The 144,179-nt window shown below is 39.4% G+C and overlaps 2 protein-coding genes across 4 annotated transcripts; one reads left to right on the top strand and one right to left on the bottom strand.

The window, feature by feature from the left end:
- Positions 1 to 46,530: 46,530 nt before the first annotated feature.
- On the top strand, positions 46,531 to 95,121 carry nos1ap (nitric oxide synthase 1 adaptor protein). Of its 2 annotated transcripts, NM_001079247.1 has the most exon segments (12): positions 46,735 to 46,918; positions 58,915 to 58,986; positions 72,908 to 73,003; positions 73,735 to 73,793; positions 74,130 to 74,238; positions 75,301 to 75,439; positions 77,145 to 77,302; positions 77,751 to 77,900; positions 78,110 to 78,275; positions 78,854 to 78,994; positions 91,295 to 91,604; positions 91,697 to 95,121. In NM_001079247.1, coding segments are annotated over 12 exon segments (2,022 nt in total). In that variant the 5' UTR covers positions 46,735 to 46,813; the 3' UTR covers positions 92,214 to 95,121.
- A 3,483-nt stretch (positions 95,122 to 98,604) lies between these two features.
- On the bottom strand, positions 98,605 to 113,222 carry uap1 (UDP-N-acetylglucosamine pyrophosphorylase 1). Of its 2 annotated transcripts, NM_001011142.1 has the most exons (10): positions 112,246 to 112,556; positions 108,068 to 108,272; positions 107,704 to 107,879; positions 107,425 to 107,597; positions 105,893 to 106,086; positions 104,431 to 104,571; positions 104,157 to 104,345; positions 102,902 to 102,949; positions 100,332 to 100,398; positions 98,608 to 99,100 (listed from the first exon to the last, which is right to left on the bottom strand). In NM_001011142.1, exons 1-10 carry the CDS (start codon positions 112,523 to 112,525, stop codon positions 99,002 to 99,004), a joined length of 1,572 nt encoding a protein of 523 aa, NP_001011142.1. In that variant the 5' UTR covers positions 112,526 to 112,556; the 3' UTR covers positions 98,608 to 99,001. The 2 variants fall into 2 exon arrangements, with proteins under 2 accessions (XP_012816442.1, NP_001011142.1); XM_012960988.2 differs by lacking the exon at positions 102,902 to 102,949 and having other exon boundaries at positions 98,605 to 99,100; positions 112,246 to 113,222.
- Positions 113,223 to 144,179: the final 30,957 nt, after the last annotated feature.

Genomic DNA, 144,179 nt, shown 5'->3' with positions numbered 1-144,179 from the left:
ACCTGTAATTAAAAACTCTTTTCCAGGCAGAATTCCTGATCCTCCTGCTCCGGTGTCCGTTGGAGGGGTCGATGAATTTGAAGTAGAAGCCATTTTGGACTCAAGAATTAACAGAGGTCGTCTGCAGTATCTTGTCCAATGGAAGGGATATCCTCCCGAAGAAAATTCCTGGGAACCTATGGCCAATATTCATGCCTCACGTCTCACAAGATTGTTTCATCGTAACCATCCAGAGAAACCAGCACTGTCACGCGTCCGGAGGTCGCGTATCGGGGGAGGGCAATGTCAGCCCCGTGTGCACTTACCCGGTCTCCGCACGGGTGCGCGGCGGTTCCGGCGTAGGTGTGCGGCGGTGCGGTCGCGCAGCCGGAAGGAGGCCGCACATGGGTATGCGACGGTACGCGCGCTACGCGCAGGCGCGCGACTTGACGCATGTTGTGCACGGGCGCGCGATTTTACGCACGCCACGTACAGACGCACGCGGCGACTGACACTGCGCGCATGCTCCCTGTGGATTTAAGGACGCCCAGGCCTGGATACCTTTGCGAAGTGATCTTTTGCCTGCAACTGACACTATGCGTTCCTGTGGTTTCCTGCTTGATACTTGACTTCTGATTTTTGGCTCGTCTTCTGGTTATTCTTCTGGTTATCCCTCGGCTTTGATTTGGACTCTGATACTTTGTTTTGACCTCGGCCTGTTCTTCGACCATCCCTGCTTCCAGGTGCCTTATTGCCTACTTCAGTATTCAGACTGTTAATTACTGGCTATCCTTCAACGGCACTTCTGCTATCCTTCAGCTGGGTCTGTTACCGTTCCCACTCCCGGTGTTCAGGCCCAGTGGGAAGCGCAGGAGAGGCTAATTATCACCAGACTACCGTGATACATGATAAGTGGATTGGATGGGTGGGACTAGTGGGGTTTTGGTTCTTGCAAGATAGAAAATTAAATCTCCCTGTTTGCCCTGAAACGGGGTATACTGTCTCATTAATACTGGCAGAGTGACTCTTCTACAGGCATACCCCCAGTACCATTGAAAACACCCACACCATACCCCTCCTCAATGCGTACCTCTCCCCCACATTGTGTACATCCTCTTCATTGCCCGCTTGTGGACAGGCTGCGGGGCCCACAGTGGTTTTGTCCAACACAGTATCAATAAAATTGATTTAGACTTCCTCAAAAGTCTCTTATACTAATTATTGGTCAAACTAACAACTGGTGGGTGATACACACTTACACAGACACAGATCACGTGCAATTGCCCATACCTTTGTTTCCTCTTTGATTTGATGCCGTTCATAGCTTGCAGTTTCCTCACTAAATAAGGAGAAGCATTCCTCTCCTGCAATGTCTGTATCAACTGCTACATTTTTATTCACATATTTTTAATTACGTCTTTCGTCTTCCGAGTCCCTTGTTTAATATCAAACCAAAGCTATTTCACAAATATATTTCTCTGTTTTGCATCATGCAATACTTATCTTGCTGCTATTTTAATTTCTTTTCTCCCTCACTTGCAATTGCCTCTGCACTGTGCAGTGACAGAATAGATGATGCCTAAGTGCCTTAGGGGTAGCCCTGCCCTGCCATTATGAATATTGAATGTATGTATACCCATGTAAATTAGAATTTGGCTGCCAAATCCTACAATAGTAAAGCTTCTTTTATATCTAGTTGTGTATTGCGGTCCTTGCACATTTACAGTATGTATCTGTAGTGGAATAGGAGAGTAGCGTGGAGATTAAAATATATCCAGATATTAAACAGGATTGTTTTGCCTCCAATACAGATTAATATCTTAGTTGGGTCCAAGTACAAGTTACTGTTTTATTAAAGATGAAAATCTTTTTTTTTTTCAAACTTTATTTGATTATTAATCAAATTATTTGATTAAAATTGAGTCTATAGGATATGGCCTTCCCAAAATTTGGTGCTTTTTGGAGAACAGGTTTCAGGATAACAGATTTTATACTTGTAATTGGTTGATCTCTTATGCAAAACATTAATGAAAACTGAATTTTTGCAACTCCTGCTGTCTCTTATATTTTCTAGCGATAGGGCAGATACTGAAGTCCATTCTTTTTATCATATATCCTCCTGTAAATAACATAGGGATATGGCTTTAAAGAGCAGAGAAAGGCTAGCTAGCTAACAAGATAGAGAGATCTTCTGCTATTGCAGAATTGCAATACGCAATTTTTTTGCCCCACTTCAAAAGCACAGGGGTCTGCAAATACCCCCTTGAGTAGAGAGCTGTCTTTTGGAGATGGGCAGGTGGAGGCATGTAGGCACCCCCCACCCCTAACTTTACATGTGCAAATTAGTGAGTGTCAGAAGACGCCTGGCGCAAGGAGGGCCTGTTCTTTTCACTTTCCCTATGGCCCCCTGACACTGTGCTGTGTACTTTGCACCAGACTTTTTATCCAGCCCGAGGTGCACATCACTGCCTGAATAAGGGACGTGCCCTTAGGGAAATAGTAAATGACCACTATGACTTCTGTATTTAATTAACTGTAATTAAATGTAATTTATGTGTATATTTTGACTCAATATGTTACTGCTTTGTGAATAATGCGGTTTTTCTCTACTATCCATAAAATTGTCTCTAGAATTGACTTTTCTACAGAAATCACTTTGATTTTTCTTCACAGCACTAAAGCCATGAAGAAAGTAAAGATGAAATGAGTCTCTATTTCATGTCCCAGCGATCAATAAATGAATCAATGTAACATTGACAAACTGCTTTAAACATAATAGAGAACATGTCTTCTCCAATGTTATAGGCTGATCGCAACAACCTAGATTGCAGAGATATTTACTCTTGCAGCCTCCGAGCATATGGAAAATATCAACAAGAATATCTATTTAGAAGTAGGATATTAAAAGTAAGAGAATCTTAACTGATTAAATGGATACCAGCAATAAAAAAATAAAGACTGTATTCAAAACAATATAGAATGTGCAATAAGTTTTAGGAAAAATAGCACTTTACAACATGTAAATGTTTCTATGTGTTAGCAATAAACCTCAAAAAGAGTACCACACACAGGATTTTTGAAAAAATATTTCTTGACAGATGGACGTTTCGGTCTACAGTGAAACCTTTTTATATTTTACAATACCCCCTATTGTAAAATATAAGGATATTATAAGTTACCAGGAAGTTCCATGGCCATATAGCAGCATATAAAACCTTTTTTGAGTGGTGAGTGTTGTCACTCAAGAGCCATGCATATCCTGTAAATGATATCCTTATAACAGGTGCTTAGTTATGTCATCAGTTATAATTGCTGCTTAGTGATGTCATTACTGTCACATAACTCACTGAAACTTGTGCATTATAATAAAATAATGTATATTAGGTCACCTTGGGGTTCCACGATCTGTATAAAAGCACTCAGCCTTTGGACTTGTGCTTTTATATGGTCATGGAACTCCTCTTTGACGTATAATATCCTTATATTTTACAATAGGGGGGGGAATTTTTTACTATATATGTATTATTAGGCAAAGGAAAGTTTCTATTCCCATTTTCTATGTTATGTTTAGCTCAACCTACTGGGCTGGGTGTGCAGAGGTATTGGTGCCATGGGTAGTTGACCATTCAGGTAAGGCTTGTCCTGTAGGATATGGAAATTCATTGCTGGGGTGTAGGAGCAGATAGCCAGGCTTAGATCTATCTGGACTCCCCTCAGTGGATGAGGGTGAATGGTGACAGAAGTCTGAGGCTAGTGACTCTCAGCTGGAGGAGAAAGATCTTGAGAAAAAGCTCACACTCTAGAAATGAGGGTAGCTAGTATAGCTGCCATAAACTTCAACAAGGTGAGCAGAAGAGTTAGCACCCTAGGCATTATGATCCAGCATGGAGATGTATAAGGATAGGGACAGGCACAGAGAGATCCCAAAGAAACACCACTGTTGGAAGCTGGACACCTGTTGACTATCACCTTTAACAGAAAATGTCTTTAACATAAGGGAAGATATTAACTCTGTACTGTTGGAGAGAAGGGTTGCCACCCAGCCAGTAGTTTTCCCTCTGAGATACTCACTTATTCACGCTCAGAACTGCTCTTCATAAGCAGCACCTCTCCTCCCGCCCTGATCTGCCTATTCCCTGGCCCAATCCACCTATAAACGCCTCTGTTACATCACCACTGGCCTCTCTGGACCACAGACTGGTAAGACTTGGGGAAAAAGGTGCATAAGGCTATAGGAAAAGCACTAAAGAGAATGTATATAGTGCTTCTCCAACAATGAGAGAGAGAGGCCCTCCTGATACAGGGTTTTATTTAACATGCACTCTACTCTGCATAGCAGAAGCATGGCCAAAATACTTTTACTTTTATATCATGCATTTTTACTGGCATATACAAGGTTATTGTGGGCTCCAGGCCCAATATTGTACCAGAGATCCTTTAAATAGAGGTTTAGTTCTGGAAGTTATAATTAAACATGTGCTCAGCTGGCAACAAAATGCGATTAAATAATGGCAACTGGAAAATAACTTCTGACTCCAAACTCTTAATATTTAAACAAGAACCTGCTCTGTCTTTTGTGTGGTAGAGTCCAGAGCCATACACTGTCTTGCAGACAATAAGCCACTTTATGTTCCTGACTGTGCAATATTCAAAATAGAGCCTGCAAATCAGGTGACAGAAAACAGATATAAAATAGAAGATAAAGGCTAACCTATTATGTAAGAACTTAGCTGAACCCTACTTGATAATGTCATCTATATATAGCTACCTCAGGACTATATAGTTTACACTTCATCTATATATAGCTACCTCAGAACTATACAGTTTACAGTTCATCTATATATAGCTACTGTAGAACTATACAGTTTACAGTTCATGACATGCTCCATTTATATGAACCATTTATCATGAACCATGTCACCTGATCATGTGGCAGGACCCAGAGACATCCAGGGACCCCTTGGGATTTAACACTGTATTACAGACTGTGAGCCTGCTCATGTTGCTGTCTATGCACTGCTAAAAATAGACATTTCAGGAGAATCTGAATCACCTGGCATTTCTCATACAATAGAGGTAATTATTGTGGGGGTTTTCAGATCCATGATATTTTCCAGAAATAAACGTCAAAGCACAGAAGGCCGAAATGAATTGTTCATCTGACATACACATTACCAAACTTAGAAATCAAACTATATAAACATTGAGGGACAAGGTTAAGCTGCCCTAAAACTGATAGAAATAAGAATAGCTCCTGAATAGATGTGTGTATGTAATGAAACATGACTCTTTTGTGGCAAAAAAATGCTTTATAAGTCTTTATTATTCCGCTGGAAGCACATAAACTTTTCATAGTAAATTGTAAATTATTATTCATGCAGGTTTTGCTGTTAGTGACTTGTATTGCGCTCCCTCAAAAGTGTCCTAGGCTAATGGTATAATGTTGTTCACATCCTACAAAAATATACCTATGAATATAAAAAATAACCAGTATTTCAAACTCCAATTACCTATAATCAGGGCCATATTTATATATATTATTTGTTTTTACACCTTTTAATAAAGTAAATATGCCCTGCGCCTCCATTGCAGATTTCCATAGGAAATCTGGCAACCATGCTGGGGGAATGAGGGGTAGAGGGTCAGGTAGCGCTGCATGTGACATCAATCCTGCGTCGTAGATGCATGTAACATTATGCATATGCTGCGAGGAGGCGTGTTCACGTCCAGTGGGGCCGGGCTTAAATACAGCACTGCATAATACAACTTTTCTCCCCAGTAATTCCAGCATAATTGCAGCCATGCTCTAAGATGCCTCTGCTACAATTGCACCCAAATCAACATAACAAACAATTATGTTTACATTTTGAGGCAAACTGGGAGCAATTTGCGTCTAGCATTTTCAGATGGTGATATTATCACTTCCCGGGGTAGCTTCTAACAGGATTGCAAGCCACTGTGGGAATTCTGGAGCTACTTCCCCAGCAATAATAGACTCAGCTACACACCATTCAGAAAAGGTAGGGCAGACACGACAATGTGGACTGTGGAGACTTATTCCCTCCCTATCAAACTTGTCCCCTCAATGTAACGTTGGGCCAATAAAGACACAATGACACCATAATTTCTTTTTTGGTGGCTGGAGTTCGGCCACAGCTTTATTAAAGAAATCCCAACATCAGAAAAATTAGTCCTTGCCATGTATTTAAAACTTTACCAAACATTGCAACAACATTTTTTTATAACTGTTATATATAACGAATGCCGGCCACTGCAAACGCAGTGGGCATGTAAAAACCATCAAACACCACCAGAGATTAAATGGCCAAGGACTATCCCCCGCCATTTGCTGTGACGAACCAAATCTGTAAAGTCTTTTGGAATTTTTTTTTTTTTTTTTTTGCATAAAGAGAACCTGCAAAGGAAACAAACATGCAAATTAGGCGAACTTACTGTCTATGGTAAATTTCTAATTGCTCTTAAACAGGGAGGGGGGGAGGGAGATGCTGCTGCCGTGCCTGCTAGTGAGACGCTGCTGAGAGAGCTGACAGGCAAGGGGAGGGGGTGAGTACAGTTACTTTTCTTCCCGCCCAGAGGCTAAGATAACTTAACTCCTTGTGTGCCGGAGGGAATTGGGCACCTATTGGCTCCCCAGTCCCTCGGCGCTTTCTTTAGGTATTTCAGCGCCCGTTACAAGTGCAGGAGAATGCTTGGAGGCAAGTACCTTAATCAGTTGTGTCAATATGTGCCCAATATCTGCTCTTCGTTGTGTCTGTTTTGTGAATGACACATTATAGTATTCTTTGAAGAGTGGCATCTATGTCTGTGATTCCCAAGGGACAGTCAGGTTCTAAAGCAGTGATTGCCAACCTCTGGTTCGCCAGCAACACGTTTCTCACCACCCCCTTTGATGTTACTTCCAATGGCATTAAAATACAGGTTTATTTAAAAAAGAGCCTCCTGCAGGCTAAACGTCCTCAATGGGCTACCAAATAGCCAATTGCAGCCTTTATTTGGCAATGTCCAGGAACTTTTTAACTGTGTTTTCCAACACATTTTACATTATAGTGTAACAGGTATAAAATGTTGGAGACCCCAGTTCTAAAGCAATGATTAAGACTAGAGCCATTATATGCTCAGTGTTTAATGTGACCTCACCTAATACATATTTCCAGCATTACTTGCACAGACACTGGCAAACTAATGTTCTTTTTTTGCAGACATATTTATAATATGTACCTTTTCTTATCCACAATTAGGTCAGGGAGTGTGAGCACATAGCAAATCGTCTCTTGCTATTGATAATTATATTCATTTACAATGTTTATATTAGTGAGAACACTACAAATATGAAATATTTTGTCAATGAAAAGCCAAAACACAGTTATAACTTCTGGTATTTTCACACATGTGCCTAAGGTCAAAGGCAAGAAGAGGCTCCTGATTCTTAAAAAAAGAAATTAATTTATTCTTAAAAAAAAAGGATTAAATATATACCCAGTGTACAGGAAATAATAGAAAGAATGCCAGGAGAAATAAATATATCAAGCCAGCTCACAGACTTATCGCAACTGACCTAGATTATAAGGATTGAGAACAATGAAAAATGGATTTCTGTGTAACTCTTACAGAGAGTCGCAATTGAACACTGATTGCCAAATAACTACTTTCAAACTGCCGAGCAGACATGTGGAGAGACAAATACAGAAAGCGAATTTGGCACTGTTCAAGCAGGACATGCTGAAGTTGTTAAGTCAAATGAAGAGAGAGAGAATGTAAGATTACTGGAAAAGATATAAAAAGAGGTAGCTGCCATTCAGGCACCATGAGTATAGCTGGCACAGAAAATAAAAATAAGCTAAAATGAGCTCCAGGGTGAAATATTTGCAGAAGAGAAACAATCAGCAAATCTCAGCTCTCCAGCATTGGCAGCATAAACCAGATTAAGATGCAGATAAAAATTACGTTTTTAAACAGAGGGCAGCATTATAGCCCAACTAAAAATGAGTCTCTGTTTGTTAGGAACACGCCACTCCCAGACGCAAGTGACACCGGGACGGGAAAACACTCAGTCACCTTTCACACAGGTCAGACTAACATTATCATTTGTTATTATTAACATTTATTTATAAAGCGCCAACATATTCCGCAGCGCTCAGACACCCCCAAACACACCACCGCCCCAAATAACTATTCACTGCCACCATCTATCATTAATAGGCGATAGAAACCTAATACACAAATGTATCACACACTGTAGTTAGGGTTAGCTTCCACTAATTCAACAAGCACTCTAGCAACCAAAGGGTTAAATTACAGTCAAACACACTCTCCTGCTAGCAGTCAACTAGTTAATTAGCATTTACACAGACAACTTGCCCTCCACTCAATACAGACAAGCAGTTAATACATCCTATGCCCAAGTGTCATGCAAGCACGTGAGTCTTGGAGCCAAAGAACATAACTTATTACATTTTATATTTAATATTACAACAGTGCATATACAAAGATTTTACAAAAAGAGGCATACACATACAAACAGTAAATTACAACAAACAGTAAATAAAATAAAAGGTATTAAAACACAGAGAAACCTTATGTACATTATATACATTATATACCTTATAAACCTTATATACCAAGTTAGGAATTTCCTGTGTCCTCCTGAGGTAAAAGGTTGAAAACATGAGCACACCCCAACAGAATTGGAATCTCACGTATGAGCTATCAGTACCTGGGTCTGTTGCCCTTTTATCCCCTGCTGGGACCCTTCCTCATTACCGTATGCATGAGGGGGTTGTGTCCCGGAATTTGTCCCTTGGGGCCCCCTGTAGAGAGCTTGCAATTCTCAGGCCAGTTGCTGTCATATAATATTGGCACTTGCCAGTACCCAATATTATTATGAAAATATGGGCTCGCTTTAACCCATATGTGGGCGATCAGAATGATACCAAACATGAGGGGTGTCTCATGTTCCAGTCCCCCAAAACTGTCCCTCCTAACTGGTGGGTATAGGCAGTCCCTGTTTGGTTTCATTGGGAAGCATGGGGCCTCCTCATAACCAATATGTGATTTATGAGGATGTGAACCTTAAAGCAAAGGATATATGGATCCCTTTTTATAATCCATATTTTCTCATAGCTGTTCCCTCCTGCTGTTTTTAGGTCCATAATTGCCTTTCTTTGATCAACAGATCAAAGAAACCAATGGCCTCAGCTTTCCTGCCCCAAATGGTCTGGGTTCGAATTGTCTGCTTAACCCAGATAAGTTTGTCGCCTTCCATAGTCCCTTTTAATTAGGGGTCTCTGTGTGAGCCTGCAACCAGATGTTGGTAGTGTTTAACCCTTTACAATGCCAGGGCAATATTCCCCGGGCATGACACTGTACCTTTAGGAAAAGAGGATTCTTGGATAAAGGTTGTCACAGTGGTCACAAGCTAACAAAACACAGTCAGAGTGTACAAGCAGTCATGTCAGTGAGTAAATAATGAATTTCCTGATCAATGCTGAGGAAGGGACTCACACCACTGCTGTTTTTTGCCTAACAAAGTTCTACTATCCCTGCTATGACCCCAAAGAGCACTGCTTTAGGTTATGCCTATCTGTACTGTCCAAAATGTGACATAAGCTCTATCCATTCTTCTCCAAGACCTGTTCATAATGTACTTGTGAGCACCTCCATGCCAGGGACTAGTTACTTAGCAATGAAATAATACTCATTCATAGTTTTAACAGTTTGTAAACAATTAAAGAACAGGCAAGCAAAGATTTTGGCCCATACAGAACCTAACCGGTGATAGTGGTGACACATGCTTAGGTCGGCACTATTGGTTCCCTTCATGTTCATTGGAATTAACATTATTTATTGGCTTTTTGAACAGTTTTAAAAGTGCAAGAGTGTGCCCTGTAGTACTTATTCAGCAAGCCTTTCTTCCCCTGGTCTGTAGGAGTGAATTGAAGACTGCAGCGTCAGGGAGCGCGGACCAGCACTGTCCTTAATGGCTTCTATAGGCACTGTGTAGAAAAGGCTGACACACATCCATCAATTTTCAATCACTGAGAGAAAAGGAAAACACCATTGGGCTATCCATTCACTGCCACAATTTATTAAAGGACAATGGAAGCCAAATGCACTGGCCCTCACCCAGGTGAGTGAATAAGGTCAGTGGGGGCTGCATACCATAATTAATTGCGAAACCCAGTGGGGGTCATTTCTAAAGTTTGTGCAGCGCATATTTTTTCCCCTTAATGCTTACATTTTGCCCTGCTGTACCCATCTTTCCTTTTCTGCATATCGCAGTTAAATGTGAATTGTGCACAAAAAGTTGCAAATGAGGTTGCCATTCGCATGAGCATGCCCTCTGTGCGTATTTATTATGTGTGAATATAGTGCCGATTTTCTTTCTGTAAATGTAAGTTCGCAATTTGCGAAATCAGTTTAACAAATATTTTTTCCGCCACTAATTTCTGGCATAAGTCGGACGCAGAGTGCGCGCATAAATATTCGCATTATGCGAATATGCCATATTTAAAAAGCTTTAAATAAATAATACATAAAAATGTATTATAATTTATTATTTTATTAATTATGTTTGCACATTAAATGCACCAGTCTTGTCCGGATTTATAAATATAAAGAAAGGCAGGGCAAATATGTTCACTGTGTGAATAATTCTGCTCTGCACAAATTTTTTAAATGACCCTCTATGCCAGATTGGGGCTCTATGTCTCTAAAAGATTTCATAGACATCAGCAGACATCACTCATAAACAGTATTTTCCGGCACTGACTTGCAGCTAACAATAAATAGTAAAATTTTTGATTGTCCTTTGTAAACCTACAACAACCAATCAAAAGTTTGGTTTTGTTATCCTAAAAGTAGTAAAAGCTCTCTGCTGCGCATAACTTGCCCTATTTCATGCATAATACCAGTTACATTTCAAAAATTTACATTAGAAAGAAAAAATAGAATCATCAAAAGATATCAATTTTATATTATTTTTAAACGATCTGTATCTGACTAAAGTGGAGAGTTAATGATGTAGGCAACTAATCTGCAGTATGATCACGCGCATTTTGCTAAGGGGGGAGGCTAGTGGTCTTCAGGTTACTATATCATAAGATGATTGGAGGTCATAACAATATAATGCATTGCTGAACTGATTGCAAATTGATTTTGCTTAAGTGTAATTGATTACTAATAAGTCATGCTGGGCACTTAAGTATGCGCGCTTGACTTTTCAGTGATGTATTAACATTGCCATGGACCCGGCATTTAGGGAAACGAGGCTTTGGAGAGTATGTGTAATATGGAGTTCGCTGCAACCTCAGTGTCCTCTTCATCGACTGCAGAGAAACCAGTAACAACTTGCAGTGTTAGAGTTTAGGTCTGTTTATGTATAATGTACATTTTTTTTAATGTTTAATACCAACCAAAACATTAAAATTCCAAGTTTACACATTATATCGATATATAGCAGCCAATAACAAGTAGCATATACCATAACATGCAATCAAAGTAACATATGGCATGAGAGTTATATAGAGATTAGGGATAACAGGTAGAGCTTTGCCTGTAAAAGAAAGTGCTGTTTGATTCCCGTCTGGGAACTTGGAATAGGTTCATCAATCACCTCCAATATACAGAGCTGTGGTGGTATTTTGAAGGGGCTAATTTTTCAGGCAGTAGAGTGGTCACCTGTAGCCAAAATTGTGCCACTGGTGGGCACTGCCAGGCTACATGTAAGAAACCCACTTTCACCACTCCATACCTGTGGCACTTGGCTTCAGAGTTGCATCCCATTGCCATCTGGCAAATGTGTTAAATGTAGATTTGGTGCAACCAATTGAAATGTATAAGGTTATCTTTAAGGGAGATTAAATAAGAGGAGTCTCATTCCGTGGCCTGATTCCTTATATACTTTATCCACCCTTGTGTTTTATTTTCATGCTGAAAGGCCATAAATATCTAGCCACTAGAACTGAACTTTATTGTGAAATTCTGTTTAATAATGTTTAGAAATTCTGCATATAAATATCTACCAACATAACAGATAATGTCTCCCTTCCCCATTAAAGTGTTTCAGCAAGAGTTTGTCATTCTGGGCAAATGCTCTCATGCCCCATTAAAGAAAATTGTCTTAAGTGCTCAGCTCCAAAGAGCAAGTGCCTGGGACTGCCATGCTATATACAGAAGTACATTATTCCAATGCTCATCATACGCTTCATACCATCCATAGTGTGTAGATAGGAGCACTGTGATTAGGGTCATTATCTATCACCAAAGAAAAATCTTCACTATTAATTATAGGTAATATATGAGCATTCAGAGTTTTCCTTTTATTTTTCTATTTTTAACCTGCTTTTTCACCCAATTAAGTGTTAATGCTAGGTGCAGCATGGGTGGGATAGTTATTGTAGCTCATTAAAGTGGTCAGGCAATGTGGATGTTTTTTTTTTATTGGTAGAGGGGTTTAAGTTGTTTTGCTTTAGTTTATACAAAAGAGAGAGACCTAGCTGTGAATTTTCTCTTGGATGCTTGTGGAGGAGCTTTGAATAGCAGTAGGCCTCAGTTAAGATGCGTGGCCGGGACAGGAGACCTTACCGAAAGCCTAAGAGAATAAGACTAATGACGAGTGAATCTGTTCCATTTCACGTTGCAGAAAAATTAACAAAATGATAATAAAATTTGCGAAGCAGCAAAAAAATCCATGAAACGCATTTGTCACAGTACTGTTTTGTCATGTGCGTCTTTTTTGTCTCACAGATCTTTTTTTTCTTGCAACCACAACTATTTTGACGTGACCACGCCCATTTTGCCATGGCCACGCCTATTTTTTATGCCACCACTTTTTTTTGACACGTGGTGAATTTTTCCGCTGCAAATTTTCACTGAAGTTTCGTGAAACAATTTACCAATGCCGAAATGCGGAAATTCATTACGAATCCATGCCTGGCAAAAAAATTCTCTCATCACTAAATAAGACAAATCTGGGTTGGATCCTATGTCTAGCTGCTCTAGAAGGGTGAAATAACAAAATCTATTTAGTAATGTAGTAAATTTCGAATCATTCATGAGTGTTTTACCATAAAAGTAGACCAATGGGAGGTTGGTGCTGTGGTTGTGTAGCAAATTGAGTTCTCCATATTTCTGTTCATAAATGTTTTCCAGGTTAGGAAATAATTTTGCACAGAGCATACTGGAAGTGCACTACTGCCTTTCTATTTTACCTTTTCATCAGCTTGACAATTTAGAGAGATGTACATCATTTTTCTGTTTTGTGCCTGGTTTGAATTGGAAAGTTTTATTTGTATACAGGGTAAGGGAATATGGTGGGTTACAGATATACAAAAAGGGTAGGCAGTGTTGTACTTTCCCTTCCTTATGTATAGTTAGCAACTCCATTTCTGGCCCTAGAACTGTGGTGCTGTAACTGGCCCATTCTTTTAACTGTAATTGAATATCATTTTCTAAATATATAACATCCAGACCCCTTATAGCCCAGAACCATTTCCCTAAGGAATTTAATTTTGCTGACCTCTTACAAAGCAACAGAACATTGAGATCCATGTTCCTAGAAATAACATCTTATGGGAACTTTATTCATGTCTATTGCTTTTTTAGTTTCCATAGTTTCCTTCAAATTGCTTATGAGCAAATGGCACAGACTCCATTCTCCTGAGCCCTTTAAGACAGGCAGACAAGAAGGGCCAGAAACCCGTAAAAATAAAATTAAAAAAAAATCCATACATAGATAAATAGATAAGGGGGTCACACCAGGGCACTCAGGACTCATGCTACCAAATGCCTTTACCTAGAAGTGCCTCTATTTTATGGAATAATATTCCAGCAAGGGGTACATCTGAAATTATATACCAATACATGTTGTGTGTCATGGATGCTACTACATACATAATATAAATGACCGCTCCAGATCTTATTAACTTTCTTTGGGGTATCCCTGACTATCATTGTAAGTATAATTAAGGGAAGGGCAAAGTTTACCTATTGGAGCCATTTAGTTAGCCTTGAGGGACAGGATTCCATCTATGTTTTTGATATATGACCTTTTTGACAGAGAATAGCAGGTTCCCTATTTCTGACATGGTTCATTGGAATAGGTTCATCAATCACCTCTAATATACAGAGCTTTAGTGTCAAAATATTAGAAGGGAATAATTTTTCAAGCAGTAGAGTGGTCACCTCTAACCACAATTGTGCCACTGGTGGGGACTGCCAGGCTACATGTAAGAAACCCACTTTCACCACTCCACAACTGGGCGCATGGCTTCAGATTTGAAAGCTATTGCCATCTGGCAAATGTGTTAAATGTAGATTTAGTGCAACCAATTGAAATGTATAAGGTTATCTTTTAGGTAGATTAAATAAGAGTAGTCTGATTCCGTGGTTACAAATATCTAGCCACCAGTACTGAACTTAATTCACAAATGCTGCATATAAATATCTACCAAAATAACAGAAAATGTCTCCCTTCCCCATTAAAGTGTTTCAGCAAGAGTTTGTCATGCTGGGCAAATGCTCTCATGCCCCATTAAAGAAAATTGCTGCAAGTGCTCAGCTCCAAAGAGCAAGTGCCTGGGACTGCCATGCTATATACAGAAGTACATTATTCCAATGCTCATCATACGATTCATACCATCCATAGTGTGTAGATAGGAGCACTGTGATTAGGGTCATTTTCTATCAGCAAAGACAAATCTTCACTATTGATTGTAGGTAATATATAAGCATTCAGAGTTTTCCTTTTATTTTTCTGTTCTTCATCTATTTTTGCACCCAATTAAGTGTTAATGCTAGGTGCAGCATGGGTGGGATAGTTATTGTAGTTCATTAAAGTGGTCAGGCCCTGTGGATGGGTTCTTTTCATTGGGGTTTAAGTTGTTTTGCTTTAGTTTATACAAAAGAGAGGGACCTAGCTGTGAATTTTCTCTTGGATGCTCTTGGAGGAGCTTTGGATAGCAGTAGGGCCCAGTTAAGATGTGTGGCCGGGGCAGGAGACCTCACTGAAAACCCAAGAGAATAAGACAAATGTGGGTTGAATCCTATGTCGAGCTGCTCTAGAAGGGTGAAATAACAAAAGTTATTTAGTAATATAGTCAATTTTGAATCTTTTGTGAGTGTTTAGGGTAAGTGTAGACCAATGGGAGGTTGGTGCTGTGGTTGTGTAGCAACTTGAGTTATTCATAGTTCTGTTAATAAATGTTTTCCAGGTTAGGAAATAATTCTGCACACAGCATACTGGAAGTGCACTACTGTTTTTCTATTTCGCCTATTCATAAGTAAAACAACTTGACAGTTTAGAGAGATGTACATCATTTATGCCTGGTTTGAATTGGGAAGTTTTATTTGTATACAGGGTAAGGGAATATGGTGGGTTAAAGATGTAAAAAAAAGAGTAGGTAGTGTTGTACTTTCCCTCCCTGATTGCTCATGTGTAGTTAGTAACTTCTTTACTGGCCCTAGAGCTCATATGCTGCGGTGTCTGAAAGTTGTTTATGTTAATATATTTGATAAATTAGGTATAATTTGGGAACTAAGCAAAAGCACCAGGAACTGCTGGCAGCAATGATGGTGCTCACTGGCCCATTCTTTAAACTGTAATTGAATATCATTTTCTAAATATGTAACACCCAGACCCCTTATAGCCCATGTATAACCATTCCCGTAAAGAAATTAATTTTGCTGACCTCAACAGAACATTGAGATCCATGTTCTTAGAAATAACATCTTATGGGAACTTCATTCATGTCTATTGCTTTTTTAGTTTCCATAGTTCCCTCCAATTGCCTATGAGCAAATGGAACAGACTCCATTCTCCTGAGCCCTTTAAGACAAGAAGGGCCAGAAACCTGTAAAAATAAAAAAATGTAAAAAATCCATACATAAATAAATAAGGAGGTAGCATCAGGGCACTCAGGGTTCATGCTACCAAGTGCCTTTACCTAGAAGTGCCTCTATGGAATAATTTTCCAGAAATGTGAAATTATATACAGTACCATGGATGTTATGGATGCTACTACATACGTAATATAAATGACCATACGATTCCTATAAAAAACCTGTGCATGTAAGTAGGAGAAAATGGTTTTCCATGACTCCATGTTTAGAAATGGCTTTACATTTTCCTGAACATGCAGAATATCAGAACTCTACCTATGAACAGTTTAAATATAGACTGAAATCATCATGCTGCACACAAAACATTAATCTCGAAATCATTCTCCAAAGAGGCTTAGACAGTTAGAGGAAGAAAAATGCTATGGTAGCTATTCTCAGAACTGGTACATAAGAAATGTTTATTTTGAATGATTTAAGGTTATATCTTCAATAAATATAGGTGTAAAGGATTAACAACAGATTAATCTAATACAACAGCAAAAGGATTACGGTTTTAAGTGTAGCAAGTAACATAGTTAGACACCAGCTGAATAGTAGGCAGACTGGAATCAAGGTCATTGGGAAATTCTAAATCAGTAAGGCTTCCACTAAAATTAAGACCTATATAAAGTGGTATTTTCAATCCCAGAAACTTGTACATCTGCCATTATGAGGGGGAGATTCACAGAGAGACTCGGCAGGGCGTTTGTTTATATTTTTACTCTGTTACCTTGTAGTTTTCTGGAGCCAAAGCAATGTCACTAAGAATTAAAACATTTTTTGAATATCAGTCTTATTCTAAAAATTGGATTTGTTTCTTTCCTAGCCCAGGGCTGCCACTAAATTGTTCTCATTTGTCATACTAACATGTTACAGTTTTTACAGAAACTTTTCAGTATCACTTCAAAAGGCTTCTTTGGCAATAACTTAGTGTCTTCTCTCTTCTTTAACTTGTGATTCTGCGTTTTGGCAAAATAATTTAGTTAGAATTTTATACACTTGTTGCCAGCTTTCTGAAGGGATTTGCTGGATCCCCATAAATATTTATTTCTTTGTTTGTTGTAAGCGTACCACAGAGAAAGTAGAATGTTCCTGTAACAAGGAGCAGGGCCGCCATCAGGGGGGCACAGGGGGTACAATCATCCCGGGCCCGGACGATTTTAACTTTAAAAGGGGGCCCGGCCATGCTAAAGTTTTCTTAGTAGCTCGGGCCCCCTTTAATCAGTTCCGCGCCCTGTAATTGGTGGTCAGCGGGGGATCCTATTGGTTGCGCCCCGTGCGTACATGCACGTCTGTGCAACCTTATAAAAGGGCCTGTCTTAGTTCGGCACTCAGAAGTGCAGAGGTTTCATCGAGGAAGGACCTCGCCGGGGGAGGCCGAATCTACCGCCGCAGAAGACGCTGCCGCTGAAGAAGGAGATGCCGCCGCTGAAGAAAGAAGACAACGCCGCCGCTGAAGAAGAAGACGCCGGAGGAGCCGTGCTGTGCTGGCTACCAATGTACTGGGGGGGGGCACTGCTGGCTACTAGAGGGGGCACTGCTGGCTACTAGAGGGGGCACTGCTGGCTACTAATGGGGGCCCTGTTGGCTACCAATGCATTAGGGGGGCCCTGTTGGCTACCAATGCATTAGGGGGGCCCTGCTGGCTACCAATGAATTAGGGGGGCCCTGCTGGCTACCAATGAATTAGGGGGGCCCTGCTGGCTACCAATGCATTAGGGGGGCCCTGCTGGCTACCAATGAACAAGGGGGGCACTGCTGGCTACCAATGTACTAGGGGGGGCACTGCTGGCTACCAATGCATTAGGGGGGCCCTGCTAGCTACCAATGCATTAGGGGGCCCTAGCTGGCTACCAACGAACTAGGGGGGGGCACTGCTGGCTACCAATGCATTAGGGGGGCCTAGCTGGCTACCAATGAACTAGGGGGGGCACAGCTGACTACCAATGCATTAGGGGGGCACTGCTGGCTACCAATAAACTAGGGGGGGCACAGCTGGCTACCAATGAACTAGGGGGGGCACAGCTAGCTACCAATGTACTAGGGGGGCACTGCTGGCTACCAATGAACTAGGGGGGGCCTGCTGGCTACCATGTATTAGGGGGGCCCTGGTGGCTACCAATGTCTCAAGTCTGTGAGTCCTTTGTACTGGTGTGAGGGGGGCCCAGAAAATTTTGTTGTGAGGGGCCCCGTGATTTCTGATGGCGGCCCTGACAAGGAGAAGTGTCTCTCAAGAGCTGTATAACAAGAGCATAACAACAGTTACAGGTCATCAGTCTCATTCATCTTGTAGTTCACTTTCATCTTGTCCTAACAAATAAATGTACTGCTTAAATGTCCTTTTTGAGTGGAACCAGTGACCTCCACATAATACTACACCATTGTATTACTTTAGCTTCTCCATTAGCACGCTCATTTGATATCATCTCTGTAGATCGTACAATGTTGTACCACCAAAACAAAAAGCAGCTGGCTGTTTGGCAAATTTCAGGTCTGAGGTTCCCAGTTGTAAGGATTAGCCCCCCACAAGATCTTGGGAGCCCCAGTCTATAGGCCAACATTCAGGAATGGTTTGGAATTTGCATCTTGTACTCTCAAAAAAAAAAATCGCAGGCTGGTAGTTTGGGACCATTTGTCTCATGTACCTGTATGTACAAATTTTTTTAAACTTGCCTCACAATATTTTTGATAAAATAAAGGAGATTTTATTTCAAGAAGCCTGTACTAGAGGCTTACAATGTTAACTTGACTTAGTTAATTAGCAACATGGAATTCCAAGTTCCATTTTGTTACCATCATTCTATTCAATGCCTAGAGCTTTTCATTAGGCATTAGTTCATGGCAAAATGTACCCAGAGCTTGGTATGGACTCTTCAACCCTAACAATCTTTGGTCATGTATTCACAGCTGTGAATTGTTTCTGACTAACAGGGCACAAATGCCTCCCACCAATATATCTAGATCTTAGGATTCTAAAGATGATTTTTTTCCCTTCCACGTGCATTCCCAAGCTAAAATGGATTTCTCTTTCACTCTCATACATTTATAATAAGCCAAAGCAACACTATATACCTTTTCTATTACCACCCAGCAGGGGAGAACCTACAACAAATGGCAGAAGACATTTACAGAATAGACTGGCTCAAACTGGTGTAATTCTTCAAAAATTCTTTCAAACTCAAAGCAAAATATTACATTTCTTTCACTGTGACTATTATGACTTGGTTTATTAATAGCAATATCATAAGATAATATTTAACAGATTATTTTCTGTCTGAACATTAATCAGACCCTTATGTGGAATTGCCCTGTGTGCCTGTCCAGACTAGAGAAAAGTTGAAAATGTTGAATACATTGAAAAAGTGAAGCAATCAGCTACAGTTGGAGCTAAGTGATAATATTAATGATCCTTTGTGTATTATATGCAACTCTAAAATATACAGTATTAGAATTCAACCCAAGAGTCCATTGTGTGTAAGAAAGCACTCAACTTGAGATCTCATGACTTCATATGGTCATAAAAAAATAAGAAGGAAAAATGGTTATGAACCAGCTACTCCTTAGGCTTTACCTTGTCCACTTTCCTCTATCAGGGCACTATCTGCAATGCATTTTCACATTTCTTTGAGTGCATGAATGGATTTTCTCCAGGTGCTACCAGTTCTCACCACCAAACAATATAGGACAATTAATTATCCCCTAATAAAACTGACCATAATGTGTCTATGGCATTGGGTCTTTGAATTGTAAGATCCTCTGGGACAGGAACTAATATAAGTGATGTATAATCTCTTTAAGCTCTGTGGAATATGTTGGCACAAATAAAGGATGATTAATGATAATAAAAGTAAAATGTGCAGCAAGATATATAAAATCTTGAACAGCATTATTATACAGTGGGCAGCTTAGAGCATAAAGACTTTCTGTCCTATGATAGGATAAAACATATATACACCCCTCTGCATGGTACAAAAACAAAGTGCTACCAGGTAATGCTGGCAGCTCCTGCCCTGGGTACTACAATAAAATAAACAGCCCCTTTATAGACCCTAAATTATCCCCCAGTCTTAACCCCCTACATGCATTTATGCGCTAGGAAGAGCTCCCTGCACAGTTGCATTTCTATTGTTGTTTGCTACAGATCCATTGCAGTCCAGCTAGCAGCAGGCTCCTACAGCTTACAATAAGCTAGGCTCTTCTACCACTGGCTATTGCTAAGATCTACCTAAAGGTCAGGCAAAATGAGAGTCAATTGGATATAGTCTACAGGGACCTATGCTATAATTGGTATTACTGAGACCTAGTGGGATGAAATACAACAAGCTGTATGTTTTGATAGCTTTACCTTTTTAGGAGGGACAGATGTAAAACTCATGAAGGGGTTTGTCTTTATCAAAACCAAAAACAAAGTCATTAATGCTAATAAAATGCTTTCTTGTCTATGTTGTATAAGGAGGCCTTGATTTGGGGGATTAAAAGAACATTTTGCATCTTTATAGATCACTGGTAAAGGCCTCACTTTCAGTAGAGCAGTTTTTGACACCAGTCCTTAAAAAGGAAAATAATGAGCTTGAAAGCCTCTTAGTTACAGTACATACTACATAGCAGATAAAATTTAAAAAAGACACATCAAGGATCTTCTAAGTGAAAACTGTCTGAGTTAAGTGGCAGAGTTAAGTGGGGTTCCGTTTGTCCCTTTTCTCACAAGGAATGATGTAGTGTATCCTGCGGATATTAAATATTTCCCATTATAACTTTTTCTCCTCTGTGCAAACAAATGAACACTGCTAATTCCTTTCCGCGAGTTTCTTGCTACTGTTTGCTTAGTGTGTAAGTAAGCTCCCATATCTACTATGTATTGTCAGCTGTTCCCTAATTTTTATTAGAACGGAATGGGAATTTAGATTTTCTGACCTAAGATTCTTTTCCTCTAATATCATCTAGTATTGTCTTGGGGCTTCCCAAAGCCAAATTTAGGATATGGTGGAGATCCTGAGAATTCCATTGCGGACAGGAAGTTTCAAGGGATAATGGAAAATACAAGAGCCTAAACTATACATCACTGCATAATATCTTAGTCTGGTACACGCTGTTCAGAACAGAAATCTTCTTAGAGATAGCACGTATAAATTCTAGCTTCCTTTCTGGACAGTTTGTTCTTTCGTTTTTTCATCACCAAAGTACTTGTACAGCAAATACCTGAGGAAATGACATTGCCATCGCAACTGGCACTACCCTATCCTTTCTGCAAACATCTAATAAACACTCAGTGCCATTAGCAGAGATGCTGAAGGTTCCTGGCACCCTGCAGTCTTGTGCTTGATAATTTAACTCTCCCCACAGCTCAGCTACGAGAAGACTGCTTGGTAGATGCTGAAGTCAGAGCTCTTCAGATTATTTGCCGGAATTGGCGTAGAATATTTAGTGACACATGGAAAGCAGAAAGTAGAAAAAAAGGCAAAAAACAAGATAACCTACACAGTTCTGGGAAGATATACCTTTGAATAACATTAGAATGTTTTAACACAACATTTCAAGGACAGATACAATGATTCAGGTTGCTGTGTACATGGACTTTCTTTCAGTTCCCCAAATTTCCCTACCAGGTCTCCAGGCTTCATTTGTAAATTATTTGGGATGCTTGGGACCTGGGGATTTTTGGATAAGGAGTCTTTTTATGAAACTGGATCTCAGTTCCATAAAGGGATTCTGTCATGATTGTCATGGTATACTTTTTATTTCTAAATTACCATGTTTACATATTAAATAATTCCCTCAACCATTTAAAATCTTATTCTTGAACCAACAAATGTATTTTTTAGCTGTAATATTGGTGTGTAGGCAGCCATCTCAGTGCATTGTGCCTGAGTCTGACCTTTCAGAATGAGCCAGCGCTACACATTAGAACTGCTTTCAGGTAACCTATTGTTTCTCCTACTCCCAAGTAACTGAAGGGGTCCCAAGCCAGACTTTATTACTATTGAGTGCTATTCTGATATCTACTGGGAGCTGCTATCTTGTGTTGGTAATTTTGACTAACCAGAACCTTCTTACATAACAAGACAAGGTTCTCAGTATATCAAATTATTTATTTATTAATCAAAACACAGAGTCTTGTGGAAGCTATCAGCAACTGAAATGTGTCACTAACAGCTTTAAGTGAGACCCTGAAAGTTTCAGTCTTTTGTAGAAGATGTCATACCATAGGGCTGATTCACTAAAGTGCGTAAATTTTTATTGCACACTTTTTTGTGTTAAAATAGACGCCAAAATTAATGCGCAATTCACTACAGTATTACCGCGTGCGTTAAGTCACACATCACATGCGTTAATTTACGTGCAACCGCATGCGTTAATTTTAACGCATGCATTAATTTGCGCGGCGAAATAACAATAACGCATGATTCACAAACACATATCTGTGCTAAATATCGCATTAGTCTATGCGAAAATTAACACCTACTTGGGGCAGGCGGTCATTATAGAAAAGAACAGTTAATGAGCTTTTGGCAACACAATATGGACTTTGCAGTCGTATTTTTTCAAGTATATGTTGGCCCTAGAGTGATGCAGCCTCCAGTTTTCAGGGAAATGGGCATTTTCAGTACAGTTATTTTACGCAAGTATTGGCATGTATGGCTAACATGGTGTGCGTTTATTCACATGACTATTTATATGCGGCTACTATTTATATGTGGCTACTATTTATATGCGGCGATTATTTATACGCAGCGACTATTTATACGCAGGACGTTGATTAGAGCATGTACCGTCAAATACCACACAAAAATAGTCTTCGTGACTAAAATAACGGATGCAGTATCGCGCGTAAATTTACACAAGTATGCTTTTAGTGAATCGTGCGTTAGAAGCGATAAAAATTTTACCGCGTGCTATAAATAGCGCATGTTTTAACGCACTTTAGTGAATCGGCCCTCTTGTCTCAACGTATATGACACCCCTTTTACAACTTTCTGTGTGCTCTGTGGTTACAGCTGTGCAAATACTTAGAAATACTTCTAAGATGTCTATGAAGATTTTCATTCATCCAGGTCATGGTATATCTAGTATAAATAAATTTAAAGCAACTGGACTTGTTTAGTAATCATTGAAGACGTTTCACTACTCATCCGAGCAGCTTCTTCAGTTCAACTGACTGGTATGGGAAGTCCTCAGCAAATGTACTAGGCTTTTATATTCTATTTTATATTTATATTTTGTATATATAGCATATTTATATACCTTTATCTCCTACCTCACCTGCATTGGGTTGTCTTTATAGGGGACACTGGGGGATTTTATGTGTCCCTTTATGCAGAACTTACCCGTCATAAGTGAGTGTCTCAACATTTGCTTCCTTACCATTGTTCTGCTGATTGGCTGCTGGGGGAAAAGGGATGGGGGCAGATATCACTCCAACTTGCAGCTTAGCAGTAAAGTGTCACTGAAGTTTATCAGATCACAGGTCACATGGCGGCTGTGGCAGCCCGGGAAATGAATGAATATGTCTAGCCCCATGTGAAAATTCAAAATTAAATATAAAAAAATATGTTTTAAAAAATGGATTTCAGTTGTGCTGGAGAAGCTCTATTAACTGATGTGTTTTTTAAAAAAGCATGTTTTCCCATGACAGTATTCCTTTAAGACTACTAAATTATTTCAGCATTACAGAAAAACCCAAGAGGATTGTTTTGCCAACAAACTAGATGTCTGTAGCTTAGTTACATCAAGAATTTGATGTGCTGCTTTATTATAAAAGAAAAAAAAGAATATCATTATATATAATTATATATCATATAAATATTTTCTTAAATAGAGCATTGCCATATGTTGGAGCTGTCCAAATAATGGGTTTCTGTCCATAAGGCAGCCAGTAAGGACAGGGCTGCTAATGCACTCCTTAGCATGCCTAACACAGCCCGCACTTGATTCTAAGCGCAGTCTGCGGGTCTCTGAGCTATGTTTCGGAGAACATAAGCCTACGACTATCTGCGCAATACCCTGCGCAGTGCAAAAAACATGGGCAATTGTGCCTTTTTTTTGCACTTTGCACACTGTGTGGGGCATTATGGATGAGCCCTCATATCTTCTCTTCTGCCGAGAATGTCTTTTCTCTCTTTCAAAATAAACATCAAAGATAAAACAATATCAATTATCTTAATTGCTCAGCAGCTTTCCAAGAAACTGGATTGAATAAGACATTAATCACGTACCCAGAAGGCTAAGGACATTTTATGCTGCAGAAAAACATTGATGTTTTTGTTGATGTTGATATCCAAGATGTGATGGTGATGGTACCAAAATGGTATAGAGAGTAGTTAAAGTTTCCAGATCACTTAACAAGAACAGAATGCAGGGGTAAGGATTAAAACTTCCTTTCCTTGAAATGCAGGTTCCGGAGCAACTAAGGAGACATGGAGACGAGAAGCATTTATCTCCTCAAAATGGTTTGTTCTTTGTACAGTGACTAATAATCCTTCATACTTATAACATTATTTTAATTATCCTTCTAAATGAAATTAAAGAATTATTACGAACAAGAAAAAGACATCAATTGTTAACTGAAAAAACTTGTGTTTGATGTAGAAATTATGAAACTTTTCTAAGATCAACACTAACCTCTGATCTTTGCTCACTCGTGCCTTGCCCTGACCATGCAATACTCATACTCATAGCTGTGCTTGTAGCTTGCAACCTGACTAAACATACACATTTCATAATTCAACTTCTCCACTACTAAATTCCCACTGCATATCGCTCCTTAATGTCAGCCCAAACAGATCAAATCCAATCTATATTCCTTGTACATCATACCCTCAGACTCCCATACCTACTTATGGTCTCTAGCTGCTGCCATTTGTGGAGAATGCAGATTCTATGCAGAAACTTCTTTCAGTTATAATTTGGTTAATTAATTTGGTTCCTTTAATTGTCAGAAATATCTCAACTAACCCAATGTCAGCAAGGAATAAAGCATTATTGTACTTCAGTTCACATGTTCAGATCTACCCTAGCATCTGGGATCAAGTACAAGGTACTGTTTAAAAAGTAAATCATTTGTAACAATAAGAATTATTTGATTTTTATAATGGAGTCTATGGAAGATGGCCTTCCTGTAATTTGGAGCTTTCTGGATGACGGGTTTCCTAACAGATCCCATACTTGTGCATATTTTCCCTTGGAAGACATTATACACTCAATTCCTGTATAAGCTGTATTTGGGTGATGCCCAATCTCCTTATCCATTGGTACAATAACTCCAGCCACCTATCCTTCATTTCCAGGGCCCAGCTGCCTGTCTTAAACTGAGGTCTGGCCAGGTGGTAATGAAGCAGAGACAGACACAGGCCTTTCAGGGTTTTAAATTAAGATTCTTTGGCCAGGATACTCAGGTCAGGCCAAATTTTATGGTCTCAGCCACAATGCTCAAGCCTAGAAAGGAGAAAGAGGAAGGTTTTATACAGAGAGGAACAAGCCATGATTGGCTGATCCTAAAAATCCTAGATGAGCCTTGCACAGGGAAATAAACTCAGGTATCCTAGTTCAATGCTAGCTGAGCTATTATATTGCTGTAGGTTGCCTCAATGTTTGGTCAAGTTGTTTCCTATAATATTGAATTCTTGTCTGCACCTGCAGGCTTTTTTTTGGCCATTCAGGGATGGACTGTCTATATACAGTATACTTTAACCTGCTCTCTGCATTTGTTTGTTGCTGCCAGTACCAATCTTAGTCTGTTCCTGACTACCCTGATTTTTCCAGTTTGGATCATTCTAGCACTAGGTGAGGCATGTGAACATCTTGGCAATAACAATAAGCATGTCAGAGCTATGTAGGAGCTGTTTTTATCACTAGTTTGTTTGGTGTTCTGTGGGGGTGCTCAAGAAGTAGCCCCCAGCAGCATTAGGATTTACATCCGTGGATCCTTTAAGTCAGTGCTGTCCAACTTCTATTGTACCGAGGGCCGGAATTTTTCCAACATACGTGGTGGAGGGCCGATAATGGAAGCCAGTTTTGACCACTCCCCTTTTTGAAACCGCACCCACTTGAAACCACACCCATGTTATCACATGACCATGCCCATATTATTGGTTGTAGTACAGCAAAAACCTGCCATACTCTGCCTGCCTGTGTGCCATATTCTGCCTGCCCTACCCTGCCTTTGTGTGTGCCATACTCTGCCTTCCCTACCCTGCCTGTGTGTGCCATACTCTGCCTGCCCTACCTTGCCTGCGTGCCATACTTTCACTGTGTGTGCCATTCTTGGCTGGTTTGTGCCATACTTGGCCTGTGTGTGCCATACTCTGCCTGCCCTACCCCGCCTGTGTGTGCCATACTCTGCTTGCCGTATGCTGCCTGTGTGTATGGCACACACAGGCAGCCTACAGTGACACAATGCTGGCACTGCTCCAACAGTCTGCACAATAACTATATATTTAAAAACTTTTTAATTGCAGTACCACCTCAGTATATGTTCTTTTTGTAGTATGCAGGGATTATTTGTGGGTTTCTACTGCTCCTGAGGTGTGAACAGGGGAACAATGGGGGTGATCACAGCCTGAGCCTGAGGTGTGAACACTGCAGGGGGTGAACAATGCAGAGATTAAAAGGTGTGAACAGTACAGGGGATTACATATTTAAACAATACAGCCTGATTACAGCCTAAATCTGAGGTGAGAACCATGCAGGGGGGCAGTTAATCACAGTACTGATACCATTTAAAGCTTACACAAGAGTAAGCCATCAAAGCAGCCAGACAGGTGGGGGGCCACACAGAGGGGGGTCGCGGGTCGCGGGCCGCCAGTTGGACAGCACTGCTTTAAGTCATGAGTAGTACACAAATGGAATGGATAAAAACTAAACACACACATCAAGTCTAAAAAGAAATATTATATTGCACAATAACTCATTTATTCTTTCCTTGCTACCAAGGCAGAATATGAACATATGGTGTGTGCCCAAAAACCGTCCTTTTCAGTAGGAAATAAATAATGGTGACTAAGTGCTAAGCACTCTCTATTAGCCAAATTGTAGTTAGAGCACTTTATATAACACTTACTTCCACCGCAGCTAAACACTATGCATAATGTTTTCAAAGATGTTTACTTATGCTATTATAGGGTTCATTTGCTCACCCAAGCAAATCTCTGTGATTTTTACCCAATAATCCCAGCCTCATTGCAGCCACACGGGGAAGTTGTGCTTGGAGCAACTGTGCCCTATTCATGTCAAAGCACAGGTAAAACCGCAAGCATTTTGATGCACTGGATGCAACTGCACCAAGCTTAAATCCCCTTCGTGGCCACAATTAAGATGGAATTATGGAAAAAAAATCTCTCCATTCTGGTTAAAAACAATAGTGTTTTGCTTCCTAAAATTTTTATAAGTGATCATTTACCACAGTTTCAGTCATGCTAAACAGAAAGGTACACTGCTGGTGTTTGGATAAATTGTGTGCAAGTGCACCAATTAATGTGAGAAGGTGGTCGCTCTAGGACTTGGCATCACAACTGGCAAATTTGCATGCAATTCTTCCAGACAGACTAGCACTTGCCACTAATATACACAAGTGCAAGGAGCCTTTAATGAATGCAAGCAGTTTGTGCAATGACAGTGACTAATTTAGCACAACCACCACTGCGGATGCTATAATCAATTGGCCTTTATGAGGTCACCCTGGGTTGATTATTTGGTTTTAATAAAAAATATTCCTTGTTCCTCCACTGATGTTTGGCCCAATGTGGATCAGACTGTCATTCTAGTATCCCAATGAATAGCTAACTGGGCAGGCAACTGGGTTAAAAGGCTACTAGAAGATCAAGCAATATCATTGTACTATGGAGATGGGATACTAATATTCATACAATCACTGGTCAAGTATATATAAGTCTTGGATTGAGGATTTAAGACTATTTAAAAATGTGAATATATAATTAAATGTTCACTAAAGTCCTTCCCAAGAACAAATATATATATGGGTTACCCTTTAAGCAACATCACAGCAGACTGGGAGAATAACATGCTCTTAAGAGCTTTGTATATGGGATCATAGCCATGCTAAGAATACATGCAGGTTATGAAGTGTGTACACAGTGGAACCCTCACTTAGCAAAATTTATTGAGGCAAAGTGGTTTGTAAAACTAATTGTGAAGCAGAGTTATTCAAGACAAATAAAATACAATGTGACATCAATCTTTGTGTAGATATCACTGAAAAGGAGGTCCTACACTGAGCATGGCTGATGTTTGTGTAGGGAACCATAGGGTTAAGCTCCCTATGGCTTTACTTCCCTATCTTTTCCTTATCTGTGCTGCTATAGGGCAGAGCCCTTTACACTCAGGTTACAGTTATTAAGCTGCTCCTAATAGGTTTAGCTCAGGTTGACCACTCCCTCTGCAGACTATATAGTGTCTTGCAAGGAGGAATGTCTTCCTCTCTGGCTGCTGTTGTCTCAGGCTTCACGTCATTGTGCCTGGAGGCATAAGGCCCCAGTAAAGAGAACCATCTATTCCTTAAGTCGGGGACAGGGCCCCGTGAACGAGGTAAAGCCAGCACAGTCAGTTTATGTAATAGCACCCTCTAGAAGTGGTGAGTACAGTTAGTCTGTTTAGAAAGGGCAGTTAATAGCCCCATCCAGGAGTTGTAAAATGGTTTAGCCTACCCCGGCTCTGTTGTCGTTCTTTAGGGACCAGTTTATTAGACGCCAGGTACCAGGTTAAGAGCTCTCCCCTGGACCACAGTCGGCCGGAACACTCCCTACTGAAAGGTCTTCATCTCAGGTATCCAGCTAATCCCCTGTGCATCCTCCAAGTGGGTTATTCTGTTCCTTCAGTGTCACATCTGCTATATTCCATTGTGACCAATTCCTATACTGCTGTGTCTGTGAGTATAATCCCTGCTGCACTATTTAAATTGTGCCTTGTCCAATAAACTTTTACTATAGTTCATCAGCAAGAACCTTTCTGGCGTCCATTATTCTATCTGCACCACACAAGCTCTATCTAGTTGTAGTTCAACAACACCCTCAGCTACATTAATACCTCCCATATAGCGGAAGCCCACTCCTGTGCATTAAGGTCGCATGTAACACATGCTCTATACCTATTACTAGCCTGGGTTTTGCCATATTATAGCCAAACAAGTGTTACATTTGGCGCCCAACGTGGGGCGCCAAATGTAACACCTATTTGGCTATAATATGGCCAACCCAGGCTAGTAGCGTGCTGTAGAGCATGTGTTACATGCGACCTTAATACAAAGGAGTGGGCCTCCGCTAAGTGGGAGGTATATAATGGAGCTGAGGGTGTTGTTGAACTACAACTATATAGAGCTTGTGTGGTTCAGACAGAATTATATAGAAAGAGCAGCCATTTGCTCCATCAAGGATAATAGCAAAGGAGTAGTCTTCCTAACAAGCATTACTGGCCTTAGGTTAGGGACACAGAAGTGCTAGGGAAATAGGTTAGCAAATATGCCTTGCCCTAACCTCCAAAAGAGCATGGGACTATGCCGGTGAGCTTTCCTACCTATCGCACTGTTGTTGTTCTACCTGCCCAACCTCTTGATGAGAAGGGATATCCAGGGGAGCATCATACTTCTGCTATTGATCCATTTTACATCAATTGTATAACTGCTTACTGTTCTGCATCTATTGAGTGAGTATTGAAACACCCTGAATACCATTGTCTTGGACAATAAAGCATTATCTAGTTCATCCATAAGAATCCTGTGGTGTCCATTTCTATCTATTGCACCACACTACCTCAGCTAGTTGTAGTTCAACTATACCCTCAGCTCCATTATATACCTCCCACTTAGCGGAGGCCCACTCCTTTGTATTAAGGTCGCATGTAGCACATGCTCTACAGCACGCTACTAGCCTGGGTTGGCCATATTATAGCCAAATAGGTGTTACATTTGTCTTTTACATTTTCCCACCTTCCTCTAATATGATTGGTTCTTCTGACAGTTATGTCCCCGTGAGAGCGTACAAGATTATAAAATGTGTCCAACAGCTCACCACAAGAAAAAGAGGGTTAGGTGCACCGCTCTGAGCCTTTAGCTAAGGGAGGGGATATAACTGTTTTTTGAAGAGCAGGGAGCAAACTTCAGACAGAATTCTTAATTAAAAGTAACTTTATTGGCGTACCGCCTTACGCATTTCGTGTTCACAAACACTTAATCATAGGCCTATTTGTTTGTGAACATGAAACGTGTAAGGTGCTGTTCCAATAAAATTAATTTTAATTAAGAATTCTGCCTGAAGATTTGCTCAGTGAGTGCCTGGGAGAGAGTGTCCTTGTATGTGCACCCCTAGAAAAGTACTGGGGTGGAAGTTCTTACCTGGCAATATGGTTTTCCCTGTGTTAGAAAAGTTAGGGAATAGTCCCTCAATAGTGATGTAAGATTCTGTGGGAGTGGGTTAGAGTCCCATTTAGTACATACAAGGATTTGGTGTATACATTTGTAGGGCATGCACTTGTGAGTACTTTCAGGAGATGCCAATGTACCTCACCAGCCTCTTCTGACAAACAGTGTGCAACTGCATTCATTTATGCTAAGGAACCCTAAAATTACTAGCAGCCTAGATGTGGTAGCAGCTTCAGGGTTCCACTAGTGCAGGGGCGCTGCTGCAATAAGGAGTTGAGAACATTGCCTTAGGTGGCAGTACCACAGTAGTAACCAGGGGCGGCAAAAAGCCACTCCTTGTAACTTTAAAAGGCTAATTTCTGAGAAACTCAGTTCTTCTAGTGCAGAAAGTGCAACTGTTCTCTCTCTGCTCCAGCGATGTACCCCTAGAACCCCTCCGGTGCAACAAAGGTTCCCTGCACTAGAGAGTTCGGTCAAAAGCCTTTACTCACAAAGGCCAAGTGAATTGTACTGTAAGGGCTGTGACAGATGGGAGATTAGTTGCGAGCGACTAATCTCCCTGAAATGCCATCCCACTGGCAAGAAGGTAAATCACCGGAGGGATGGCATACGCGGCGGCGTGATTTGCTGAAGTTGCCTTGAGAGGAAACTTCCGCGACTTCGGCAATCTCCCCGTCTGTCACAGCCCTAAGACTATTACTAATGAACAAGCAATATTTTTCAAATTAGATAGTAAATTAGGACAATCAGACCCTTCATTTGCATTCTCGCATTTTACAATGTGTTCTACCTCAAAATATATTTTTTATACTTACTACTGTATTAACTCATAACTTTTTTTTATAACATTTTAAAACATTTTCCCTTTTATTATATACATTTAGGTCTCTGGGTTTTATTTTTAGCTAATTCATTAGGTTGTCATTATTGGTGTCAAGATGATTGTCAGTAGGTAAGGGTTACCGGGTGGGGTGGGGGGGTGTATATCTGACACAGAGGGCTGAGAAATCCAGCTCTTTATATCCCAGCTACATCTGGTCATGAAGTGACCTCTGCTGGAGCATAGAGGAAAGTGCCTAAAAATCCTACACAAACACATTGAACCAGCTATGACGCTATGTTATAATATACAGTATATAGTACAAGCCAGAACAAAGTCACCAGGTTTACTTGTTTCTCTGGGGATATCAGATAAGACTAATACTAACAATGCAACAAACCATGAATTTTGTTGTGGTTTTTTTTTCTGTTAAAGTGGATTATTTTGATAAATCTGCCCTTTGTTGTCCATGACTTGCAAATTCATATGGAACATATTTACTGGTGCCTGACTCTTTCCTTAATGCATATTTTGTATCTCCTGACATAAGATTCAGATAAATGTAACCTTGCTACAGCAACATTAAATATTGCAATGCTGATTTGCAGTAAAAATAGATTCTGAATGATTAAACACAGCCCAGGTTCTCTCAGGGTCTTGGCTGCCAACATCAAATTCAAACATCTTTTTTATTTGTCTGTTAAAATATAGACTTATTAGTTGCTATAGGTAAATGTCTTTTATTTCATATGGGGGGGGTTTGTGGCAGATTTATCAAAATGTGAAACTTGAGCTCACCAGTAAAATTCTACCTCTCTATATATATTTCTATGGGGTTTTTAGAGGTGTATTTAAGTTACAGTTCAACATTTGATAAATACACTTTTAAAAATCCTATAGCAATGAATAGGGAATAGTGGCATTTTATTTTAATTACACACTTTGATAAATCTGCCCCTAACAGCAATAGTTCATAAATTGCCACCTAGATTTTTATACAGAAGCAGAAGACCCAGTAGCTGATGTACAATTTCAGTGTAATACTACACTGAATAATGATGAGTTACCTTCAGGCCCAGATTTGTGGCGAGGTCACAAATGCCCTGGCCTAGGGCGGTTGAAATTTAGGGGCGGCACCAGAATATTCTGCCCGCATACGGAGCAATGGGGAGAGTATGTGCAGAAACTTCAGCGTGTTGCACTAATATGGGCACAGAATTGCACCAATTAAAGTGGCAAACTTGAACTGTACTTCCACCTACTTGTACTCATTTATACTAATGCAGTACATCAGTTTGTCAGTCGTGCCTTCTGTTTCATGAGACACAAAGTGCAAGAGTTTCAGGTGCAAGGTGCAAGGTTGTCCTATATGTAACTACTGCCTTGATCAAGCAATAAGTACAGTACAGCATAGATTTGTCAAAGTAAATGTTTGAGAATAAAAAGCAATCGCCTGCTTGATGAAGCAACAGCAGCTACAGCCATGAATATGGAACAAAGAGGCCACTTGGACCTCACTTACCTCCCAAGTGAGACAGGTGTCATAGTTATAGAAACACTGTTATAACCTTATATTTAACCTGGATCTTGTAATACTGCTGGTGTTACTAGGCAGCAGCACTTCACAGGATATTACAAGTAAACACGGATGGTTCTTTTCTGCTCTCAACATATGGTTCCGATTTCCAGAAATGGCAATCTTATTAATAATAATATATAACTGGGGTAGGTGTTCCTCACAGTAGCCTTTCAGCACAAAATCATCAGACGCTTTAAACACATTATTTGTTGTTTGTACGTCAATGAGGTAATCAAATGTTAGCTATTTCTGAAATGTTCTGTAACTATTTGGTAAACACACATATAAAGGAATGCTGACCCACAGTTGCACTATTTACTGGTTATTGCTAGGAAAAATATAAAGGGCTTTTTTTGGTCTCCTTCAACAGATGTTTTTGATTATTAAGGATGTTAGAAATGTTCCAAAGCAATGAAAAACTGGTATTATCTGCCTTGGGAACATAAGAGCAGGGTGAAGCATTTGTTTAAGAAGGTTGATAATTTGCTTCCCGACTGAAATCTAACTTCTAAAATAAATAAAAACATATATATATATATATATATATATATATATATATATATCCAAAAAAGACCAGCAACACCGAGTTATATTCCAAAAACAATCAATTGTGTATTAAAAATGCATGAACATATATATATATATATATATATATATATATATAGGCCAGTGTGCACAGCTAATGTATTGCCTAGTTTTAACATATGCTGGATCCAATGGTTATGCTATTCTAGCCCAATATGTTGGGAGTGACTCCCCTTCATGGTGACCTATGCACATAAAGATGAGGGAATGTGCCTACCATGTAAGGGCTCATTGTTACAGCTTAGGTAGTAACCCCCAGGGACACAAGGCACTCTGGAGCCACGTACTTGCCTGTGTACCCTTTGGCCAGTAAGCAATGTACCCTCTGACTTGCACTGGATTTTCTGATTGGAACAAGGACTGCACAAGGGCTAGGCACAAATGGGGATATTGGACCTTTCTAAAATTCAAATTACAAAGCTGGCTGTCCTACATTCTCCAGTACTAGTAAATATCCCAGACAGAGCTCTCCAATACCCTCTATTCAGAGGAAGTACTAGTTCTGCACAGGAGGTGCACATATTGCTATTTAAATAAAAGGAATCGTTAATGTTATAAGGAAATATAAATGATGAACTCTGATATATGGATAATATAATATTTCATATTTTGTCATATTTTTAAAAAATAATAAAATGGTAAGTGAAATAATACCAAATTAATTCAAACTTCAGATATAAAGCCATTCTTTTAAGACTATTTCTATTGCATCCCACACTGTACACATCCTTATAATATATCTGTACCCCTAAATACTGCATATTTGCCCATATATTTCCCCGACCCATTCTGGCCCCACAGATAGCTCTCATGTGACTGATGGACCTTGCAAGAAAATGAAACCTGCAATCAGTGCCTCCACCTTGGGCCTGTATAGTATATAGGCACATGCTTATACACAATCATTACAAATTGGAACACAATTTCTGTTCCTAAACAAGCTACTAATAATATAGAACATGGTGCTTCCACATTCACTCCATTTCTAAAAGGTATTAAAGTATTAATATTCTGTTTTGCTTCTAATTCCATCTTTGCCATTATATGGAATGTAGCATGACTCTGTGTGTGCATAATGCTGATTGCAGTTGATCTCTCCAGCCCACAGATCACCACAATTTGGTCACCCAATGCATGTGGTAAAATTACAAATGATCTGATTGATGGATCCTCAGCTGCCAACAGCTATTCAGGGGAGACCTACCTACATTTTGATCCTAAACATTAAGACTTATGTTTAGTGATCATTTGAGAGAATAACATTGTCGTTTATGACTATAAACAGTATAGGAGGCTAGAAATAAATAATCAAAGTTCAAGAACTGTATGGGGCAGATTCATCAAAGTACGAGTTCGAATCCTGAAATGAGTAAAATTCGGATTAGATACGGTAATGGCACTCTGCAGCTCCAACCTGGGCCAAGGGAAGTCACAATGCTGAAGTTTGCATGAATCCGAAACTTTCGTACTTGTTGCGACCAATATGATTTTTTCGTGTAAATTTTGTTGCAGAGTATGAAAAAGTTGCACAAATTAACGAAAAAATCGCAGAAAATACGCACAGTACGAAAATGTAGAACAAATCGATTTTTTTTTTTATTCGGAAGCAATGTGATTTTACTTTTTTACTATTTATGACTATAAAACTGGTACATTTGGATTCAGCGCATTGCAATTCTGTTGTACAGGCACTAGATGGAGCTGTTTCTATGTTTTTGTGGGGTTTTTTTTAACAGTGGAAACTGCAATAGACCTTTTTAGAAAATAGATTTCCGCACAAACATACATTGTGCATTTCATATAAGTATTCCACTGTATTTAAGGGCCTTAAAATTTAAACCTATACAGGAGATCATATAAAGCAGGCTGAAACAGATATACGAAGATGTCAATAAGGGCCTAAAAGTTTAAAAAATGTAAAGCAACTAGTAGCTATTTCTAGTAAAGGTCTCTTAAGGGTTTTCTCTCTGTAGATGCAGGCTGAATTGTCACCTTTTTACTACAAAAACAGGCCCCTTGGTGAATCTCCCTACTGCTCCAACTGGCAAACTATGAATTTAATCCATGCCCCCATCCACCCTGCCCCAAAGCAACATCCCCAAATGACATCAAACCCTGCCTATTTTTTGGTAACAGCCTTTTTACAGGTCCTGAGCTCCATCCTGCTTCATACTGTCTGCATGAACAAGTACATGAATGAAGCCTTATGGGTTGTGATAACAAAGGGTTTTCCATTTCTACTGAACCATTACATCAAGAAGCAGGTATTTGATTGGTTACTTGATCTGGAAAACACTTTGTGCCTGTTTTATTACCTGACTGCATATAGGGCCCATGTGTCATAAAAATAACTAAGTTTGCCCAAGTGCAGTAACCCATAGTAACCAACAAGAAATTTGCTTTTAAACTGGGGAACGGTAAATACTAACTTGTGATTGGTTGCTGTTATAAGAACCGTAGCAAACTTGGCTCCTTATATTACTTAACCCCCATGGTTTGCTACAAAAGGGAAATCCATTTTCAAGCAGGACTATCCTGCATAACAAACTTAATAGTGGCATTATTATAATTTATTTATGTTACATTGTGCATCAACCTCCAAGTCCACCAAGTACGTACTACATAAGCCTGTTGAAGAGTCTTTTAACCTGAACAGAAGTGCCTGATGTCATAGTGTTGCATGAAACAAAGCCAATTACTGAGACAATACAAAGTACAAGCGGAACAGGGCTGGCTCCCTGCCATACCATGCATCACTTCCTTAGAAATTAGTCCAGGCAGGATATATAAAAGAGAACTAAACTGGCCTATGGACACTTAAAGTTGAAAACTCATGAAAGCTAATTCTGTTCAAAATAGGTATATGTTTTATTTAATATATGAAATTCCTATCATATCATTCAGTATACTGCAGGGGTTTATATGGGAGGGAGTTTTTTTACTATTTCAAAATATATACTAACATGGCTGTCTAACTATGCACCCATGGGCTGAAACCATCCTTTAGAGTAGGTGCCCATTTTTAAGTCTTTGGTTTGGAGACAAGTTTTGGAAGCACAGAGACACAGTTTTATGCCAAGCAGAACCTCCTGCAGGCCAGCAGACCATATGGGCTACCAAATAGCCAATCACAGCTTTTATTTTGCATCCTAAAGGAACCTTTTGCATGCTTGTGTGACTCACCAACACTTTTACATCCGAGTGTAGCTCACAAGGATATTATTTTCCTTATACAGTCTGGGTACATGTCATGTATCATTAAAAAAGCTGTACAACAGAAAGCTGAGATAAGAAGAGCAACTGATGTACAAAAACACTTACAGGGGAATATAGCTTTTTCAAACATGGGGACAGAGGAAGAAAGATTAGGTGTTTTAAAGTTGTACCAGTGCACAGTAAACGTAATAAAACTTCTTAATGAAAAAGTTATGTTTGCTCCAAAAAAGTACACCACCTTCATGCACATCTTAAAAGTCATCTTAAAAGTTTGCTATGCACAATTAACATTCGCAATTCCATAATACCATAATATTTCATTGCAAGATGCACATTATTATTTGTGCAAACTGTTTTTCCGTTTACAACTTTTATTACATTTCCCCCTTTATGTCTGGGCTGGCAAGCTAGGTTTAATGTTCCAGATGTACACTAGAGGATTTATAACATGTTCTTTAAATTTGAGAGAAACATATTCAGTGCGGCCACAGCTGAATACAAAAAATTGGGCAGGTGGGCAAAGCCGCTATTACACAGGAACAGTAATTCGTATACATCTACCCTGAAATGAGGCGGAATGTGTATAAAAAATATTGAAATTTTTAATTTAATTTTAATGAAATTTAATTAAATCTGGAATGTGCACTTTAATCACGGCTGAATAGTTTGATTTAAGATTTTACACTGAAGAGCAGAGGGGTAAACCAAAGAAAAATGTGTCTTTGTCCCAAACATTATAGAGGGCACTGTAGGTGGCAAATTGTGCTAATTCTGTTACCCATAGCAACCAATGAGCAATTGTTAAGTTTACTAATTGGTAAGGATCTGTTCATTTGGGGACCTCACCTAATGAGCGAATCATCCCATGTATGGCCAGCTTTAGAGGCAAACTAATGACATAATGAAGCAACAGCATTGAAGTTGAGGGTAGAATATATAACCCATTGGTCAATCTAGGATATTATTAATCTATGTCATATAATAAATAAAGAATATTAAACTTATGTAATGGTGTGCAAATACAATCAATAACATTTGCAGCATTACACAGGCATTGCAAGTTTAAGTGATAATGACAATAACTGTAAACTTTTAAATTAATATACATTTGCTCAGAGCTCTCTTCCAAGCAATTTTGCAATGAACATAAATTTGTTTCTCATTTTCAAGATATTATACATTATTAAATAAAAACCACAGGCAGAAACCACTGGGATATAGTAATACTTTTTGTATAGTGTCCAAACCTGCTCTGGCTATTATATTATTATTATTTACTTATAGCAACAATTAACCAAACTTTGCAAATTTCCTGTCAATACTGTTCTCACCATTGTCAGATATGCTAAACCCATGGTGATGTGTGAGGATAGATTTGCAAATATAGCTGGCTGGAAATGGCTATATATTTTGGGTAGACTCTTTTTTTTAGGGTGATTCTGGCAAGTAGGACTTCTTTGAAGAAAACGATAGCTTTTGCTACAGAAACCACTATCAGTGATTTTGTCAGCTGGTGTTTTGTGGTTGTGATTTTATATGAGACAAGTCTCGGCAACAATACAGGAATTGACTCCAAGCAAAGTCAGCTGCACTAGAAGGCAATTCTCAGACTTGCTTCATGTAGAATTTTTGTAAGAAGGCAATTCTCATACTTTTCCCTAAAACTATCTGTCAGTTAAACCCCTAGGCTTTACTAAGAAGCTAGTCACAAGAAAATTCTCATTGCAGAAACTTACAGTACAGGTAAAAATACATGAAGTACATTGGGTACAGTCCTATGCAATACTGATCAATGCTGACTTTAATCTAACATTTAGGCCCCAGTCACATGGAGTGTTTCCTCCGCTTCTTTCCGCCTGACTGAAAACCACAGACTGGGAGAAGTGGATTTGCTCTAATACACATATCCCTGTAGCGACAATCGCAGCTTTGGTGTGTGTGCGGCTACATGGATCAGAGCAGAAGCAGAGATTGACCAAAAACATAAAAGCAGGCTTTTCTGACCCGATCTTTGCCTCCACTCCGATCTGCGTAGCTGCATGTGAATCGCCGGTGGAAAGGCATACGCATTGCTTTGGTTTTCCAAAGTTGCACAAACTTTCCTCCTGCTGCAGTGTAGCTGTGCTAATGTGTTTTATAGGGAAGATATTATCGGGAGTTAATCCTGCTGATTGCTAGACAAACATACAAAGGTGGCAGGCTCTGATTCTTGGTTGTTATTTGATCGGAACTTTAACAGCTTATTAGTGCTGTTATATTCCAGTAGGTATACAGTATATATATATATATATATATATATATATATATATAAACTAGAAAGAGTGCCGCACACACAGGGGCTTGATGCAAAAGAAAAAATGTTTTCTTTCTCTTCAGCAGCCTACAGCCCAGTATATTTCTCTAAAATACTGACATTTTGCTTCATTTACTTGGACATAACAAAATGTCATCTACAGACACAAAAGAAACTGTGTCCCTGGAGGTGAAATTAAATGAAAAAATCTTTGCTTGATCTTACCACTATTGAGCTACGCACACCTCACAGTTGCGGTTCCAGCTGCTTTACACAGCAAGAATAGTCATATACAATTTTTAGTTCATATTTTAATAAAACCTAATATTTCTCCCATTGTGGAAGAAAACTACACTCACATATAATAAAACCTTTATCTTCTGCTTTTCAAACAAGTCTGTCGACTTTTTCATAAAGAGCTCCTCATACAAGCAAATATCCAGTTTTTCAACTTTTTTGCAACTTGATAGTGTGTTAGAAAAACTGTCCTTCTCCGAAATGCCAGTATTACTGATTTTTTACACTTTTTTTTTTTAGAAAAAAATACATATCTGCTATTATGCCTTTATTCCCAAAATGAGCAACCAATCCCTTAAATAACAAAATCTGCAAGCAAGTAAATATAACTATATTTTACAAATAAAATAATTTTTAACTGTTGCAATGACATTTCATTCACTGGTTTAAAATAGGACCTGAAATAAATGGATATATTCTAGTTCTGACCTGTAGCCAGGTCTGTCTTTCCAAGGGGCCCTGATCAAAACCTGATCTAGAGTGCACAAAGCCTGCACATTCGTGGGACATGGGTACTAGGGGGAAATTAAGAAAGCAAAAGGCAGAACCTTTTAAGGGAAGCATAAAAGCCAGTGACAGCAAAAAAAAAAAAATCCCCTAAAAGCATTTACATATATCGTTGACATAGCAATACATGGTGCAACCCTGCTAGCTACCCAACCACTGGGATCACAGGAATAGCAGGAGGTGAAGAGGAGCTGCAGTAGGTTAGATTCACCTTTGAGTTAAGTTTTAGTATGATGTAGAGCATAATCATCTAAGATGATTTGCAACTAGTCTTTTTTTATTATTTGTGTTTTTTTTTTAGTTGTTATTTCACTTTTTGTTCACCAACTCTTAGCAGTTATCTGGTTGCAAGGGTTCAAATTACTTTAGCAACCAGGGAGTGGCTTGATTGAGAGACTGGTATATAAAAAGGAGAGGACATGAAAAAAAAGATATAAAAAGTAACAAAACAATAAAATTACAGCAATAGCTTTTGGCTGCTGGGATCAGTGCCCCATTTGAAAGTTCAAAAGAGTTAGAAGGAAAATAAGTAAAAACTATAAAAAAAAACAAAAAACTTTAACATACTAAGGGGCAGATTTAGCAAGATGTGAGATTAGAGCTCACCACAGAAAAATTCACCCACTTTAATTCATTCTTATGGAATTTTAGAAGCGTATTTATCAAACAGTGAAATCCCACCAATATCCATAGCCTTGCAGGAAATGCTTTAATAAATGTATCATGTTATTAAACATTATAAAACTTTATTAATTCTGCCCTATAATTTGCCTAATTTTACTCTCACTAAACCATGCACATTGTTTTCATGCAACAAGGTACATTGATTTCAGGGGAAACAACTTTTGTATAATGTTAGTATTGCTTTAAAGAGAACTTGCATTTTATATAAAGGAAAATTCGTCTGTAAAAACACCCTCCATATGAGAAGCCTGAAACATGAGTGGTGCATTTTAACAATGGCAATGGAGTAGCTGTTGCTGGATAATACAGTGAATCATCTGTATAAAATATTCTTTGTACGTTTACATTTTAAATGCATTCACATATAATGGTCATTGTGATTCCCCACCTTATCAAGGCAATTGCACATTTTGATTCCAAATGTTGTTTTTCCAGCTTTATAACTGCAAGTGCAGTAGTGTTAAAAACTGACAAAACAAATCAACAACAATCCCTACACTAAAGACCTAGGGGCAGATTTACTAAAGCTCTAACATTTGTCATATTTTTGTTTTGTATGTATGTATGTATAACCCTTGTACCCCGCCACAAGGGTACGCAGCGCTGTACAATCTTACAGAATACAAAATTACACACAGGGAGGACAAGTGATATAATAAATAAATACAGTACATATATATATATATATATATATATATATATATATATATATATATAAGTGCCATGTGGTATGAGACACAGTGGGAAGGAGGTCCCTAACTTCCATGAAATCTGAACTAAAAAAGTCAACGGCATTAAAAGTTGCAGAAACTGCAACTTTTTGAATTGTTGCCATGAAACCGCAAATCGTTTGCATTTTTGGAATAAAAACCAGCATCAAAAATTTGAAACCACTAAAGTTTTGAGGCAAAAAAAGGATATTTTAGTAAAGGGAAGGGAAATCTGCCATTGACTTCTAAATGATCTTGCCAAGTTTTAGCTGGAAAATTGTCAGATTTGGATTTTTAGCCATTTGGACGCAGAGTAAATCTTGAAAAAGTTATGATTTTTTTCTGTGACTTTTATTGCTAAAAATCTGAAATGGAAAAAAAAAATTCAAACATTAGTTAATGGCCCCCCTAGTGTCTGTGATATATAATAACCTGTCAGATATCATAAATAGTGATGGGCGAAATGTTTCGCCAGGCATGGATTCATGGCGAATTTCTGCGTTTTGCCATGGGCGGATTGTTTCGCGAAACGGATAAGAAAAAATTTGCCACGGAAAAATTTGCCGAACGTCCAAAAATTGTCGCGGGCGTCAAAAGAATAGGCGCACGATTAAATAATAGCCGCGGGCAACAAAAGAATAGCCGTGCGATGACATAATAGCTGTGGGTGACAAAATAATAGCCGCGCGACAAAATAATAACCGCAGGCGACAAAATAATAACCGCAGGTGACAAAATAATAACCGCGGACGACAAAATAATAACCGCGGGCGACAAAATAATAGCCGCGGGCGACAAAACAATAGCTGCGGGCGACAATTTTTTTTACCGCACAACATTTTCGTCGTTTCGCGGATCTTTTGAAAGATTCACAAATTTTTCGGCAAAGCGAAACAGAACAGATTCACTCATCACTAATCCTAAATACTAGTTACTAGTGTAGGAGTTTTTTTTTTTTTTTTTTAATTTTAAAAATTAAAAAAATATTCTAATATTTTGAAAGAAATGAATTATTATTAACAAGTATTTGTAAAATGCCAACATATTCCGCAGCGCTGTACAATACATAGGTTTACATATTGGACACTATTACAACAAAGCAACCAATAACCAATACAAGAGGTGAAGAGGGCCCTGCCCAAAAGAGCTTACAATCTATAAGGAGAAGGGGTTGAGGCAAAATTCTATATAGAGATCTCATGCAGTCCAGACCCACTTATTCAGAGTTATTTAATAGAGCACTACTTAATGATTCAGTGCACTACCCACTTCTGCATGCTTATCATGTGTTGAGAACAGGTGAAGTGTATGAGTCCACCCAAGGGCAAATTCTTTTAAAGGTCTGACATGGAAAGGCAACTCATTTCAGAATATGGTATTTAAAAGCTGACAGTTTTATGATTTCTATTTAACAAGGTATTTCATTATTCTAGCACATTTACCATCTTAAAGGAACACTTATGAGAACTTAAATGGTGTTATTAAATGAAGATTATTTTATATTTGCACATATTAAATGTAACACTAATTTAAAGTATATACAGAAACGGGATCTTTAATCCCTAAACCCATTATCCAGAAAGATCTGAAACATGTTGATGCCCTTTCCTATAGTGTCCTGTTTCAATAAACAATTATGCATTTTGAGTGATTTGCTATTTTTTGTATTAATATGACAATAGCATATAATTCTATGTTAGTAAAAATTCATGCTGATAGCAAAACAATCCAATCCACATTACTCTATGCTGACTCCTAGGGCAGATTTATTAAAGGAACAGTAACACCAAAAAATGAAAGTGTATAAAAGTAACTAAAATATAATGTGCTGCTGCCCTGCACTAGTAAAAGTTGTGTGTTTATCTGCTATATAACCTGTGCCTTTTCTACTTTTTTCCAGCTTGAATGGCTGCCCCCGTGGCTACACAGAGGCTTATTATATAAATTATAGTAGTGTTACTGTAGCAAACACACCAGTTTTACCAGTGCAGGGCAACAGTGCATTATATTTTTATTACTTGAAAGCTCTTTTTTAATTTTTTGGTGTTACTGTTCCTTTAACATTCTGATTTTAGGGGCTAAAAGTAGTATTTTCTTAGTATTTAATGCAATGGAACCATTTTTAGGGAGGACATTTCCCAGCTTTTAGCATTTTACTATGAACCCCCCTTTTTCCAGTGTAAACAATTTTGTCAGTCTTCTCTGGAATTAGTTTCAGTAATGCTAATTTGAATACTGTACTGCATATTCTATATAGGGTCTGAAGTCCTATTGTTTCTACCTCTGTATTCAGCCCTGAATGTTAGCGGAGGGTACGAACAATCTTTCCTGCAACCAATGGTCACAGGAAAGATTGTAACTGTAACATGTATGACCACCTAAAGGCTCTCATTGACTGTGTGTGGCATGGCCACCATCAGAAGGGTACAGGGGCTCTGCAGTCAGGTTCCCATGGTGGGGGGGGGGGGGGGGCAAACATAGAAAAGTGTGGTTTGTAGGCTGTGAAAGGGGGGGGAAGTGGGAAGGGTTTGGGTTGAACACAGGTAAAGTTTTGTCTATGGCTTAATACAAAATAAGTAATAAGGATGTAATCTGTCATTTTCGCAAGGGCTGTTTTTAGATGAAGATCCCTATTAAAAGAAACCTATACCCCCAGAATGAATACTTAACCAACAGATAGTTTATATTGTGTTTAATATATGTTTTATATTATGTGAAGCAAAAGACAGATCTCTGTCAATTAATTGGCTGATGTAGCCTTGCATGTATGTGTGCCTTGGCTTGTTTGTGTGCAACGTGAATCCTATGATGATCAGTGCTTCTGTAATCTCTACCTTGTGAGAACGATACAGATGTTGCACTGCTAGAAGCGATAGGAACAGGACGTGAGAGACATGCAACATTGTTGTGCTTGTTATATAAGAGCTTTACTGAAAGCACATTGTGGAAACATGTTGGAATAATCCTGTAACCACTTGTTCCCATAGTATTCACGTCATTGGGATCATTTACCACTGGGTAACAGGCGCCTGTAAACTTAATGGATCATAAAATTGTGCTCCTTGAGGTGCCATTTGCTTGGCACTTACAACTAGTGATGGCACAGTTTAAAGGGAGATGTGAGCCTGGCATTGTTTGTGCTTTTGTTGGCATGTCAGACACAAAATGCAGAGCATATAGCCCAGGAGCACAAGGGAGCCCTGTATATAACCTGTCTCACACTCACAGGTGCTCCTTCTTACACCTCAAGAATAATAAGAAAGTAAGGGGCATGCACATAAGCCACAAATGTGCTACCCCTCAAATGGGGGGCGCAAGTTGTCCTGCCCAACAGTTTGAGCCCTGTACTGGGGAAACAAAGAGTGTTGACTGGCACATTTAGATACACAAAAGGGCGATGCACAAAAGTGCATTTTGGGTGAAAAATTGCTGCTTTGTGGCTATTTGTTGCACTTTGCTTTAAACCTTTCAGTAAAGAAGAAACCCCCAGGTGTGGAATTAGCCTTAGAGGTACAAATTACAATTGCTCATTTATTAAAGGGGACAATTTGAAATAATATGTTAAATATAAAAGGCTTCTCTAAACCTTAGACTGTCTAACTTGGTCATGTTTTACTAGTATACCAGCTCAGAATTTGTATGACTATGTTCAATTTCCAATAAGCATTTTGGTTATTTTGACCAATACACACAAGCAAATACAAATTAGGCTGCGTGTGTAAGCAGAGATTGGGCCGTATCATTTTTATTTCAATCTTCCTTCCACCATTCTCTTACCGACCCACTAAGTACATGCAGGACAATAATGCCCTCCTGTCTATGTGTGTTTTACTTACCTATGCCCATTTTGATAAAGAATTTGGTAACAACATCATTCTCTACCACTTATCTAGTTTATTCACAAACAAAGGGAAGTGCATGATATCCAGTCCCTGTAATAAGTGAGCCCCCACTCTTTTTTCTTACCATCACTCCACCGGGCAAAGGGTGGTTTCTGGGAGGGAAGCTCAAACCCTGCTACAGACTGAGGACCCCTGTGATTATGAAATATTAATAAGAGCCAATTAAGCTAGTAGCTGTTAAAGGTTACAGATACAGTTAATTTTATTGTACTGTCAATACTCAGCTTGTTTGTAGATTCCTAGAAACTGAATCAGTTTAACAGAATCACACCTCTAACATGCAAGCATAGTAACAGCGAGCAAGGTAAGTGGGGGCAGAGCTGTATGGAAGTAAAAGTAAAGCCATAGTAAGACAAGAGTGGGCCTCAGCATTACACTAAGGGGCACATTTACTAACCCACGAATTCGAATTGGAAAAATTCCGATTGGAAAACTAACATTTTGCGACTTTTTCGTATTTTTTGCGATTTTTTCGGCGCCTTTACGACTCTTCGGAAATTGTCGCGACTTTTTTGTTACCAATACGATTTGCGCAAAAAAACGCAAGTTTTTTGTAGCCATTACGATGCGCTCGTATCTTGTCGCGACTTTTTCGTATAGAGCGCTCGTAAGCGGCGGGCGAAACTTTCAGACTTAGCATGATTTTGGAAGCCTCCCATAGGACTCAATGGCACTCTGCAGCTCCAACCTGGCCCAAGAAAAGTCACCATACTGAAGCTTGAATGAATCCGAATCTTTCGTACCCGGCGCGAAGGCTACGAAAAAGTTGGGACTTTTCGCGCAAGTAGTAATGCTACGAAAAAATCGCCAGATTTTGCGCAATATTCGGAATGGCAACGAAAAAGTTGCGACAATTTTGCGAAAAATCGCCAAATACCGATCATTACGAAAAAAAACGCAATCGGACGCATTCGGCCCGTTCGTGAGTAAGTAAATGTGCCCCTAAGACTAGGGCCACAATCAATAAGAAAACAATACATGAATCTCATTGATGCATAGCCTATAGCCCAGCTACAACTCCCAAATCCAGTAGCACAAGTCTCAGGATGGGAATGTATTTGCACATATGACATTTGGCAGTACAGCAGTGCAGACTGGTGAGTTAGGGACAGTGTGGGACTGGCCCACCAGGATACCAGGAAAACTCCCTGTGGGCCCCAGTGTAAGTGTGCCCTCCTGCTCCTGATCATTTGGCCAAATAGTTTGGAGAGTGGGCCTAGGGTCTAAAGTTTTCTGGTGGGCCCCAGTTCCCAGTCAGGGAACCATACAATCCAACAACAGGTAGGTGGGAGCCAGGCTGGACAGAAATTTATGAACAATTGATTTATTGTAATAAATAGAATACATTCATTTATGAACACGTCCCCTTATGGCCAGTGTGATGGCAGGGCCCTAGCCAACTGCCTAGCCTGCTAGAGCCCCCCAGAGAGGGTTGTGCCTGGCAGTGAGTGGCAGGGAAAGGGTGAGAGAGAAACCCGAGGGAGGGGCACTGCGCTCAGTAGAAGCGGCTTCTCAGTCAGAGGGAAGGAATCTGCCACCTGTTACCTTGTATGTTGTAAAACTACCGTTCCCAGCATGCACTGCTGAAACTTAGGATGGTGGTATTCCAGAGCTAATACGATGTATACTACACACTTGTGATAATAATAATATGAACAATAAAACAGCTGTCCGTGGGCAGTGTCCTGCCTGAAATCCCCTGGTTATAGCTAAATCTCGGCTGTGGGTAAGGGGACACACACGGTTAGCCAATGGCTGGAGGCAGAGCGGCAGTACATGGCACTAGCACAGCCTGAGGGCCCCCACACCCCCAGCACAGCGGGCAGGCGGCCTAACTCCCTCCCACCGCCGGGATCGCGCTTCCTCTTTCCCGGATCCTCCCATTTCCAGCGGGAGGGACTGATGTAGCAGTCCGGGGATCGCTGCTAGCTCTGCCTGCCCTGTATGGGCTCCTGTGTGTGGGGAAGCTGCGCAACATGCCGGCCAAAAGCCGCTACAACCTGGTGGATGATGGGCACGACCTGCGGATCCCGCTGCACAATGAGGAGGCTTTCCAGCATGGCATCAGCTTCGAGGCCAAGGTGAGCGCTGCCCCGGACTCACTGGCTCTAGGTGCCCCATATTCCCCTGTGCAATGCCGCCCGGCGCTACTAGCGCTCCTGGAGATATCTCTATCCATTGTACCTGTAGCACTGCGGGGCCATTAGCGCTGGGTGGCCCCAGAGAGCGGCACTGTCCCTGCTGCTACTGTCTGATCCGGAGCAGGTGCTTCTTCTACTGTACTGAGGGCTCATAGCCAAGTGACTAGCCCCTCGGTATATCATAGCCAAGTGACTATCCCCTCGGTATATCATAGCCAAGTCACTATCCCCTCGGTATATCATAGCCAAGTGACTAGCCCCTCGGTATATCATAGCCAAGTGACTATCCCCTCGGTATATCATAGCCAAGTGACTATCCCCTCGGTATATCATAGCCAAGTGACTATCCCCTCGGTATATCATAGCCAAGTCACTATCCCCTCGGTATATCATAGCCAAGTGACTAGCCCCTCGGTATATCATAGCCAAGTGACTAGCCCCTCGGTATATCATAGCCAAGTGACTAGCCCCTCGGTATATCATAGCCAAGTGACCTAAATCCATCTAAAACCTGTGGACTTTACCAGTGTCATCTTAAAGGTGATGAGGGGGCTTCAGGTACCCCTTACAGTTACTGCTATTTGTTCTAGTCAGTAGTACCTAAGTACATAGATCTGTACACACATACAGAGATCTGAGTCTAGGGGGCAGATATTTCATCTCTGTAAAGAAGACATGGAGCTGTTGTGATTATTAAGCAGAGTGAAGTAATGGGCAGACTGGACTTACTGCTGGTGTCCTGTGTTAATGCTGATTTGGGGTACTGGAGGCATCTCTATCTAAAGCATTTAGTAGGAGAGGGCTGAGGTACCTTATTATGGTATATTTGTAGGGCTAGAATAGTCTGATTCTAAAGGGGAAGTTGACAGTAGTTGAGGGTAAGTAGATATATAAATGCAAGTAGCATAGTTTGCAGCTGCCTGTATCTTAAAATCTAGAGGAAAAGGTAGTTTGGAGCAACATCTGTTTTTTGCCAATGTGCCGAGTATTTGCCCCTGCTCACCCTATAAAAGTTGTGCTTCTAAAGGCACATTGGCACAATTGTGTGTGGATATGGTCATCCTTTTATGGGATCTTAAAAGAAACATGATCATATATAGAATGTTAGTAAGAACTTCCGAGCTTAATATTTGCCCAGAAGTAGTGGGTTTGTGCATTAGAGTTCTAGTGCAACCTAGATGCAATGTTGTGTAAGGTGCTAGATGACTGCAGTTTATCTTGCAGTGTGTCATCACATCAAAGGGGTAATATCAGGGGAAAAGTTGGCTCCAATTCCAGTCATAATAGCAACTAACAAGTAAGTGTAAAGGTTGCTTTTCTTCTAGTAGCCAATAGCAGCCAATCAGCAGAAAGCATTTAAGGTGGCCATACAGGTTGTGATCCACTTATTTGGGATGTATTATATCCCTTCCCTGATTAACCACCCATCATTGATGCAGGACTGTGTTTAGCAGCCTTCCCTGACTGGGGTATCTCCTACCTGCTGACTTTTGAACAAGAGTCCCATACATTATGCTCTCAGCCACCTTTGTACAAATAGCTAGCTGATAACAGGAATTATTTGCCTTTTAGTACAGGTATAGAAGTTTGCTTCAGATTACTGTTAGTGGATTTTTATTCTCTGTGCTCACTCACTGATTTGTATCTGAGAGTTCCAGGCAAGTCCACTGCTTTGAGGAACTTACAAACAAGCTCCGTGATCTATTGGGCAGGGCACTGTTTACCTCTAGTATTGGCTTTTGGCTTTCTATGTAATCTGTATGTTCAGTGTATACACCTATTTACTGTACAGCACTGCAGAATGTGTTGATACTTTATAAATACATGCTAGTAATAAGAGTATCTAAACTAGCACAGCATGGACTTTTTCCTGATTGTGAATACTGTATGTCCGGCATCAGAATGAGTAGTTATAAAGCTTGGCTCGGAATCTCTTTTCATAAAACTATCTTGTGTCATCAGTAAACCTAATTGCATTTTAATTACTGTAGGAGCATTAGTATAATCTTTATATTGCACATAGGGGCAGTATACATAGTGCTATCTGTTTAAAATACATTCTTCTTATTTGCATTAAAGTGATGCTTACACATTCCTTAACAATACTTAGGAATTGTGTTGGTACCATTACCAAAAAGCAACCACACAATTGTGCCATGGCATTGCAATGCTCCTAATTGCTTGTGGTACTTTTTCCATCTATCAGACTATAAGAGGAAGGTTAGCTGTAGCCCAATCATGGCTGCTGAGTTAACCATGTCAGAACCCTCTGTTAATGCCAGGTAGGGGGGATTTTGAAAGAAATTATATTGTTACCATTCTTATGCAGTAATGCTGACACTGACCCAGTACCTATTTGAACATGTTGAAATTACTTGAAAAATATTTATAGTTTGTTTTTTTGCACTTAAACTGTAAAATCGGCACATTGCAAAAGCATGATCCAATCTCTTTTGTTTAACAGAGGAAGTGTGGGAGGGAGAACACAAATAATCAAACTTCCAATTTCTTTCCAACCCTGTATAATAAACTCCCTCTTATCTGTAGTGGAAACACAGGCAGCAATTTGGGAAAGGTGTTTGACTTTATTACTAAGTTCTAATTTGAGGGTGTGAGAGGTGGTTAAAGTAAAAACTAAACAATGGTCCAATAAGGCTTTATAATGGGAAAATATAGTGTATATTGTGTACATTAGAATAATTTATAAAAAAAATTCTATACAGGTGCTATTTTGCTTTAACATAGGTTTTTATTTTGCCTTTAATATTTAGCACAATATTGCTTTGGGATAGTACTGAGTAATGAGTAAGGGGGAAGTTGTAAAGTTAGCAGTGCAGAATGGGAGCTGGAAGCTTGATAGGAAAAGTTCAGCAAAGACTATTGCAAATAAGCACCAGACAGTCAGATAAGAAGGGGCAGAGATTTTTTTGTTCTGCTGGTCTGACTGGGAGATAAGCATGCTTTGGCAAGGTTTCTAGGAAGGAATCTCAGAGTAGCAGCATCAGTTAAAACTCTGTAATTGAATGGAGTTGGTCAACCAGAGCAGCTCATAAGTAATTCAGCAGTATTTTATGGTAAGGGGGAATGCTTTTAAAGAAATATGTCATTCTCACATTATACAAAATTCAAGATCACTAATTATTGGAACCATAATGCTGGCTTCATTTGCTCAGTAATTATTAGGGTACTAATTGATTGTAACATTCCATAAAGTAAGGCTGACATTTTTTAGCTTTGTGCCCATTTATTATGTTCTGCAAGTGAGCCTTATAGAGTGATGTTGCCTGTATCACAGACTGGTACTAAAAATAGATATGGATTTTGTATGAATGCAGGGGGAGACTGGCCATAAAATTCTGTATAAAGTTAGCTGTAAACACCTGTATGCATCCATCATTATGATGTATTTATTTTTCCACACTTGCATCCACTGATGTCTGCTGAATTCACTAAGTTTGTATTATTGCATAAATTCTGACCTGGCCAAAGCCAAGCATTGTTAGGCACAGTATGGGCAGTTGGGCATTCAGAAACCCAAATTTCTTGTTTGAAGGTGTTTTACATTACATTACATTACATTAACATTTATTTATAAAGCGCCAACATATTCAATGTACAATAAGTGGGTTACATACATTGGGCATACAGAGTAACATATAAAGCAATCAATAACCGATACAAGAGGTGAAGAGGGCCCTGCCCAAAAGAGCTTACAATCTACAAGGAGAAAGGGTTGAGACACAAGGTGTGGGAATGGGCATGACCAGAGTTGTGAGAGGTGGGGCACAGGGTATTGCTAAACTAGATTAGGGTAAGCCTCTCTAAATAAATGTGTTTTTAGAGATTTCTTGAAGGCAGAGAGATTGGGAGAAAGTCTGACGGTTTGTGGGAGCGAATTCCAGAGAAGCGGGGCAGCCCTTGCAAAGTCTTGAATGCGAGCGTGTGAGGAGGGAATGAGAGAGGAGTTGAGGAGCAGGTCAGTAGAGGAGCGTAACAAGCGGGTTGGATGGTACCTAGAGATGAGTTCAGAGATGTAGGGTGGGGCAGAGTTATGGACTGCTTTAAATGTGAGGGTCAATAGCTTGAATTTTATCCTGGATGGTAGGGGAAGCCAGTGCAGGGATTGGCAGAGTGGCATGGCAGAGGAGGAGCGGTTGGAGAGGTGTATGAGCCGGAGTTATATCACTGCTTTCTTTCATGCTATACCAATAAGGAAAACTTGTAATGTAGTGATTGAACAACTGTTAGGTGCTGTAACTCTCCTTAGTGTGCCAGTGATACACCAACGCTTCAAATTGCCTAGTGTACACTCAGTATAGTGAGGATAATTCTACTTTTTTTTAAAAAATGTCCATTTTAAAAAAGAATTTGTTTTGGTTTTCCCTCTCATGATTTCTAGAAGCAGCTAACAAAATATATGTATTGTATAGTTAGGAGGCTAGTTCAGTGCTGCCATCTGCCTTGTGGCGGGGGTCAAGAGAGAAAAAGTTTAAAGGTGGCCATACACTTTAAGATCCGCTCATTTAGCGAGGTTGCAAAAGTTGGCCATACACACCGATACAATCGTACAAAACCTAGTTTTTTGGGAATTTCGGACTATGTGTGGGCTCCAAAGTATCGGCTTTGTAATTTACATACCATGGCAATCGGTCGTTTAGTTGATTGGACAGGTTGGAAAATTTTGGTCGGATAAGGATAAATTCTGCACATGTATTGTATGGAGCATGGACCCACAATGGAAGGCTTTATCCTACAATTTCAGTCTGGATGTTAGTTGTAGATTGTTGCATTTAAACGTACGATCGATATCCGAACGTTTGTCGGAAGAAGAATAAGAATTAAGCTGGCCATACACATTCAGATTTTAAAGAGCATGTCAACCCTGAAAATAATGCATAATAAAAGAAAACATAATTCTAAGCAATTTTCCAATATGAAATAATAATAAATAAATTTGTAGCGTTTTAAAAGTTATTTGTAAATGTAATTGCTATTGAAAGCAGCATTTGCTGAACTCCTGGTTGTTACATTTTAAACAATGTTGCAACTGTCAGTCTCCTCCAGCAAGTCCTGACAGACCTGTCAGTCTGCTGCTTGTGTTACATTGTTTCAACAGTCAGAGCTACCAGGGCAGGGAATAGAAAAGGACAGGCAAACACTGCTTTTAATAGTAATTATATATACAAATAACTCAAAAATCATTACAAATTTGTAATAAATGTACTGTATATTGCAAAGCTGCTTAGAATTTTGTTTTCTTTTATTAGGCAAAAAATTATATTTTGCGTTGCTTTGTCCTTTAATTTTTTAGTACCCCAGTTGATTCCACCCATAACTCAGCTTTGTTATGCATTCCTTATAAAAAAATATAAGCTGCTGCTTGGTGGGTAGTAGCTGTTAAGTGGCTTGCTTCTGCACTTTTTCCACTGCAATTACATCAAAGACTTTGATTTGGTCACCTTGGGACAAATACAAAACAGAAAATGCAGTGCCTGTAGATTGATCTGGAATACACTTACTGGGGTATTACTTTGCAATTTCACTTCCCTTTACAAATGTTATTGATGCTGTCTAAACTGGATGCTCCTTATCATTAATACTGTTATATAATGGCTTAATTTATAAATCAAGTCATATTTAGCTGTATTGCTACCTATTTTGTTATGTAAAATGTATAATAGAGATAAAAAAAACCTAAGGGTTTTTTTTTATGTAGTTAGAATTTACTTATTTCATTTTGTGGACCAGAGAACCCATCCATCCAAATACTGTATAATATTGATTTTCTATAACAGCACATGTGGCAGCATTGGGGTTTAGAAATAGCAAAGTTGCCACATAATGACAAGACTTGAAACATAGCCATTTTTTTGCCACCTCAGACGATTCAAATTCTCTCTCTGACATACTTATCAGGAAACTGTAATTTACAATGGCAGGGCAGGAAGTGATAAGGAACATTTGAAAGGTCAATACTCCATATTTAAATGTTGTTGTATTTACTTCCATTCTGCATGTTCCGTGGAATGTCCGGGCAAAGGTTATTCTAGTATGCTGAATGGGTATGACATATCATCGAAACTTATTTGAAAGTGGAACATCAGTCTTCAAATTATCAACTTTTATTAACTAATGACACAGTGCTTAACATTGCTGCCTTGCAGTGCTGGGGTTCTATGTTCGATTCCAGCTGTGGCACTATTTGCAAGGAGTTTGTATGTTATGGTCAAAGGTTTTCGATGGGCCCCTGGCACCCCAGTCCGACACGGAAAAAGGTCTGCACATTCAGTGGCTTATAGTTTTTGTTATAGTATTTAAAGCTTTAGATGCATGTCTGAAAAATTTTGTTGCGCTGAATGAGACTTGCGAATTTCCCCAACTTCAGCACTTTGTTGCCCTACATCAGTGCTGGGCATGTTCCATGTATACCTTCAATGCTTTTTGCCCTGATATCTGGTTCATGTGTGCAGGGACATGCCTTGTTTGTGATGGATGGATGGATTCACAACAGATAGCTTTGTCAGACCAAGGCATATTATCCTGCACTAAATTTCTTAGTACTTCTGATATTAATATGATTTGATACTCTCAAATCGCCCCAGGCTGTGTTGTAATTTGAATATACTGCTTATTGGGAAATATGCCTGCCTTGCATTGTCAGCAGGAGACCAGCTTATAAATTCTTCATGGTCTGATTCGTAACTGAGTGATTTGTACTTTCATCTAAATAAAAACCTTAAGAACAAACAAGTAGTGCCCCTGGCCTCCACACTCGGTAGAAAAAATGAAATGCTGTACGGTTCCTTAAAGCTTGGCTTGGCTTTCCTTCTGCTGGGCCTCCCTAAAGCCACACGCTTTCACCTATGGATACCTTGTCACTCTGTGTAAACCTGCAGGGCTAATTAGAAACTTTCCAGCAATAAAACAAGGGATTCAGTTGTCATCTGGGCTCAACCATGTAGCAGTCTCATGGGGATATCGAAACAAAATGAGTTTTTGCATAGTGCATGAAAATATCATTTTAACCAACTTTCCAGTATAGGGTGTTGTATATTGTTCATTGAAAAAGGAATAAATATATTTTTCAATAAATACTACGAGCCTAAAGATTATCATCGTACCCCTAGAAAAGTGATTTGCAAATTTAATTGCTATTGAAAACAGTTTGGTTGTTTATATTCACCAATTATTTTTTTTCTGTCTCCAGAGGAGTGAGTGTAGAGAACACTTTTCAATAGTAATTGTTATTGCCTACCAACAATATTAAAAGTCTGAATATTAATGGGCATATGGACATTTGGCTGCTTGTGTACGTTCCAAGGAATGGGAAATTTTACCAATCAGTCAAAAACCAGATATGTTTCTCATGGCATTTGTTTAATAAATATCTTTCACATAAAGTTTTCATTGCTGTAATTTACATTTGAGTGTTTAACAGTTTATTTGTGAACCCCACAACCTAACTTGTTTTTCTTTGACTGCAACCAACATACTCATGCTGTGAGTTGCTGACAGATTTCCCCTGGTCTAATTGGTTTCTTCTATCTGGAGTCAGCTATTTGCACTGTACTGCAGGAGAGCATGGTTGATATGTTTGGAGTAGGAAAAAAATGTTAGGTTAGGAAATCAAGATCCAGTTATATACCAAACATTATAAGAGAAAAATAATTAAATTTTTTTGAGGAAAAAGGTTTATTAGGTACACACTGCAGTTGAGTGTTTTTTTTTCTAATAATAGCAACAGTTTCCATTTGAATTAAAAAAAGGTTTATTTCCTTCTGCACGCAGAAAATGTTTTTCCATCTAAACTTGTGGTCTTCTTTCCTGATAAGTTGTCCTACTTTTTTAATGCCATGTATTTAAGGTTGGCAATGCATGTGCTGATTTCTTTCAAAACTTAGGTCATCTCCAGCAAAACTGTCTGTGTCCCCCCTTTTCCAATGAGTGATTTAATTAAATGGAGATGCTAAAAATGCAAAGTATGCTATGGTTGTACAGACAGTGTTCTGAACCACCTGTTGTGGCTTAGAGGTCATATATAGTCATGTAAACATCCCATTGGTGCCAGGTGGGGAGTATACAATAATACAACCTTGTCTAATGAGCCCTAATTAGTCACTTGTGCTGGGGTCCTATTTCCTACATGGTGTAGCGAACTCTCAGTTAATCACATGACATCTTGGAAGTTCTTGCTTATGTAAAGTGATAATTTACGCCCTATTTATGACAGATTTCCCACAGAGAAGCTTTGGTACTACAAAGTCTCGCCAGTGGATCACTATAGGGAATGGCTTGACATTCTTTGTTTATAATCGTGCCATAAAAAGCCAGTTGGTCAGTTTAGCAAAGCGAAGGTTATGTGAATAGCAAATAAAGCTGCTTGAGGCACAGAATTTTATTAAAGTGGAGTAACATTGAAACAATAACATGTTTCTGGGGCAATTTCACTGGTTGGTATGTACAGAGTACAAGAGGTCAATGAAAAGGAGTGTTTTCCTTCAGCAGCTGAAGGGGGGCTACATAGTGAGAGCAGACGCATTGTGGAATTCTTTAGAAGAGCCTGTGTTTGCATATTCTACTGCGTCCTGCACTCTCCAAATACATCTGGATACAGATAATCTCTAGAATGCCTGTTGGGGAAAATAGCAAATTATTTTCTCAGAATGGGGTATGGTGTGATAATCTTTCTAAAGACAAAAATCAGTGATGTGCTCTTTCTGTTCATTCACTCAAATTAAGATTTGGCTTAGATTTGGGAATGGTTTTTTTTTTTGTTTTGTTTTGTTTTTTAAATAGGCATACTCCAAATATACTTTTTTAGGATACAGCTGAAGGGTAAGAAAAGTGTGATTTCCGAGTTCCTGTGACCAAAAGTTATGTGATTTTAAGGGTTCAGATTTGGTTTGGTCAGGCACTTGAATTCAGTGAAAAATAGGATTCAATACACTTAGGGGGAGATTTACTAATCCACGAACGGTCCGAAGGCGCCCGAATGCATTTTTTTTATAATGATCTGTATTTTTGCGACTTTTTCGTGCCGTCTCAACTTTTTCGTATGTTCCACTACTTTTTCGTACAAAAAATCGCGATGGCGACAAAATAGTCTCACAAAATACCATAAAGTCGCGACGGCGACGAAAAAGTCGCGACAAATATGAAAAAATCGCATTGGTGACGAAAAAGTCGCAAAATTTTCGTTTCCAATCCCATTTTTTCCCTTTCGGGATTCGGATTTGTGGATTAGTAAATCTCCCCCTTACAGTTAGTAAAGAGCATTTTTCAAATGCCTTTCTGGTCAGTGCAGTTCTTCCAAATTCACAAGAATCTATATGCAGGATATTCAATAAATACAGGGAAAAGGGTATACATGTACAAGACAACTGGTGTAAACAAGTACCCCCAAAATATTTATTGTGGAGGGCAGAAAGACCCAACCATTTTAGGTCTAGAGTTCTGACAAGGGATTTGGTCTATCCATGTCTTAGGGCTCTGGTACACGGGGAGATTAGTCGCCCACGGCAAAACTCCCTGCTCGCGGGCGACTAATCTCCCCGAGTTGCCTTCCCCCTGCCATCCCACCGGCGAACATGTAAGTCGCCGGCGGGATGGCAGACGCAGCGGCGCGATTTCGCGCAAATCGCCGAAAAAGACTCGCAAGGCTTTTTCGGCGATTTCCCGAAATCGCCCCGCCGCGTCTGCCATCCCGCCGGAGGGATGGCAGGGGGAAGGCAACTCGGGGAGATTAGTCGTCCGTGAGCAGGGAGTTTTGCCGCGGGCGACTAATCTCCCCGTGTACCAGAGCCCTTAAAGTGATTGCAAAAAAAATTCCAGTTAAAACTGCTTTGTTTTATGGCTTATAGAATAGGCTGCAGTCTCACTTTTGACCGATTTCAGCCATGTTGTCCCATAGGGTTGCAATAGAACAATGCACATAATTTGGCATGTAATCTGGTGGTAGAGCTGTACAAAATGCTAGTTAAAAATGCTAGTAGATATAAACCATTTGAACAAAAAAAGAGCATTCCAGTTTTGATGTAGATGTTTGGATTAACTTTCACTTCCTTCACGTAAAATTAGCAATATCTTTACATTCTTTTAATGTTCTTTCTTTCTTATGGTTGAGGTTTCCTTTCTCACATAGGTAACTACTTCCCATATCCTGGGTTATGTGCCTGCTTTTGATTGTGATGACTTCAAGTGCACCAAGAGATGCAGATTGTCAAGGTTTTTACCTACAATGGAAGTGTGTTTACTCCTGTAAAATTCCAGTAGTTGTGTGCAAGTAGTAGCCACCACACAGCTTGTGCACAGTGTACAATCTAGCACTCACTTTTCTTGAATTATGTCCAATTGTGGTCCATGGTCATTGCTCCCAGCCCACAGGCCAATAAATCCATTCTAGCACTTTTTACTAGTGTTCATAAATGAATCTTGCCCTTCAGCTTTATGCAGCTTTTGTTAGAATGAGCCACTCATTTAAAACCTGAGAAGAGTGTAGGTCTGTAAGGAGGTACATTGTACACACTGCATTTTTATTATGTGCTAAACTTTAACATTGATGATAAATTCTGATGTTGGCATCTGACAAGGCAAACTGTGCCTTTTCCTAAGTTGCATCTTTTCCGTCCATTCTCTTCAGCCAAATATAATTGCACATGTTTAAAACAAGGCTGTGTTCACGTACTCTTGTATGACCTTGAGAAGTTATGTTTCCTGCATGAGACTTGGAGTCATTGTTGTACTTCCTTCAGCTCTGACCTTGCCTTCCAGTGAATCTTGAGTCGCAGCAACACTACATTTCTTATTCACTTTTTGCACATTTTGTTTAACTTTTTTATAGCAGATGACACAGGTTTGGATCTCTTGGAAACAATCACAGTCACAGTATCTGGCATAGTCAGTGTATTTGCAAGCCAAATCAATGGGAATCCTCGGAAGATAGTCAAAGCATGCCAGGAGCATTAAAAATATAGCTAAAACCTCAATTTATAAACCAAAACAGAAGTACTGCTTTGTGAAAGATAGAAAGAAGACTTAACTGTCTGATTCTACTTTTGTGTGCAAGCGTAAGAACGGCAATACATATTTCATAATTTAAAGGGTTTAAAGGGGAAGTAAGCTGCATGTCTAATTAGCAGTCAAACACCACTAGTATCTTAATGGATAAAAACTAAAATATGTTTGTTTATTGTATTTATTTACATTCCATTAACAAAATGGGGTTTTCCACAAATATTTCTGCTTTACTGATCATAATGCTTTTTTCAAGCACAAATAAATTTTTAATACATACTGTCCCTTTAGATGTATGGAAAATGTGGTCATTTATGGCATTCTGTTTGGCAACATTCACCAGGTATAATCTGAAAAAAAAAAACCGGTGTGATTATAGGAAATTTTGCATAAAATCACAGGTGAGCAATCTTAGGTAATATTCCCCTACATGTGCCAGAGAGAGTGTAATAGACGTTTTCTTCTCTTTTGGACCCCATTTTTTTGGTACGGAGAAAAGTTGCTGAAACAAGGTGTTTAAACATGCCCTGTGGATGTGTGCCATTGCCCTTTTGGATTAATGCGATAACTAACAGTATTCAACCTGGATATAACAGCTCTGTACTAGTAGCTTGTTTACTGACTTGCACCGGTAACAGCACTTATTCCCATGTGTGTAAATGATAAATTTAAAAATGCTTGCACTGCGTACCAGAGAAGTGCTACCCAATAGAAATACACATGCATATATCTGCTTAGTAGCAGTGGTGTCATACAACCTGGTATTTCTTGATTTTCTTCTGTGGGAGCCAAGTGCCGTGTAAACACGTCACTGCCTTAGTGAAACAATAGAAGCAAGGAGTGAAGATGAGGGAAGAACATTCATAGGCCTGTGTGCTAATTGCACCTGTATACATGAAATAATCACTATTTGTATTTTACAGTATATTGGAAGTTTGGATGTCCCACGGCCCAACAGCAGAGTCGAGATTGTGGCGGCTATGAGACAGATCCGGGTAAGTTATATCTGCTTCACTTCTTAATTTGGTTTTTGTTGTGTCAGTGTGGGTATGTGTGAGAGACAGAGATGGCAATATATATTTATTTAAGTCTCTTCAGGTGCATTAAGTATGCTGGGATGCTGTGGTTTAAGGGTGTTTTCACTCCTATTTACAGGAGCTGTACATTGTCATCTCATGAGAACCATTGTAACAGTGTAGTTGACTTTGGCTTTAATCATTGGTCTTAAGGCTGCATATATTGCCATTGGTTGTAAATACCATTTTGGACATGTAGAACTCTGATGTCTGTCTTTATGTTATTTACTGCATCCCTGTGCAGGGCTCAGTATTTATTCTCCATTTAAATGATGTGGTGATGTAATAAATTATCTTAAATTTGCTATTTGTCTAGTAACCCATACAAACCAACCAGCAGGGAGTATTTACCTGTCATCTCATTGGTTGTTGTGAGTTATTAAATGTAGGAAAACTTAAGACTTATTATTTAATTACCCTAGTCTTCTCTTGCTGTGGTTGGGATAGCTAGTTGGTACTTTCTGTAGAACATTGCACTGATTTTATTAAGTTGCCTACAGACAGCGAACTGATCTGTGTGTCACCTCTTAAGACAATATTTTTTAGAAGCTTTCATGTGATGTCCCCAGGCTGCAGTCTGAAACTAAGTACTGGTCATCCTGTTAACCGATACTTCCATTGACAGGGGGTCATAGTCACCACCACCCTCAATCAGTGATTTTGTGTGGTTATTTCTTGTTTTCTACTCTTTGGCTTCAACTGGAATTGCCCAGTGTGCCACCAGCTTAGAAGCAGTAACTGCTTTGATGCCCATTTCTGTTTTAGGTAAATAAAGAAAAAAAAAAAGAATTGCTGGGCATGTGTGTTCCCACAAAGAATATAATGGTCTCCACTAGGATGGTGCACTGGGGGCACTTGTGTGCTACAATCATAAAGGCATAAAGGCCTCATTGACTGGCTGTATGGGCAAGTGTGTGTGGCCGAGTTAGCAGAGAAAAGAGTTTCAGGCTGAAATGAAGTCTTTGGACCAGTGTTTGTTCTCAGAGTAAGGAGAACGCTTTGAATTGACAAACGCACAGCCAGAGGCACAGCCTTTCTACCTTAACCTTTATCTTCCTACTTTTTATCATTGTGCACAATAAAACTCAGAACACTGAAATGGTTGAAGTGGGGGCATGTAAAACAATGGCTGCTTGGAAATTGTATTTACATTGTATAATTTTTTTATCTTTTTCTGCTGCTTAAAAATGTAGTCATTCTGGGTTCTTCTTAAAGGCCTTGCTCTGCAGGATTCTATTGTCTGTGCTGTTAGTAACATGCTTTGATTCTGAGGGAATGTGGTCCTAGATCTCACCACTGTGAACTGAAAGGGGTGTTTATTAATATATGTATTGTTGTGACCAAGATCCCAATAATATACCCCCTACTCTAGAAAATCATGGCTGACTCCTCTAATTTCTTTCAAAACAACTAACATAGCCGACACCACAGACAAGTAAATTTCTGTCAAAGGTTCATTGCTTCAAGACATGAATCTCGATAAGACCACAAATATGACTATTGGGTGATTTCAGTTCTATCAGATATGTTATGTATCTAAATATTGTGTTGATTGCCTTTCTTTGAAACTGCTATATTGAAATTCAGTTAAGCAATTTTGTCTAATCTGTAGCAGAATCTTTGGGCATACTGTTAGCATCACCATAGCAGCACAGTCTGTTGGAGGCAGCACCTGCTGAGATGAAATACCAATGGGAAGTATGTGCCTCAAGACTGTGTTCCAGGTTCCCTGTAATTTACAGTACAAAAAAGATTTTTGAGACTACACATTTTAAAAACCTTGTTGCTGTATAAAGTAGGATTATGATGGGAGAGTGCAAGAAATGACAACCAAATTATTGTGCTTGCAGAGTTTTACCATAAACTTGAAATGACAACTCAGCTCACAAAGTAAAAGTTACCCATAGTATCTATAACTTACATCAATAAGTGAAATATGTTGAATATTCAAACATAATTTTATAATACATCCGATAATGGAAAAGAATGCATTGTATGATGTGTTTTCCTAGACCATTACACATTCCAACTCCTGTTGGTTCTAGGCATTATACTCTTGTAGAACACTAATATTTACTGCCTTGTTGACAAACTTATTCACTACCACAATACTCTGGCTGTCAATCACAGATGCCTTCAAACCTGTACCATGACAGGTTTCCACTCATTGATTGTCCAGTATTTGTGCTCATTACACCAAGCTATGTCATGGCATTGTCAAGTATAGCATCGTTAGGCAAAAGTAGCTTTATGCTGGACTATATGAACATACACATAAATGATCAGAATAATTTAAAGCTGCAACTGGATAAGATCAACACTTTTAAAACAAACTTATGGAGAGACATCTTATCTGAACAAAAGAAACATATTTTCTTTTAATTGTAGTAGTATAATGAATACAACACCCAGATTTTCCTCAATGCTGGCATTGAGGGGACAAAGTGCAAATAAGGGGATAAACTGTGTGTCAAGTCAAATTCAACAAGCAACAAATATCTTTTACTACAGAGGTAAACAGCATGATAGATTCCTTGTACAATGAGCCCTCAGTCAGTCTGTGTTTTTCTGTGTGCTGGAGTTAGTTACCCAGAACACTAATGATTTAAAAACCATACAAAATAAATAATTAAATGACATGTCAACCCCAAACATAATATTATACCTAATAAAAGAAAACATAATTCCAAGCAACTTTCCAACGTGATTTTATTGAAAATTTTTAGTGCTTTAAAGGTTATTTGTAAATGTAATTTCTAAAGGCAGCATTTGCGGAACTCCTGGTTGTTACTTTTTTAACAATGTTGCAAAGGTCGGTCTCCTCCAGCAATACAGGTCTGTCAGTCTGCTACCTCGTGTTACATTGTTTCAAATGCCAGAGCCAACAGGGCAGAGAATAGAAAAGGACAGACAAACACTGCTTTTAATAGATAAATAAAAATTAAACAATAACAATACAGTTGTAGCCTAAGGGCTCTGGCACACGGGGAGATTAGTCGCCTGCGACTAATCTCCCCGAATTGCCATCCCACCGGCGAAAATGTAAATCGCCGGTGTGATGGCATACGCGGCGCCGTGATTCCAGTGAAATCGTGGAAGTTTCCTCTCAAGGCAACGCCGCGTAATTTCATAACATGCACACAGTGCCCTCCCAACAGTGCACAAATCCATGTAGTATTTATCATTGAGGCTGCGGCTGCTGGATGGATTTTCTGTTGCATTGCCCTAATGGGGAGTGATTAGCAGCCTCTCAGACGAGAACTCTAACTGGAAATTTGGACAGAAAAGTAGCACCTGTCTAAGTGGAGCCACAAGACTCATAAATAAACAGACTTTCTTGGAATCTGATACAATTGTCTCTGGTGCCACAAGGGTCAGTTTGATTTTTTTTATGCTTTGTTTATGCTAGTTACTGCACTGTTTCCAGGAGCACAATTTCTGACAGATTGTTCCATTAATGGCAGTTGTATTTACAAGAACGGTTTTGTACTTGCTCTCAGCAGTGTGCAGATACAGAACAACATAGGGGTTTAGCCATGGATTTGAGAAATTCTGCGAGATTTACACCCCAAATGTTACCCTAGATGAACTTCAAGATGGACTTTTTTAAGGTTTATTTAGGAGAGCAAATAGGCATTCTTGCCCTTACTCTCCCTCATGCTCCAAAACAACCCAAGGGTGGCCAGCCCCACAGTTTCAGAACCACTGTTTTAGTGAAGCCCTAAATAGCATCTATAATCGTATCTTTCAGCTGTGATAAAAGGAACTCAGTATTTGACAGAACTACACCAACAGAGTTTTGGGACCATCCGGTTGTTCAGTAAATGTCTAGAGACCAGCATTATCCTGATCTTGGACTCTTTTCATTACTTAGATCTTCCACTTACTTTAACCTCCAACCCCCCCCCCCCCCCAATCACTTCCATCCTTATGCACATTTTAATACAGTTGGTCACTGTTTTATTTTGCTCAGTGTCTGCAGTGAATGCCATTCTTTATGCTTTCTGGTTACAGAATGTTTCTTGCCATGTTTGGTGCCAGGTATTAATTAGGGAATATAAAGGCTAAAAAACAATATTGCATGTACTGCTTGTTAACCTGAAAAGAAGCATCTTTGCAATGTACTTCAATTAGAAATGTTGTACTGTTTCTTTAAAGTAACCAAGTCTGTGCAGCTAAATTCAATGTTTGTTTCCTCTCCCTCCTGAAGCTACAGGAGTCCTTTCTCGACCGTCAGGCTGGCCAGAGAAGTAAAACACAGCGATTCTCTGAATCGAAAGGGCAAGGAAGCAGAGCAGGGTTGTTTCATTTGTTTATCGTTGAGGCTAATCTCAGGGAGAAATAACCTCACTCAGCTTTCCTGCCTTTCGGAATGCTGAGCAGCGCTGATCGTTTTCTGGCAGGCTAGGAAAGGATTCCTATACGCGGCTTGAGGAGAGAGAAGAGATGAACAGTGAAATCGGCTGCACAGAATCAGTTACTTTAAAGAAATTATTCAAAATATATTATTGAAGTATATTGCAAATATGCTTCTTTTTAGGTTTATGAGCAGTACATACAATATTGTTATTTGCCTTTACATCCTCTTTAAAAAAAAATTACATTAACTATACAGATATAAAGCAAACCCTGTATCCACAAGGTCAAGGCAATCAGGCGTGCTAAGTTAAGCGTGACGTAAAATGGAAAAAAATATCATGTTTGCATATTGCTGTGCCTAGAGAGGAAGGTAATGGTCATTACATATAATAACAGTTCCCTTCCTGCTTGTTCAGCCCCATACATACTTTATGTTTCTGATCCTCTTCTGTGACAGACTAGATGATATCCGCTTAGATTAGACAGATGTGAGTTTTAATGTACATTTTGGTTGCAAAGCATATTAGGGATAAGAGCCAGAGAGACGTGAGAAGCTTTAGTAGCACTTGACCATATTGCAGCAGAAGCCTGGAGCTCCGATGTGTATGATGAAAATGCTTGTCCTTTGGTTGCTTGGGGGATTAAGAAATATGATTATTGCCGTTATTTGAATTCTGCATGTGCTTAGTACAGGTATGGGACCCATTTTCAGGAAACCCATTACCCAGAAAGTTCTGAATTACTGAAAGGTTGTCTTCCATAGACTCCATTATAAGCAATTAATTTTGATTTTTCAAAATGATTTCCTTTTTCTCTGTAATAATAAATCAGTACCTTGTACTTGATCCCAACTAAGATATAATTAATCCTTATTGGAGGCAAAACAATCCTATTGTGTTTATTCAATATTTAAATTATTTTTAGCTGACTTAAGGTATGGAGATCCAAATTATGGAAAGATCCCTTATCTGGAAAACCCCAGGTCCTGGATAACAGGTCCCATACCTGTACTGACCTGTGGGCTTTTTTTCCTCTTTTAGGTGATTGCAGTGCTGCTTCATGTACCTGGCAAGGTGAAATAATGGTGATTTACCAAACTAGTTTGGGCCTTTTACTTGTCATCTAGTTTCGTCCTGGACAGAGGACTACAAAAACAACCAGGCACAGCACATCTTTTTTTGGAAATTCTGACAAACCCTTGTTTGCTGCATGCAAGATCCAGGAAAAGTCCCATAACTAAAACCCATTGCCAAACTAAGCAGTCAGCTGTTCACCCTAGTTAGCAAGTGACCTATTGCAGTGAGATGGCTGAGAAGTTGGTCACGATTTGACCTGTCTCCTTATGTGACTTAAGCCTGGTGTTTAGCATGGATATTCTGTTATACAGGGCCCTTTTCATTGTTAATGAAAGATGCTCAGCCTTTACTGCCACTGACTGAAGGACCCTTTGACATTTCCATTAAGCTGTATTCGTTCTGGGAATGGGGTATCTAGCCCATAATTTTGTTTAACCTTGTAACATAGTGCACCCAGTGTTCTGTCTCTTACGTCAGTTTCAGTACAAGGCTTCCGCTTAGGAGCATTCAGCTCGCAATCACAAGCGGTAGTTGTTAATTGTTTTATTCTTTGAACAAAAGCTGTGAATGGAACACATACAAAAGGCCGGAGAAAGGGCTGGGAAGGGCTGTTGCAAGCAGAGGTGGGAGGTTAGAGATTTGTACCAGGCTTCAATATTATAGAGGAATCTAAAGAATTCAGTAGTGTGGGAGGGTGAGCCATGGAATTCACTGGGCAGAGTTCATTAGGGGTCATTGGATGGAGGGGAGTCTCTGTTGGAACTGAATTAATTTGGGATTTTGCTCTGCCAGAGAGTTTATCTGCCTGTTCAGCGTATGTTGATGATAAAGCTGAGGTTTGGTTGCTGAGGAGAAGGCAAGTTATGCTGCAAAGGGGATTTTTGGAAATAAACCTTTTGTAACAGGCGAAAGGCAATGTTCCAGTATGGATATCCACTATACTACTTTGACTGAAACCTATGTACAACTAGTTGTATAAAGTCTTTGTTCTCTAACTGTTTGCAAGCATTTTTCTGAGTTTTATATTACTACTCAGCAGCTACTGCCTTAGCCACACCAATAAATGAAATGTATTATTACTTTATTTATGTATCCCCTTGTATATTATCGGTGCATTTTAGAGGACATTTGCTGTTCTTATCCTTATTATAAAGTGCCAGCAAGTTACGCATTGCTCTACATTAATTTATAAGAAATGGGGTTCTTACAAAAATGTAATAAACAAGATAAATAATAATAATCTAATAGTTAGTAGAGATGTACTAATGCCTTATTTTATGTTGTTTCTTTCAGTACTACAGACTGAATACTAAAACCGAAACCCTTGTGTTAAGAGCCTATACCTAGAATGTTGTCATCAACCAGGAGTTTGTGGTCTTTCCATTCAGTATTAGAACAAGTCTTGATCTGATGTTGGGAATCGATAATGGCATTGTTTTGCCAACCCTGCTGCCACTCTCAGTCTGTGTGTGGTCAGCTTTACTTTCAGCTTTTTGTTAGTGCCCTGCAAGTTGTCTAGGTCTGTCTCATCACTACGCTGCCATGTCTGCAGACCTTCCTTTATCTCAGGAAATCCTTACTCTGGAATGTATGTCTAGCCCTGGTGCTCTGTGCTGCTTTGATCCTTTTAAAGGGCAATTTTCTGTTGCCTGGTTTTCAATTTATTAGAATCTGGATTTTGCATGTGTTCCTGTTGGGTGATGAGTAATTATGTATATATTCCTGTCCATTTGTGTATTTGTGGGCCTACTTGCTCACCATGCTGTTTTTGTGTGTGTTTTAATAAATGAAAAAATATATAGATATATCTAAATGGGTTTTTTGAAGTTTGCATTTCTTGAAAAGAATGACCCTTTTTCAATACAATGTGTATGATTTGCCCTTTTCCACCCTACTAGTTAACCAATTTACAGAGATGTCCAAACTGATCTTGCACAGCTGCTGCTGCTTCTGAGCTGGTGGGAGCTGGGAGGTGCAGACCAACATCAGCCAGAGCAGTGCAAGCTGGTAGTTTCAGGTTTGGGATACATTTTAGCAGCCATTGGGAAGCCATTGCCTCAATGCAAAAAAATCAACAATTAGAATCATAAATAGCTCTCTTATACGTACAAAAATGATGTACAGTTTGCTTAGGCTAGTTCCACTGGGCAGACTCTGAGCCTGCCTATAAACTCAGGCCAAGAATCCGCCTCTACACTTGTGGCTGCACCCAAACCCATTGCGCCGGCTTGTGTGCAGCCACACTAAGCAGAATTCGGTGCAAAACTGCTCATGGTACGCACCTTTTTCAAATGTATGGGTGGATTCCCGGCCTGCGGATGAATCCACCCAGTGTCACACCACCCTTATTTTTCATTTAAAGGGTAAGTACTACAGTGTGGCAAAACACAATTTTCCAAGCTCTATTTTGTCACCAGCAGTGTTAAACTAGCAATCTGGGGGCTAGAACCTTCTGATGCCTCCCCCTAGCAGTCCAGGCACCATATATAGCAACAGGTTATTCTCTAGCAGTTGTTTTAGTGAAATTTCCGACACCCCTATGACAGCTGAAGGCATGGCTGCAGGTTGCCTTGCTCTTTCCTACAACAGTGAACACCACAGAGTACCTACAGTACTTAACCTTTCTGTTGCCAAATTAGGGTGCTGACTACTTTAGATCCCATGTAAATGTATATATTTGGATTTGGTACAATGGGCATGTACAATAACAGGCCCCATATTTGTACACTTATTAGGGCAATTAAGTCATCATAAACAAAAGAAGTCTTGTTTGCCTCAAACCCTGAGTGGTTAATATTTTTGACTAATTAACTTACAAAATTACTTTTTGGTGATGGAATTAAACTAGCAAAGTATAATAATTGCACCTGAGAGTGCCTGTTTGCATATTGTCTTGGCTCTCTGCTACCACCTGCTGTCTGCTGCATGCACAACCGACATTTAAACCACTAAGCTCTGAATGCATTACTGTTTTACCTTATTATTGCATTTAGCTGCTTTAACCCATAAATAACTGGATCCATCATATTTCAGGTTACTAAAAAAAAAGGGTTAAATGAACTGTAGTTGTATTTGTACCTTTATCTCTGCTGCTTGTGTTCTGTCCCGGCTGTATTGGCTAAATTAAACAGAGGGAGCAGAACACAAATATATGGGTAGACTTGGGAGCAACAAGCTCTTAGAACTGATCTTTCTTATTCTATTTAGGTTCTGTTCCTTCAGACTGAGAGGCTGAAAAGCACGAAAGCAGGCATTTTCGGTCTGACCTACACTTTGCTCCGCTGGCCTGCACTCATGTGGATACTGCAGTTTTCAGTGCAGGCACAAGGAGCAACGTAGGGAAGTGGTTCGGCTTCTTTTAGCTTCAAGGGAAAACAGAGGCTGAGAGAAGTGTTGCATATGCTCCTAAGGTTACGCTCCTAGACCCCTAGGTTTATGCGAGCAAACTGTTGCTTGTGATTCCGTTTTCTAGCAGCAATTGTAGTGAAACGTAAGTCATTTTTTGTTTATGTCTTCCAGTGATCGTTAAAATATGATGATACAGACAGCTTGGGTCACTGTTATGAAATAATAAGCCTACAAGCGCAATGGGTTAGACGTAGTTTTACGCTTAATACAATTTTTATTGCTATCATTTTAAAGCACAGCTCTGCCTTAAATTAGTTACTTATGTAGTTCTAGTGTATGGCATATATTATGTGCTTGTTAATAAATCTGAAGAATGTATTAGTAACAAAGCCTAGGGCCAGAAATGGAGACTGACTTGAGAAATAACTTTTATCTCAAAAGAGCTTACAATCTACTACTGTGCTGCGTATTACAGCTTTTCACTGCTAATTCCAGTAAAAAAAAAGTCAATTTTACCACTGATAATTCTAGTACGGTTGCTGCCCCATCCTTAGCTGCCTGGAAGGCCCATTTCAGCACTTTATTTGCAGATTTATATTTAAATTGGTATGCTATCAGACAGTTTGCAACATTCTCTCAAGATTCTTTCAAAGCATCTTAATTACAGTAGAGAGGCACATTTTCAAACGTACAGTGAATTAATTCTCTTGACAACATGGGTTTCAACTACAGCTTCATAGCTGTGCGCTTCTCTCTCTCTTTCACTCCCCAGAGGAACCTTGTTGTTCGTTGTCCTTATGTACAAGGTACAGCGCCGAAACTGTATTTTACAAGAACGACACAGGTTATTATGTATTTAAGTGCTGTGACATGCTCCTTATAAACTGTTGATGCCATACAAAGAGAGACCACATCAGTTATATGTCTAGGAGACACAAAAAATGATAGGTGCACATAATTTGTGGGTAAGACCGCCAAACTGATTTACTTCTTGCATGATAACATTAACTGTTGAAGTTTTCTTTGGACAGTATGTGCTACAAATAGTCCATGTAACATAACCCACTGAGGGTATAAGACAGCTTCATATTTCTTATGTAACTTAGCACTATTAGACTGCACCAAGGTAAGAATTGTGTGCGTATTACAATGTCCAGCAGTTATTTGTTTTTTCTTTAACTTTCCCTTCCAGTTCCTCCAGCCTAGCAGTACATTAGAGTAAAGACACACATGGAAAACGTCTATCCACTCTGATCCAATTTCCAAAACCACAAAATATTTTTGTGCTATAATCCACCCCGTTTGTGCACTGACAGGCAGATGTAGTGGCTGTCAGTACTGCTGCAACACTTGCAGATCAAAGCAGATACTTATTTTCTCCACCAGCGTAGAAACCATGGGTGTGCCATTACCCTTACGAAAGAGGCCTCTTTGCCACTTATTAAGTCTGGTACATGGTAGTCTGGGTTGAGGTTGAACTGTACGCCAACTGGCTGTGGCTTATAGACTTGTAAACAATACTCAAACCTATCAAGCCTATAAGGGCTTCATACCACTCTGTGAATGCCAGGCATACTCCTTTAGACTGTTGGCACACATCATGGTTTCTAAACCATCTAAGAAAAGCATGATCTGTCCTGTGTTTGTTGTGTGTGTACTGACGCACGCATGGATAATGTAATGCTAGTACAGGTATGGGATCCGTTATCTGGCCATCTGCCATAGACTCCATTTTAAATTAAATAATTTTTTAAAATTGATTTCTTTTTTTTTCTCTATAATAATAAAACAGTACCTTGTACTTGATCCCAGCTAATATATAATTAATCCTTATTGGAGGCAAACCAATTCTATTGGTTTTATATAAGGTTTAAATATTTTTTTCAATATACTTTAAGGAGAAGAAAAGGTATTTGGGCATTTTATTGCCAATAGATTAGCCACAAGACTCAAAGCAGCAGTTCTGTGAGTGCTTATGGCTGTATTTACACAGACCTTTCTATTAAAGCTTACTTAGTTTTTGCCTTTCCTTCTCCTTTAATGTATGGAGATACAAATTACAGAAACATCCATTATCTGGAAATCCCCAAGTCCTAAGCATTCTGGATAACATGTCCCATACCTGTATATACAATCAGCTGGTACTGGGTGAGCATTGTTGAACCGTGTTGGCCAGCATACATATTAATGAAGGGTTAGTTAAGTTTTGTGTTTAGACACTGGAAACAAGAGCAAATAAGTAGCCATCTGTGTGCACACAGCCTGAGTTGTCCCAGTTGTATTTACTTTTCAAAATAGACAGTAACAATGAAATGAACGAATAACATTTCCTGATAACTGGTTTTAAAGGATATTGCATTTCTGGGGAAGTAAAACTTGGTTATATACTTTCATTGTTAGCTGCCATTCATAGTGTTCAGTAGTGGGCTGTATCATTAGGGTGAGACCTGATCTGGGCTGGCTGAAGTGGTGTGTGTTGTATATCTTCTCCTTTGTGGCCATGTTTAAAGCTGTGGGTACGAGTAGTTCTGTGTGAAGAGATTTGTTTAGATATCCCTTAAGTTTTATACATACAGCAGCTCTGTAGGCAGTTGTATGTCTGAGTAAAGTGTAAAGAGCTTTTCTTTCCATAAGATAGTTTCTATGGTAATGTGAGCCTTGCCATGTCTAACATGCACATCATCTAAATCATGGGACCCATATTAGAAGTTCTCTTTTTAAATAAAAAGGTGGGCATACACATGTAGATCTGCTCATTTGGTGACCTTGAGGTCGGTGAGCTCACTAGCAGGTGGAGATTGCTAAGCATCTTACATACTCATGCTTTAATAGGAACTCTTTTGTTTACATACTTTATATATATTATAACCAGAAGTATACTCATCCCCTTCTAATTAACTGGAATTGTTTGATTAAGCCACACTCATCTTTGCCAGCACAGGTGCAGTACCACTTCCTTATACAGTAACATACAGTTCCATACTTCCTACTTTGCAGTAACTGTTTTGGACAGGCTCTGTTGTGTTCTGCGCAATAATGTCTCAATGCAAAAAGCAGGGTATAGGATAAGTTGAGATAAAAGTGATAAAACCTAACTAGCCTGCATTGAGCCTTAACCTCAACACATCTAATATCTGTGGGATAAATTGGAATGCCGATCTGGGTCAGCACCAGTGTTGGTGCATATCTCCTAATGCATGAATGGAAGCAAGTCCCACCAACAACTAGTGGAAAGCGTTCCCTGAAAAGTAGAGAGTAAAGGTTATTTTAGCAACAAAGCGTCGATATTAAAACCGCTTATGTCGAATTTAATATAGCCTATCTGCTGTAATCAAGAATATGACATAGCAGAATGCACATTTTTTATCTTATTTATGCAAATTACTTTTTAGTTTGACTTTTTTTTTTACATTTCTACCTCTGTCTCTTGTGTTCTGTTAGAAGCATCATTCTATTAAAGAACAGAATGACTTTAGGACTAAAGCACAGATATTACTTTGAGAATTTCCCTTGACACATGGGTTTCTGATACAGCTTTTTGTTGTGTGGCTCTTTATTTCTCTCTCCCTTTCTGTTGGGACCTTGCTGTTCATCAGTGTTCAGTACTAAGATGAAATATCTAGAGAGGCTAAGCTCCTTTGTTGTATGCAATCAAATGGTTTCATGCAGTAGGCCATCACGGCAGAGGGACTTCTACTGGAATAGTTGTTCAAAAACTTCTGTTGATTAAAAACTACTTTCATTTTCTACTTGTATTATCAGTTCATCAGTTTTGAATAGCACATCACACACGGGTGGCATTTGCATTTATACTGGAGGCTAAATTGCTCAAGCTGAAGTATTTTAAGGGGCCCCAATGATCAGATTTGACAATTATCATGTAGTTCTAGTTGAACAGGAAGTGAAATGGCTCACTGATCAAGAATAAGGAAACAGCAATGTTGCAATTACACATTGGCAAACTTGTACTGTTTACTACACTTCAGTTTTGTCTGACCTGGCCAAAGGGACAGTAACATGCTTAGCTTTCTGCATGATACATCTGCTGTCACCAGTGGTGATAACAATTTCAATACCAGATTAGTCATGAGTATTAAAGGTCAGTTCCATTGTAAAATCTCATTAAATAGATCTTGACATGAAGCTCCTGCAGCTGTCTCTGCTCTGACTAAAATTCCATTTTATCTGTGAAATCCTGCAGCAGTAAGCAGTGTTTGGCAGCTAAACCTGAAATGTTAGGGACACAGAAAATAATGCGAAGCATGCGCTTATAACCCGAAGCAATACCTCAATGGGTATGAGGGGTAGGGGGAACGTAATATCAGCGAAAAAGGAATGGTAATTGTGTGATAAGCAATTGTCTCAGATTTGCCATGTACCCTTTTGGTGTTTTAAAGAAGATGTAAACCCCTAAAATGTTAAAATAAATGTTACATTCAATTAATCTTTCCAGTATACTTTCAATAGCTATGTTATGTTTCAAATATGCATTTTGTCATTTGCTTTCACCCTATTCGCGACATAAGTTGTCTGTCAGCTGCACTAATTTCTTTTTCAGCACCTCTGACCCCCATAGCAAAGAATTTTACACAAACCCATTCCCTACACAGTTGTTGTTTGTGTCAGACTCCGCAGACCTCACCTATCTAACTAACCCCTGTGTGCTTGTTTATAAAGTGTTGACCCTTACCCATACCCATATTCCCATATATGCAGAGAAGCTTGCACAAATGGTGCTGAAATATAATCCACCCATTTATATGTAAAGGCTTTTTCCATGTATTCATATGCAGCCAATACTGTCATTGATAGTGATGAGCAAATTTTTTCACCGGGCGTGGATTCACTGCAAAATTCTGCATTTCAGCATTTCTGTGTTCAGTGGGGCTCTAACAAATTTATGTTGACCATATTATGGGATGGATATCAGGGGAAACTGACTATTCATAATGTCAGGTTAAACATGAATAAATATTTGTCCCTCAGTGGATTATAATTTTACCTTTTTTTTTTTTACCTTTTGGACCATGTCTGATAGCATGTCTATTTCTTCACAGTATGAATTTAAAGCAAAGAACATCAAGAAGAAGAAAGTGAACATCCTGGTTTCAGTTGATGGTGTGAAAGTCATATTAAGGAAGAAGAAGAGAAAAGTATGTTTATCCTCTTTCATCTTCTATCTTTGCTGTCATATAGCTGAGTGCTTATAGCAATGTCTAGAAGCTATATGACAACACATTCACCAGCATTTGGGTGGGTCTAGTTTTGTAGGCTGACATTATACCAGTAAATTAATTTCTCTCTTTAGGTTGTTATTCTTGACATTCCTAATAGGAAACACAGGCATGCTTCTGTCTCAGTTTATGACATGATGATTATCATTATTATCATTATTAATAACACATATTTACAAAGCACCAACATATTCCGCAGTGCTGTACATTAAATGGGTTTATACAATGAACATACATCTATCTAATGTACATACAAAATACCAATAACCAAAACAAGTGTTGAACAGGGTCCTACCCTAATCTGCTTGCATTCTCAAAACAGCAACACTATATGCCTTTCATCTGAAGTACCCACCATAGGTTCTTGGGAAGCATCAGACTTCATTGTAACGACTTTTAGTCAGATGTGACAAAGTGGATTGTATTGTTTTATGTGCGTACAGAAACATCTCTATGCAATTCATCGGTTTTGGCAGGAGAGAATGGCTTTCTTGTGGCTTTTGGGGTATAATGGGCATCTTTGCTCTGTGATGAAACATTTTCAAGATAGAATCATACTGAGAAATACATTTGTTCTGTGTTGTAATGTCCTAGATCAAAATGGTTCTAGTATTTTTGCTGTGTACATAAGAAAATATTTTTTCTTGCAGAAAAATGACTTGGCCTGGGATGAAAGCAAGATGCTGGTTATGCAAGATCCTATATACAGGTTAGTGTTCCTGCTATAGAGACTACTGATTAGGCAGTCAAACTTTGTTTTAAAAAAAAACAAAAAAAAAAACCAAACCATTACATAGTTACAAAAACATAGTTACATAAACAGTAGAATATTTAATTTAAAATTGCAGAATCCTCTATACTCCAGGTTTTGAACCTGGAACTTATTTGTGCCTATGGAATCCACATACTTGTGCCATTTAATTCTGTTTGGTTGGCCAGGCTATATTATCTGTGATAATCTTGCCTCCACTATACTGAAAATAAACATACCATTCTTTTCTTCCCTTTCACTAGTATTTCTCATCTGTTCTTTTTCTCCTCACAGGATATTCTATGTGTCTCATGACTCCCAGGATCTGAAGATATTTAGTTATATTGCAAGGGATGGGGCCAGTAACATCTTTCGCTGCAATGTATTTAAGTCCAAAAAAAAGGTGATTGGTCCTAAGGGGCTTATGTGCTTAAATGGGAGAAGGGGTTAGACTTGCTGAGCGTCCCTCCCAGAAACTGATGGGTAGACAACTAATTGATTTATGGAGCAGTAAATATCATTCATAATAACTGTTTGAAGCAATGGTATTCAAAAAACATTCCTGCTGTCATTAAGCAGGAACGACGGATTTATGAATGTGTAGTGATTTTGGTAGTGATATAATCCTTCCTTTACTGTACGCCTAACAAAAAACCCTTGCAAATAATGGATGGGTGGCCTTTCTCTGTGTGGGTGCCCATCCATGCTTGGCGCCACTGCTACTTTCACTATTACCCACCTAAAACATGTAAAGCAGTGCATACTTTGGTTTGTAACCCTTCTTTCCAGAAGAGATTGCAGAACGATCATGATCCATCAATTGCACAGGTCGCCATTAGCTCTTTACAAGCTGCAGGCATATGAAAGTGTGGCTGCAACACTCACCCTGCTATAGTTTTAGAAATGCCAAAGTAAATTGTGCTGACAAAACAATAGGGTTTGTTTACCAACACTGGGCAGTTTTACACTTGGCCAGTAACATATGGCAACCAATTAGTAATTAGATTTGTTGAGCCACTGAAAGGCAATGAAACCTAAAATGTGATTTGTTACTGTGGGTTAATTGTATGCAATGTTAATAAAGCCATAGTGAGATTTCCTTTCAACACACACTAACTCAATGGGAATTCAAGGTGGAAACCCCTCCTCTTGCAGGTTGTTTCCGTGCTGCCATGACGGCATCTTTGGGGCCAGCAGGGGGCTGACTTATCAACCTCTGAGCTCACATTTTTATTGCAATGTGGGTTTTTTCTATTGTGCTAAAACTCGTGAATTTGAATAAGGGTTTCCAAAACATGAATCTTCAAGCACGAAAAACTAAAAAAACTTGAATGCAAAACTTTAGCATCTAAAATCTTGCACATTCATGTAGATTAATGGCATTTGTCCCAGCAAAATGTAAGCAATACAGTATTGGTGTACAGTATTGTGGCATTACTGATTTTCCTGTGCCTTTATCATACAGAGCCACGCCATGCGTGTTGTGCGCACCGTGGGGCAAGCCTTTGAGGTTTGTCATAAGCTGAGTCTGCAGCACACTGAGCAGAATGGGGATGGCAGAGAGGATGCAGAGAGTGACAGAAGCACAGACTCTGAAGGGCAAGGTAACAACAGATTCTTATTTCTTTGCCCATTTTCATATCAGATATTTTTGTGCCTATTCTCTGTAAAGCTGGCCATACACGTGGCGATCCGACGATGTTTCGTACGACCATCGGTCGCACGAAACATCGTCAGATCCGCCACACACCATTCAGGGCTGAATCGGCAGGTAAGGAGGTAGAAACAATAGGATTTCTACCTCCTTCTGCCGATTCAGCTCTGAAGGGAGAATTTTGGTCAGGCGCCTTCTATGGCGCCCGATCAAAATTTTCTAACTTGGCCGATCGGCGAGCCGACCGATTTCAGCAGCTTCCTGCGATATCGGTCGGCTCGCTGACATGCCATACACGCACCGATTATCGTACGAAACGAGGTTTCGTACGATAATATCGGTGCGTGTATGGCCACCTTTACACTGAGCAAATGGCCTTTGTATATTGACATAAATGGGGGAATGTTTAAAGTGGAGTTAATATTAACAGACAGCAAAGACACTTCACTGGTTTGTAACTATCTAAATGTGTTTTTAAGGATTTCTTTTTCAGCCAGTAGAGAAACTCCTGTCATTTATTTGATTGAAATCCTCTGTTCGGTAGTGGTGTTAGTGGCATTTCCACTGCTGCCAGAGACTTCACAGCCACATTTGATTCTGGCCCATATGCCATGAGTGTGACTGTTGACCTTTGCCTGTTCTTATTACTAAGTTGCCAGCCCATCAAGGGAGTTGTTGGGGCAGCCATTTGGAGAATGAGGTTGGTAGGTGGCAGGCCAAGACTGGCATTCTGTGGATACTGACAAATGCCACAGGGGCTTCTGTAAGATGCTATAGACAGTCACTATTTATTGGTCCTCTGGAGGCTGTTGGGCCTCTGTGTACTTGAAATGGCAGGGCCTATTTTTATCCCAGTAGAGGCCTGGTAGGTTGAAGGGTTAATGAGGCTTCTCATACAGCATTCAGTCAGTGGCACTAAAATTATAATGAACATTAATAGGCTCATCATCAAGCCAGTTTTACTGTGCCTGTCACAGGCATGAAGCATATGTGCATTAGGAGCAGAACTTGGGTATGTGGCCCATTTTTAGATTGTATGCTCTTCACCTCTTTTGCAGGGCCCTCTTCACCTATTGTATTGCTTATTGGTTGCTTTGTATGAAAATCACTGTACAGCTCTGCAAAATACATTGGCACTAGTGCAGGTTGAAAAATAGTTGACCTGTACCCAGCCCAAACCCTTTCCAAACAACACTTAACCTGACCCTGCAATCAACCTCTATTTAGTGACCCGCACCAAACCCACCTCATCTCTGATGTCACAAAGGGGGTGGGCAAGCAAAATCCTATAAATAGAGGGTGCTGGAACGGTAAACAGTAAGGTCGTGGGCGGGGAGGGCAGAGGAAAAGCTCAGACTGAACCTGCGACAAATGGCAGCCAGAATCCGCCTGCCCCATGCATAAATGCCCGGGACCCAGGCCTGCTTGCACTCACTAATTGCCACTTTATAAATACATGTTAATAAAAACCTTTATTTGGTATAGGCTGCCAATCTTTGTTCCATATCCATCTCCTTTGTGTCAGTTCATCTACTCTAAGTGGCACTTATTCAGCACCCACATTTAGCCTTTTAACATTATGATTCACAGTGTCTTTTATTGTTTTGCGGCTGAAATCTCTTCTGAAACTCGTTATTTCTCCCTGATCTCACCAGTGACGCAAACCGTAGCCAGTGTGGTTCAGGCTGCTGAGGAGACAGATATTGATGCACTTGATATTCCTTTGCCTGAGAGGGAGGGGCCAAGGATTAACCGTGGAGTGACCGATTTGGACGCTGTACATAAGGAGGATGACAGCAGTTTTGAGAACAAGGTGAATACAATATGATTACAGGTATCGGACCCCTTATCCGGAAACCCGTTATCCAGAAAGCTCCGAATTACGGAATGCCCGTCTCCCATAGACTCCATTTTAATGAAATAATTCAGAATTTTAAAACTGATTTCCTTTTTCTATGTAGAAATAAAACAGAACCTTGTAAATGATTCCAACTAAGATATAATTAATCCTTATTGGATGCAAAACAATCCTATTGGGTTTAATTAATGTTTTATTGATTTTTTGGTAGACTTAAGGTATTGAGATCCAAATTACGGAAAGACCCCTTATCCGGAATACCCTTGGTCCCGAGCATTCTGGATAATGGGTCCTATACCTGTATTAGGAATAGAATGTGAGGGTAATAAATTAAATTCCTTTAAAATAGATATTAAGCTGTTAAAGCTATAAATATTTACAGACTTGATTTATCTTTTTCTAGGAGCCAGTCAAACCTGCTTCCCCCAAGATGCTGCTTCCATCCAGCAGTGAGCTCCCCCCTGGGTCTCCCCTATCTGTTCATCATCAAATACAGCTTCTCCAACAGCAGCTTCAGCAGCAGCAACAGCAGACGCAGGTGGCAGTGGCTCAGGTAAGTACACCGTTTCCCAGAAGTATCTTGATATTTGTTTTTTCTTTTGCCATGACTTAAGTTGTCTGTGTGGTTCCTGCCTCTTAGCATATCTTCTTTTGCTCCTTGGGCTCCTTTGCTTTCCTGCTACCTATTTCTATTTGGTGCTCACTTTAGCCTCATTTGCATTTTTTGTCTCTAACCACTATTACAATTTCTTCCTTCATCAGGTCCATTTGCTGAAAGACCAGCTGGCTGCCGAGGCTGCTGCAAGACTGGAATCTCAAGCCAGAGTCCATCAGTTGCTCCTGCAGAACAAAGACCTGCTGCAGCATATCTCCCTACTGGTCAGACAAGTGCAGGAGCTGGAGTATAAGCTGTCTGGACACAATGCCAGTAAGTGTACACAAAGTCCAAGTTACTAGTACCACAGGAAGCAAAGGTGTTCTCAAAGTTTTGGATTGAGTGCAGACTTCAGTAGGACCAGATCAATATTGGAAATATTGACTCGAGAATGGGCATACCCGCTTTTTGCTCTAATGTATCCTGTAGTGGCCAGGAATGGTAGGAATTTTGCAGCTAGGAACTTCTCTAGCTAATAATAAGGTATCCATAACAATATCCAATATTGTTAACGCATTCAGCAATGTTGGGTACCTCTGCTAGAAAGGCACTTGTTAAATTGAAGAGATTAAATTAGTGTTGTGCCTGTTTCCCCACCATCCTTTCAACCTCAAACCTCTGCATTTAACCAGTATTAGCCCCTTAAACTATTTTCCTCTTTCTACTTCTCCAGTTTCTTCCAATCCCTATCACAAATACTACTACTACTACTATGTTTGTTTGTCCCATTCCTTTATTTAGTACCAGTGAAGCAGTGTGTGTGCATCTGTTGATGAGTGAATTCACACTTGGTGCAAAAAGTTGCCATCACTGTTAAGGAGTTAGTTGTGATGTAATTTTTCTTATTGCAGTGGGATCTCAGGACAGTCTCCTAGAGATTACGTTCCGTTCCAGCATTCTGCCGGTGCTTTGTGACCCTTCAACTCCGAAGCCAGAAGATGTTCCCCCACTGACTGATCCTGATTCCTCTTTTCAAGTTTGCAGTCCTTTAGGTAGGACAGACTGCCTGGTGAAGGTGCAGTGTTACCGCTTTCTTCCAGGGGATAGGGAAGGGTCTGGTGAGCTGCTAGGCAGCCTGGAGCTGTATAGGTTTAGAGAGTCAGGCATAGCATCTGAATATGAGTCCAATACAGATGATAGTGAGGAGAGAGATTCTTGGGTACAGGATGAGGGAGGAAGACTGGCAAATGTCTTGCATAGGGACATGCTGGGGGACAGCCTGGAGGATGAGATTGCAGTGTAAATAATGATGAGAGAGAACTTGTTGAGAGAAGCCATTTGCTTTGCTTTGTAATGTTTGTATTGGGGTGGTAAGCTTTATTAATATTATTATTATCTATACCTTATTTGTTTAGTAAAAGGGCAGCCAAAGTAATTAAAGGAAAACTATTGCTAAACTACAGGTTGCACTTTTAGGAACTTGTTTTAATAGAATCAGGCCCAAATGACAGTTGCCTCCCATGGTTCAGATAAGCTGCTTATTTAATTTCATGTATTCTAATGTGTCACTGATTTACCTGTGGCCAAAGAGGCAGTTGGGTTGCCAACAATATAGTGGCACATGTAGACTGAACAGAAAAAACCTATGGGTTATACATTCATATGACACAAAAAGGAGAAATTTCTCTGTCTCTTCTGATCAGACCTTCTGCACGTGCGAGTATTAGGTACCAGATGGCACCCTTTGCAATCTAAGGGGTCAACTAGGATCCATGAAAAAGACATCAATCCCAAAACTTAGCCAAGAGCCCGCACACTCTAAACTAAAAGTTCCCAAACTGGCTCACTATTTGCGAAAACAGATCAAGCTCCATTATTTACATTTACAGATATATTTGTGATTGTTGCCGGCCTGCATTCTAGCTTTGCTTCCTTTTCTTTATCCATGCCCTGTACCACACGAATGGGCAGCTGCCGGTATGGATACGCAGTGGGTTTTTTTAATTTCACAAACTGATTGCAGGGCAGTACACATCTGATCTGTTTCTGAAAACCAGGACAATCTTATGCTTTACTACACTGTCTTAATAACTTCAGGACAGTCTAATGTATTTCTGTATTATCTGTCTGTATAAAGACAGTCTAATGTGTTTCTATATTATCTGTCTGTATGAAGACAGTCCAATGTATTTCCATGCTGCCAATGATATCATCACAGTTGTATGTGTGCGCACACTGTGTATGCTGTCATTACAGCCTAATGTCACTGTGTTTTATTGGTATGTACTGTATCAGAACAGGCTCAAACAGGGATGTTTGTTTTGCAGCCCTCCAATACTTGTAGAACGTTTTCTCCCAGCATCCTCAGCCATCTTTGGTTGATTGGATGTGGATGCTGGAAGTTGTAGTTTACAAAAGCGAATATTGTTCAGTTTGATGCCATTGGTCTCTTGTTTATTTTTCTTGTACTATGATATCAGTAGGTAATAAATTTATTAGTAGAGGTCTACTAAATGTTTAGAAAATGAAGCATCACAAAAGCATTGTCTAACACGTGCACTGACTATGAGGAAAATGCCTGCCTTTGCATTTTCCTGCACTTAAACCAGATTGCCACGAGTAATAGGTTTTACTTGCTCCGATCTTAATGTTATCCAGTGGATAGTCTTTTTTAGGAGGTTTGTTGCCCGCTATAGCGAACATTTAACTGTGTATCTAATCTCCCTGTGTCCCAAGGCACTCATTTTAGGACATCTCTCATTAGGACAGATTTCTGTAATGTCAGGGGGTTAATTTGTAGGAGTGGAAAAGATTACTTTATTGATCTCCCTTAAATTATAGACTACAGTATTGATTTTCCATAAAGGACCAATATACTGTTATGTTTACTTTCCCTTTGTACTTGGCTAATAGAAATATTGAAGCAGATGTATAATTATTTCTCTTTTTTCCCAAGCCTGAAGATATTTACTGGCTTAGCTTCCAGGGTTAGTCCTGCCTGTCTTGGCCTGTTTGTTTACAACTACAAGCTTAATTTTTGTGTAGTTTGTGTGAACAGCAAAAAGAACATGCCAAGTTTACATATTATAATTATCCTTTATTTATAAAGTGTCAGTGTATTCTCCAGTGCATTACAGAGATAGTACATCATTCACACCCATCCTTCCCCTGTGGTGCTTACAATCAAATATCTCATTCATTCATGAGGTCAGTTTCATTATAAACCAGTTAACCTGCCTGTATGTTTTTAAAATGTGGAGGAAGCCCGAGTACAAAGAGGAAGGAAACATGGGGAGAACTATACAAATCAAGAGCATGCCACTTAGTGCTCATTTGTGAAGCACTTGCCCCCCTCCCCAGGTCTGCTGTTCCGGGTACTAAACTCTGAATGATAATACAGCACTTACTAACGCAGTCAGTATTAGGGAAAGGCACCACAGGTCTTGTGCAGAGGCCAGTGGCTATTTGCACAGTGTAAAGTGGAAAAAAAATAGCCCTGCATGGGGCATGAGCTCTAATACCTCTACACGGTAAGATCACACACAGCCAATTTAAAAATGCGAAAAGCTGAACTTACAAACACAAATTCCTTTTGGCACTTTTTACATCCATTGTGGATGCCCCCATTTATGAACACACAGGTAAGAAGAGGGGACATTTGTCCTACATGCGTCAGTTAAGCCTCTGTATGTAAGTTCAATGTATTATATTAAATAACTATCTGCTTTTTTATATTTATATAAATGGGTGTAAGCTGCCATTCTGCTTCCCTCCATTCTGCTTAACTCCCTGTAGTCCTCCATAACACAGCTCGTGCACGCAACATGAACATTTTTCACGATGATATTCAGAAAAGACATGTTCTTTGCACATGATATGCTTAAGCCCTATAATTTACAAAAATATATGACATATAGGCCAAAGCCCTACTTAATATATTTCCCTTAAATACCAATTGCTAAAGGAACTATGGACTTTATTTATTTATTTATTTTTTTAAATCACTTTATTTTCTGTTTCTTTAAATTAAAATTAAAAAGTCTGTATTGCCAAAATACTTATTTTAATATCATGACTAAATTTGGTAAATAGGCTCAGAGTTAACAGAATAGATATTAATATACATATATATAGTGTTATTAGCTGAGCTGTGGGCCATTTTTGTACCAGAGTGATAATGTGTGTCATGCTTTGGTCCAAGGGGGTAATGTAATAGAAGGTTAAGAGTTTGCTATATGTTTAGTCACCTATAGTAACCACTGAGCAAGCAGTGAGTACTTGTCAGCTGAAGCTAGGGGTCACTACACCTGGGCAAATTTTGCACCTCTTTTTTTATATAATAATTACATTTAGTCCAAAACCAAGTCCTGTTCTGATATATAAATTAGTGCTGTGTGTCTGATACCAGGATAAGGAAAGCATTCCTGTCATGTCACAGTAGGCAAGGCATATACATTCTATAATTCAGGGCATTTATGTTTATGTCTCTGCTGTCTTTCTGATTTCTATTTGTTCTTGTTGCTCCAGTGATCTTTGTCACCAGCAGGAGATTCTACGTGTAACTAAAGATTCGATGATGTATTTTTAAGTATTAAATGCTGTTTAGATAATACTCATTGCTGATTTATGTTCTGTGTTCATCTAATTTAACTTGGGGAACTATGGCAAAATATTGTTATGTGATTGTAGGTGGAAGTGCCCTAATCCCAATAGCACAGGATGCTGCAATACGGCCAAGTAAAGAACCACACATGACTATACTGTAATAACCAGACTATTATACATGCAAAAAGCCTAAATATTTTCAATTGGGGGGTAACAGGATAATAGTTGGCATTTACTTGGCTGTAGTCTGTGTGATGGTGCTTGCTGTGCTCTATTGCAGAGAAGGTATTTGGTCCTTAGATCATGTGTTGGTGACTGTATAGAGCAGTGTTGTCTGTTAAGTGCACTTACCTCTTCTTTGTTATAATAAAAATAAACCTTGTATATTTCTACCACTTTTTCCTGTCTATTGTATTCTCTTCTCTCACTTTAACAGTTCTTTTGCTATTGTACATAATAATCTTTTCCCTTGTTTCCAACTGTCTTTCTCTGCCTTTCTGCTAAACTAATACAACTACTTAACAGTACATATCCACAGTGCCAATTATAAGTGCTTTAAAGAGATACTGACACCAGAAATCAAACCTTTTTTTTTTTTTTTTTTTTACATCGATCATGACATTGTCTTTGCATGCTATTTCTAATTTTGTCATAAAAATGTCTTTACATGCTTTTACATTATCTATCTGATCCCCCATGTTCCTCTGTGATGGGGCTGCCATATTTGTGAAGCAGTAATCCATTAGCATTAGATGATATAACTGACAGGCTGAGAAGGGACAGTCAGGTTGGCAAAACAGTCAGGTTTAGGAATTTCAAGTAACAATTACTCACAAAAACAGCCCTATCAGCAAAAAATAATCAAATTGACCGACAGGTAACTTTAAATGTACATTAATATTTTAAAGAGTAGTTTTTTTTTTCACTTCTAAGATATAAAAATACAGATTTGGGGGTACCACTTGGTTAATATGTGTGTGCAATATCATTATTATTTTTACACACATTTTCTGCTTAACTTTTTTTAGTTATTGGTCACAGACCTTAAAGCTCTGGATAACAAGGATTGCCATCTTCTGCTTTTGTTGGAAGAAATTACTAACCTGCACACTTTTTTCTGTACCTCTGGCACCCTTTTGCCTATTTGGAGGTAGGTACTAGAATGCAGGCCTAGACAGGGATTCCAAACAGGCCCTGGCATTTCAAGTACACAGAGGCCCAAATAGACCCCCACCAACCCAATAAATAGTGACTATCTATGCAGCAGCCCCTCTGGCATTTGCCAGAATCCAAAGATTGCTAGTCCGGGCCTGCTTAAATGGGCCAGCAGAAGTGTGTAATGAAGAGGTGTGTGTTGGGTATCTTATGTAGGCACAATGGACAAGTAGAAGGGCTAGAGCAGCATTTGTGTGAGGATAAAGATATCAGGGGAATGAGGTTGCTCCTTGTGTGGAACAGTGACACTATAATCTAGTTTGTTAGCATATTCAATATTCAAAGCCCCTGTGACACCTGCACATCACTTTTATATGCTGCCATAAATAGTTTGTGTTAGATTAGGTAATGAGTGGAGCAAAGTCCACGTTTTATAAGCTGCAGAGTAGGCCTTGCTATGTAGAGTGGAAACAATAAACCTTTTCTCCTGCCTAGAAAGTGAAGTCATTTGTCTAAAATAATGACCCATGCAATCTAAATTAATGTTCAGCCTCTTTTTAGAGTTTAACATGTGGTCATTCCATACTTCAGTTTGTCATAAAGATAAGTTAATGTGTACTTAAAAGTGCTGCTAAGCATAATTATATCATAATCTAAACCCTAACAGAAAGAGAATCCCAACTGAGTCAGCCAACACGGTTTGATATTCAAAAGACACATTAGACAATAAAAATTGTAGAAATGTTGTATTAATATGAAATGTGTATGTGTGAATGAGTATTAGCAAAATAATTTCTCTATCTGTTAAAATTCACACAACATTGTGTTTATGGTTTATGATGGGGTTCTGGCTCAGCTTTAATGCTGGAAATCTTCTGATACATGGACAAACTAGCGAGTCCGTCGAGGATGACACACCAGCTGAGTTTTGATACAGACAAATCCATGATCTCTGCAACTCCATAATGACAGCAGACTAGTAAAGATTGCTGAATAGTATTTTGGTCATAAAACTGTACATATTTTATCTCCATTAAACAAAATAGTTTCTTTCATTTAATTGTAAAACCAAATGCTAATTGATTTGATCCTACATGCCCAAACTAGGTAGCGCTAATTTAACCAATTTTGACCATATAATTCCAAACATTCTGAAACTGTCTGTACATCGAATATAGCGGTCATTTATGACTAAAACCAGTTTTAGTCACACAAATTTGGTGGCTTTGTTGCTTGAGTTTTTTCTATTCAGTACTCTGCACTGAGGCCTTCATTGAACCTCATGTTCTGAATTTTGTGCAAGTGCTTGTATTACCTAAGGGGAACACTGTTACTACCACCTTGACGGTGATGGTAGCTCCAGGGTTCCCACGCATCCTGCACCAATAGATGCAGTGCTTTTGCACCTAAAAAATCTTGCACAAATAAAAAATTTTCTTGCAGTTGTTAGTCACATCTCCCTCTTGTGACCTCAGTTCTACTGGAATTATAGAAAATGTTCCATTGTGGGAAAAACACATGGTGACTTGTGCCTGAAATTGCACTTTGGACATTGCACTTGCAGTAAATGGATATACCCTTTTATTAGTAGTATGCTCATAGCAGTATGGCTATACCTGTGATTGGTCACATACTGTAGGGGGGTATAGCTACCTTGACCTTATAATGGGCAGTAGTGTTGTATTTAGAATAAAGTAGTTTTACTCCTGTACTTTTCACATAGACACCATTGCTATTCTGTTTTATAAATAAAAAGTAGAGTTAATTGGCAGCAGATGAGCACAGCCCTAGATGTTTGGAAAATATTCTGTAGCCTCTTCAACAGAACATAAAGGAATTTTTAGTTAATAGGAGGTGATTTACTATATTAAGGAAATTTATGGTTCACTTAAGTTTTAAACAAGGAGCATTTGGATCTTCTCCTCTTGTTTCTATCATTTGTCCAACTGTCTTGCAAAAAAACAACTCTATGTTAATGGGTGTCCTATTTATTGCATACACCTTGAATGAAACATTGGTATCATGTTCATAACTTGAAGCTAGTTCCCAGTATTATATTCTCAGCACTGTCTATGTGCATAAGAATTAATTGTTGAGTACATGACCTTACACATATGGAATGGTTAATGATGTAACAATACTAGTCTGGTATGCAGGTAAGAGCTCACTTCTTTGCTCTTTTAACGCACCTTCCCTAAATCCCTAATCCGGGACTCGAGTGGTTTTGTGTGTGATGCTTGGGTTAACGAAATATTACCTAAAGAGCAAAGGCCCTGGTACTAGGTTGTCTGTATTGTTGTTACTGACTGCTTGCTGATTGGCTGAGCTCTGTCCCTGTCAGGAACTCCCAGCTATTAGAAATTCTGAAGTGTGATGAAATGCTATTTAAACTGAACCAGAGCCAGTTTAAAAGATATAATAAAAATACAGATAAGTTAATAAGACATGAATATAATTGGAATAATATGTTTTGGTGCCCTGCAGTCAGTGTTCTCTGCTGGAGCCAGATGGATATATGCCACCTGAAGAACTAACTATGGAACCCTCTAGATGGGGCATATGATGGTTACCACTGAAAGTCTTATTTCTCATGCAACACCTTTGCCCCGTTCTGAATATAAAATCAACTGACGACTTACTTCACCGCTATAATTTAAGCCAAAAGCTGTGAGCCAATCTGCATCTTAAACTTTCCTTTTGCAAGAACATACCTCTCCTGCCACCAAATAACACCAACGCAGCACTTAAACAGAGATAGCAGCAAATGGGATTAAGCCAGGGATCTTGCCCCTAAAGGTGGCCATACACGTAGCAATTCTGATCTTTCGTGCGCTCATTGGTCACATGATATTGATGCGTGTATGGCCGGCTTTAGTCATAATAGATGGAGACCCTGTGCTTTTTCAGAGATTACTGCACTCCTGCATGACTATGACTGCATTGATAAGCAGTTTGAGATGATGCTGTAGTACTTGATGACTGCTGGCTCCACTAGGCTGTTCCAAGTCTGCCTGTGAAAGGACTCACAGAACACTATTTAACTTTGTAACCTTTAAAAAGCCACAAAATCTTCACATGTCACTTACCAGGCTGTACTGCCTTCTGGCATCAGATATTGCAAAGGTCCCCAACATCAACCCTTCAACATAAGCAAACTTGTGTACATGGGTCTTATAGTCCTTTCTGCTTATGTTACTCTTCTAGAGGTGTTAGAAGGAGCACCTTCCTTGTCCCTGGTGGTGACCTGGGTAAGTTGCTGCAAGCATGACTGAATTCATATTTAAAAGAGACATTGTTTGAATTAGACTTCTTTTTATAATATAATTTTGTTCCAAATCAATCTACAGTAGATATGGACAGTCTATAAAATGTGTCATTTATAGACAGCAAATGTCCTAAGCGCTCAATAAACCCATTAACAACTGTTTACTGAACACAGACATGTAGTGCTCACTGCATCTTTCATTGGAGTGGCCCTTTGCACATTTGGAAGTGACTATGCCAGTTTACAGTCTGTTACCATTGTTCAGATGGTATTCAAGGTATAAAAGTATTACCCTGGCCAGCCGTGTCTGTAATTTTACAGAATTTACTTCAGCAGCTGTATCACAGTATCATGCTATCGAATTCTTTTCATTCCTTTTTTGTTGAATATCAGCTTATTAGTTACAAAAAAAAGTCAGCTGTATATGTCTCTGCATGTCAGTATCCAAGGTGTACAGGCTTGGGAACCAATGACAAGTCCCAAGCATAGCTGCTGATCTCTTCCGGCCCCCATATCCATGATCTTTACCTTGTTCTCCAAAGCAGGCTTCAGTTATTTGTAGTTTTTGTTGGTTTCCTCCGCTAAAACCAAGAAATAGGTGTGTGGCGAGTACTGTGACCAGAAAAGGAAAGTCAACTTTTTGCAAAAGGAACTTATTCCCTTATTTATATGGTGCCACTGGGCAAATTTGCCTTTGGACAGTAACCCATAGCAATGATTGGCATTTTTCAGCCAGCTGCTGGTAGAACAAAGAATGCAATAAATTGATGGGTTACTGCAGATGAGCAATTTGCCAAGTGTTAATAAATGACCCCCATAATTTCTCTGGTCTTTCCATAAGAAATCTTGCTTTGTTACCATCTTATATAGCACTGCTTACTAATTATTCAGGCACCATGTTCATGCCCTATATTGTTTACAGCCTTAGGGGGTTGTGTAATAAATGGCACTATGTTTGCCCAGGTGCAGTAAACAATAGCAACCAATCAGCAGGTAGAGCTTACTGGTCACCTGTTTAGGTCTCTCTAAGTCAGTCTAGTGACATAACCACTTGGCATGTATATCTCCTTTGTTCGGTTTGTTTGTGACTGTATTTCATTTCTTAACGCAGTCTGGTGATGTATGTATTAAACAACACTGGGTCTAAAACATGCCATTTATATCTCTCTTTTCTAATGTGCTTTCCGAGAATGTTGTGCTCTGTGTATAAGGTAAGAATGATGTGGCTTCCACTGGTGGCCCAATTCACTTGAGCTTTGGTGTTGGTTGTGTTCTTTAGAAACATTATAATGTGTGTTTAGAAGCAAAACTCCATTTGCTCCAGCCATAGTATTGTGTTGTTACTGTTCTATCATCCAGTATCTGCTGTCACTGTTGAAATTCCACAATCTATCCATATCTGTATCTAAATAAATTTGATTTTATATGTCAAGAAGAGCTATGTTCAAGCAGGCCGCATTTCTCACAGTGACAGTGAGCAGTAATATATTTTCCAGTACTAATATTATGTTGGTCTCCTGGGAAGTAATTCATACTTAAAACTGTCCAGGTGACACAAAAGAATCTGTGAGAGATTGGTTCACATATTATTAGAAAAACAGAGAAGTGGTTGAATGTTAGATCTTTATGGGGCATGAAATATATCTACATTGATTCTATTTCTCAACATGAATAAGATATTGTATCTGTAATATGGTAGCTATAAGCACTGTTCTTGTGACAAATGCCTTTATATGAGTTGTCTTTTGCAAGCTAAGAATGTCTTTTTCCCTCTCTTGATGCATTTAAATGCCTTCCAAGGCATTTTAATGGCCGCAGTCTACCTATGGGCTCTATAGACTGATTATAATGTTCATATAATATAGCCCTTGCATACACAATATTTCCAAAAGTATCCAGACACGTGCCTTACCAATATCTTATTGCATATGACTGTGGCAGTGATGTTGGGCGATCAGGCCTGGCTCACCGTCTATTGTCCAGTTTGATCCACATGTTCAGTTGTAAAGTCAGGGCACTGTGCAGAACAGTCAGGTTCTTCCACTTCCATCCTAGTAAACCCTGTCTGCTAAAACCTTGCTTTGTGGATTGGGCATGGAATTATCAAGAATGTTGTACACTGTGGGACAAGGAAAGGCCAATTCACGGGGGGTGGCAACATTTTAAACCTTAGGAAAGCAGTTGTTAGGTAAATTAAATCACATCAGTTGTACATGCCCCGGACCTACAGCTTAAGGAGAATACAACAATCAATTCTTGCAAAATTTAGGCTGGCACAAACTGGACCCCAGTGAGTAGTTGCAGCATAACTATTTATTAAAAAAAGTTCCATTACATAGTGCAAAAAATAACCTTACACTTGTCGTGTCTCTATGGGGGAACTTAGTAATTGGCCTATTTTTTTCCCCAGGACATCACTCCTTTTTAAAAACAAAACAAAAAAAAAAAAAAAACCGCACCACACAGTATTCCCAGGGATCTTCTGCATAGGCTTGGGCATATGCCATATAGTAAATGTTTCCATTGTAGGATACAGTGTATGTGCGAGAGATTCTTGGGAATTAGAAGTAAGATGATCGCACACAGCTTCCTTAGCAAGAACCCTGGACCAGTGCATTATTTTCTGTAAAGGACCCCTGGCCTGGGGAAAAGCCTTATTATTTAATTCATGGGAGGGTAGCTAACATTATGGTACCCCTGCCACCCCCTCATGCGTTAACGTTTACTTGGATTTTTTGGGTTTCACTGGAACCAGGGGCCCTAGCTTAAAGCATGGTAAACCTCCATAGACCATTATTCCTCCTGCACCAAACTTTTTATTAGGCGTTATGCATTTATCTGCCAAGCACAAGCTCATCCATAAAACTGCTATATGTAGAATGAAATTCAGAGAATGCATTTGCACTGCTTTAGAGTCCAGTGGTGGAAAATTTTACATTGGGCTCTGTGTTAGGTTGTTAGGTTTGTGTGCTGCTGCTCGCCCCATGCGCCATACAATAACCTTGTCTTGATGTTTCTTGCATACACGAGATGGAACTCCACAGTGAGGACATCATTTAAACTGAGTGTCTGCATACATTTGCATTCTTATAATATGGCAAATAGAACTGGACTTCTCAGTATATTTAACCATAACATCTTTCAGTACCTATGTAGAACACAGTAAAAATCGGTGTTTATTGTATTTACTTGGTATATACAGGTATAGGACCCATTATCCAGAATGCTCGGGACCAAGGGTATTCCGGATAGGGGGTCTTTCCGTAATTTGGATCTCCATACCTTAAGTCTACTAAAAAATCAATAAAAAATTAATTAAACCCAACAGGATTGTTTTGCATCCAATAAGGATTATTTATATCTTAATTGGGATCAGTTGCAATATACTGTTTTACTACTACAGAGAAAAAGGTAATCAGTTTTAAAATTCTGAATTATTTGATTAAAATGGAGTCTATGGGAGACAGGCTTTCTGGATAACAGGTTTCCGGATAAGAGATCCCATACCTGTACCATGTGCCGGTTAGTTTAGGTATCTGTTATACTTTTAGGGTGCAGATACTACTCATTTATATATTTGTTTAATTCTAGTACTTTGGGTATTATTTCTTTATTCCTGATTTACATGTCCAGGTTAACCATTTTGTTTCTTATGATTGGTACAGATGGCCAATAGTTGCATCAGGCTTTTCCAGCAACTACTGAAAAATTAAAAGGGGAACAATTACTATTACTTATGAAATCAATTTTTACTAAAAAAGTAGTGGATGATTAATAATTATTTTTCTCATAGGTTTTATGATTTTTCTCTAATAGTTTTTGCACTTTTTATGAATTGTTTCTGCTGTGAGCAGTAGTGAACTGCTGGCTCCTGCTGGAATCGTGCATTGGTTACAGCCAGGAACAAAAGTTGGCTTAATGAACTCAAATTAATTATTAAATATATATTGCAACTATGAGAGAAAAATTCTGAAAACTATTTGGGAAATTGATGTATGAAACAAACCACTACAGCCATTACCGTCTTTTTATTTAGGAATGCATTTGTAATGTCCAACAGGTTCAACCTGCATAAGTGAATTTATTTATTCTATCCGTATTGTAATGAGTAGACTTTGCAGTGAAAGATGGAGATTTAATTGTAAGATGGAGAAAGATGAGAGCTTCTTCTCTATGTGGCAGTGTTATAATCAGACATCAGTATTTCAAGCCGAGCTCACAGTTCACTTTCTCCCTTGTCTTTCATAATACACTGACTTTTTAGAGACAGTATAAATGTCGACACGGAAGCAAACATTTATTTTTCCCTTTGCTATTCAATTCACAGTTGATCAAAGCATGTTCAAGAACTCCAATGCAACTCAAGTGCCAAAGCTACAGCAGAGTCATTCTCTCACGCAACTAACACGACTCGCCGGCAGCACTAGCTCGGAACCTTCAGGGGTCAGTATTCTCGCAGGCAGCACGCAGCACCTGAAGAACCTAGGTAAGGCAGTTGGAGCCAAGGTGAATGACTTCCTTCGGAGGAAAGATAATGAAAAAGGAGACATTGGAGTAACGGAAGTCAACAAGACGGTGGCTGCAGAATGGTCCAGCAGTGACAGAACATGCAGTGGGAACCTTGAAGAGGGACAAATGTGAGTGGAAAGAATTATAGTAGATTTTCTTACTACCCTTAATGATTTATTTGCAGTATATTAATAAATTGTGTTTGTTTTTAATATTTCAGGTCCAAGAATCTAGAAAGTTTTCCTAGGCTTGATCCTCCTCCAGCGTCTGTGAAAAAGCGAATTCCTCGTGCTCTGAAAACCACCCAAGACATGATGATCTCACCCAACCCTATACTAAGCAGCCCAGAGAAGCCTTTGCCTGCCACTGCCGAAGTGCCTAAGGAGACATTCAGTGAAGCACGTGCTGAAAAGGAGAAACCACTACTGACCAACCACCAGCAAGAAACATTAATCAATGGAAAAGGAGATGGTGAGATTGTGGACCAGACAGAGAGTGTAAAGGGAAATCATTTAGAGGAAACGCTCTCAATACCTGACCTCATACACAAGGAAAAGTCCGAAATAAGTCTCAAAGTCATTTCCTCCAACCATATAGAAACCATGAGCATCAAGAGCAGTATCAGCCAAGTTGAGCTGCTGGAAGAGGAATATAATAATGTGGATTTGGGTTTATGGCCAAGAAACGCCACCTTAGATACAGACAGTCCACACCCAGACCTCCTCTCCTTTGACTAGCGTTTAGGGTGGATGTTGGAACCACAATCCATTATTTGGTTGTACAGTACTTAGTTTAGTTACTGTATCTATGTGTACACTCATCAATGGCGAGTCGTAATAATGGCTGTTCCCATGATGCCTGCCTTACAGTTAACCTACAATATATAATACAAACACATTGGTATAAAGAATTGTGCAATCATCTCTTAAGTGCCTGCATTACATACTTTGTAAATATAGTATATTCAGCTATGCAATTTCTTTATTCCACCAGGAGACTGGGGGCCCCTATAAAGCCTTCAGACCTCCAGCTGTGTTAAATCTCCCATCATCCTTAGCTAGTGGGAGCTGTAATGGATCACAACTGGAAGACCTTAGTTTTAATATCCATGTGTTTATTAAGCATTTCAGGGTTTTTAGGTAAAGCCAGTTTTTGAGAAACCTTTTCTGACATTTTTGCTTTTTTGGAAGCACGGGCCTCTCAATGAACCAGAATTTTTTATATGTGTATTAGTATGTTTGCTATCTGTTTAGTGCTGCGGAAGTGCTATAGAATGAAAGTGAAAAAAGGCATCTCATTTCAAATATACTGTAGGATGAAAATATTCATTGTTCATTTAGTTATTGTTCATTTAGTTATTGTTCATTTAAATTACTCTTTTGTGTAGAAAGTTTCAGTGGGCCAGTGCCTTAATGTTCTAGCAAATACAAATGCCACTGTTAAGTATTGCTAAGCACAAGTAGTAGGATTTGTCTTTCAAGGGTAGATATTCCTGCTGCTTCATGTTAAAGGTTTGTTTAATTCAGGATTCACAAAAGGGCTGTATTCATATTTAAACATATTTGTTATACATTTTTATATCTTTTATTTTCTATGAGAATTTCATAGGAATTTTAATGTGATGGTCAGTATGACTCCATGCAAAGAAATGGTTTGAGCTGCGCAGGTTTCTGGTGCAGGTTGGCTACGATTGGCTGGCTGACTGAGTTAGTGTGTGTGTCTGAAACTGGCCATTACTTTGCACTGGTCACGTTTTAGCCTTCTTTGCTACTTCCATGGCTAGAATTTTGACCAATTCCCCTTACCGGCAAGTAGGTTGTTTCAGTGGATCAGCAATGTCACATCATAAAAATAAAGGCCATTAGGTCTGGACTGAGATTAAAAATCAGCCCTAGCATTTAAAGCACAATACACAGCACAATACACAGTGACTGTCTATGGCATTTTACAGCAGCCCCTTTGGCATTTGGCAGAATACACAGATTGCCAGTACGGGTCTAAAGGCCATAAGGCATAATGATTTATGTAAAACAGGGGGTGCATATAACCTAATGTAAGTATGATGTATGTGTGGAAGTAAGAGGAAACCTTATATAAGGCAATAAGGCAAGGGTGGGACAGTAGGCAGCGTGCCTAGACCAAGTTAGTTGCACATGACATACCAAAAGAGGCCAGTGTACAGATAGCAAGCTGAAGACCTGTACAAATAAAGGAATATTAAACTGGATGTTGCAGATGATGCCATAATCTTGCCTTCTCTATACTTACCCAAGCACCAGAATGTCACAGTTTTCCTGGAAGTGCCTTGCAGTTTATGCAAAGACATTCTCATCTACAGTCCTTTGCAAAGTGCTCGTTTCTCATGATAAAGGCCAGTGTTCCTTTCAATTCCAGCACTATGCCTATGTGGCCTAATACTCTGTCTGGGGTATCTCTTAGCTTGACTCATGTACTCAGTCTGTGTTCGACTAATGCTGCTCATGACTGCCATCTGTGGGATACAAGCGGATTTGAAAACACTGCTCTGACCTTCTATGCACAAACTAGAATGCTGTACAAAAGCTGAACAGCAAATTGGTTTTGACTAGGAAAAAGACAATGTGGAAAATCAACATTTCCCAGATCAAAAGTATGGAATGATGCTTGTTATTAGACTGAGATGCATAGACTGCCACACCCCAACCTGCAGTATCTTTTCTACTATTGCCTCCCCATATTTTTCCAGATTTTTTATCACTGTCTGCATCATGCTACCAGTTACTCTTAGGCTAAGAGTTTTTTCCACAATTTTAAAAGGGCACGTGGCAGTGGAAAAGTGGCCAAATGTGCATTGTCAGGCAGTGGTAGAAGAAATGGCAGCAAATTTGCTTAGCATTCTTTTTTTTTTTTTACTAAGTTGCCAAAAGCTGGAGCAGGTGACCAACATAATGCAGCCTTTATTAATGCGTGGGAAATGTGAATAAAGGCCTAATATTTTGAGTGATTAGTGAATTACAGGAGAGGCAATATATACCTGGGTACAAATGTTGGACACATAAGAATTGGTCTTTTTAGGCTTCGATGAAGCAAATATCAACAGGGCCCATTTAAAAAAAGGTACTCCGCTCCAAGAGGGTAAAGCATTGCTAAACTATTTAGGGACCCACACGATACAATGGCTGCTTTATTTTAATCTTCATCCTGTATTGTGGTCCCAGACCTGTAAACATTCTGAGGCCTGAGACATCCAGTGAGGTTCTGTTAGAGAAAGGCTGATACAAAACACTTCATATTGAAGAACTGAAGTCCAGGCTGGCTTTGCTGTTGTTACCTTTTGTCACTTTATGTTGCGGTGCCTTGGATAGTAACCTGTCAGCTGGATAGGGCAGGCTGCTGTCCTGGACTGGGTAATCACATTGGCAGGGCCATGTGAAAAGACTTGTTTTTGTATGGGAAAACTGTCAGGCATTGAAGGTTAATATATATATATGTAAAATTATATTTTGTTTCGTAAAGATACATACTGTAATGGCATTTATCTACTGATTCAGACCCATAAAATTTAGGGAGACTATATTTTCTATTTATATTTTATAGCAGAGTTGTACTGTACTTTTGTAATCTTTCGTACATAAACTGCACAATAAAACATCTATATAATTATAATGTTTTGTCTCATTTATATAGTGTTAGAAATTCATTAAATTCCTTCTTATTGCGGTCATAAAATAGAGCATTCATATTTACTGCACCTTATGAACTGGCCTGGGAAGCAGTAGCCTAGGGGAGTTGCTTGATGAAATTCATATGCTTAACAGGGGACCTCTACCCAAACTCATCTTAAAAAATATGCAGGCTTTTCATGATTTTTAATGTAATGTTTGGAACAGTTACCTAAGCCTGACCCCCTGTTCTCCTGCTGATCTAACTTACTACTTTTAGTTGACTGTCCTCAGCCTGCATCCTTCCAAATCCCACAATTCCCTGGACACGTGATGTCAATAAGGAGAGAGATCACAGTGCAATGCATTGTGGGTCATGTAGTTTCTGCATGCTGTCTGTAAGCTGCGGAGAAGTTGTTACAATTTGTAACATTAATGTTTTGGTCCATCCTTCCCTGCCAGGATTTCAGGATGATGCAGAAAGAGAACTGTTTTACAGCTGGATTTCAGCATATAAAATTGTAACTTATTCAAGGAACAGATTATAGTAATATAGTATAGTATAATAATTTATTATAGTAAATTTTGTATTCTTGAGGGGCAGGCTGGGAAGACACATGGGTGTTCCAATCCCCTGACTTGCGCATCATTCAGAAGTGCAAGTTAGGGTGCAGCTGTGCGCAGTCTGCAATGGGACCCTGTCCTTCACCCCACTCTGGATTTGTGATTGTGACAAAGGTGCAATAAAGGGCATGCTTCTGTGCCACATGTATATGAGGCCTAATGTCATTTGTCACACATCTTTAGTACAGTTTCATTACAGCCGCACAAAATGGAAAAGTGAAACAAAATCCAGTAAATTAAAAATCCATGCTTTATATCCAGGTATGATTCTGTTTCTAATGGTGGAAAGGAGACTTCTAGGCCAGTGTTTTGTGTCCAGCTTAATTGGGTAAGCCCTTTCTGGCATCCAGCAGTAAGACAGGGGAGTGTTGTTCATCATTTTGGAAACAAGACATTAAGCTGGTCACCTTAGGCTACTGGCACCGGAGATTTGTCACCTGCTTTTACATCTGAGCTACCACAGGCAACAAATCTCTCCAAAATGCTTCCCCATCAGTGGAAAAACATATGTGGTACTTAATTTCCTAAAAAATGGTGTGCCATTAGCACTAGCAGTAAGCTCCAGGCTATCAAATTAACCTACCCAAAAGGTAACGAAGCATTATCCTAGAACAGTGCTGTCCAACTTCTGTTGTACCGAGGGCTGGAATTTTTCCGACCTACGTGGTGGAGGGCCGATAATGGAAGCCAGTTTTGACCACTCCCCTTTTTGAAACCGCACCCACTTGAAACCACACCCATGTTATCACATGACCATAACCCATATTAATGGTTGTAGTACAGCAAAAACCTGCCATACTCTGCATGCCCTACCCTGCCTGTGTGTGCCATACTCTGCCTTTCCTACCCTGCCTGTGTGCCATACTTGGCTGGTTTGTGCCATACTTGGCCTGTGTGTGCCATACTCTGCCTTCCCTACCCTGCCTGTGTGTGCCATACTCTGCCTTCCCTACCCTGCCTGTGTGTGCCATACTCTGCCTTCCCTACCCTGCCTGTGTGTGCCATACTCTGCCTTCCCTACCCTGCCTGTGTGTGCCATACTCTGCCTTCCCTACCTTGCCTGCGTGTGCCATACTTTCACTGTGTTTGCCATTCTTGGTTGGTTTGTGCCATACTCTGCCTGTGTGTGCCATACTCTGCCTTCCCTACCCTGCCTGTGTGTGCCATACTCTGCCTTCCCTACCCTGCCTGTGTGTGCCATACTCTGCCTTCCCTACCCTGCCTGTGTGTGCCATACTCTGCTTGCCCTATGATGCCTGTGTGTGTATGGCACACACAGGCAGCCTACAGTGACACAATGCTGGCACAATAACTATATAACTATATATTAAAAAACTTTTTAATTGCAGTACCACCTCATTATATGTTCTTTTTGTAGTGTGCATGGATTATTTGTGGGTTTCTACTGCTCCTGAGGTGTGAACAGGGGAACAATATGGGTGATTACAGCCTGAGCCTGAGGTGTGAACACTGCAGGGGGTGAACAATGCAGAGATTAAAAGGTGTGAACAACACAGGGGATTACATATTTAAACAATACAGGGGGATTACAGCCTGAATCTGAGGTGAGAACCATGCAGGGGGCCAGTTAATCACAGTACTGATACCATTTAAAGCTTACACAAGAGTAAGCCATCAAAGCAGCCAGACAGGTGGGGGGCCACACAGAGGGGGGTCGCGGGCCGCCAGTTGGACAGCACTGTCCTAGAATATCATGGTTTTTCCCAGAGCTGGATATGACATTTCATATATCTTTTTTTTGCCAAGTAATGCTGTGTACATCTTGTGAAAACTTGCTACATCTCACTCATATAAAAGATAACCATGTTCCAGAGTGTGGGCACCCCTGGTCAAATGAAGTTTTGACACCACTTCTCCTGTAGGGAATGCAAATGTGACATATTGCAGCAAGTTTTAAATAGCACCAGGGTAGGGCAGCTTCTGAGACCGCATTTTTCCAACAGCCCAACATACCTTTGAGGACTGTTTCCAAAGACTTAGAGGCAGATTTATCAAAATGTGAGTTTAGAGCTTAATACATAAAAACTCACCCATGTTCTATTCGTTCCTGTGGGGTTTTTAAAAGTGTATTTATCAAGTGGTGGGTTCTAACTTTCACATATTAATAAACATGCTTACAAAAATCTGATAGGAATTAATGAAAATGTGAGTTTATGTATTAAGCTCTACACTCACATTTTGATAAATCCACCCTTTAGTTTTGTTTCATACATCTGTCATAATTAAAGTGACAGCGTCAGAACAAAAGTTCATTTATATAAACTACAAGTACATAGTAAATGTAGCAATAGTATGCCCATGCACTTGTGTTGATAAAGTGTACAGTGATCTGACGTGACTGCTTTTAGGCTAAATGTCCCACGGGGAGATAAATCTTCACTATCATGGGCGACTAATCTCCTTTAAATGCCATCCCACCGGCGATTTACATTCTAGATGGCATACGCATCGCTTCGGTCGCCTGAAGTTTCCTTGCAAAGCAACTCGGGTGACCGAAGCACTGAATATGCCATCCCATGGCGATTAACATTTTTTCTGGTGGGATGGCATATTAGTTGCCCATGGTAATGAAGATTTATCACGAGCGACTAATCTTAATGCCCATGGGCTATTTGTGTGGAGGCTTTAATATCTTAATACTCATTGAATACTCTTGAATGCCATTAAAAGCAAATACCAATTTGTATTTACCACTTGGTTAAAGTGCTCTTTCACCCTCCCAGAATCCTTGCCTTGCCACAAGCTGACACCCCCACTCCTATGACTGACATTGTATGGAGTACAAAATATCCATTGCAGAGCAATTTACACCCACGCTTCCAAAAAATAAGATCCACAACTGATGTTAAATAACCATACTGATTGGAAATTTATTCAAAACGATCTTTTCCTTTCCAAAAATTAAATAAAAAAAATTTCAGACAGATGAAAGAAACATAAAAGACTGTCCAGTACCATTAAAATATTTTAAATATTTTGTAAATGTACAAGAGTATACTATGTACAATATTAAAAAAAAATAGATTATGTTTGCTTTAAGATGGAGAACATGCAATAAATATGTACACTTTCCTTCCATGTGTTATGGCAAGTAAAACAGGCTTCAAATAAAACCTTCACATTTCTGTAGAGGAATGACGAGGAAGACCCCAGTGATTAACATTGTCCTTTAGTACCTTACAATTCATATACCCACACCCAGCAAATTAAATACCACACTTTCAGGTCCCTCATAGGCTCTAAATGTAGGTGCCATTCATAACCTGCTGGTGAACTCCATTCTCATCTATTGTCAGAGGGGCATGGAATTCCCGATTGGAAACATAAGGCTCCAGACCCTGAAACAAAAACATAGAAATGTTAGTAATAAGGGTCACTCCTGAATCCTGTAAAATATTTACAGAAGTGACGAACTTCACTAGAACATGTTTGGGGCAATCATAAAGGCAACTGGAAGTAGAAGGTAACAAAAGACTGGGACACAAAGTAGAGGACTGGCCACCCAACTTGCAGGTCACTTAGTATGGGTTTTGGGGATGACATTTATTTGCTGGAATATTAGCAGGATTACAGGTATAGGATCCATTATCTGGAAACCAGTTATCCATCTCCCATAGACTCCATTTTAATTAAATAATTAATGTTAAAAATATTTTTTCTCTGTAATAACAGTACTTTGAACTTGATCCCAACTAAGATAATTAAATCTATCAGAGGCAAACAATCTTATTGGGTTTAATTAATATTTTAATTATTTTTTAAGTAGACAAGGTATGGAGATCCAAATTATGTAAAGACCCCATATCCAGAAAACCCCAGGTCCCAAGCATTCTGGAAACCGGTCCCATACCTGTACATAAATGTTTTCCTCACTTTGACCTGATTATAAAAGGTAAGTGGGATTAATAAATATTCTACTTCTATGGAACAGTGACCAGATTAACTAAAGAACGGAGAATGTTCTGTTATGAAGAAGGACCCTGGCCAAATTTTGGACCGCAAAAGGGTCTGAAATCCAAAATGTCCGCCTGATAAACACTTTATTTAGTGAATGTCCACAAGGAGGAAGGGTCTATATCTCTAGCTAAGACAAAACATGGAAAACATAGTACAGAGGTAATAAACACTTTTCTTAGCGGACAGAGATTGTATTTATAAAGCTCTGGCTTTTCTCTTAAAGGATACAATATTTAAAAGTAGTAAAAGAGCATGATTTTCACGTAAATGCCACTCCCTGGAATCTGCAGTTTTATTGCAAGGAAATAAAGTTGGTATAATTTACAACCACACTTTTTTTTGCTGCTTTTTTCCCTATGCTAGAAGCTTATTACACAACAACAGACTGTTGCTCTGCCTCTACTGGTAAGGCCTATGGGGTAAAGCACATTGACCTCTGATCAGTAGTCGTAAGCATGTTTCCAGCCTAGTAGGAGTGTTTTGTTTGCCACTATTTTTTTGTGACTGCAATAAAGCTTTAAGAGTAAAAGGAAAACAATTTGCATTGTATCCCCAATACAGATTCGGATACTTTCAAATACTTTAACCTGATTACGCTGGGCAAGACCTTACCTCACCAGCATAGGAAACCAAGGGGGAAATTTCACACTGAATTGGCAAGTCACCAGCATCCTTCATACTGGGGAGGAAAAACAAAACAAAAAACAGTTACATCACACCAAGGCACAGGTCACAGCCGCTTTAGCTGTAAAACTATGATTAAGCTTTTTATGAGGAAAGGATTAAAAAAATTATACATTTTTAGGCAGAGTAAGAGTACAGCCAGGAAAAGAGAAAAGACCAGTCAAGAAACAGGTATAGGATCTGTTATCTGAAACCCATTATCCAAAAAACTCAAATACAGGATGGCCATTAATCAAATAATTTTCATTAAAAATTATTTCCTTTTTCTCTATAATAATAATTATAAAAAAAAAAAAAAAAAAAACAGTACCTTGTACTTGATCCCAACTAAGATACAATTAATCCTTATTGAAGGCAAAACAATCCTATTAGGTTAAATTAATGTTTAAATTATTTTTTAGCAGACAAGGTATAGAGATCCTAGTTATGGAAAGACCCCTTATCCAAAAAAACCCAGGTCCCAATCATTCTGGTCTTATACCTGTACTAGGCAAAGTCCCCTTATTAATGACTAATGATTTTCACTTTAGTAGTAAATGAATATGGCCTGAACTAACCATGTCTGATAAAAGTAAGAGACAGAGCTGCTATTGCTAGTATTCATCTAGATAATCCTTGTACAAATACTGTTAAAATTGAATCAATGGTGCCACTCTCTCAAAGTGCCTTTTGTCATGATCAGATCATTGGCCTATTTGATTAGCTTGAACGGGCCTACCACCTAGGTGACAAAACCAAGGAAAGATCTGCTTCTCTGCCCACCATGCATCAAACTTATAGTTTTGCATAATTTAGTCTCATCAGCAAAAATAGAAACAGTGCTTTCAATACCCCCCTCCAGGTATAAACAATAAACAAGTTAAAAAGCAAGGGACTCCACTAACATCGGTCCATGTAGAAAATGCTCCATTTACCACCACTCTCTGTAATCTATCCTTCAGCCAGTTCTCTATCCAATAACAAATACGTTTCAGGCCAATATTCCTCAATGATAAAATTGAGGATGTTGTGATGGCAGATTCTGTTAATGCCTTTAAGAGGCATTATGGTTTTGATGATTTCTTGAACAAGCATTGTATCCAAGGCTATTGTGATACAAAAATCTACAGTAAGTATTGATGTTGGTATATATTGTTTATGCACAGTATATAAAGGTCAAGGTTTGTGTGTGCTGGGGTACGCTTGGAGGGGTTGAACTTGATGGGCTTTTTCCAACCCAAGTTAACTATATAACCCCACCACAAATGATTAAGTCTTTTAGAGTTTGGCTTGCTTTACTGACCAATAATGAATAGCTAGGAATAGCACAGGGCTCTGCAGTGACCTAGTATATATACACACACACTGTACAGCAAATGGCTGAGGAGAGTTTTCCTTGGCAAAGGGTGAAATTTAACTAGACCTGTGTCTGCCAATGCTACATGGGAGCTTTTGGGTTTTGATTTATAATGTTTTCATTGCTGTGATCTTAAGCAAATAATTAGCCTTTATCAGATTATTCAAACTGCCAATGAAAGCAAATGTTTTTCTATGTATTACTCAATAGGGAACATTTTTCCATCATGTCACTACATAACCCACCCATGTTTTAGTAGGAACAAGTTGCAATCTTCATGGAAACAGTGGAAGCTGTAACTATGCTGTACCCAGTTCCATGGAACATTGTTATATGCTTTGCACTGGCAGCTTTTATATTTTATAGTTGAGCCTTGTGTGACATGCATTCAATCTTACAATTGTAATTGCTTGTACTAAATAACTGAATAAAGGACCTCTTTCCCCCAACAAGCAATCTATGCATATACTAAAATTCTACTGCATTACATGCAAATCCTACTGTGCTATGTTGTTTTTTAGTCACAAGAGACTAAATTTGGCTTATACTGACACTATTCCACAGTGTGCTTTCTAAATATCTTTCTAGGGCGTAACATATTACTCAAAAACTGGGCAAAATATTTTATAATTCATCACCATAACTGGAATGACCCTATGGTTCAGGGAACTGATCTAATGAAGGGGCACGTATGAAGAATAAATCTGTGAAAGCCAAGCAGCAGCTCAGGTATAGGCAGGTCTAACTGTGGTGGCAAATCACTAATAATTATTATTATTATTAGATGACTGAAACAGGGTTCTCAGTGGTGCAAAGCTATAGCAAATAAATAAAGTTTGTCGGGTGGCATCGGTTATAACCCTTACTACAGACAATGCAGGAAACATGTACAATGGATATATACATCTAGCATATTTCTGGACAAAGAAATGGCACATTATATAGACAAAGTAAAATTAAGAAAAGGATTTAAGAAAGGTTTTAGAGAGAAAATATCCTTTTGGGGGCCACTGACAGATTTTCAGCCTGAGAAGAAAAGTAAGTTAATAAGAAGACATGCAATGCTGGACAAATGGCCAAAAAAGTTTAGAAAAGCAAGATGTTTTATTCCCCTCCACCATCAGGAGCAGACAGTAAGACAGACCCTGTACCAATCAATTACTTTTTCTCAGCATGGTCCTGCGCTGCTCCACACACTCCATTGCTCTGGCTGTTTTGAAAATAAAGGTGATAAAGAATGAGGTGAATTTTTCCATCCTTCTAAAACTGAATCATATGAGGACAATAGAATATGGTGCATTTCAATTTGTGGCACCTTCTCTGGTGTATTCCAGTTCTAGAGTGATATTTGCTTATACTATTCTCATAGAGTATGATGGAAAGGAATAAGTTACAAGTAAAATAACCCGTGGGCCACAGACGTACCAGACTCTAAAAGGCAAATTGTACAAAAAGGGGGACATTATCAAGACAAATACACAGAAATGCCAGTGGAAATGGGTTAGATGTCACACAGGTATAGTGTTACTCTTAAGATGCAGATACACGTGATAACCCCTTTCACAAACCATAACAGCAGTGATTATTTAGCTTTTGCCAAATAGAATGCTCAGCCTCAGTATCTCAGAATCTTAGGTTTTAAACTAAAACGCTTATAACAGCGTCAGGATATACTGCACAGTGGTCTTGTAGAGTCATTACTTGCAAAATATTTGTATTAAAACCTTCACTGCATTTTAATTAAGAAGAACAACTTGTTAATCTGAGAGATGTTGGATAAGATCATTGGGTACAGAGCACAATAGAGGAACCTTCTCTAATAAGAGTATGGCAAGCCTCTAACTGCACATTTAGGTGGAGGAACAAAAAGGGTGAAGTTAAAATCTTAGCATATCATTTTATATTACAGTTGTTGAAAGGAGATAACTTGGGGCGCACAGAATGGTTAAGTGAGGTACATGAAGCTGAAAATAGGACTGACTGAGATGGTGAAAGGTTTTAATGAAATATATTGCAACTTTTCCTTCCTATCTCCATATTCACAATCAGCAGGGCAGTGTTAAGGTGGCTATACACCGGCAGATTTCAGCTGCTGATACGGGTTCCTTAAGACCGACTTGGCAGCTTATCCGCCCAGTATGGGGCCCTTTCACAGGCCTCCCTGACAGATACTTGCCCAGATGTCCATCGGACAAACTTGATTTTTTGTCGGATCGGGGATTTGCAGGTTGCCAAATGACTCTTTGCCTCTACATTGCAGGAATCCTGTTTTCCTGCCATCTAGTGGCTATAAGTTATGCACAGAAAATACAACTAAGTTCCGCACTAAGTGCTTCATATCCATATCACTAGAATGATTATATGCTATGTTGCCCTTTGTCTGCCCTTGACTCTTCTTCAGGATACCAGTTACTTACAGAGGAATGGCTGGAATCCTTGTTCCATTTTCATCCACAAAGTGTCCCCCAGCATTGAGCACCCAGCAGTGATGTAGGGACATAAGGGAATGGCGGGCTGTTGTTGGGTTGTCCTTTCCATTCTGGCTGTCTGCATTTTTCAGAGGTGAAAATTCCTCCTCTCGCAATACCTCAAAAACCACAAATTTTCTAAACGCAGGAAAAAGTGGGTGTCATATTACTGAAATGGTAGAAAAGTAAAGAAAAAAAAAAAAAATTTGTACTAAACACTTACTTGGCAAACTGAAAAATATCAAAGACGAATTTCTCCATTTTTATCCCATTTGGTTTTTCTGGATGAGTACGCACACCATGTGCATCCACATATGGGATTTTTTTCAGCGCTACATGATGCTGCAGTTGAGGTTCATGGACCCTAAAAGGAAATTATAAAGAAAGCAAAACATTAGAAAATAAAACTATCACTTCACCACAGAACAGATGGGAGGCCTTCCATAAAGATGGCTATACAATTAAAGAACTTGTTTGGCAAAGTCACCAAACAAGCGGATCTTTTCCCAATATGGGCAATATCCCACTGATTCAATCATTTGGCCTGAGGGATCACAGCAATGGGAATGCAGGTTATCAAGACATGGACCACACCAACATTCTGAAGCAGCCCTCGCCTGACACGATTTTTATACCTGCCTAATTAACATATGGGCAATTTTCTCCAGATATTGGTATTGCAGGTCCACTGTAGGGTCCCATACATCAGCCAATAAGCTTATTGCCCCATGTATGACAACTTTAATACTTGACAAAACCCCCTATGGCTGCAGCAAGAATGCACCTACATACAAAGTATCATATGAGAAACTCATACTCTGCAGGGGAAAGGCTGTATCGGTATTCCAGATAAGGGGTCTTTCCGTAATTTGGATCTCCATACCTTAAAGAGATACCGACACCAGAAATGAAACCTTTTTTACATCTGTCATAACATTGTCTTTGCATGCTATTAATAATTTTGCCATAAAAGTATTTGTCAAAGCTTTTACATTCCCTATCTGATCCCCCATGTTCCTCTATGAGGGGGCGGCCATATTTGTCCAGCAGGGGGCCATTAGCATTAGAAGCTATAACTGACAGGCTGAGAAGGGACAGTCAGGTTGGCAAAACAGTCAGGTTTTGGGATTTCAAGTAACAATTACTTACAAAAGCAAACCTATCAGCAAAAAATGATCAACACGACCTATAGGCAACTTTTTATGTAGATTCATATTTTAAAAAGTTGTTTTTTCGTGTCAGTATCACTTTAAGTCTACTAAAAAAAAATCAAAAAACATTAAACCCCATAGGATTGTTTTGCATCCAATAAGCATTAATTATATCTTCGTTGGGATCAATTACAAGGTACTGTTTTATTATTACAGAGAAAAAGGAAATCAGTTTCAGAATTCTATATTATTTGATTAAAATGGAGTCTATAGGAGACAGGTTTTCCGTAATTCTGAGTTTTCTGGATAATGGGTTTCCAGATAAAGGATCCCATACCTGTACTATATGTTTCTCTACAGAAAAGTATGCATGAAACAATGCAACACTTCTTAACCAAACTTTAAAATATTCCCCAACACAACTCTCAACTAGGCATTCTTACTTGACAACCAACTCTTGGTTGCCGTTAACTCTTAACCAAAAGAGACAGTCAAAATCCTTTAGAACACATATGCTAAACCAAGAGTACTTACTCCACAACCTCCTGAAGAAACCGTCGTGTGAAAAAGTGGTTGGCAATATTTCCTGCATTGTACATTAGACGTCCATCTGCACTGCGAGCCTGTGCAGTTGCCAGTGTGATCTCACTGTACTCAACCACTTGGTATACACCATCCACACGGCACACAACACCCACTGGTTCTGTTGGATTCATCTTCTCCACTACCTACAGAAAGAAACATAGCCAAAAGAGTTAAGCCAGCCATACATTCCTGGATGCAGTCAGACAGTTTGGCAGGGGATGCATGGTATCTTGGGGAAAAGAGTGCTATTACTGTCTTAATCTTAAATCTGAACAATAGCATTTGGCCACTCACATAAAGTAATATTGTAAGATTTTGCTGTGTTTTTTAGTTAAAACAAAGTGTGGCTTGTGTATGGTTGATTTTAGCTGCCTTTCTTTTACCTAAAATTTTTAATAATGGAAAATTCAATGTCATTTGTGCCCAAAATAAAACAAATATCAAGTAACAACGATGCTTACTATTCATTAGGTTTTGCTTTGGGGGTAGCAAAAATACTAAAAGTCACTATCTTGTTTTTAAAAGACAGAAATGGGAATGCACCATGAGCAGGAAATAGCAACCTGCACCAGCAGCAATGATTTCTAGTTTGCTAAAGTCCTCAGGGGAAATTCCCTTAATGCTTGAAAAACCTGTGTAAACCAGGAAAAGGGATAAAAGGAAGTGCATGTACAGCTCTCCCTCTATAGCCCCACCCTTTTTTACTGCCATGTAAAAGTGGCCATACACATTAAGATTCACTCGTTTGGTGAGGGCTTGAATTAGCAGCTTAAATCTGCCCATTTATGGCTATATTTAGTCTTGTGGCAAAGCTGCAATTTCACTAATGTCACCCTCTTTATACCACCACCCTCCTTATGGCAAGGGCACATGGGGTGGATTGTCAGCCTGCAGATAAGCGCAGGCTGACAATCTGCCCCTACACTTAGCACCTTCCAGAAGCACTGAATCCACCCAGGTACAGGCACATGCAGCCAATATCTGCTAACAAATGGCAAGTCTCATGTTTGTTGTCAGATATTGGCTGCATGTGCCTGCACCCGGGCGGATTCAGTATTTCTGGGTGCAGGCACATAAGGGCCCTTACCCTTATAAGGATAGTAGTTTTCCCCTGAGTTCAAGTCCTTGGACAATTGATGGCTTTGCTTTTACATCTTATCCTGCTTCTCAAAACAGCAGTTCTATAAATAATCATGGTAAAGATTAATGGTAAATCTATAGTGCTGAGTCAGTGTAACAATTAACCTCTATCTGAATAACACTGGTCTTATCTATATTTACTGAAGCACGCAGGAGCTGAGAGACTAAGAACTTACATTATACTATACATAATAGTAACTGAAATCTTTTGAACACATTTGAAAACTTTTTACATTTTAATATTTGGGAGTAGGTCAAGGATCTTTTTATGGGAAATTCCTGTTTTAAACAATCCAATGAGACATACAAATGTTAATTGCTTTTAATGTTAATCTTTTTACCTTGGCCCCACAGTCTGCCTTCTTCTTCACACAAAACCCAATGAAAACAGGATCTGCCACTTTAACCAAGATGTTGTCTACACAATATACATGTATATATTCCACTCCTCTCTGTTCCATGTCGTTCAGCACACCATGTGCACCAAGTGCTCTGTATAGCCCACCATTTCCATCTGCACATAAAAGAGCCTGCTGGTTATTATGGAGTAGCAGACAGATAACTGAAGCAATGCTTGGAATAACAAATGTTGGGACACCATTAAAAAAAGTGTTAATAACCTGGGGCCATGGAGAGCTTGTCCTGCTCTTCTAAAAAGATCTTGCCATCAAAGCTCATGGCTGGCAACATGCCTTGCTGAAAGAGAATCACATGCTCTTCATTAAGCCCAAAATAGCTGTGTTTCTGGAAGAATTCCCGAGTAGACTCCATAGTGCGCCCACTGGTCATGATGTACCTGCAAGGAAACAATGAATTTATTTTAAAAAAAGAATGCTGCCAACAAAATGAACAAACTAAAGAAAATAGTATAATATACCATCTGCTTCAAATTAGTAAAAGCAGATGTGCTGGGTCAATTAAGATATATCAATATCCAACTATTATGCTTTTACTGAAGGAGGTAAAAACTACCAATTGTCTCACCAGGGAATGGTGCATTCTAGTCCATGCTGCTCTTTTGCCAACCTCTGTAGTTTTAGAATGCGCTCAGCTTGTATCTGGTAAAGGCTTTTATGAGAGGACAAACCAACATCATACATTCCTTTAGGATAGGACACCCCCAATCTTGTTCCTTGACCCCCAGCTAGCAGTAGTACAGCTACTTTACCACGAGAGATTTCCATGAAACCTGAAAGAAACAAAACAGCCATACATTACTTTTCCTGGTTCATCAGGTTGATCTTACAAAATTAGATACTTTATCCCCTAACAGATGGGTGTTTTGACAGGCGTTTATATATACTTGGTGCACTTTGGAAACCCATGACCTAATTTGTGTGTTTTTATTAGGAGCTTTGTGTTACATTATTCAATAAAGACTTTTCTGGAATTGATTTAGCCTTGTGCTGGGTGTAGCTCAAATTCAGTGGACTCTTCTCTTTTTTCCATGTTACATAATTTATTACCCCTGGGAAGCTCCCACCCTATTGGGGCTAAAGTGGCACAAGGCTTGAAATATTTTGAGTGTATCGGGGTTGGGGCGACCTTTTTGTAGGTTTTTTTTTTTTGTCCTAAGGTAATTGAGCAAATTTTGGCACCAAAATGAACAGGGACAAGGAAAAGCCAGCATACGCATCGCATGGTTTTTCCGAAGTTGTCTCCTGCAAGAAATGTTTTGTGACTTCGGAAAACTAGGAAATGCCTATGCCTTCCCACCAGCAATTCACTTTATTGCCAGTGGGAAAGAATTTTGGGGAGATTAGTTGTCCACAGTAGAGATTAACTGCAGACGACTACTAATCTCCCTGTGAGCTAGGGAGGAGACACACGGGGCGATTAATCACAGCAACTTTTTAAAAAGTTGGTCATGGCGACTAATTGCAGTGACTTTCCCGCCATAGCGTATTATAAAAGCCACTGCGACTTAATCACGATGTGTTTTCGCTGCGCAAAAAAGTTGTAACTACTAATCACAACATGTGTCTTCTCCCTAAAGGGATATTTGTAGAAGGTAGGCTGAAAAAAAAAATCCACAGGAGGAAGAAAGACACATAAGCTTTCAATTAGCCTGGAGACTGTCTGGAACTCATAATTAAGCAAATGTAAATCTGGACAAGGAATTCTATTCACAAAACTGGGTTGGTGACAGACAAACAGAGTTAACAATGCAGTGCAAACAGACCTAGATCCAGGCCAATAGATTCTTATCAAAGAACCAATAAAAATGATTTTCTGTAAGCAGAAGAGAATATTTATTTTATCATTAACACTTGATAGATTGGAGAGTACAACCCCCCCACCCCCCTTTCCCTTTCCTCACAGTTTTGTTACCAAGATGTCTAAACAATAATTGGAGACAGCATCAAATCTTATTCTGTAGGAGTGGAGTTTAACACTGAAGGCAACCAAATTAGATTCAGTCATTGTGCAAAAAGAGGGCGCATTTAAACCATGTTGAGAGATCATCACTATTTGTATTCCAAGTTGTCACTGAAGAGCCCTTTGACCTTTAGAAACACAGATTCCATACCTTTATGTTAAAAATGTTAGCACCCCCCCCAGTAATCACTTAACCGAAACCCCCGGCCAGTGCTCCTGTTATAAGAAAACTGCTCCGGCGAGCGTTCCTCCTTCGGTTTTCATGCATGCACAGTAGAGTGAAGAGCCAAACCTTAACAAAAAAGCTGGCTTTTTCGCTCAACTGCGCATGAACGGGCCTGGGATCGCTGCTAAAGGAGAAGGAAGGAAGAGAATTGCTCGCCAGCACAATGGTGGCTTGTACCTCTTGTCTGCCTACCCCTGCTTCGGGCCCAAGGTGAGGGTAACAGCTGGAGGTGCCCTGGAGTATACCGAGATGCTGGTTCATCTCCGAGTAACATCTCTTTTTTGCAAGCAGAGTGGGTTGTCAGCAAGTGAAGTCACAACATAGGGAACTTACCATGGGCACGCTGTTGGCCAGGCCAAGTGCCACAATCAGCAACATGACTCCTTTGTTAGTGTATCTTAAAAAATACTCATAGGTAAACAGTATCAATCAAACATATTATTAAAATACAGATAAGTCTGCTTGCCCATGTTTATAACATATAACCTACATCTCAAAGGAATTACTGCAGTAGTATTTAAAACAGGCACTGCTCTATACAAGTCAATGTATGGTTTCACTTTACTGCAGTGTTGGATTTACTCCTTCTAGAAGATATTTCAAGGTGCTAATCCCATTCAGTTATCACCTCTTCCTCTATAATCTGTTAAATGTACTTGAGTCACTTTTGAATGATCAGTAAATATTTATGTCATAGTCTTTGTTGACATAGGGATAATCTTATATGCACCTTTGTCCTAACCAGTCCCTACCTTTTGAAAAAACAATTGTGCGTGGCTTCAATTTTGAATACCATAGGCCAGTGCTGGCTAACTTTTTTTTAAGCCGCACCCACTTCAAACTACACCCATGTTATCACAATAGCTTTTAAGACCATCCCCACATTAATGGTGGCAACACAGCAAAAACCCAATGGTTGGTGCTCACTGAAGGGATATCATCTTTCATTCATATGTGAAAGAATTATACTATCTCATATTAAGACATACACTTAAATCCATTTACCTCCTCCTCTGTGGATAGCACAACAACTCCCAGCATATAATTACACACCTTAGGGACCATATAATGACTATTTCCAAATGCTAACAAACCCCTGCCAGGTTCACCTCCCACAGGCAGCATAGGGCAGGCAGAGTATGGCACAAACAGGCAACATAAGGAAAGGCTTAGTATGGCACACACGGGCAGCATAGGGAAGGCAGAGTAAGGCACACACAGGCAGCATAAGGAAAGGCAGAGTATGGCGCACACAGACAGCATAGGGGAGGCAGAGTACTGCCTGCCCTACCCTGCCTGTGTGTTCCATACTCTGCCTGCCCTATGTTGCCTGTGTGTGCCATACTATGCCTGCCCTACCCTGCCTATGTGTGCCATACTATGCCTGCCCAATGGCACACACACAGGCAGCATACAGTGACACAATGCTGGATGTGTCAGAGGGAATGTCTGAGGTGTGAATAGGTGAGCAATGTGGGTGATTACAGCCTGAACCGGAGGTGTCAACAATGCAGGGGGGGGGTAAACAATGCAGGGGGGGGTAAACAATGCAGGGGGGGGGTAAACAATGCAGGGGGGGGTAAACAATGCAGGGGGGGGTAAACAATGCAGGGGGGGTAAACAATGCAGGGGGGGGGTAAACAATGCAGGGGGGTAAACAATGCGTTAATCTCAGTACTGATACCATTTAAAGCTTACACAAAGGTAAGCCATCAAAGCAGCCAGACAGGTGGGGGGCCACACAGAGGGGGGCCGCATGCCAGTTGGACAGCACTGCCAAAGGCTACCTAAAGCTAGCCACACATACCCAGATCCACTTAGGTGAGCACACATGACCAAATGGCCCACAAAACAATAATTTGGAGTGTTACACAGAAGTGGGGAGCATCACATATGGTGAATGTGGTCACAAAAATTGTTTGTAATTTAACAAGATGCCATTATACAAAAGGGCTGAGGTCAAGTCAGTGTACTGAAGTGAAGTCAATACAAGTTCTTATAAAGGGCCTTGCTCTGTATTCTCTATTATATCACACGTTTGGTAGCTTTTGTCACAACATAATACTTTTTAGGACACTCAGAAAAGATAAATGGTTTGCAGAGTTGTACAAGCCAGGGATTTTTAGCCATAAACGGGTAGTTTACCTTTAAGCTAACTTTTTGTATGTTATAGAATGCCCAATTATTAAAAACCTTTTAATTGGTCCTCTTTATTTTATTTTTTTATAGTTTTTAATTATTTGTTGCCTTCTATCTAAATTTTAAACTTTCAAACAGGAGACAAATGGGAGTTACCCGCCCCAGCAGCCAAGAGACCTATTCTCTAGTATCTCATTCAAACCACTGCCTGGTTGCCAGGATGAGTTATATCCTAGCAACCAGATACATGTTGGAAAACTGAAGAGCTGAACAAGGAACGAAATAATTCAAAAACAACAAAGACAATTGCAAATTGGCTCAGAATATTACTCTGTAACTGCACCAGGTGAGCTCCTGTTTTTCCCATCAGCTTTTTGTCTGACTTAATATCCTTAATATATTTAGTGTTGCCATTTACCTTGTGCCTCCCATTCCCGCAGATGTTCCTTGTCCCGTGTCACGCTGCCAAGAACCTCCCGAGGCACGGCCTCCATTCTACTATCTACTTTCTCTTGGGAAGATGAGACCGAAAATGCTGCCATTGCTCGTTTGAAGAAGTCATTTAGCTCCAGGAAGTCTAAACCACTAAGCTCCTCTAAGAGACTGCTGCGCTGCTCCGAGGATAGGCTATCCCAGAACTGTAATACATGGCTCTGCCCTGCTTTAGAAAGGCACTGACGAACGGCCTCCACATCCATACTGCACGGCATATTCACCCACTAAAGCCGGACACACTGACACGCCCACTGCCTTCTTGGCTCAATTATATAGAGTCAGTTCTTGGCAACGCCCATAAACAGCGACACCGGGCGGGTTGTCATGGCACCAGCCTCATGCTGGGTAACCATTTTGGGATTGGCACTTTCGGATCGGCCCACAAGACGTACAATTAGCTGTGGTGATGGGCTTGGACGTAGTTCAGCCCTGGTATTGGACAGCTGCGTATGACGTCATTTGGTCGCTTCCTATAGTGAGTTGTCAATAGAGCCCGCCCTTTTTTCCTGTGCTGCGTGGCATTTGTGACGCTAAAGGAATAGATGTATGGGCGGCTACTTGCCGTCTGGTTTAGATTAGCGAGAGATGATGAGAAGTGTTTCTTAGGCAATGCTGTACAGCAGTAACGGCATGTAACTGTAGTGAAGCAGCCAGTGTCTTTATATTGTGGACAAAATGACATTAAAACACAAATAAGAAACCGCTTCCCGTTGAGTTGATGACTACATTGGCAATAATGGCATTGCAAGAGAATCTGGAGCTGCCAATTTTATGTGTTTGCGTTTCACTTACTGAGGAAGTCTGCTTGTGCCGCACAATTACTAAGTATGAAGGGGAAACAAACCTTCTAAATAAAGATAATACATTTGAAAACAGAATCAAGCAAATCTGAAAAGTTACTGTCATGCTCCTTTAATGAGCCATTCCCACTGCATAGAAGACACAGGCGCTTGTGCCTGCTTGACAGAGTTCTGATGCACGGAGGGGAGGGGCCAGGGAGCTGCGATGGGAGGAGTCTATGAGTCACAGGGAGGGAGCAGGGGTTTGAGGAGTGCCTGTATGTGAGGCATGAAGAGGGGTGAAGTTAGAGCTGGGTTGAAGGGGGTCTGTCACATGTGGAGAGAAGTCTGTCTTTTGTCTGGGGGGGAGGGGACTGTGTAATGGAGAGAAGAGAACTGCATGGGGGTGCTGGTGAATGGTGTTATTCAGAGGGAAAAGTCAGTCACTTTTGGGGTGGGTTTGTGGTGGTTGCTGGCTTGTCATGGGGTTATGTATGCAGAAAGAGTTGTATATTTGTATGTATAAAAAAAGTTTCAAAGGAAATGCAAAGTAAAAAGATATTAGATTTGTGATATATTGAATCTATTTACCTATGTGTTAAATAGTAATGCACGCAAGACAGCAGCCAATGAAAGGTAGAAATCAAGCAATTATCACTGAACCCAATGCCCAATGAATTACCAGGGAGGGAAGTATCAATGTCCAATAGGAAACAAAAGGGCAAAGCCTGGATGTGATGATGTAAGTGTAGGGATCCCCAGATTTGGCCCCCTTAGGTGGGTTCCCATTTAGACAGGCACTAGAGGGTGGCCTCATGGGATATGGACTCCCATTTTCAGCAGGTCTTAGTCCTGGGACTGCCTCTTGCTAAGAGGTGATCAACAGACTTGTGTTCTAGTCAGGAGGGTATGGTTATAGGTCGCTCTAGGAGTGACAGACAGGATAGTAAGAACGGACAGATGTAGCCCAACCAGGAGCGAGAGGGGTTAAGACCCCCCAGCACTCATGGCTGGAGTTCAGGGCATGTAGTGGCTAGTTAGATGACCAGACCGGGAGATTCCTAATCAAGAGTACTTAGGCGTGAGTACCGGGGTGAGTCCTTGTGGAGGGTCCCCCTAGCGTGAGTACCGGGGAGAGCCCTAAGAGAGGGTCTTCTGGCGAGAGCACCGGGGGGAGCTCTAGATAGGATCACTTGGCGGGAGTATCGGGGTAGCCTGACAGAGGTTCTCTAAGAGTGTAGGTAAAGGAGAGGTATCACTGTAACTGTTCATGCACTGTACCCTGGAAGTCCTGCCTGCACTTAATAAAGCAAGTTCATCTAGTTCATCATCATAACCGGTGTCTTGGCTGTTCATATACAGAGGATCCTCAACTGCCTGGTAAGCAGCTACCCCAAGGGAGGGTAAGGTACTGGGAGTTGCAGGGAGTCCCTGTCCAAGGAGGACATTACAGAGTTTCCCAGGGAGGGTAGTTATAGTTCCACCTATACCTACCCTGGGTGGAGGCACGCCATTCAACAAAGTATACCTGTTCCCCCATAGTAAGCGGGGGCTCAGGGCTCATGTAGCGCCAACAGCATCAGCAGTAGCAGCACTGCCAACTAAAGTGGGCTACATAAGTATACAGGAAGTTCTGTGTGTCCAGTTCAAAATAGGCCTCTCTCATCCCTTCAGAAACCTGATCAGAGAGACAGGTGAAGGACTGACTTATAAGGTATAAAAATTAGCTTTTACAATGCACCTTTTGGTTTTTTTTTTTTTTTATAAAGATAAACAGGTTTTTTAACACATGGGGAGCATTGTTAATGGTTTTATAGGATTTGCACATTAAAAGTGAACAATCTCTTTATATCTGCCAAAAATCATTTAAACATTAAATAAACCCAATAGGCTTGTTTTTCCACTAACATGGATTGATGCAGCTTTGTCAGGATCAAGTACAAAGTACAGGAATGGGACCTGTTATCCAGAATGCTCGGGACCTGTGGTTTTCCGGATAAGGGATCTTTCTGTAATTTGGATCCCCATACCCTAAGTCTGCTAAAAATAATTTAAATATTGAATAAACCCAATAGGATTGTTTTGCCTCCAATGAGGATTAATTATATCTTAGTTGGGCTCAAGTACAAGGTACTGTTTTATTATTACAGAGAAAAAGGAAGTAATTTTTAAAACTTAGAATTATTTGCTTATAATGGAGTCTATGGGAGATGGCCTTTCCGTAATTCGGAACTTTCTGGATAATGGGTTTCCGGATAAGGGACCCCATACCTTTACTGTTTTATTATTACAGAGAAAAGGGAAATCATTTAAAAAAAATTGGAATTATTTGCTTAAAATGGAGTCTATGGGAGATGGCGTTTCCATTTCTCAGAGCTTTCTGGATAATGTTTTTTTTTACCTGTATTATTATATTCCCAGTGTGGAAATACCCGCTAGATGTCTTAAGAAAAAAAAGTTTTGAAAAGTATAAAGGGAGCTTAGAGGATAAAAAAAAATACAAAATATATCTGACAAATATTTATTGCTGCATAATAAACTGTCACTGTATATTAATATTATTGCATATTTATATACAAAGGTATATACTGAGTAATTAAGTCTAATTGGTTTGTTATAAAGAGAGGACACACCCCATTACTGAAATGTCAAGAATATCTTGAGTTTAGCTTTTTTTTACTTAATGACCAAAGCTTTAGGTACAGGATCAGGCTTATTCCTCAGGGTCAGAGTAGGAAAGGAAGAACCCCTTGCAGTGCTGGCATGTCTATCCAACAGCTCTTCAGCTGAACTGAGAAACCCAGCACTGAGCACTGCACTGAGAATGTGACTACACACCAATGTTCCTACTAAAAAAATACTTTTGTTGGTTCAAGAATATAATTTTAAACGCTTGATTATTTGCAATGTAAACAGTATAATTTAGAAATAAAAAGTACACCATAAAAATCATGAAAGAATTCCTTTAAGATGTATATGTAAATAGTCAGGCAATGTGCAGGTTCAGTCAGCAGGCGGTGCCAAGCCCCCATGTGGTATCAATATAAAGGAGTGTTTTAGGAGGGCACATCCTCTTTTGGCCTAGAAACACCTTGAAGCAGGGTCAAGACCGTTGTGGCCAGACCTACTGGGAAGACAAGCTAGTGGTTAGTAATGAAACGTGGTAGTTAGGCTAGTGAGAAAGGACAGCCTGTTGTCCCGACGTGGAGTAAATATTTAGGGGTAATATTTTGCCCCTGAGGCAACTGTACGCCAGATATGGAATTTAGTCATTTAGATATAGGTTAGAGAAGAACCTATGGGTACAGCTTGAACAATGTTAGGAGATTGAGGTCCTGGAGGCTTTGGTAAGAAGCGGTGAAAGAGAATCTGCAGAAGCATTGTGCATTGTGTTATAAGAAATTGCTCATCTTGGGTGCCATTATTTGTGTTATATACATATGTGTTTGCGCCTTTATACATATTTATGTGTTATACACACTGTATGGGGGAGTTCTACTGATTACTAAAAATCAGTTGTCCAAATCACAACCAAAGCCAAATCTCCATATCAAAGGGTTTTTCTGTGGATGGTGGTGGGACAGTGCGTCTGCTACAGGAGCCATAACAACTCATTACTGTATGCAAGAAGCCTTCTCAACAGTTACTGAACAAAGGCTAGGTGTGGTTTTTATCAACCCCATCTGATCAGTTGGTATGTGGGGCAGTGAAAAGTTGTATAAATGTGGACTGGACAGTAGTCAAGGAGCAGCACCTGGGGGAGCACCCGGGGGAGCACCCAGGGAGAGCACCTGGGGAAGGACCCAGGGAGAGCACGTGGGGGAGCACCCGGGGAAAGCACCTGGGGGAGCACCCGGGGAGAGCACCTGTGGGGAGCCCCCGGGGGGAGCACCCGGGGAAAGCATATGGGGGAGCACCCGGGGAAAGCACCTGGGGGGAGCCCCTGGGGGCAGCACCTGGGGGAGCACCCGGGGAGAGCACCTGGGGAAGGACCCGGGGAGAGCATCTGGGAACTGCATCGGAAGTGACCGGGGAGCATGTGAAGGCTGTAGACCAGAGGGAAGCCATGATCAGCTGGCCAGAGAAAAGGAACCAGACCACCATGTTCTGTGTTTTTCAGTAGCTATAATGATGTAGACTTTGTTATTAATCTGTAAATGTAAATAATGTAAATATATTGTTTTTGTTTTAAATAATCCTTTAATTGTAACTATCGACTGATTTGCTATTCAATATATTCATTTTAATATACACATATTGGTCTGGATTATTTGTAGCTATCATCCTTGAGTCGGAACCAGCACCCTGTTCTGTAACCTGCCTCCCTGCAAGATGCTGTTTAATAAAGTGTACCTGGTTCATTGCATTCCTGTGCATCATGGCTGCTTCTTCAAGTAAAGGCTGTTCATACACTTGGGTGTCTGTCAGCCAAAGGTAGCCCTGTCACAAACCGTATAACAGTTTAAATAGAGTTGATAAAGAATATGTACTTTATATATGTAGTGCCTTCCCCCCCCTTAAGGGGCCTTAGAGCTGAGGCAATTGCCCTCTCTGCCCCACATAAATACAACAAGCACCCACACAGACACTTAACCACATACACTCTCCAAAGTTGTTCAGTTAGAGTGCAGGGATTGAACAAGTAAAAGCTGCATTTGTGATAATCTGCTCCAGTTGAGTGAACCACATAGTCAGTTCCCTCTTAAAGGAAAAGTAACACCAACATTTTTTAAGTAAAAAATCTATTCTACCCTGCCCCAATAATGGCCCTATCCTGCAAACCACTTAGTATTTTGAATGCTTTATTAGAAAGTACCTGATTAAACTGGGCTTCCGGTCATTTGAAGTAAGGTGATACGGCGAAGGAAGGAGCAGCATCCACTATGCGAGGATTGATTGATCGAGCCTAGCCTGACTCCTTCATTTACAGAAGGAAGGCTAGGTTGATCAATCGATCAGGCATAGTGTGCCTGCATTATTTATCTGGAACACCAAGGGCATAAAATCTAGATCTGCAATAATCTCTCTCCTGTAACACAATAAACAGAGGGAACTGCAATCAGTAACCCAAGTTTCCCTTGGTGACAAAAGGGAATTGCCAATTGCCACCCCAAAGACACCAGTCTACAGCCTCTAGGTATACACCGAATCCAGGATTCGGTTCAGGATTTGGCCAAGATTCAGATTCGGCCAAATCCACGCTCCTGGCTGAACCAAATGTGAATGTACTTAGAGCTCATGTACTTAGTGCTATTACTGGTACAAGCTTAAGGCAAAATTGTTTACTAATCCAATCATGGATCTGTCTAAGACAGTGTTTTTCAACCTTTTTTGGGCAAAGGCACACTTGTTTCATGAAAAAAATCACGAGGCACACCACCATTAGAAAATGTTAAAAAATTTAACTCTGTGCCCAGCAGCAGTGCCCCCCTAGTACATTGGTGCCCAGCAGCAGTGCCCCCCTAGTACATTGGTGCCAAGAGCAGTGCCCCCTTAGTACATTGGTGCCCAGCAGCAGTGCCCCCCTAGTACATTGGTGCCAAGAGCAGTGCCCCCCTAGTACACTGGTGCCCAGCAGCAGTGCCCCCCTAGTTCATTGGTGCCAAGAGCAGTGCCCCCCTAGTACATTGGTGCCCAGCAGCAGTGCCCCCCTAGTACATTGGTGCCAAGAGCAGTGCCCCCCTAGTACATTGGTGCCCAGCAGCAGTGCCCCCCAGTACATTGGTGCCAAGAGCCAGCCCCCCTAGTACATTGGTGCCCAGCAGCAGTGCCCCCATAAGTCAGTGTGCCCTGTGGCCCCCCCTAATACATTGGTGCCCAGCAGCATTTTACTTCTGCTCTTCCGCGGCTTCAGCAGCATCTTCCCCTCACGCGCGCCGCCTCTGAACTTCTGCCTACACGCGACCGCACACAGGCCCTTTTATAACGTTGCGCCCCGTGCGTACTGACGTCACCCGTACACACGGGGCGCAACCAATGACAGGGCCCGGATTTTAAAAATTGCGGCCCTGCCTACGGCACACCAGGCAACAGTGTGCCGCGGAACAGCGGTTGAAAAACGCTGTGCTAATAGATTCATCTGGGGACAATACTTTTATCATCCACTAGATGGCAGTAAAGTTTTGCTTATGGATATCTGTTTGTCACTTAGAAGCCTAGTTATATAGGTATGTAAAATGATTTACTCTAGAAAAATAGTGAATAAAGCAGTGAGCGGTGTTCAGGTGGTGACATTAACATTACTAGTTTTTGCAGACTCCCAGTAAAAATTTGCAGCAGGAACCCGCCTGGCTTACCTCTCAATTACCATACCACCTGGCACATCCCTTTGTAGCATCGCTGCAGCGCTGATGGAATCCCAGTGTGACCGTCAGGACCCAGTGATGACCCTAGTGGTTATACAACTTGCCCCCCCATAGTTCTACCACAAGATGGCAATATGCTGCATATTTCATTGCTTAATAGCTTTTTAAACAATGCATGGAACATCTGAACAGAAAATTCTAAATAGGGAATGCTGTTGGAATTTGAAACTAAGACATTAACTTGAAAGTGCTAATGATAAATTTAAGGTGAAAGGTTTTTAGAATAAGAGTATTGATAGGTTCTTAATTTTTATTCTATTAACCACACTAAATTTTCTTTTATGAATATATCTAAAAATATAAGTCGCTATTACTTCATGGCTTATTACTTACATAACAGGATTATGTAATGGTGGTGTTGTGAGATATTTTATTGGAAACATAATTTTTTTTGTAAAAGTTTAAACAGATCTAATAGCCTATAACAACCAATAAGATGATTGCTTTCAAACAAGCAGTAGATGCTTATTGCTAATTGGTTGCTTTGGGTTACCAGTCTTGTTGCATTACTTATTACCATAGATTATTTTTTTTTTTCTTCTCTGAAGATTTACACATTTTGTAAAATGGGCATGGTATTTAGGGGGTGTGGTCACAAAAATGGGCATGGTATTTAGGGGGTGTGGTCACAAAAATGGGCACGGTCAAAAAAAAATAAATTTGTCCCTCTTTGCATTTTCAATCTGGCCAGTGTAGGACTGGCTCATAATTCAATGTTCAAGCCTCATTTTCAAGCCTTCACTTGATACAGTCCTGCTTACCTGTGTACATAGCAGGAGTTGGCCACAGGTGTGTTATGTATTTGGTAACCCCCTGGGCTTAGGTTCTCTGGTGGGCCCAAGGTACCCAAGTCCAACACTGGCTGTAAAAGACAGTTTGTTCAACATCACATCTGTATTTCTGCATATATCTCTCCAAAAAATGTGATTTGTTCTTGATCAAAGTCCTCCTCAAATGCAGTTGCTGAGGGTGAAATTTTCTGCAACGACTTGAAAGGAAATTGAAAAGGGCCATGTTCTGATGGGGCACAAGGAGGGGGGTGCACATTATTAAAGGGGTGCTTCCAGGCTGCATAATGTTGGACTCCAGTTCTTAAGAAGAATATTAATGAGAGAGTGCAGAGACTGCAACTAAACTGGTAAAGGGGATGGAAGGTTTAAGCTATGAGGTTAGACAGTCAAGGTTGGGGTTGTTTTCTCTGGAAAGAGGCGCTTGCGAGGGGACATAATTGCTCTGTACAAATACATTAGAGGGGATTATAGGCAGATAGGGGGTGTTCTTTTTCCCATAAAAACAATCAACGCACCAGAGGCGACCCCTTTAGATCAGAGGAACGGAGCTTCCATTTAACCTTTTTACTGCCAACTACATATGGGATACGTCGTGGCAGTAAAAGGGCTTAACTGCCAATGATGTGTCCCATACGTCGTCGGCAGATTGAAGGATTCTCTCTGCAGTGGCGGCTTGGTACTTTGGAGCAAAAAGAAATGTTTACCCATTATAGATTTGGGGGAATGTGTACTTTCCAAAAATATATGGCTTTCTGGGGTGAGTGTACTCTTTTGTAGCATTATCCCACATAAAGGATGTAAATGTGTTGATTTTGCAGGAGCTGAAATGATAGATCATATGCGGGTATGTTCCCATTGGGGCCCCTACATGCCAAATATTTAGGTAAACCTATACATATTGGGCATCAAACTGTTCAGTGGACCCTTGGCGTTCAAATTTAGGGTGTTTTATCTTGGTACCTAACACTATGTGGGAGATCAGATGCTGCAAAGTGGAAGCTTTGAGGGGATTTTTGGAAATGTTATCAAAATTTCCAACTTTAGGAATGCTTTACAGCTTGGTACTTTGGAAAAGTACTTTTCAAAAATATATGACTTTCTGGGGTGAGTGTACTTTTTACTAGCTTTATCCCACATATAATGATGTAAATGTGTTGATTTTGCTGGAGCTGAAATTATAGATCATATGGGGGTATGTTCCCATTGGGGCCCCTACATGCCACAAACTTAGGTAAACCTATACATATTGGGCATCAAACTATTCAGTGGACCCCTGGTGTTCAAATGGTGTTTATATTGATACCTAATGCTATGTGCGAGATAAGATGCTGCAAAATGGAAGCTTTGAGGGGATTTTTGGAAATGTCATCAAAATTGCTAACTTTAGAAAAGCTGTGCAGCTTGGTACTTTGGAGTAGAAAGACACGGGTACCCATTTTAGATTCGGGGGGTTGTGTACTTTCCAAAAATATATGACTTTCTGGGGTGAGCGTACTTTTTACTAACTTTATCCCACATATAATGATGTAAATGTGTTGATTTTTCTGGAGCAGAAATAACAGAAATGATTGATCATATGGGGGTATGTTCACATTGGGGCCCCTACATGCCACATATTTTGGTAAACCTATACATATTGGGCATCAAACTGTTCAGTGGACCCCTGGAGTGGATCCCTGTTCAGGATGACCTGTAGGAGATAAGATACTATAGACTGGAAGCTTTGAAGCGATTTTTTAAAAATTTCACAAATTTTGATAAAAACCAATAACTTTAGGAAAGCATTGCGTCTTGATAGTTTGGAGTAGACAAACAGTTGTGCCTATTTTGGATTCCCCAGAATCTGTTCTTTCCAAAAATGTTTTTTGGGATAAACCTTCTGTTAGTGGAATTTTTGTCCTTGAAATCTAAAGTATGCAGCTTTCTAGAGCAGTGCTTTGGAAATTTGGTAGTGTACTGCTGGGAGTTTTTGATCTATACAAGTGAGATATCTCCATAAAACTATATTTATTTGGTATTGGCACGTTCAAGAGACATGGGACTTTCCAAATCAGTTGTATATTCATGCATAAAATAATTTTTGTTTCTAGTATGTGTGTTTATATTATGGAAAATTTGTTTTTTTTTTTGCATTTTTAGACATTTAGAAGCCTATATCTTGTTACAGAATTGGAATTACACAAAAATTCTCCTGAAAAAAACAATATATAATTGTTTTCCTGGGTAAACTAAAAGTCCCCCCAAGGAAAGGCCCCTAAAGTGAAACAGTGCAAAATGTTAAAAAACTGTCTGGCAGTACAAGTTCCGCTTTGACCAAAACGGCTGGCAGTAAAAGGTGTTTTTTCACGGTGAGGGCAGTAAGGTTGAGGAATGCCCTTCCTAGTGCAGGGATCATTGTGATGCTGGAGAACTGGTTGTACATTTTATTGGGTATGATGCAGATTAATGCAATGGTACTAGGGGCATTTCACAGATAAGTGCTACCCCCTGGCGCTTAGTTTTTCAGCATCAGAGTGGGTAGAAGGAAGGTGCAAAAGCACCCTCAGCACTATAACAGCCAAAATTCCTATTTCAAAATTTGAACTTTCAAAGCAGTAATGCAAAATAACTTTAATCACACATCACAAGGGAGTCACAGCATACAGGTAACTATTCACAATGTTTCCAACAGGGCTTTCTCAACATGTACAATTCCACAGTGTCCGGAGGACATCAGTCTTACCAGGGGTAGCAACTTTTGGGCTATCACATTTGTCTCCAGTCTCCATGGGATCTTCTGTCTGGCACAGCAATCCGGCACTCCCTGCGGTGACCCTTTGCTATTCCACCAGGCCTTTTTTACTGGCCGACACTTGCCCAAAGCTCATCAAGCCCTCCTTCTAGCCTACCCCTATCTGCTCGGGTCTCTATTCTGTGGATGATCCACTTGGAAAACTATTTCCCTTTACCCTCCTTGGTGGGGCAATAGGCGGCCCTTACCCTGACCTAGTGCCTGCTCAACTATCAGCTGCCCTGTTTTGACCTCTCTTTACCCTGTATACAGTTATTCTTCACTTCCAGATGGTCTCTTCCTGTGTTCTCCCATAAAGACCACTAATTCTGAGTGTGGTCCCCTTTTATACATTCTGCCCCACACTGCTCTAGTGGTTGGGGGTGTGAACTGCAATCATAAATTTTTAATTGGTTTTAACAAAACAGACACTGTGGCCATACTTGTGTCTCATTTGCCTAAAGGAACTTCTACTAATAATTTTTTAGTTCATCTAGATCAGGGGCCCCCAACCTTTCTTACTTGTGAGCCACGGTCAAATGTTAAAGGACTTGGAGAGCAACACAAGCATCATAAAAGTTAATGGAGGTGCCAAAAAAGGGCTAAGATTGGCTATTAGGTAGCCTCTATGCACACTATCAGCTTACAGGGGGCTTTGTTTGGTAGGAAATCTTGTTTTTATTCAACCAAAACTTGCCCCCAAGTCAGGAATTCAAAAATAACTACCTTCTTTGGGGGCACTGAGAGCAATAGCCAAGGGGTTGGTGAGCAACCACGGCTCACGAGCCACTGGTTGGGGATCACTGATCTAGATGGATATCCATCTGGTGTCAGTATTATATTAATCCTCACAATTGTCCTTCTTGTTCACTGGTTTCCTAATTGTGAACTCATGAACTTAAGACGTTTGCAGACCTTTAGCCATTACCCTGGCATTCTTAGTAAATTCCCAGTGTACTGCACAATGGTGCTGAGTTTTAACTTTTTGTACATTATATGGCTAACTGTGAATAAATGAAGGCCAAGGGGCCCATTTACTTACTCACGAACGGGCCGAATGCGTCCGATTGCGTTTTTTTCGTAATGATCGGTATTTTGCGATTTTTTCGGAAAATTATCGCGACTTTTTCGTTACCAATACGATTTTTGCGGAAAAACGCGAGTTTTTTGTAGCCATTCCGAAAGTTGCGATTTTTTCGTAGCGTTAAAACTTGCGCAAAAAGTTGCGCTTTTTTCGTAGCGTTAAAACTTAAAAGGCGCGACGTTTTGCGCAAGTTTTAACACTACGAAAAAATCGCAACTTTTCGCGCAAGTTTTAACGCTACGAAAAAATCGCAACTTTCGGAATGGCTACGAAAAACTCGCGTTTTTTTCGCGCAAATCGTATTGGTAACGAAAAAGTCGCGATAATTTCCGAAAAGTCGTAAAGGCGCTGAAAAAATCGCAAAAAATACGAAAAAGTCGCAAAACGTTCGTTTCCAATCCGAATTTTTTCCATTCGGACTCGGATTCGACCCATAGTAAATGTGCCCCTAAGTCTTGTGTGTTTTACCAGCCCATTTTTGGGGGGTAACAACTCCTTTCTTTTGGCTTGAGTATGTACTTCACCAAACCTTTGCTCTGTAGGCAGTGGGTGCTATAGTTTGTTAAACTGTAGCTACAGCTCCATGTATCATGTCAGAGCATAATGCCCCCCAGTGTATAGGAAACTGCAGTAAATGCCTGTGTTAGAGTTTAAGAAGGGGATCAAGCTTCTACATGCCTAGTGGCCTCCAGAAATGTATATTTTGATCAGTTGTTATAGACAATTCTAAGGGTTTAGATGATGTTATGAATGTCTTTATGGAAGAACATACATTTATCTAGAGTTCCATCCTCCCCAAAAAGCACTCTTGTCCCTATTTTATGAATTGGCTGCCCTTATCAATCACATTTCTTTTTCCTCCTTTACTTTCCTAAAACCCTATATTATTCTTAGTCTCCAGTGTGCAATTTTATTATAAGGAGCAAAACAATATCACTGGTATATCTTATGATTAACTATTACAGAGAAAAAGTAAGTCATTTTAAAAATATGAATTATTTGATTAGAATGGAGTCTATAGGACATGTCTTCCTGTAATTTGGAGCTTTCTGGATAATGGGGTTCCAGATAATAGATCTCATACATATATTTAGCTTGCCTCAAGAATTTTTTACCCAGTAAGTTTGTTTGTAAAATAAAGTCTTTGTTAGCATCTATTAAGTTTAAGAATGAGGGTTTGCGCCAAATGATTAAAGCTTAAGTTCTATGTGCAGGGTTAAGGTGAGTTTAAGCTATGAAGTACTTAATTAAAAGGTATGCAGATGTCATAAGGATCATTTAAAGGACAGATTTTACAGTCAGTGTCGTATGACGCAGGCAGAAGTGAACAAGGCTCAGTAATTTAGTAAATGAATGAAGATTTTAACTGTGAGGTCAAACTTTTCTTCTGACTCTGCAGGAATTAAACATTAGTCTTTCTAGGTAGTGACAATAAATTCTCTCTCAAGGAAAGATGGGGGCCAGCAAAGAATGATGCGTCACGGGGTTTAGTAATCCACATAATGTATACATTTTACTTGGGATTTCTTAAAAGAAGAGAAACACCAAAAAATAAAAGTGTTTTAAAGTAATTAAAATATAATGTTCTGTTGCTCTGCACTGGTAAATGTGGTGTGTTTGCTACTATAGTTTTTATAAGTAAGGTGCTGTGTAGCACCGGGGCAGCTGGAAAAAAGGCACAGGTTACATAGCAGGTAAGAGATAAGCTCTGTAGAATATAATGGGGTTTTATCTGTTATCTGCTATGTGCCTGTAACTTTTCTCATTTGAATGGCTGCCCCCATGGCTACACAGCAGCTTTGTTTATAAATTATAGTAGCCTTTCTGAGGCAAACTCACCAGTTGTACCAGTGCAGGGCAACAGTGCATTATAATGTAATTACTTGTATACACTTTCATATTTTGGTGTTACTGTTCCTATAATGGCCTCTTTACCTGTTTAATTAATAAAACAGGTATAATTTGCATGAAAACTTTAAATATTTCATCAATGCTGTTAAACTATCAACATTTGCAATGTACATATAGGGGCAGATTTATCAAAATGTGAGTTTAGAGCTTAATACATAAAAACTCACACACATTCTATTCATTTTTAGAAGTGTATTTATCAAGTTAGAGAAAGTTAGAACTCATCATTTGATAAATTCACATCTAAAAATCCCATAGGAATGAATAGAATGTGTGTGAGTTTTTATGTATTACGCTCTAAACTCACATTTTGATAAATCTGCCCCATATTGTTTTTCTCTATACACTGGGGGTAGATTTATTAAAATGTGCGTTATGCTTAATACATAAAAACTCTCCTACATTGTATTCATTCCTATGGGATTTTTTAAAGCGTATTTATCAGTGGGTGAAAGTTAGAACTCACCATTTGATAAATACACTTCTAAATATCCCAATATATAGAATAAATAGAAAGTGGATGAGTTTTTAGGTATTAAGCTCTGTTTTGATAAATTACATTTTGATAAATCTGCCCCTTGATCTAGAGAGAACTCACAAAATTGGAGTAAGAAATATTATTGTACTTAAATAAATGTCAGATTCCCAAAAGCCTTACTCCATTTAATGAACATGGCAGTTTTGTATACTTTAGAGTTGGATTGTCAGTGGATATGAATACTAAATTTCATCGGACAAATCTGAAGTACAATTTACACTTACATCTAAAGTCGATGTAAGATTTTGGGAGTTAGTAGCTCCATTTTGTTGGTGTTAATAACATCAAATTAAAAATGATTACATTGTTTTAGGCTTTTGGCATTAAAAAAAATATTTTGAAGTAGAGTAAAAAAAAATGAAACATTCAGACAATTGTGAATTTGTACTGATTTACTTCCTTATATAAACATTTTACTCAAATTTAAATCCAAATTCAAAAAATGCCATATCCTCCCCATCCAAACTCAGAAAATAAAAAAACATCAGTAACAACCACACACTTGTGTTTAAATATTAATTTAGAATTGATTTCATTATCAACTAAGCTAATTTCCCATGACAAATGTTCTTCTATGTTTTTATAGTGTGCCACACAGACTAGCCTATTATAGGGCTAAAGTATGCATAGAGCTTGAAGCCTGTGCAAGATTGCCTTTCCCATGGTGAGAAAGCATCCAAATATATCTTTACATGCATAAGTATTGTGATCGCCCTAAAAAGAGAATATTTATTTAATCTGCTGCAAGTAGCCCATAGCTAGAGGATGCCAATGTGTTGTGGACCTTAGCAGTGTTTAGAACACCACACTCTGAAACAAAACTAATGTGTAATCCAATGCAATGTAGGCTGCAGTAAGCATCTCCAAAGAAATAAAGTTAGCAATGCTAAGAGAATACAAAATAAACTAATTATGGCACACATAAGTATAAGTAGCTATTATTTGTACTTGGCTAAAATAGTTTTTTATTATTTGAGAAAAACATATGTGAGAAGAAACCTATGTGACTTGTCACACTGGAAACATTAACCAAAAGAGCTGGATGCTTACAAGCCCTATCTGTGAAGGAACCATGGATTAGATTTATTCCAGACAAAGTTGTCTTGAGAACACTTCACATTTTAGACATCAAGTGGCATCTTATCCAATTTAAACTGTGAGATAATCCTCTTTTATTTCTCTGAAGAATGCAACCAAGATGAAAGACTAAGGGGGACATTTATTAATGCACGAACGCTCCGAGCGTATTTTGCGCGACAATTTAGTACCTTGCGACAAAATTTGTGCGACAAAATCGTATTGTCACGCCAAGTATGTAAGTTTCGGATTCATTCAAGCTTCGGTATCGTGACTTTCCTTGGGCCAGGTTGGAGCTGCAGAGTGCCATTGATTCCTATGGGAGACTTTCCTTGGGCCGGGTTGGAGCTGCAGAGTGCCATTGAGCCCTATGGGAGACTTTCCTTGGGCCAGGTTGGAGCTGCAGAGTGCCATTGAGCCCTATGGGAGACTTTCCTTGGGCCAGGTTGGAGCTGCAGATGCCATTGAGCCCTATGGGAGACTTTCCTTGGGCCAGGTTGGAGCTGCAGAGTGCCATTGAGCCCTATGGGAGACTTTCCTTGGGCCAGGTTGAAGCTGCATTGATTCCTATGGGAGGCTTCCAAAATCATGCACAGAAGGATCAAAGTTGGAAAGGTTTTCCCGCTGTTTACAATTGTTCGGTACGAAAATTTCAGATTGCCAATACGATATTATCGTGACTAATACGATTTTTTCGTAAGCATTTTCGTGATATTTGCGATCTTCAGAAATTATTGTATCCAATCTGAATTTTTCCCATTCGGGATTCGAACTCTTGATTTGATGAATGTAGCCCTAAGCTTTTAAAGGAAGAATTTAACATTTCTACATACCCAGAACTGAAAACTTCAGAATCGATAGAACATCAAAGTCCTCCATTTCTCATTGGAAAAAGGATACTATCCAGATGGTATATATCATTGACAACTGAATTCCTCTCTTTCAAATAGAGCACATGCCACTAGAGCAGTGCTGTCCAACTTATAACATGCTGTGGGCCAGTTATATCTTATACAGCAAGTAAGAGTGTTGGATTAAATGAAAACAAAATGTCATATATTGAAGTCTATGGAGCTGTCAAGCAGTCACATCTGGCTTGTGTCTTCCGTCTGGACTTTCTCTCTACTTTCTGGGCAGTAAGAGAGTCAGTATATATATATCAAATCTTCAGAGCAGCTACCTGGTCAAATCTGATCAATTTAAAAAAAACATTATATGGTTGATATTACAGTCTTTCAGGAAACAGCCTTTGCCTACAATGTTTTACAGTAGTTTGTCCGGAGATACTCAACTTATTTGCCACTTCCTTACTCACCTTATTTGCTAGTTCTCTTAGCATGCTAATAATAGGAGTGTAGAGGAAGAGTAAACACCCTACAAATTAGTCACAGCCATATTCAATCCAAATTCCCTCGAAATTTAAGTTAATTAGGAACATAGCCATCCTCCCTGTTTCTCTTCCTATTGCATAATGCTGTAGTTTCCCATTACCTTTCCTTATGATATTTAAACGACACAGAATATTTCCCAATAGAATAATTAACCTTTCAGCGTAATCCATTTGATTTTACCCTACTGCTTTATCTACACAATACCACATTAGTACCTCTGTGTAATCTTTTGCTTAAAGCATAGAGTGGGTGCCCAAAAGCTAGCAATCTATGGCACTATTCACAAAAGTAGAGTTAAGTAACACTGGAGAATAAAAACATTTTGTGAATATGGCAGGTTTGTGCCCTTTGCAGTTAAATTGTTATTCTGGGTGCCACTTTTATGAATTCAGAGTACAGGTATGGGATCCCTTATCTGGCAACCCATTATCCAGAAAGCTCCAAATTACGGAAAGCCTGTCTCCCATAGACTCCGTTTTAATCAAATAATTCAAATAATTTTAAAACTGATTTCCTTTTTCTCTGTAGTAATAAAAAAAAATTGATTGATCCCAACTAAGATATAAATAATCCTTATGGGATGCAAAACAACCCTATTGGGTTTGATTCATTTTTTATTGATTTTTTAGTAGACTTAAGGTATGGAGATCCAAATTACGGAAAGACCCCTTATCCAGAATACCCTTGGTCCAGAGCATTCTGGATAACAGGTCCTATACCTGTACCACATTATTTCAGACAATCTGTCAACAAGCTGCAATGATTTAAAGTCAAGGTAAGTTTTTTTTTTGGTATTATAAATTGAATTTTGTTTGCTTAAATAACGTCAGTTTGGTAGAGATGGAGTTAAATTCACAAAGTTTCTTTACTTTAACGTTACTTCAGGCGTTCATGATATTTGATGTTAGATGATTTTCTGGCATAAACAAATATAATGTATAAACATTTTTATTCTACCTTAACTCAGGCTTACTCTCCTTTTGTGAATTCACTCTTATTTCTACATTAAAGGACAAGGAAAATGTTAGGCACCCCCAAGTGACTTTAATCGCTTACCTTGTTCCCCGGGCTGGTGCCCCTGTTAGGAGAAAACAGCACCAGCCCGGGGTACCTGTAGCGAGCGCTTCCTACTTCCTTACTCGCGCTGCAGCCAATTGTCCCAGACAAACGCATTTGCAGTAGAGTGAAACGCCAACTTCTCTGTTCAAAGTTCAGCTTTTCACTCTACTGCGCATGCAGCGAACAAGGAAGCGATCGCTGCTACCCCGGGCTGGTGCTGTTCTCTCCATACAGGGGCACCAGCCCACGGTAAAAGGTAAGCGATTTAAGTCACTTGGGGGTGCCTAATATTTTGGCACCCCCAAGTGACTTAGACTTTCCTTCTCCTTTAAATGGTTTGTTCAACTTTGAGTTGACTTTTACTTTGATTTATAAAGTGCTATTCTAAAACAATTTGAATTGTCTTCATTTTTAATTATTTGTGTGTTTTTTTTAATTATTTCACTTTCATTGTTCAACAGGTCTCCAGTGTGGAATTTCAGCAACTACGTGTATCTAGTTCCTAGGGCCTAAATTACCTTAGCAACCAGGGAGTGGTTTGATTAAGCGACCGTAAAAGTGCCTGAATAGAAAGATACTGTATATACTCAAGTATAAGCTGATCCGAATATAAGCCGTGGTACCTAATTTTACCTAAGAAAACTAGAAAAACGTATTGACTCTAGTATAAGCCTAGGGTGGGAAATGCAGCAGCAGTTTCAATAATCAAAATAAATACCAATACAATGTTCTAAAAATGCCTTAGGAATGAATACAAAGTAGGTGAGCTTTAATCTAACATTTTGATAAATATGCCCTAAAAGTTAACTTAAAGGTGAACCACCCCTTTAAAAACCTGTTTTCAACTCTATCTATACACATAGGGGAACATTTACAAAAGTGCTATTAACACAACTTTGGCATTAAATGGAGTAAAATGTTAATTTACAGTAGAAATAATCAGACGGCAAATTCAAAACCCTCTAAACTCAAACTATTGTATTTGCTCTACCTTGCAACATTTTTTTCCATCAAGAGTTGGAGTTAAGCGATTTTACCAGTTTGTCTCTATCTTTATAAATGTGTAATGTAATTAACTCTAGCAAAATGGAATTTATAACTCCCACAAAATACACCAAATTTAGTTTGATGTAAGTTGTACTCCAGATTCCAGAGGCCTTGTCACCACAGGGTACTAACCCATATACCCTCCTTGTTGATCTGGCTGCTCCACTAGCTATCCTGAGCATGTCCTTTACTCCAATATTGACTGCTACAGGACTAACCTAACACTGCCTTTACCTAACTGGGCCTGCCCCCTGCCCAGACCCAATCCTGTACCCACCTCAGAGGCAAGGTGAGGTCCCAGGAAAGACCCTAAGCACATGGGTGGTCCCCCTTTTATAGACAAATCCACTATCATCTACTGGGCATTTCTTAAATTGCTATCAAATTACTCTGGAAAAGAAAAAACTACCCATGGTTTACAAAGGACCACCTAGCATGTCCAGACTATAAAGCGACTGCCTGAGTAAAAGGGCAGCTCTTTCTCAGGGTCCCTACATGAATACAACAAAATTCTGTTCATTCTTATAGTTCACAAACACTGGCATACTTGGATAAAGATGATGTTGCCTACATGTTCACGTTGATATTTACTATGTTTACATAATATTGCTGTGAAAATATTTCAGTGGTTTTTCTTGGTGGGTGTGCGAAATCTAAGTCTGCCACTTACAATTCTGTTTTGGCACCTCTCCTTGGAAGGTTTAATAAAACCTCATAATCCATGCAAATACAATCAGCACCATACCTTCATGAGATCCCTGACCCCATGATGGTTATGAGAAACAGATCATGCTGTTTGGAGCAACATTCCAGGGTATTTATTCCAGAAAGATCTTTGTACAAGTCATTCTTAATTGAGAAAGCCAATCGGATGAAAGGTGAAACATCTTCAAGCAAAACACAGCAACTACAGATATACCATGACCTGGATGAATGAGAACCTTCACAAACATTACTGTTTTATCTGCCGTTCTAATTGATCACTACTGTAATAAAATGTGTGTATAACTGAATAACAGCATGCAGCAGAATTCTTATTGGCAAACCAGCCTTCATCTTAGAGTTGAATGGCTAGGCCCACACAGATAATAGAAGTCACTCTCTGGCTGCATCCATGTGCAATGATAGTCACGGCATTTTCAGTATAGGGTGCAAGGAAGAGTATGGATGTCACAACATGGCTTAGTGTCCTGGGACACATGAAAACCACCATGTATACACACATTCTGTGAACAATCTGCAGCTTTGGTTTGTGATCAAAAAACCTTTAGAACTTCATTTGTCTACAGCCACAAGTTAATCCCATCATAGATGATACTGAGTTTTAAAGGCTGCTCCCATAGGTGTTTTTTTTCCGTTTGAGCCTAGCCTCTAAGTCTTTAGAATAGGACACTTGTGGCGGAATGTAATAAAACTAATCTGACTAATACAAGCATTTTTTTCTTATGAAGATAAATATTCATGTCCCAACCTGGTATTAATTAATAACTCTGCTCAAATTATTACTTATTTTATAGTTTGCAACAGAGTATGTAATTAAAGTTCTTATTGGAAAAGATATTTTGCAAAAAAAAAGGCTTCAAATACTTTTAACAACTAAAATCCACAGGGTATTAAATGTCTCATGGACAATATTATATTGTGAATTGTATTGTTCATTCTCAGTTTTGTGCATTTTTTGTTCATTTTTTTTTGTTAATGTTTTTTTCCCATTTATATTCTATTCTCAGCATTCTGCTGACAGCAAATTATTGGGGTTCTACCCTTTTTTATTCGTACTTGACTTCCTCTGGACCCAAGAAAAGAGTGCAGAATAAAATAGTTTTTACAATTAAAAACACCAGGCCACACCTTATGAAAACAGTGCTGACAAATGCAGTTCTCCATTGTGGAGCAGAAGCAGTTTAAAAACATGGCGTCTTATGCTTGGTTTTTTTATTTGGCACAGTTACATAATTAAGTGCGGTTGAAAAATAAATTTTTATGGGAAAAAAGAACATCCCCAATCTGTCTGTAATCCCATAATAATTTACTTGTTTAGAGTAATCATGTCCCCTCGCAAGCGCCTTTTTTCCAGAGAAAACAACCCCAACCTCAACAGTCTCACCTCATAGCTTAAATCTTCCATCCCCTTTACCAGTTTAGTTGCAGTCTCTGCACTCTCTCCAGCTCATTAATATCCCTCTTAAGGACTGGAGCCCAAAACTGCACTGCATACTCAAGGTGAGGCCTTACCAGGGGCCTATAAAGAGGCAAAATTATGTTTTCATCCCTTGAGCCTTTTTTTATTCAAGACAGCACTTTATTTGCTTTAGTAGCCACTGAATGACACTGCCTGGAATTAGACAACTTGTTATCTACAAACATTCGAAGATTCTTTTCAATTAAGGATACCTTCAACACACTAACATTTAGGGGCACATTTACTAATGCACGAACTGGCCGAATGCGTTCGAATGCGTTTTTTTCATAATGATCAGTATTTTGCAATTTTTCGGAAAATTGTCGCAACTTTTTCGGAGCCGTTACGACTGTTTCGCGACTTTTTCGCAGCTTTCGCGCCGAGTACGAATGATTTGGATTCATTCAAGCTTCAGTATGGTGACTTTTCTTGGGCCAGGTTGGAGCTGCAGAGTGCCATTGAGTCCTATGGGAGGCTTCCAAAATCATGCTAAGTCTGAAAGTTTCGCCCGCCGCTTACGAGCGATCAATACGAAAAAGTCGCGACAAGATACAAGCAAATCGTAACAGCCACGAAAAAGTCGCGACTTTTCACGCAAGTCGTAATGGTTACAAAAAAGTTGCGACAATTTACAAAAAGTCATAACGGCGACGAAAAAAAATCGCAAAAAATACGAAAAAGTCGCAAAATGTTCGTTTTACAATGGGAATTTTTCCAATTCAGATTCGTGGGTTAGTAAATCAGCCCCTTAGTGTGTAATTCACATTTATATTATTTCTAGCAAAGTGCATAATTTAATTTTAACTTTGAACCTTATTTCCCTTTTGCTACCTAGTTTTTCGGTTTTGTCAAATTGCTATTCAAGGTGGCAGTATCCTGCATGGAACTTATAGTTTTGTAAAAAATAGAAACAGTCCTTTCAATGCCCACCTCCAGGTAATTAATGAACAATTTAAGAGCAAGAGACCAAGGACTGTCCCCTGTGGTACTTCATTAATAACACTGGTCCAATTAGAAAATGTTTTATTATTATTTATTATGAGGCCCAAAAGAGAAACATTCCTAGTAGGTTCTTGAACAGGCTGAAATGAACAGTTTCATTTAGTATATTTACAAACCTGCTAGCTTTTTCTGACTTAGCCACTAGTGATGTGCGGGCTGGTCCGATACCCACTGGACCCGCAACGGGTATTTATATACATGTGTCTGCCTTGCCCCGCCCCCTCTGTGACATCAAAGATGGGGCTGAGCGGGCATGGGCGCTGGTTGGGAGAGGGCGGGTTAGGGTCAGGTCGACTTACACATCACTATTGGCCACCCCATTACTTCAGTTAATGTCTGAAAAACTGAAGTCCCCCATAATAACTTTGACCTAGTTGTGAAGCCTTCTCCATTTGTAATAGCAGTTTGGCTTCATTTTCCTTACTTATATGGGGAGGTTTATAACATACACCAATGATAATTTTCTTTGTAACCTTTAACCCTGCTAAAATCTCTACCCAAAGGGATTCCACACCCTCCCCGTTACTACCCCTGGTAATTTATTTAGTGCATGGTTTAATTCTGGCTGTACTAAACTTAAAGACTACCTCTTGGAACACTCCCACAGCACTTTGGGGGCTTTATTACCAAGTTTATTGGGCTTCTTAAAAACCCCACAATGCACCGTTTTTTTTCTCAGAATTCAGGTGTCATTGCAGACCCAAACAGGTATTTTTCTTGATGTGATTACACTGTGCCTATTGCCATTCTGCTGATTTTGAGTTATTTCTGGTGTTTTGCATGTTCAGCACAAATACTTGGCACCTATTAACGCAGGGTGCTGAGGGACCCCTGGTCAGGAGGTGATGGTACTTACTATGGATATAATTTTTCCATGACTAAAAGAACAAGGCTGTAGCAGGCATGAAACTTTAAGGATCTTCAATTTGTCCACACAAGATCTGTTTATGTCCCATATATCCAGTGCTTAAATTGGGTTAAAAAAAGAGGAGGGATGCTATGTGTGCCGAGAGTAGAGTGGCATGGCAAAAATAGCCCCACCCACAATAATAAACCACACCCACTCTAATAATACGCTTCCTCTACCAACACTTGCTGGTATGCCCATGTCAAAGCTAAGCCATTTTGCTATTTCCATCTAATGAATAGTTTGATGCACATTACTTATAGATTTACCAAACTATGTGGCTTGTAGGAACACCAAAATGTGAACTGTGCAAATAAATTTTCTCTACTGCCAAATCAGCTTCTGCCAACAAAGTCCCTTGTGTGCATATATTATGTCATATTCTGTATTACCCCATATCATTTTATATATATCATCCTCACACCATACCTCCCAACATTTACAAAGAGGGACAAAAATAAATGCCACGCGGTGAAAATGTTTTGACCAGGCCCATTTTTGTTACCACACCACTTCCATTTTACAAAATTTGGCAGGTTATGTAAAGTTTGAACACTTTTCTGGGGGTTTTTGGGTCTTGTTTTATATGTTATTACAGTTGTGCAGATGACAGAGAAATAGCCCTTTAAAGGAACAGTAACACCACAAAATAAAAGAGCTTTAAAGTAATAAAAATATAATGCACTGTCTATGAAGATTTTCATTCATCCAGGTCATGGTATATCTAGTATAAATAAATTTGAAGCAACTGGACTTGTTTAGATTACTAAACAAGTCCAGTTGCTTCAAATTTATTTATACTAGAAATATAATGCACTGTTGCCCTGCACTGGTAAAACTGGTGTGTTTGCTACAGTAACACTACTATAATTTATATAATAAGCTGCTGTGTAGCCACGGGGGCAGCCATTCAAGCTGGAAAAAAGGAGAAAAGGCACAGGTTACATAGCAGATAACAGACAAGTTCTGTAGAATACAATAATGTTTTATCTGTTATCTGCTATATGCCTGTGCCTTTTCTCCTTTGAATGGCTGCCTCCATGGCTACTTAGCAGCTTATTTATATAAATTATAGTAGACTTTCTGAAGTAAACACACAACTTTTACCAGTGCAGGGCAGCAGCACATTATATTTTAGTTACTTTTATACACGTTCATTTTTTGGTGTTACTGTTCCTTTAAGATGCAAGTTTCAATTCCCCCAAGAGACCTGTTTATCAATTGTACAGATACAATTGTACAGATACAATTGTATATAAGTGCAGGTGTTGTCTGTTGAGTATTCTGGACTCTGCCAAAAGCCTCCTTGTCATTCAGTGCATTAAATGAGGGACTTTTCAATTAGAATCCAGGACTGCCGGCTGAGCTGTTAAAATTGGGACACAAAAATCAGGACAGTGGGGAGGTATGTCACACCATTCCTCTATCTGCTCCCTAATCCACCTTTCTCTTGTCTTCTCTACATTCATTTTCTCTCTTTTTGTTGCTAATATTTTTCTCATCTCTCCTGTTTTTTATAACCCTCTCTGATGCCCCTCCATCTACTTCATCTGTATAACACTTCTCCATCTCTTCTATGCTTCTCTTCCAGAAAATCTTTTATTCTTTCTCCTGATTCAGTCCCTAATTCCGGCAAATCTAAGGGGCTGATTTACTTACCCACGAACGGGTCGAAATGAGTCCGATTGCGTTTTTTTCGTAGTGATCGGTATTTTGCGATTTTTTCGTATGTTTTGCGATTTTTTCGGATTCTTTACGAATTTTTCGTTACCAATACGATTTTTGCGTAAAAACGCGAGTTTTTCGTATCCATTACGAAAGTTGCGTAAAAGTTGCGCATTTTTCGTAGCGTTAAAACTTACGCGAAAAGTTGCGCATTTTTCGCGTAAGTTTTAACGCTACGAAAAATGCGCAACTTTTTACGCAACTTTCGTAATGGATACGAAAAACTCGCGTTTTTACGCAAAAATCGTATTGGTAACGAAAAATTCGTAAAGAATCCGAAAAAATCGCAAAACATACGAAAAAGTCGCAAAATGTTCGTTTTCAAATCGGAACTTTTCCAATTCGGGTCGGATTCGTGGGTTAGTAAATCAGCCCCTAAGTGTCGCGGTACAGCTATGTGGGGATTGGACAGGCCGAAAGAAGGTTTAAAGGTAACACTCCAGCCTATTCAATCCCTGTGTGGCTATATTGGGACTTAAAAATTATCAGTTAAGTTTTAGGAAGTTAGAAAATGCCATGCTACAGGTTTTGTATTTAAAAGCATGCGGTAGAGCAGAGGTATTACAATAAAAAAAGCTCTAGGATTCAGAACCATTGTATCCCTCCGGAGGAGATGGTATTTCACAGAACTCCAGCATTGCATAGATCAGTTTTTCTATAAAGGACTTTTTGAGACCTTGTAACTGTATGGGTAAATGCTTGGTCCAGTCCAGACACATTCTCCCATTGTAATTACAATTTGAAGCTAACTGAATAGGACCTCTTTCTTTAGAAAAGTAAGAATGTTCATTTCTTGTGGTTAACTATGCATACACACCCCACCCCTCACACCTGTACATGTTTGAATGCCTTTGATGTAGAGGGTTTTGTATTTACTCAGTATCCTTATGCACAGAAACATAACATTGCACAAAAAAGGAAGACCTTGCCCCAAAGGAAAAATCCCATTGGTATCATCATAATCAGATAATCAGCTAATTTATTCTGTTGTTTCAATTTGTTATGTTGCCTATAACACTCTACAAAGAGGAAGCTACTTTGTTTTTAGGTCCTTAAAATTATTATTTATAGGTGTGTTCTTTATGTTTTACAAGGAAGCTCTAACATAAATGAGGCAATTTGGATTTCGCTTTTCCTAGGGTGGCTATGGTTTATTAAGTAATGTCAGTTAATAAGAGACTTCCATAAATAGTGTTGAGTTACACATGACAGATCAGGCAGCAGTTTATGGGACTGCCATTAGCAACTACTTACTTGTAATCTATCTGCAATAGTGATATAATGCACCCTTAGGTGTTGGCTTTGTAGGAAGGAGAGTCTGGGCTGCGTGTAATTACACGTAGGGCTCTATAAATGGGTACAGTGGGCAACAACTCTAGCTTTCAGTCTGCCCACTCTGGTGGGTATCAGCCTTGCTCCCACAGAAACACACACTGAACAACTGTTTTTTTTGCAATTTATATTTACCCCAGTTTCCCAAAAAAATTTGCCACCAGCGAAATGTCAAATTTCTCTGCAAATCCATGCTTGCCAAAAAAATTTACTCATCATTAATCTGTGATAATTAGGCAATTGCTCTGATGCACCTGAATGAAAAAGTTATGCTTTCTGTATGTATCAGCAGATTTATCAATCCACACTCACCAGCACATCCTGGCCTTTCCACTCTGTTCCGCCTGGTGCACAGTACTAGGAGAGACTTCGGCACTCTCCACCACGATCCCCGAAATGTTATATGGTTTGCTACTATTAAAAATCACCAGGGTTTATCCCGCTTAAATTAAATCCTTTTGTGCCGGTATTTTTGTGCTGTTTGGATCGTGGTGGAGAGTGCCGAAGTTTTATCACCACAGAAAAATTAAACTACTTTCAATTCATTCCTATGGGATTTTAGTTTTACATATCAGAAGTGGGGGCCCTGAATATTTCAAGCTGTAATGGGGAATTTTTATATTTTTAGTACCCAGATAAGATTCACTTAGACTGTAAGCTCTACGGGGCAGGGACCTCCTTCCTACTGTGTCTCATACCACATGGCACTTATTCCCTGTGTATTTATACTTATTTATTGTATTTATTTATTACAACACTTGTCCTCCCTGTGTGTAATTGTGTATTTTTTATTGTATTTATTTATTACAACACTTGTCCTCCCTGTGTGTAATTTTGTATTTTGTAAGATTGTACAGCGCTGCGTACCCTTGTGGCGCTTTATAAATAAAGTTATACATACATACAGTACATACATACATACCCTATTCCAGTACTGTGCATAGTAAACTCTTGGCTGGCTATACAGGTTTGGGATCCTTTATCCAGAAAGCTCCCAATTATGGGAAGGCTATCTCTGATAGACTGCATTATAAAAAAATTATTCTAATTTAAAAAAAAAAAAAAAATTCTGTAATAATAAAACAGTACCTTGTACTTTATCCCAACTAAGATATAATGAATTCTTATTGGTAGCAGAACAATCGTCTTGGTAATATTTAAATGACTTTAAGTATTGCAATCCAAAATATGAAAAGACTTATCCGGAAACTCCAGGTCCCAAGAATTCTGTATAACAATCCCCATACTTGTACCTGTGAATGGCTATATTCCACCATTTATTTTCTATTCCTGAAATTATTTTAAAACCATTGAATTTTCTTAATTAGTTGCTTAGAATCAGATTTTCTTCTTGCAAAGAAAAAACTTTTTTTCATGGAGATTCCCTTTAGTTGCTTGCTTATGGCTGCACTATATGCAATTTGTGTTTGTCTAATTGATGGACATAGATGAGGTCTCTGTGTAAGTTTGAATATGACGGACATGGACACGTGTTATTTTGACCTTAACTGTTATATACTGTATATATTGTGATGTTCACCACATTAAGTTTACATGTGCTTTAATACATAACTAAGGCACTTCTTCCTGCTACTACAGTACAAATTCTCTACATTCACAAGAAAAGGAAAAGTCCATTTAACAGCAATTTTCTAGATGAAAAAAGAATACGTGTCTTGGCGTTGTGGTCTTAACAGAGCATTAAACATAACTTTTATTAATTAACTTTAAAAACGTAATAGAATAAAATCTACAGAGAGGGTTTAAAAAATTAATTAGGAGCAAAGTTCTAACAGATGACCAATATTAACTTTTTATTTCCGGCTCTTGCTACTTACTTTAACGGGGTGCAAGAAATAAATGATCCAATGGAAACTGAAAGATATAGAATCTAATTTATTTTTTGGTAACCAAAGAGGAAAAAAAAATTAAAAAAATCTGTATGTCTGCAAGCGTAGTCAGCAATGTGCAATTTTAAGTGCAATTGGCATATTTTTTTTCACAGTGAAGCATATTTTTCCCATAATTCTGGCATCATTGCAGTCACAAAAAGGGCAATGCTCTTCTTCTTAAAGCAATTGTGCTACACCTAGTGCAATTGCATTCAGTTTGCCAAAATTTGAGCAACTGCACTTCTTCGCAAATCGGGAGCAGTTGTGCCGAATGTTTTCAGAGTTTGCCTGGGGTTATTTCCAGTGTTTGAGTGCTAGTGAGATGTTCGCCCTATTCTTTCGGTTCAACTGAACTGTGGCAATTGCCACAGGGTGCAGAGGGAACCCCGGAGCTTCTGCCTCGTGCGGAGATGGCAGTAGGTTCAGGGTTCCCATGCGTCTATAGGTGCAGCAGTGCTCAATTCGGAATGGAAAGCAGGAAGGACAGAGTGTTGCTGAGCACATTTATATAGAAATGCATTTTGACACAAGTAACCTTAATCAAACTAGTTTTACATGTAACTGAATGCGAGGGCTACATAAGTACTTGCAGAAGTACATGAGCCCTCTAGTTATGAATGCAGCTATTGAAAATCATAAGACAATACTGTAGCCATACAGTAATATAAGGCTTTTATTACAATGTAGGACATAGTGTGCAAAGTGCAACAAAAGTCATTTTTTTGCACTTGTGTAACTTGATGCCGGTGTCTGCGCTCTGTTTCAGACTATGGGGCACATTTACAAAAGCACGAACGCTCATTCGAATGCTCCGAGCGTATTTTCGGCAAATTTTTCGGGCATCCGCACGACTTTTTCGTACACCGCACGACTTTTTTGTACGCTTGTGCGAAAAAATCGGAAAGGTTTTACCACTGTTTACAATTGTTCGGTACGAAAATTTCATGACTTTTGGATCGCCAATATGATATTATCATGACTAATACGATTTTTTCGTAAGCATTTTCGTGATATTTGTGATCTTCAGAAATTTTCGTTTCCAATCTGAATTTTTCCCATTCGGGATTCAAACTCGTGATTTGATAAATCTGCCCCTATGTGTTAAAGTACTAACTGATAGTTTATGGTTATGCCTGGGGCAATGGAAAAACCAACCTATTATGGCAATTGTTAGACACCCTTAACTAATACAGCTAATACTAATACGTAATACATGAGTGGTGGGTCATCCTCTCTCCTGCAATTATAAAAGCCTAAGGGGGTTATGTAATATAAGAAGCAAAGTTTGCTAAGGTTCTTCTTTCCTATAACAACCAATCAGCAGGAAGCATTTACTGGTAACCTGTTTAAAAACAAACATCTCATTTATGCTATAGGTTACATATTTTAACATATTTTTACATATAGTTGTTATGTGTGTGTGTATTAATTACCAATAGTATGGCATTGGATTGCTTTGAGAAGACATTTAAATAAATAGAGTGCCCTTGGAAATGACTGACAGAAACACACTCACTAAGAAAGTAAGTCAGAACCTACTTTCCTATAATGTATGGAAAATAAATGATAGTTGCAGAGTCAGCAGGCAATGGGAAATTAGTAAAGGCTTGTATGATCCTCTATAATCTGTTTAATAAAAATACACCCTGTGATTGGGAAACCAGGAAACAATTCATGTACAGTACCTTGCTTAGTGATTGCCAGTAAATGGTAGAATATAGGAAGTAGGAAGAAATGTGACTATAATTTGGAGTAAAATATTTTTTTGTGGTTCTGTCATGGGAAAATAAAATAATGTTGCATCACTTGGACAACCCTTGTAATCAACTGAATAGAGGGTGACAGTAGTACTGTGGCGCAATCATTTCATGAAATTACTTGTAGCAGTTACTCTTCCTTCTGCATGTGAAATTGTAGGTTAGTCAGAAAAAAACGTCATGTTTATTTTTTAGCATTTGCTCTGTCCCTTAAACAGGATACGCCCAGCTACAGATTCATCACTCAGGAAAACTGTCACTTTAATGATTTGGGATGAAAACCTTTTTTCTTGATGGTTTTCCTGTTTTTGGAGAAGGAAAATTACACAATTTAACCCATTTGCAACACGCAATTACAGGGCTTTTAATTTTTCTTAGGGGTTTTGTCGCCTGGCAGGATGAGAAATTTCCCATTGGTGACAAAACATGTATAAAGCTTAGAAATAATTTTGCCCTAAATATATGAAAATAATTGCTGCAACAGCAAATTACTGCCATAAGTGGTACTATTTTGACGGTATGACCAACATGTACCTTTAACTTGATTTATTAATTACAGGTTGGAATTATATGTTAGAATGGAATTTTTTACATAGTAAGTTAGATACATGTACATCAAGTTTAACTTTTTAGGTCTATATAAAACCTGCCTAACTGTTAACCCTAACCCCCTAAAGCCCTTTCAAATTTATCTCAGAGGGGGGGGAATTCCTACCTGATTCTAAGGTGGCATTTGGACCAGTCCCTGGATTAACATGTACTAAGAGCTATTTTCAATAACCCTGTATTTCCTCACTTTCTAAAAAGCCATCAAACCCCTTCTTGAACCTATGTAATGTGTCTTTCTAAACAAATGTATTAAAACATTATATTGACTTTATTAATTAACATCTATTTGTTTCTGAAATGTTTTATTATATGTAAAAAGCACAGATATAATAAATACTAAGGGGCCCATTTACTTACTCACGAACGGGCCGAATGCGTCCGATTGCGTTTTTTTCGTAATGGTCGGTATTTTGCGATTTTTTCGGAAAATTATCGCAACTTTTTTGTTACCAATACGATTTTTGCGGAAAAACGCGAGTTTTTCGTAGCCATTCCGAAAGTTGCGATTTTTTCGTAGCGTTAAAACTTGCTAATTGCGATAATATTAATTAATAATTTCCGAAAAGTCGTAAAGGCGCCGAAAAAATCGCAAAAAATACGAAAAAGTTGCAAAATGTTCGTTTTCCAATCGGAATTCTTCCAATTCGGTCGGAATTCGTGTCTTAGTAAATCAGCCCCTAAGTGGAGTGTCTTTAATTATATTCATCATTACTTTATGAAAATAATTTTTTATCCTAAGTAGCTAGCCCACATACATCACTGCCTTCCCTCCATAATGTTCTTAACACTTATAGCAACCTGTCAGAATACGAGATTGACAAATCAGAAGCCCTCCTTCTCTGCATGTCCAACTCAACAGTAGATGCTCTAAAATCAAAATTTTGTTATAAATGGAAAACTGTTTATTTTAATTATCTTGGGATCCGCCTTACTTCACTATATGGCTCCTTGATCAAGTATAATCTCTTTTCCCTTGTCCACCAAACAAAGCTTACTTTAAATAAGTGGTCAAATTATTCACTTTCATGGCTAGTCGCATTGCAGCAATTAAGATGAATATTTTACCTAAATTCCTATATTTATTTGAAACTCTCCCAGTGATAGCACCCTCAAAAATGCTAAAGAACATTCCATAAATGTATTTGGGGTAACAAAAGCCCTAGAGTCTATTCTATTAGCTAACACATCACAAGGAGGTCTGGGAGCCCCTTCCATCCAAAATTATCAAAACGCAGCCCACCTATGATGGATATCTGCATGGTCTTACTTATGAGCTCCTAGCTAAGCTTACTGATCAATAACCCTCTCCATGAATATTCTTCTAATCATTCATCATCATCAATACAGTAAATGTGGGCCAGTTGACCACCCCAAGTGATAAGCACTATCTCTTGGAACCTTTGCAATCTATAGGCCATTACTGACCTTACAGGGAGGGAGACATCCTATGACAATGCTATGAAACAATTGTATTAAACTATTGATAGAAACATATTGTTTAGTTAATTCTCTTTTTTGTTCTTTTTCTAATCACAGCTATTCCTATTCCCCCTAGTGTAAGTGGGAGCTAAAAACATAGCTATATATACATATTATATGCCTTGCATAATTGTTTATCTCACCCCTACAGAAATATATT

Source organism: Xenopus tropicalis, chromosome 4 (assembly GCF_000004195.4).
Source record: "Xenopus tropicalis strain Nigerian chromosome 4, UCB_Xtro_10.0, whole genome shotgun sequence".
Lineage (NCBI taxonomy): Eukaryota > Metazoa > Chordata > Amphibia > Anura > Pipidae > Xenopus > Xenopus tropicalis.
Note: the sequence above shows the minus strand (reverse complement) of the source record. Positions and strands in the feature narration are given on the sequence as shown.

What these genes read in the sequence shown, in the direction of transcription:
- nos1ap (XM_012961367.3), top strand. Translation starts at nt 46,814, where the DNA reads ATGCCGGCCAAAAGCCGCTACAACCTGGTGGATGATGGGCACGACCTG. An exon ending in GCATCAGCTTCGAGGCCAAG is followed by an intron (nt 46,919 to 58,914) that starts GTGAGCGCTGCC and finishes TGTATTTTACAG; the next exon opens with TATATTGGAAGTTTGGATGT. An exon ending in CGGCTATGAGACAGATCCGG is followed by an intron (nt 58,987 to 72,907) that starts GTAAGTTATATC and finishes ATTTCTTCACAG; the next exon opens with TATGAATTTAAAGCAAAGAA.
- uap1 (NM_001011142.1), bottom strand. Translation starts at nt 112,525, where the DNA reads ATGGATGTGGAGGCCGTTCGTCAGTGCCTTTCTAAAGCAGGGCAGAGC. An exon ending in CTAGAATGCACCATTCCCTG is followed by an intron (nt 107,880 to 108,067) that starts GTGAGACAATTG and finishes GTTTCCTTGCAG; the next exon opens with GTACATCATGACCAGTGGGC. An exon ending in AGGATTCCAGCCATTCCTCT is followed by an intron (nt 102,950 to 104,156) that starts GTAAGTAACTGG and finishes TTTTCAAAACAG; the next exon opens with CCAGAGCAATGGAGTGTGTG.